We start from the raw sequence: 144179 nt of genomic DNA on the forward strand, positions 1-144179 counted from the left end.
GGGAGTTGGGCATATGAGTGTCAAAGACAGGAACACTTCTGTAAGTTGCTTTCAGTTAAGTCAGCAGCTTCAGGGCACGTGGTTCAGACTCTGGGTCTGTGTTGGAGCAGACTGGCGTGTCTGGCTCAAACCAGGCAGGGCACTGAAGTCCCAAGCGGCTAGGGCAGGAAAGCAGGAGCAGAAGTAGTCTTGGCTCATCAATTGGCAGTTCCCAAGGGGGTTTCTGTGATCCAACCTGTCACAGAATGTTCTTCAGTTCCTGTCCCTAACCTTTGTGCAACATTGCTGGGCCCTGTTAATAGCTGCTGCATTTCAGAGATGCGTGTAGTGATTCCTGCGAAGTGGTTGTAAAGTGCCTTGGGATGAAAATGTGAGATGAATTGAAAACATTTTTCCAGATAGATTCTCAAGTCAGTGACAGACATGATGCAACATTAAATGTAGCTACCTAGCACAAGTTGTTTAGAAGCCTCTTCTGTCTTTACATTTCATTGCCCTGGTCACTAGAGTTAGCCTGAAGGAAAGAACTTTCTGGAACCTCTCAGGCACTGAAAAATATCTTCCAAGCTCAGAAGCATCAGGGATTTCCCAGAGGACCTTTGAGTTTTTCACCTGTATTCAGGACACATTAGGAATTCAGCCTAGGGACGCAAGGGGAAAAATGAACTTTCCAGATATTTGTTTTGCCTTGTTGTCTTTAATGCAGTGTACATTAGTTGTTCACTTTACGTTTTCCTTAAAATGTGTGTGTGTGTGTGTGGTTTTGTTTTTTTGTTTTTTTTTCAATACTGGTCAGTGTGAGGGATGGAAGTTGTTAAATGGACCCAAGCAAATTGCTGTTGAGGTTGTGATTTTTTTAAAGAACATCCCAGCCATGGCATTTTTTTCCTGGAGATTCTGCAGGCACAGGTTTCCTTGACTCAGCTAAGTTTCCGAGGATGTGTGGCCATGCATATATGTGTAACTTCCCAAGCCATTAGCCTTCGGGGTCAGTGCTGTCTCTCACTACCCGTGTGTAGAGTGCCTAGCACAGTGAGGTCCTGATCTTGGTTGGGTCCTCTAGGCACTATTGTAATACAAATAACAAATAAACAACATCATACAGAATTGCCTTCTAACACCTCAAAAAATACATACCAGGAGGCCTGAGATTGCATCCATTATTAGAGATGTTGTCTCAATACAGGACCTTGTCTAGAGATAGTATAACCAGAAAAGAGCAATCTGATTTATATCCACAACACAAGGCCTTGACTCCCTCCAGGCTGAGAGGAACATACCTTCCTGGGGCTACATAAAATGGAGAGCTATTATAAAGGAAGGGGATATCGCCTCAATGGATAACCTTGGGCTCTGGGAGCAAATAATTGCATATCTACCAGTGAGAGATTTTATTTGGACCAATTTTTCAAATACAGACATCAGTATGATTCTCACTTCTCTGGAACATTCTCTGCTAAGTTCTGAAGCTTTCAGCCTTAAGACACTATCCAGGACATGTGTGTACAATGGATCGCTGAGGAAGGACGAATTCCTAACACCAAGCACAATTGGTGAGGCGCTCTGCCCAGGGCCTCACATCAGAGCTTTGGAAATAGGCCATTCTAGTACTCAGGTTCTTTTGTAGTAGCAAGGAGATACATCACAGTTCTATACCCTATACAGGCTGTACGCGTCTCCTTCAGGCCCTCATGCACCACTGCATTACTGTCAGTGTAACTGTTCAAAAGAAGGCTTTGCTGATGCATAACCTTTGTGCAGGGGTGAGTTTTGTTCTTTAGGAATAGGAATGAGTATAAAAACTAAGATATTGGCAAGGCAATTACTCTACTACAGACTTCTGCAGCAAGAAAAGTAAGACTCAGGCTGGGATTTTCAAAAGAGGCTAGTGAGTTTTGCATGCCCAACTTGAGAGACCTTGAATGGGCCTGGTTTGCAGAAAATACTTCTGCAAATTGGGTCTCTTTCAGATGTTCCAAAATCAAGGTTCCCCAGATCACTAATCTCTCCTGCAAATCTTGGCCTTAGCCATTTTCCCCCTCGTATCACTTTATGGAGAAGTTTTAATAAAATATGTAATAATGGAGGATTTCACATATGACCAGAGAAACACCTGAAAAATGGATGTGGAGTAAGGGTGTGTGAAATTTGTCAATAGCATACACTTTAGGATCAGAGGGGACCACCATGAGCATCTAGTCTGACCTCCTGTACATTGCAGTCCACCCACTCCTGTAATAGACCCCTAACCTCTGGCTGAGTTACTGAAGTCCTCAAATCATGATTTAAGGATTTCAAGTTACAGAGAATTCACCATTTACACTTGCAAGTGAGCCATGCTCCATGCTGCAGAGGAAGATGAAAACCCCCAGGGTCTCTACCAATTTGACCTGGGAGAAAATTCCTTCCTCACACCAAATACAGTGATCACTTAGACCCTGAGCATGTGGACAAGACCCATCAGTCAGATATCTAGGAAATTATTCTCTGTAGTAACTCAGAGCCCTCCCCATCTACTGTCCCATCTCTGGCTTTTGGAGGTACTAGCTGCTATCAGTCCCAGATCCGCTACATGCCAGTGTAGGGAGTCTCATCCTACCATCCCCTCCATAAACATATCAGACTCCGTCTTGAAGTCAGTTAGATTTTTTACCCCCACTGATTTCCTTGGTAAGCTGTTCCAGAATGTCACTCCTCTGGTGTTTGGAAAGCTTCATCCAATTTGAAGCCTAAACTTGTTGATGGCCAATTTATATCCATTTGTTCTTGTGTCCACATTGGCGCTTAACTTAAATAACTTGTCTCCCTCTCTGGTATTTATCCCTCTGATGTATTTATAGAGAGCAATCATATCTCCCCTCCGCCTTTTCGTTAAGCTAAACAAGCCAAGCTCTTTGGGTCTCCTCTTATAAGGTAGGTTTTCCTTTGATCATCCTAGTAGTCCTTCACTGCACCTGTTCCAGGTTGTATTAAAGACGGGCGACCAAAACTGCCACAGTATTCCAAATGATGTTCAACCAATGCCTTGTATAACAGTGCTAATGTAACACTGACAGACCCAGTCATCCTCAGGCAGGATTGAACCTAGAACCTCTTGAGCTTAGTGCATGCAGGGCCGGCTCCAGGCACCAGCCGAGCAAGCTCGTGCTTGGGGCGGCAGATTTCAAAGGGCGGCATTCCATCTAATCCTTTTTATTTTTTTTGGTTTTGGTTTGCGCTTCACCGCTTTGGCCACCCCTGCAGGTTTTTTCTTTTTGGTTTACTGCTCCCACCGCCCTGTAGGGGGTGGAGGAGGGGAGCGCCCTGCATCAAGTCCGGCAGGGCAGCCCGCGTCCTTCCCTGCCTGCCGAACGGAGCGGCGCGGAGCCCTCCCAGCAGGGCCGGCTTTAGGAAGGGCGGGGCCCAATTCGAACATTTTTGGCGGGCCCCCGGCAGGGATGACTAACAAAAAAAAAATGTAAAAAAAAGCCTTTCATTTCTTCCATGTATTATTTACTTTCCATAACTATATAAATAATAAAATTATATATTATGTACATTGCATCATATATGCTGTTGATCGGTTATTAATGAGCTCCGTTTCACGTGTGTGGGTCCCCGCCACTCCCTGAGGGTGTGCTAGGGTGACCAGATGTCCTGATTTTATAGGGACAGTCCCGATTTTTGGGTCTTTTTCTTATAGGATCCTATTTATCCCCCACCCCCTGTCCTGATTTTTCACACTTGCTGTCTGGTCACCCTAGTGGTGTGCACATATGTGGGTGCCAGCTGCTCCCTGCCCCCCTCATTGAAGCAGGTGTGCAGGGTTACTGCCCTGGGAACTGCAGGGCACCAGTGGACATGGGGCTGGCTGGAGGCAGGGCAGGGGCTCACTGGAGGTAGGGTCTGGCTGCAGGCAGGGCAAGAGGTGCGGGGCTGGCTGGAGACAGGAGTGTGTGGGGCTGGCTGGCTTTGGGCAGGGCCGCAGGGGTGTGTGGCAGGGGTTGCCTGGAGACAGGGCAGGGGGTGCGGCAGAGGCTGGCTGCGGGCAGGGGGTGCAGGGCTGGCTGCAGGCAGGGCAGGGGGGCGGGGCTGGTGCGGGCAGAACGGGGGGGCGAGGCTCGAGGTAGGGCAGGGGTGCAGCAGGGGCTGGCTGCGGACAGGGGGTGCAGGGCTGGCTGGAGACGGGGCTGGCTGCGGGCAGGGGGTGCGGGGCTGCTGCGGGGATGGGGTGCAGTAGAGGCAGCTGGAGCCCCGGCCCTTTAAATAGCCCCCGAGTCCCCCGCTATCCCAGGGCTCTGGGGGCTATTTAAAGGGCCCAGGGCTCCCCTGCTTCTACCGCCCCGGCCCTTTAAATAGCCACGGGAGCCCTGGGGAAGCAGCGGGGCTCCAGCGGCTATTTAAAGGGCCGGGGCGGTAGAGGCAGCGGGAGTCCTGGACTTTTTAAATAGCCCCCAGAGCCCCGCAGCCCTACCCCAGGGCTCCAGCAGTGGGGGTCTGGTAGCAATTTAAAGGGCCTGGGGCTCCGGCCCCTGCTGGGAGCCCTAGGTCCTTTAAATTGCCCCCTGGGGAAGCCGGGCCACCCTGGTACAGCGCACTGGCTCTTGCCGGTACACCGTACCGGGGCTTGGGCCCGGGGCCCGATTCAGGGGAATTGGTTGAATTGGCCTAAAGCCGGCCCTGGTGGGGGTATGGCCACAGAGCCGCAGGGAGGGGAACTCTGAGGTGTGGGGGCTGGGTGGGTACTGGGAGTTCCTCCTGAAGGGACAGGGGTTGGCCAAGGTCACTCAGCCCCGGGGTGTGGGAGGGGGACAGGCTGAGGGCACTCAGAGCCACAGAAGTGTGTGTGTGTGGGGGGGGGGGGCTGAGGGGAGGGACGGGACTGGCCAGGGGCACTCAGAGCTCGGGGGAGGGGCTGTCCGGGGGGGGGCATTCACAGCCCCAGGAGGTGGGTGGGGGAGGGGCACACAGGATTTCAGGAATTCCCTGGCAGTGAAGAGCTGCTGGCGGCAGGGAGGAGCCAGCCGTGACAATCCCCACTTGGGATCCCTGGCTGGGCTAGTGGCTATGGGGGCCCGTGGCCAAGCTGCAGCAGAAGGTGACCTGAAGGAAATGCCTCGGCCTCGGCCTCTGGCTAGGAAGGGCCTGGGCCAGACAGTGACCCACCGCGCAGTGTCCCAGCTCCTTGCCCCACAGTGCCCAGAGAACATGGATGACGAGCTCTCGATCCTGCTGACAGCACCCCCCAGCACAGACAAACTCCAGCACATCTTGGAGGTGAGCAGAATGGGGAGGGGCAGCAGGGGTTTTACCTTAGCCCCGGGGACTCCTAGAAAGATGAGACTGGAAAATCCATGTTTCTATTGGATACTTCTGACTATGCATTTGTGATATAAACTCACTGGGTGACCTTGGGGTAACTCACTTCCCCCTTACGGCATCAGTCTTCTCCACTATCAAATCTACACTGGGGAAGAAGGACAGAAGCCCCGACAATCACCTTCACCTCTGGGTGTCTGGTCCTGGGAGCCGAAACCAACTGGACTATCTGCCCCATCTCCTAAACTGCCCTGTCTTTCCCTCCTAGGGCCTTGTCCTTAGTGCTCAGCCTGGCCCCTTCCCAGCTTGTCCCTGACCTTTAAAGGACTCTCCAAGCCCCTCCCATGCCTGCTTCCCTTGGGGTCTCTCTCCTGGCTGAGCACAGGCTGCCCTTCTATCTCTCAGCAGGCCTGGGTCCTAGTCACAGGCTGCGTCTTGTCACGTGACCCCCACACTTATTCCCTTCACCCTAGGGAGCTGCATCACCAGGGCCAGAGCTCCAACCCCTTTCCTGGCCATCTCAACCAGGGACAGGTTGAAACTGGAAACCTGTGGGTAACACTAACTGGTTGCTCGCAAAGGTGCTGAAGACACAATGAAAGAGGAAATCCTTTGGCCTGGATTGAAATTATTCTGACTGAAAGTGAATGAGAGAAAATAGGTCCAGAGTTCTCTTCCTAGCAGCAGAAAATGTAGCGATTGATAGAGGTTCAGGTCAGAAAGGACCATTATGTGCATCTAGTCGCCCCTCCTGTATAACTCAGGGCTAGAATGTGACCAAGTGGTTCCTTCAGCCAACCATAGCATGGGACTGAGCCAGAGCATGTCTTTTGGAACGACGTCCACATGCAGGAGAGCCAGTTGGCTACCAGAAAATCTCTCTTCTGCAGTGACGTGGGGTTAAGGGACACGGGGGAAAAGACATGGAGGCTATGACTAAACTTAGAGCAGCAAGGCCAGGAAAACCAGGGTTAGGTCCCAGGCCTGGCTATCAGATCTGCTGTTTTCTATTCCTGGCTTTGGGACCATGAGCGAGTCTCTGCACCGCTGGGTGCCTCGGTTTCCCCAGCTATCAAATGGAGCTAATCAAGGTTTTGTTTGTTCTCCCCATTTTACAGGGTGGGAAACCGAGACGCAGTTGGGACCTGTCTACACTACAGGTCTGTTGTGCGTTTGTAATCTGCTGACCCCCACATGTTGTTCAGAGCCTATGGACAACACAGCTCCTAAAGGTACGTTTGTTCTGTGCTTATCCCCTATGTACCAGCAGGGCTGGACAGCATTTCTCACTGTGATGTGGGGAGCAGGTCCTGGGTACTAAGGGTCTGAAGAAGCTCTCAAGGACTAATTTTTAAAAATAATTGTTATCAATGAATTGGGAGAAAACATACAATCACTGCGGATAAGATTCGGAGGGTGACAAAATACAGGCAGAGTGGTAATTCCTGATGGGAAGAGGGCAGTGATACAGAGCGATCTGGCTCATTCAGCCAGCTGGACCCATTCAAAGAAAACAAGTTTGAGCAGAGCCCAATGCAAGGTCCTATGCGTGGCAACAAGGCACACCGGCCACAACTCTAGAATGGGGACGTGTATCCAGGAAAGCAGTGACTCTGAAATGGATTTAGGGGCCAGAGTGGAAAAGCCTCTCAACATGAGCTCCCAGTGTGATGCTGTGGTGAACAGGGCTAAAGCCATCATTAGACGTAGGAGCAGAGCCGTGAGTAGGATAGGGAGGTGACACAGCAGCAGTGAGACTGCTATTGGAATACTGCCTCCAGTGTTGGTGTCCTCCTTTGAAAAAGATGGTCCTAGAAATTGGAGCTGGGCAGCAAAGAGCCACCAAATGTTCTGAGGGCTGGAGAAAAATGCCTTCTAGTGAGCTATTGAAAGAGCTCAACCTGTTTAGCTTATCAAAAGAAGATTGAAAGGTGACTTCACTGAAGTGTTGAAGTGCCTTAATGGAGAGAAAATATTGGGTATTAAAGGGCTCTTTAATCGAGCAGAGAAAGGCAGAACAAGACCCAATGGCTGGAAGGTGAAAAGAGACAAATTCCTATGACAAATAAGGCACAAATATTCAACAGCGAGGATGATTGAACACAGGAAGAAGCTACCAAGGAAAGTGGTGGATTCTCCATCTCTTGATGTCATTTAATAAAGACTAGATGCCTTTCCGGAATGTGTTTACCCCAACAGTAGCTATTGTGGTAGACAGGAGGCCTGTGATATGCAGGGGGTCAGATTAGATGCTCTAACTGTCTCTTCTGCCCATAAAGTCTACTCATTTCTGAGAAACCGAGTGTAGCATTGGGAGCAGCTTGCGATGTTTTACTGTCTAGCCGGCTTGCTTCCTAGAATGAACACTCATTGAGCGGGGTGATCCACAGGGAGTAGCTCAAACCTCCAAAGTGTCTGCCCTGTGGCAGGACATTAGCACTGCAGGGGAGGGGTGGGTGTGGCAGTGACATCACAAAGGCCTTTTGCAGGACCTCCGCCTATTGGCCAAAGGTGTAGGGCAGGTGGTGACCTCACAGAGGGATGCTGACATCAGCCAGGCAGGACAGGGGCGCAGGGCCAGGGAAACCTCAGAGACCCCTGTGGCTTTGCTTCAGCAAGTCTCCTTCTCGAGGTCTCTCTTTGAGGTCTGAGAGAGTATTAGGGGTCACGTACGTGAGCACCAGGAGGAACCTCTTTTGAGTTTTCTCCTTTCTTTTTCCTGATTTCACTAGAAAACTGACATCCCTGTTTAGAAGGTAAGAGCCTCTGAGAGATTTGGAACCTGTTCAGTCTGATGCATCTGGCGCCATCTGAATTTTAGGCATGGAAAACACTAGCTTAAGGTGGCCAAATTTTATTCCCCACCTGGGATTTTGTCCCTTAGAATCTCTGGGGACATTAAGGTTTGTCCTTTTTCTTTTACCTTTTCCTCCATCCCTCCCTCCTTTCTCTTCATCTCTTACTTCTTTTGTCTGTTCCCCTCCCACCACCAGGAGGGGTGTGTGTGTGTGTCATGGGCGGTGCTCTACAACTCCCATTGTGGGAGGTCCACCGAAAAATGTGGGGCTGAAATAGTGCTCAGACAGTGATCCCCAGCGGTGACCTGGGCCATCCTTTGGGCTCTCTGGTGAGAACCCTCATCCTCCCGCCCCTCGGTCTCTACCCTGATTGGCTGAGCAGGGCGTTATTGACAGGGAGGAGACTCAGGTCCCTGTTGTTTTCTTTTAAGACCAAGTAAATAGTCATAACCAGTCATATGTTCGACAAATTTTGCTGCTTCTCTGCAGTTCATTATTTTCTCTACCATTCCAGTTCTCCTAAAATACTTGCTGAATAATTACTATGAACCCTTGCTGGTCTGGAACTCACTTGAGAGCACTTTATTCAGGTCATTCAATGTCTGAAATTCAAGATCCGATGGTTAGTTTGAAAATCAGGGCTCTTGGGTCCTATTCCCAACTCTGCCACGGACTGGCTGTGTGACCTAAGACAAGTCAATTCTCCTTTCTCAGCCTTAGCTTCTCCCTCTTTCAAGTAGGGATAACAATCCGCTCCTACCTACCTCCCGACAGGTGGAGGATGGGGATCTATTGGAGAGTGTCACTAGGAGCAGTGCATAAGATGAGGTGTCCTATCATGTTTACTCAGATCAGATTAGGACATAATAGAATGGCTGAAATAGTCTATTTTATTTGTATTTTATTATGTTGCAATTGTTAAGAGCAGCAACTACTTAGCTCAGACTGAAACATCTTATCTAATTTTTGAGATCTAAGTGTCTCCTCTTTGTGTGCGACGAGACAAACACGTACTCCTGTTCTTTTTGTGACATAGAAGATGCTTTTGTTTTGCAACAAAATATTTTTGCAAAGAATTTTCATGCCACTTGATATGATTTCAAGAAAGAAACTGGTTTAGTTTGAATGGGATTTTCGGACAGAAACGGTTTCAATGAAATTTCCCCACCATCTCGATTCCTGGGCTCTATCCCTGTCTTTGGGGGATTCGCTGTCTGTTAGAACAGGAGTCTGATTTGGATAGGGATAGAGACCTCTTTAATGTTTTTAATGAAGTAAATACTAATGGGAATTGTGTGATCATGGGAGACTTTAACTTCCCAGATATAGACTGGAGGACAAGTGCTAGTAATATAATAGGGCTCAGATTTTCCTAGATGTGATAGCTGATGGATTCCTTCACCAAGTAGTTGAAGAACCAACAAGAGGGGATGCCATTTTAGATTTGGTGTGGGTAGTGAGGATCTCTTAGAAGAAATGGTTGTAGGGGACAGCCTTGGTTTGAGCGATCATGAGCTAATTCAGTTTAAACTAAATGGAAGGGTAAACAAAAATAGATCTGTGACTAGGGTTTTTGATTTCAAAAGGGCTAACTTTAAAAAATTAAGGAAATTAGATAGGGAAGTGGATTGGACTGAAGGACTTGTGGATCTAAAGGCGGAGAAGGCCTGGAATTACTTCAAGTCAAAGTTGCAGAAACTATCAGAAGCCTGCATCCCAAGAAAGGGGAAAAATTCATAGGCAGGAGTTGTAGACCAAGTTGGATGAGCAAGCATTTCAGAGAGATGATTAAGAAAAAGCAGAAAGCCTACAAGGAGTGGAAGATGGGAGTGATCAGCAAGGAAAGCTACCTTACTGAGGTCAGAACATGTAGGGATAAAGTGAGAAAGGCCGAAAGCCATGTAGAGTTGGACCTTGCAAAGGGAATTCAAACCAATAGTAAAAGGTTTTATAGCCATATGAATCAGAAGAAAATAAAGAAAGAAGAAGTGGGACCACTAAACACTGAGGATGGAGTGGAGGTTAAGGATAATCTAGGCATGGCCCAATGTCTAAACAAATACTTTGCCTCAGTCTTTCAGAGGCTAATGAGGAGCTTAGAGATAATGGTAGGATGACAAATGGGAATGAGGATATGGAGGTAGATATTACCACATCTGAGTTAGAAGACAAACTCGAACAGCTTAATGGGACTAAATCGGGGGGCCCAGATAATCTTCATCCAAGAATATTAAAAGAACTGGCACATGAAATTGCAAACCCATTAGCAAGAATTTTTAATGAATCTGTAAACTCAGGGGTTGTACCGTATGACTGGAGAATTGCTAACATAGTTCCTAGCTTTAAGAAAAGGAAAAAACGTGATCCGGGTAACTACAGGCCTGTTAGTTTGACATCTGTAGTATGCAAGGTCTCAGAAAATGTTTTGAAGGAGAAAGTAGTTAAGGACATTGAAGTCAATGGTAATTGGGACAAAATACAACATGGCTTTACAAAAGGTAGATCGTGCCAAACCAACCTGATCTCCTTCTTTGAGAAGGTAACAGATTTTTTAGACAAAGGAAACGCAGTGGATCTAATTTACCTCGATTTCAGTAAGGCATTTGATACGGTTCCACATGGGGAATTATTAGCTAAATTGGAAAAGATGAGGATCAATATGAAAATTGAAAGGTGGATAAGGAACTGGTTAAAGGGGAGACTACAACGGGTCGTACTGAAAGGTGAACTGTCAGGCTGGAGGGAGCTTACTAGTGGAGTTCTTATATTATGGGAACAAGTAAATAACTTTTCCTTATTCACTTTCTCCACATCACTCATGATTTCATATACCTCTATCATATCCCCCCATAGTCTCCTCTTTTCCAAGCTGAAAAGTCCTAGCCTCTTTAATCTCTCCTCATATGGGACCCCTTCCAAACCTCTAATCATTTTAATTGCCCTTCTCTGAACCTTTTCTAATGCCAGTATATCTTTTTTGAGATGAGGAGACCACATCTGTACACAGTATTCAAGATGTGGGTGTACCATGGATTTATATAAGGGCAATAAGATAGTCTCCGTCTCATTCTCTATCCCCTTTTTAATGATTCCTAACATCCTGTTTGCTTTTTTGACTGCCGCTGCACACTGCGTGGAAGTCTTCAGAGAACTATCCACGATGACTCCAAGATCTTTTTCCTGATTCGTTGTAGCTAAATTAGCCCCCATCATATTGTATGTATAGTTGGGGTTATTTTTCCCAATGTGCATTACTTTACGTTGTCCACATTAAATTTCATTTGCCATTTTGTTTCCCAATCACTTAGTTTTGTGAGATCTTTTTGAAGTTCTTCACAGTCTGCTTTGGTCTTAATTATCTTGAGCACTTTAGTATCATCTGCAAACTTTGCCACCTCACTTTTTACCCCTTTCTCCAGATCATTTATGAATAAGTTGAATAGCATTGGCCTAGGACTGACCCTTGGGGAACACCACTAGTTAACCCTCTCCATTCTGAAAATTTACCATTTATTCCTACCCTTTGTTCCCTGTCTTTTAACCAGTTCTCAATCCATGAAAGGATCTTCCCTCTTATCCCATGACAACTTAATTTACATAAGACCCTTTGGTGAGGGACCTTGTCAAATGCTTTCTGGAAATCTAAGTACACTATGTCCACTGGATCCCCCTTGTCCACATGTTTGTTGACCCCTTCAAAGAACTCTAATAGATTAGTAAGACACGATTTCCCTTTACCTAAACTATGTTGATTTTTGCCCAACAATTTATGTTCTTCTATGTGTCTGACAATTTTATTCTTTACAATTGTTTCAACTAATTTGCCCGGTACTGACATTAGACTTACTGGTCCGTAATTGCCGGGATCACCAATAGTGCCCTTTTTAAATATTGGCGTTACATTAGCTATCTTCCAGTCATGGATACAGAAGCTGATTTAAAGGACAAGTTACAAACCATAATTAGTAGTTCCGCAATTTCACATCTGAGTTCTTTCAGAACTCTTGGGTGAATGCCATCTGGTCCCAGTGACTTATCAGTTAATTCCAAAACCCCCTCTAGTAACACCGCAATCTGTGACAATTCATGAGATTTGTCACCTACAAATACTGGCTGAGGTTTGGGAATGGCTGGAAGGTGAAAAGAGACAAATTCCTATGACAAATAAGGCACAAATATTCAACAGCGAGGATGATTGACCACAGGAAGAAGCTACCAAGGAAAGTGGTGGATTCTCCGTCTCTTGATGTCATTTAATAAAGACTAGATGCCTTTCTGGAATGTGTTTACCCCAACAGTAGCTATTGTGGTAGACAGGAGGCCTGTGATATGCAGGGGGTCAGATTAGATGCTCTAACTGTCTCTTCTGCCCATAAAGTCTACTCATTTCTGAGAAACCGAGTGTAGTATTGGGAGCAGCTTGTGATGTTTTACTGTCTAGCCGGCTTGCTTCCTAGAATGAACACTCATTGAGCGGGGTGATCCACAGGGAGTAGCTCAAACCTCCAAAGTGTCTGGCCTGCGGCAGAACATTAGCACTGCAGGGGAGGGGTGGGTGTGGCAGTGACATCACAAAGGCCTTTTGCAGGACTCAGCCTATTGGTCAAAGGTGCTGGGGAGGTGGTGACCTCACAGAGAGATGCTGACATCAGCCAGGCAGGACAGGGGCGCAGGGCCAGGGAAACCTTAGAGTCCCCTGTAGCTTTGCTTCAGCAAGTCTCCTTCTCGAGGTCTCTCTCTTTGAGGACTGAGAGAGTATTTAGGTTCACGTATATGAGCGCCAGGAGGAACCTCTTTTGAGTTTTCTCTTTTGTTTTTCCTGATTTTACTAGAAAACAGACATCCCTGTTTAGAAGGTAAGAGCCTTTGAGAGGTTTGGAACCTGTTCAGTCTTATGCATCTGGCGCCAGCTGAATTCTAGGCATGGAAAACACTAGCTTAAGGTGGTCGAATTTTATTCCCCACCTGGGATTTTGTCCCTTAGAATCACTGGGGACATTAGGGTTTGTCCTTTTTGTTTTACCTTTTCCTCCATCCATCCCTCCCTCCTTTCTCTTCCTCTCTTACATCTTCTGTCCTTTCCTCTGTTCCCCTCCCACCACCAGGAGGACTCTGTGTGTGTGTCGTGGGGGGTGATCTGCAATGGGAACAGGGACAATTCTCCAACTTTGGGCAGTCGAGAGCCTGGGTGAGATAAGGGGCGTTAAAGCCCGTTGTGAAGGAGAAAGGGGAGTTTCACGGTGTTGAGCACCAAGGAATTCTAAACTTTGCTAAAACATCTAGTCTGCAGAAACCAGAAATGGTCGGGGCCACATTGTAACCATTGTCTTTTTTAAAGCCATTGAGGGATGTGAGTCCCACCGTTTTAGGTATCTGGGGTGCTGGGAGGAGAGAAGAGGTGCCTGTCTCCATTTTATGGCCTCAACAAACTAAGTGCTGTGCCCCAGTTCTCGTCAGAGATCCCTGAAAAAGAACGTCTTCCCATCCATTAACATACCTGGAAAGATACCGGAACTTCTTATTAAACAATCAGTTTGTCAGCACCTACAGGACAATTTGGTTCTTAGGACTAGTGAGCATGGACTTGTCAAGAACAAATCATTCCAAACCAATCCTAGCTCCTTCTTTGGCAGGGTTACGGGCCTAGTGGAGGTGGGTAAACAGTAGATGTGATCCATCTTGGTGTTAATAAGGACATTCTCACAAACAAACTAGGGAGATGTGGTCTAGATGCAATTAGTATAATATGTGTGCACAGATGGTTGCAAGCCCGTACTCCAACAGCCCAGAACCAAACAGCAGGAAGCAGATCATGCAATGAACTCCTGCCAGTGCGTGTAGATTGCATTACATGCACCCCTGTGCGGGGAGGAGGAGCTGCTCTGGCTGGGGCAGGGATGGGGAGGGACCAAGCAGGCTGGTTAGTGAGAGGCTGCCTTGACCCCAGACTCACACCCGCTCCCCGCTCGGTTCCAGGGTGGCCAGGCTCCTGAGGATGTTCAGGAAGAAGGCTCTGCAGGTGGCCCCAGAGCCTGAGGGAAGCAGCTGCCATCTTCCCCAGGAGCAGAGCGGCCCCTCCGTCCCCGCTGGCAGGGAAGGAGCTCCCGGACGCGCCAGGAGGTGGAAGTGCCCAGCCTTCTGGCGGAGAAAACCCGCTCCCAGCGCAGGCGCCGAGGTGGGAGAGGCCAGGTCGAAATGGAGCTGGGCCAGGCTGCGGCTGGGCAGGCAGGACCCAGCGCAGGAGGGGAGCCGGGCAGGGTGACTCTGGGGCATGTTGTGTGGGCAGCAGCAGCCCCAGGAGCCCAGTCCTGATTCCCAGCAGGAGGCATTGCCCTGCCCGGTCAGTGAGGACTTCCAGCCTCCCCAGGGCAGGAGGTGGAGGATCCCTGTCCCACCACCAGCAGCTCGGCCCGCTCCCCATGGGACAGCAGCAGTGCCTGGGACTCGGGCAGCAGCGAGGCCGATGGACGCCGCTGCTTTGTTCTAGGTGAGGAGTCAGGCTGGGCTCAGAGATAGGTGAGGGCGGGGCTGTGAACACCCTGGGCCCAGGCCCTCGATCAGTGCTATGGGGGCGGGTCCCCAGCCCAGGGGTCTGGCTTGAGCCACATGAACCCCACTGACACTAGATGCTGCCACTTTGGTCCTTGGTGCTCCAGTTGGGGGGAGGCACCTCCCAGGGAGTCCAGAACAGCGTGGGGGGGTCTCGTTGCTATGGGCTCCTGAAGGAGTTGGGGGCTGAAGGCATCACTGAGAGGGGGGAGTGTGGGGCCCGATCTGCCCTGGGTCCCGGAGGTGGGAAGGGTGTGACACATTGCCCCACCGTGCCCCTGTCCTTCCCCCAAGTGGCAGCAGGCCACTCTCCCTGGTGCAGGGACTGCCAGGGACTCAGGGGACGAGGAAGAGGAATGGGTGGACGTGGCCACAGAGGAGGCAACTCTCAATAACAGCCGAGAGCAGCTCCAAGGCGGAGAAAAGGTACAAACGTACCCCAGCTGTGCTGGAACCGAGACTGTCCTGCCCCTTCCCAGCACCTGACCCCCTGCAGAGGGTCTTGTCCCTGATGATCCACCAGCCCTAATGGGGACCTTTCTCCTCCATGATCTGGGACCCCAGAGGTGGGGGTGTCTGTCACACACCAGCCGGGTCTCCTCCCCCCACAGGCACTGTCCCAGTTCCTGACCCTGCTTGTGGTGGAGTGGTGGGTGATTTGGACAATGGGCGGGTCCCCACTATCCCCCATTCAGGCCTGAGTCCTGCAGCTGCTATGTGGGGGCAGGGAGGTCCCTGGCTAACTGGCTCTCTCTCCCCTAACCCCACTCCTGGTGGGTGCAGGAGGAGGCCCAGCAGCTCGTGTTCCTGCACGCCATCCACCCCGCGTCTCGCTGCACAGCAGAGAGGGCAGGACACATTGGAGCCGCACTGCTGCAAGGCGGCTGTGGCGGAGAGGATTGTGGTGAGCGAGACATGGTGCCCAGCTGCTGGAGGGAGGACAGAGATATGGGAGGGGCAGGGGTCTCCCCAGGCCAATGGATGGGGGATTGTTGGTGCTGGAGGGGCAGCAGAGGGCAGGGATTGCTGGGGCTGAAGACTGGGGAGAAGAGATGGGAGAAATTCGGAGAGTAGTCACTATTGGGCAGGAATCGGAGGAGCGGGGGGCAGGTGGGGGGATCCTGCTGGCTGTGTGGGGCCCTGGCTGTGTAATCTCCTCACTGGGAAGTGTCAGTGAGGCCCGAATCTCACACGCTCCTTTGTCTCCTTTGGGTCTCACAGGAGCTCATTGAGGAGCTGCCTGATAACTCTCCACCCGGCGCCATCCTCGCTAACTCCCTGATTGCTGTGGGCAACCTCAGGTACCGAGACCCTCCGGCCCGGTTCCCCTAACCCCAGTGCTGCTCAGGCCCAGGGCTGGGAGTCACTGCCCCTCCCACTCCCAGGTCACCGCCCAAGGGTAGTTCCTCTGGCAGAGGTGCGGGGAAGGGTCACTCTCTCCTGGCTGGGCTGTTCTTTTCACTCCAGTAACATTGCAACGGCTTTGGGGAGAGGCTCACACCCAGGATCAGATACAGGAGGGGCAGCAGGGTCCAGGGAACAGGTGCTATTCCTGCCCTGCCACTGTCTGTCTGAGAAACCTTGGCCTTGTCATTCCCTGGCTCGGTGCCTCAGTTTCCATTCTCGCCAGCCTGTGCCTATTTCCCTGCAGTTTCACCTGCATGTTGGTGCCAGTCCCATCCCCGCACTGCACAGTCTAATGCCGGCTCCTCTCTCTTGCCAGCACCATGACACCTGCCCTGGAGCCAGAGCTGGAGACCCACCTCCTCCGAGCTGCCCTGCACGCCGTCTTCACCCTGGGCATGGAGAAGGACACCACCCAAGTGCAGGTAGATCAGTTAAAGTCATGGATTGAAGAGCCAGCTGTCATCCTGCCATGAATCCTTGATAATTGCCTGCAGTGGGATGTGAATGAGAGAGGCCAGGATATGTGTTTGGGGGTCTCACCAGTGCTTCCCAGAGACCCCATTTCCCATCCTGTGGCAGGTGTAGCCCCAGTTTCCCTAACTCTGACCCATGGCTCTCCCTTGCTTTCAGGATCTGCCTAGGGTCTTGCCAGACCTCCTGGACGCCATGCTGGGGAACCTGCTGGCAGAGTCCCCCGACACCGACAGGCTCCAGTACATCTTGGAGGTGAGCCCGATGAGAGGGGTGGGGGCAATTTTACCTTCACTCTTAGATCCATTTTCCAGTCTGTCCTCCTAGCTGAGCCCCCAGTGGGCATCCTTGGTCAGGGCAGTCAGTGCAATGCAGTGTCAGGCCCTTCCTCCTTAAAGGACAGAGGAAGGAGCTGGGACTTCAAGCCAGAGCTCTGCCTGGTTGTGTTGAGCACTAACCACAGGGCCCCTGGCTGGCTTGGGGAGTGAGAGTCTGAACCCCTCCTGGGAGATCCAGAAGAGGGTCCTCAGAGAAGAGTCACAGGCTCCTTCCTAGAGAAACAGGAGGGCCCCAGAGAATCAGCCCGTCTCTCCGACAGGCCCTGAGATTTCTGAGGGGATTGTTCAGGAATCAGGAGTGCAGGGAGGATGAGACCAGCCCCGACACTGAACATTGTTCCAGTCTAGAGAGACAATGACAAGTTGTGACCTGCAGGATTCAAGAATTGTCCTGCGGGCAACAATCCCCTTCCAAAGCTCTGCAATCAATGAATCAGATATTCCACCCTGCGCACAATGTCTCAGCCCCCTGGGGATGGGTGTGTGTCTGTGTCTCATTTCCACAATACGTGCACCTGCCCATTGATCCTGATCTGCCTCCTTTCCCCACAGCACATTAACTACTGGATCGTGTCCAGGGTGCCGCGAGAGAGAACCAGGGCCGTTACGAGCAGCACGGCCCTGCTCAGATTCACCATCACCCTCCCTGAGTTTGACATAAGTGACCTCTGACCCCAGCTTCCTGACTCCAGGCGTAGGTGATCTGGCTCCGACGGGCTGTAGGATCTGCTGCTGCAGGGGCTGTGGGTTAGGAGTGTTCCTCTTGGGGAGGCAGAGTCAGAGCAGAGAGTGAGCCTGGCTTGAGTCAAGTTCTTCTTGTCCTAGTTAAGTGGTGACTCTGGGCTTTTAAGGGGACTGTGCTCCAGGTTCATGCCTCCCTGTCATCCTGGAGCAGCTGGGGAAGCAAGTCCTCATGGAGGGCCCTGCCCACAGCCCTGTGCTCCAGGCTTCCTTGGGGGCAGAGGAAATTAAGGGTCTGGCTCTAGCATCTCCTGCAGAGGGGCTGAGGGGAAGGAGAGTCCTGGCCCAGGGGGGACTGGGAGCTGACAGGAAAATGCTGATGGAGTCCCCTCTCCCTCTCCCGTCCATTAGAACTCAGCGGAATTCCCCAGGATGGGTCACCACATGGCACAGCTAGCTCTGTCCGTCAGTGACCCAGCCAAGGACATCAGCCGGCAGGCCAGGGAGGGGGTTTACCGGCTCTACCAGCTGCTGCTGCACCAGAGGGGTAAGGAACCCAGCTGGGAAATGGCACCTGCTAGAAGAGTGAGACTGGGACCCCAGCCAATTTCTCTCAGACTGACCCCGGCTGGAGGATGAGTCTCTCTATCTCTTTCTGTGTTCCACACCACGCCCTGCAATTCTGTTGGGCCGGGCACGCAGCGAGGACTCTGCCCACTGTGCAGCCACCAATGGGATTGGAAGGACACAAGCCCTGCAACCAGAAGGACAAATGTGTGTGTGTGTCTCTCTCTCCCTGTCACCTACTCCCTCCTGGGGGAAACCCAGCAGCTGATGGGGGACAAGGTGAGCAGCTGCATTAGACTCAGGAGATTGGGGCGGGGCCCAGGCCTCATTCCCATCCTGTGGCCATTCGCTGGCCTGGCACAAGGAGCCTGGTGGGAAATGAAAGAGAGAGCAGGTGCTCCTGGGAAGGGAGATGAATTCACCTCCATGAGCAGGAGCGAGCCAGCTTGTCCCTGGAGCAGCTCCAGCCCAGCTCTTTAGCCAGGCTAATTAATGACAAGCTTTGCCTCATCCCAGACTTATGTTCTTAGGACAGGGTGCTATCGCTCTTGGGAAGGGCAGGAGAGTCCCCCAAGTGCCCTCTGCAAGACTCTCCTGTCCCACAGGGCCGCACCCAATTCCTAGTGGTCTGGTGTCTGTGTCACCCGAGCCACCACCCAGAGTTGCTCCCATCACTGGCAGCCTGGGAGGCCAAGGACTGACGGGTGATGGCGTCTGACCAGGCAGGGCTGAGGCACATGGGAAGGTGACGCTTGTCCTGCTGCTGGCAAGGCTGGACCCGTTCTGGAGAGAACAGGAGGATTCAGTCAGCAGTAGGGTTACCATGTCTAATAAATAAAAAAAGAGGACCCTCCACGGGCCCTGGCCCCACCCATTTCCCCTCCCCTAGCCCCGCCCAACTCCACCCCTTCCCCCGCCATAACCCCGCCCCCTCCTCCCCACTCCCAACTATGGGGAAAGGGCTGCCCCAGTGCTACCGGCTTCACGGTTGGCCGGGCAGCCCCCAGACCCTGCGCCCCCGGCCGGCGCTTCCCCCGAGCCGCCGGAGCAGAGCAGCTGGAACCGGGAAGTGAAGTGCCTGGCCCGTGGCTCGGGGTCCAGAGGCAGCGGGGGCTGCCCAAAGCCGGTAGCGCTGGCTCGGGCAGCTCGGCTCTTAAAGTCTGAGAGGGGAGGAGCGGAGCAGCTCAGCTGGAGCCCGGGAAGGGAAGTGCCTGGCCGGCAGCTCGGGGTCCGGAGGCAGGGGAGGGCTGCCTGAAGCCAGTAGCGCTGGCTCGGGCAGCTCGGCTCTTAAAGTCTGAGAGGGGAGGAGCGGAGCAGAGCAGCCGCGGGAGGGGAAGTGCCCGGCCGGCATTTTCCCGGACATGTTTGGCTTTTCGGCAATTCCCCCCGGACGGGGGTTTGATTGCCGAAAAGCAGGACATGTCCGGGAAAAACCGGATGTATGGTAACCCTAGTCAGCAGGGGCTGCCGATCCATCCCATTCACCAGGGCTGCCATCCTGCGGCTTCAGCATTAGTGGCTGGGGTGACTTGGGGAAAGGTCTCAACCTCCCCACATCCCACTTCACTGCTGCCAGAATCCCTCCTGCCCCCCCCCCGCTACAGTCCCCTCCCTACCCAACCTGGGTGGGGGTGGAGGAGAGGGGTCTGAGAACTTGAGCTGTGGATTGGAGGTGGAACAGCTGTCAGGGGCACTGAGGGGGATGTGGCAGGAGCTCCCCGTACAAGGAGGGGGGTTGGCACTGGAGGTCACTAGGAAGGACAACAAGATTTCATCCTGGGGGTCAGGAGGGGAAATCCATCCCTCAGAGGTGGGCAGGGGCTGGGTGGAAATGCTGCTGGTTCCAGGGGCCGTTAATCCCCCCTGATTCCTCGGATGCGTCTGAGTCTCAGACAGGTTCTCGTTCCCTTGCAGCAGGAGGACGTCACGGCCAATGTGATGCGCCAGCTCCGTATCATGCGGCACTTGCGCCAGGTGCCTGAGGCGCTGCAGGGCCTGTGCCTCTGAGGCCACCAGCAACTCCCGCTCTCTGCTGCAGGTACTGCTCTGGCTCTCTGTAAATGGAGAGCTAGTGGAAGGGGAAATGGAGCCCCCTGGCACTCACAGAAACCCTCTCCCTTCTCTGTGGAGCAGGGTCCTTTCCTCTGCCCCCAAATTCCTTCATCTGGGACAGGAGCTCTTTCCCTCACACCCATTCTCCTCCCCCCTTTCCTTGATCTACCCCCATCCCATTCCCCCGGCACCCAGGCAGAGCTCTGCCTGCCCCATATGGTGCAGAAAGGCCTGTGATATGCAGGGGGTCAGATTAGATGCTCTAACTGTCTCTTCTGCCCATAAAGTCTACTCATTTCTGAGAAACCGAGTGTAGCATTGGGAGCAGCCTCTGATGTTTTACTGTCTAGCCGGCTTGCTTCCTAGAATGAACACTCATTGAGCGGGGTGATCCACAGGGAGTAGCTCAAACCTCCAAAGTGTCTGGCCTGTGCTGTGACAGGACATTAGCACTGCAGGGGAGGGGTGGGTGTGACAGTGACATCACAAAGGCCTTTTGCAGGACCTCAGCCTATTGGTCAAAGGTGCTGGGGAGGTGGTGACCTCACAGAGGGATGCTGACATCAGCCAGGCAGGACAGGGGCTCAGGGCCAGGGAAACCTCAGAGACCCCTGTAGCTTTGCTTCAGCAAGTCTCCTTCTCGAGGTCTCTCTTTGAGGACTGAGAGAGTATTAGGGTTCACGTACGTGAGCGCCAGGAGGAACCTCTTTTGAGTTTTCTCCTTTCTTTTTCCTGATTTTACTAGAAAACAGACATCCCTGTTTAGAAGGTAAGAGCCTCCGAGAGGTTTGGAACCTGTTCAGTCTGATCCATCTGTTCCACAAGTCCTTCAGTCCAATCCACTTCCCTAACTAATTTCCTTAATTTTTTAAAGTTAGCCCTTTTGAAATCAAAAACCCTAGTCACAGATCTATTTTTGTTTACCCTTCCATTTAGTTTAAACTGACTTAGCTCATGATCGCTCAAACCAAGGCTGTCCCCTACAACCATTTCTTCTAAGAGATCCTCACTACTCACCAAAACCAAATCTAAAATGGCATCCTCTCTTGTTGGTTCAGCAACTACTTGGTGAAGGAATCCATCAGCTATCACATCTAGGAAAATCTGAGCCCTATTATATTAATAGCACTTGTCCTCCAGTCTATATCTGTTAAAGTCTCCCATGATCACACAATTCCCATTAGTATTTACTTCATTAAAAACATTGAAGAGGTCTCTATCCCTATCCAAATCAGACTCCTGTTCTAACAGACAGCAACCCCCCCCCCCCCCCCGAAAGGCAGAGATAGAGCCCAGAAATCGAGATGGTGGGGAAATTTCATTGAAACCGTTTCTGACCGAAAATCCTATTCAAACTAAACCAGTTTGTTTCTTGAAATCATAACAAGTGGCAATGAAAATTCTTTGTCACAATGTGTTAAATTGTCTCGTCGCACTCAAAGAGGAGACACTTAGATCTCAAAAATTAGATAAGATGCTTCAGTCTGAGCTAAGTAGTTGCTGCTCTTAACAATTGCAAAATAATAAAATACAAATAAAATAGACTATTTCAGCCATTCTATTATGTCCTAATCTGATCTGAGTAAACATGATAGGACACCTCATCCTTATTTCCAGGCCCTTTCACTAACCACTGCTGCACACTCCCTCCCACAGCTGGCAATTACAACCAGGCCCTCATGTCCAGTCCCCCTGCTTTGAGAGGGAGTGTGCTCCACTGGAGTGATTGGAGCAGGGAACTGGGAGTCAGGACTCCTGGGTTCCATTGCTGGTTTCCTATTGACCTGTGGGACTTCGGGTAAGTTGCTGCCCCCTCTAGGCTCTGTCCCCAGCAGTCAAATGGGGATTTCATACTTTCCCACTATTGGAAAGTGCTGGGAGAATCCCCCAGCAAAAGCTGCTCTGACAGTGCTAAGCAGCATCTGTTTGCTTGTGAGAATGTCCTATGGGACTGTGTCAAAAGCCTTATTAACACCAAGATAGATCACATCTACTGTTTACCCACCTCCACTAGGCCCCTAACCCTGCCAAAGAAGGAGCTAGGATTGGTCTGGAATGATTTGTTCTTGACAAGTCCATGCTCACTAGTCCTAAGAACCAAATTGTCCTGCAGGTGCTGACAAACTGATAGTTTAATAAGCAGAGGCTGCTCCCAATGCTACACTCGGTTTCTCAGAAATGAGTAGACTTTATGGTCAGCAGAGACCGTTAGAGCATCTAATCTGACCCCCTGCATATCACAGGCCTCCTGTCTACCACAATAGCTACTTTGGGGGCAAACACATTCCGGAAAGGCATCTAGTCTTTATTAAATGACATCAAGAGATGGAGAATCCACCACTTTCCATGGTAGCTTCTTCCTGTGGTCAATCATCCTCGCTGTTGAATATTTGTGCCTTATTTGTCATAGGAATTTGTCTCTTTTCACCTTCCAGCCATTGGGTCTTGTTCTGCCTTTCTCTGCTCGATTAAAGAGCCCTTTAATACCCAATATTTTCTCTCCATTAAGGCACTTCAACACTTCAGTGAAATCACCTTTCAATCTTCTTTTGATAAGCTAAACAGGTTGAGCTCTTTCAATAGCTCACTAGAAGGCATTTTTCTCCAGTCCTCAGAACATTTGGTGGCTCTTTGCTGCCCCAGCTCCAATTTCTAGGACCATCTTTTTCAAAGGAGGACACCAACACTGGAGGCAGTATTCCAATAGCAGTCTCACTGCTGCTGTGTCACCTCCCTATCCTACTCACGGCTCTGCTCCTTCGTCTAATGATGGCTTTAGCCCTGTTCACCACAGCATCACACTGGGAGCTCATGTTGAGTAGCTTCTCCACTCTGGCCCCTAAATCCATTTCAGAGTCACTGCTTTCCTGGATACACATCCCCATTCTGGAGGTGTGGCCGGCGTGCCTTGTGGCTACGTATAGGACCTTGCATTGGGCTCTGCTCAAACTTGTTTTCTTTGAATGGGTCCAGCTGGCTGAATGAGCCAGATCGCTCTGTATCACTGCCCTCTCCCTATCAGGAATTACCACTCTGCCTGTATTTTGTCACCCCCCGAATCTTATCCGCAGTGATTGTATGTTTTCTGCCAATTCATTGATAACAATTATTTTTAAAAATTAGTCCTTGAGAGCTTCTTCAGACCCTTAGTACCCAGGACCTGCTCCCCACAGCACAGTGAAAAAGGCTGTCCAGCCCTGCTGGTACATACCGGATAAGCACAGAACAAACACACTTTAGGAGCTGTGTTGTCCATAGGCTCTGAACAACATGTGGGGGTCAGCAGCTTACAAATGCACGACAGACCTGTAGTGTAGACAGGTCCCAACTGTGTCTCGGTTTCCCACCCTGCTCTAAGTTTAGTCACAGCCTCCATGTCTTTTCCGCTATGTCCCTTAACCCCACGTCACTGCAGAAGAGAGATTTTCTGGTAGACAGCTGGCTCTCCTGCATGTGGATGTCGTTCCAAAAGATGTGCTCTGGCTCAGTCCCATGCTATGGTTGGCTGAAGGAACCACTTGGTCACATTCTAGGCCCTGAGTTATACAGGAGGGGCGACTAGATGCACATAATGGTCCGTTCTGACCTGAACCTCTATCAATCGCTACATTTTCTGCTGCTAGGAAGAGAACTTTGAACCTATTTTCTCTCATTCACTTTCAGTTGGAATAATTTCAATCCAGACCAAAGGATTTCCTCTTCCATTGTGTCTTCAGCACCTTTGCGAGCAACCAGTTAGTGTTACCCACAGGTTTCCAGTTTCAACCTGTCCCAGGGTGAGATGGCCAGGAAAGGGGTTGGAGCTCAACTGCACCTGGCCCAGGTGATGCAGCTCCCTAGGGTGAAGGGAATAAGTGTGGGGGTCACGTGACAAGACGCAGCCTGTGACTAGGACCCAGGCCTGCTGAGAGATAGAAGGGCAGCCTGTGCTCAGCCAGGAGAGAGACCCCAAGGGAAGCAGGCATGGGAGGGGCTTGGAGAGTCCTTTAAAGGTCAGGGACAAGCTGGGAAGGGGCCAGGCTGAGCACTAAGGACAAGGCCCTAGGAGGGAAAGACAGGGCAGTTTAGGAGATGGGGCAGATAGTCCAGTTGGTTTCGGCTCCCAGGACCAGACACCCAGAGGTGAAGGTGATTGTCGGGGCTTCTGTCCTTCTTCCCCAGTGTAGATTTGATAGTGGAGAAGACTGATGCCATAAGGGGGAAGTGAGTTACCCCAAGGTCACCCTGTGAGTTTATATCACGAATGCATACTCGGAAGGATCCAATAGAAACATGGATTTTCCAGTCTCTTCTTTCTAGGAGTCCCCAGGGCTAAGGTAAAACCCCTGCGGCCCCTCCCCATTCTGCTCACCTCCAAGATGTGCTGGAGTTTGTCTGTGCTGGGGGGTGCTGTCAGCAGGATCGAGAGCTCGTCATCCATGTTCTCTGGGCAGGCCTTGCTCAGAGCCTGCCAGCGGAGGGAGACCAGGGGTCAGGATTATGGAACCTGTTGTGACACCTGCCAGGATGACAGCAGGCCCTGTAGTCCTTGCCCAAAGCAGCTCTCTGCAGAGGGCCTGGTGCACAGCAGTGTAGGGAACAGCCAAGCTGCTAGGGATGGGAGCTGGGCTTCCTGGCAGAGTCCAGCACCCAAAGCCCAGCATCTGCAAGGAAGGGATTCCCCACAGAGGGGCAACATCATCTCCCACACACAGGGAGTCTCCCCCTGACACTTGATTCATCCTATGGCCTGTTCCCATCTCTGCCCACCACACTCCCAACTCAGCAGCTCCAGCTACCGAAGGGAGCACGAACCAGAGGCCTTCCTGCTCCTGGGACAGAGGAGTAGGTTGATGATCTACCTGGATGTGAGCGTTGGCCTTCCCCATGCCCAGGGTCTAGACTCCATTCAGGGCTGCGCACAGGAACTGCGATTCCTATTCTGGATCTAGTGGCAGCTTCAGTTTGCTGGCAGGAGACTGTACATGAGACCTTGCAGTTGCGGGGGTGACACAGGCACTAACATGTGCATGGGAGTTTGAGCAACAGGGCAGAGGCCTGTGTGGGGCAAGGAGGGCAGGGATTTGGGAAGCAAGAGCAGAGGATCAAACCCTTTCTTAATGTGGGTCGGGATGATCCCCATTTCAAAGATAGAGAAAGTGAGGCATCAGGTGGGAGAGTGACCTGGCCAGGATCACATTACCGCTCAGTGGCAGGACTGCAAACAACCCGTTCCCTGATCTCCTCACTGGACGCTGCTGCCCCTCCTGTATGACCCCTCCAGCCATCCTCGCCCACAGGCCATCCCCACCACTCTCCAATACCAGGCTGTTTCCACAATGGAAGCAGGCTTGTAACAGAGTTCACTCACCGATAGGTGCCCCTTCCTTCAAGGCCTGGGGTCACAGATTTCTTGGGCTAGCACACCCGCCAGCAGGTTTTTGTCTGGGAACTCAGCCCTTCGGCCAGGCGACCATCTTTTAGTCCACTCCTTCCTGGGTCGCGCTCATCCCAAACGAAAAGTCAAAAAATGTCTTTAACTGAAACAAGATCCTCTGTCCCTTGGGGGCTTTTCCTCAGCCTGACTTTGGCTCGGCCTGCCCTTGCTGGCCTTGGTAGCCCTTCCTATGGCCCTGTACATCCCCTTCCTTAGAGACCGTGGGAGAACCAGTCCTACCCTGGATTCTAGGTTCTGCCCCAAGGCCCTGTACCGAACAGCTAGGCCTGCTCCTGTACCTTTGTTGCGGTTTCCCCTGGTTTCCCCTCAGCTGGAGCTCACTCTGTAATCCATTTGGCCTAGCTCCAGGCTTTATAGCCCACAGGCCAAGCCCCCCGTTATATACCCTCCTCCTTAGAACCTGGCCCACGCGGGGGCAAGTTCTATTCTTCTCCAAGCTTCATCCCTCGTCATCTCATCGCTGTCACCGGCTGCGCGCTTGTACAGCCTGTGCGCAGTGTCTGCAGCTCCACTGCCAGCTCGCTCGGGGCAAACCTTCTCTTCTGCAGTATCCCGACGCTCTTCCTGCAGCCACTCAGTCTCATGAACAGCTGCTTGCAGAGCCTGTTCTGAAGCCTTTAGCGTCTTCTGTTGCCTTTTTGCTACTGCCGCTGCATATGCCAAAACCTTTTCGGTCAGGGTCTGAGAACCCACCATGGACTGCTCCACCCTTGTGTTTGTCCCTCCTCCAGTCTGCTTCATCTCTGGGCCAATCATTTTGTCCTTCATCTCCCTGCAGCACCCGACAGGGGGTGTTGGTGGAGGGTCTGCAAGGTCCATGGCCACCCCAGCCACCTCCACCTTGCCTGCCTCATGGGGGTTTGTGTCAGAGGACACCTTCTCCTTTCTTTCTAACTTCTTAGGGCCCTGGCCCTTCGTTCAGCCACTCAGCAATTTCCTAAGCAGGCCGTGTCTTTTGATATGGCCTGCTTCTCTGCCCCCAAAACAAAGAACTCTTGCTCCCATCTTGGCATTAGGCCACGCTTGTACACTTTCTCATGCCCTTCTCCCTGGGCTAACCTTCTCAGCACAGCCCAGGCATGCTCTCCTTCTCTGCTCTTTTTGTCCATGGGCATAGCAGACCCTGGGCTGATTTCCCTTTGCAGGATCTCTCACAGGTATTGCTGCTGCTGCGTCTGTAGCTCCACCTGCACTTCCTTCTGCTTCTGTTGGTTTTCTAGGAGCTGCTGGAGAAACCCCTAGATCTGCTTTGGCTGCTTAGCCAGTCTCTGGAACTGAAGTGGGAAATCCAGCGACCAGCTTGGTCCCTTGATACACCTGCTTGGGGGAGGGATAGCTCAGTGGTTTGAGCATTGGCCTGCTAAACCCGGGGTTGTGAGCTCAATACTTGAGGGGGCCACGGAAAAAAACTGTCTGGGGATTGGTCCTGCTTTCAGCAGGGGGTTGGACTAGATGACCTCCGGAGGTCCCTTCCAACCCTGATATTCTATGATTCCTTCAGCAACCAAGACTTCCCTCACGGATCACAGGGGGAACTATGCCAATCATAAACGAATCTACTCATCGTTAGGTGCCCCCCGGCAGCCAGGCATGGCATCACAGCCCTCTCGCTGGGCTAGTGTCCCCCATCCATGGTCGCTCCAGCACCACAGCAGTTTCTCTGCCTGGTAACTCTGGCCAGGTCACCACCTTTAGTCCACCCTTCTGGGGCCCAGCTTGCCTCACACTAAAAGTCCAAAGAGGTCTTTCCACAGACAGAAGTCCTTCTGCCATCGCTGGGGCACTTGCTCAGCCTGTAGCCCCCTTGCTGGGCTTGGGAACCCTCTCCAGGTGCGTGTACGCCGCCTCCTCTGGGGCTGGTAGGGGAACCCAGTCCCACCCTGACATTGATAGCAGCTCAGGGCCCTGGACCCAACAGCTAGGTCTGCACCTTTCTCTTTGCTGCACTTTTCCAACCTCTCTTCTCAAGTTCCCCTCCAGGCTTTCCTTGCTGCTCTGAACTTCCTGCCTCGTTCTCAATCCTGTTGCTACCCCAGCTGGGCTGTATCACCACTGAAGACTGGCTCTTTGGGGGGGGGGGGCGGATATGGTGCCTCTCAGTTCGGGCTCATTCTGTAATCAGCTTTCTGTGAGTGCCAGGGGATGGGGGTAGATCAAGGAAAGGGGGGAGGAGAATGGGTGTGAGGGAAAGAGCTCCTGTCCCAGATGAAGGAATTTGGGGGCAGAGGAAAGGACCCTGCTCCACAGAGAGGGGAGAGGGTTTCTGTGAGTGCCAGGGGGCTCCATTTCCCCTTCCACTAGCTCTCCATTTACAGAGAGCCAGAGCAGTACCTGCAGCAGAGAGCGGGAGTTGCTGGTGGCCTCAGAGGCACAGGCCCTGCAGCGCCTCAGGCACCTGGCGCAAGTGCCGCATGATACGGAGCTGGCGCATCACATTGGCCGTGACGTCCTCCTGCTGCAAGGGAACGAGAACCTGTCTGAGACTCAGACGCATCCGAGGAATCAGGGGGGATTAACGGCCTCTGGAACCAGCAGCATTTCCACCCAGCCCCTGCCCACCTCTGAGGGATGGATTCCCCCTCCTGACCCCCAGGATGGAGTCTTGTTGTCCTTCCTAGTGACCTCCAGTGGCAACCCCCCTCCTTGTACAGGGAGCTCCTGCAACCTCCCCCTCAGTGCCTCTGACAGCTGTTCCACCTCCAATCCACAGCTCAAGTTCTCAGACCCCTCTCCTCCACCCCCACCCAGGTTGGGTAGGGAGGGGACTGTAGCGGGGGGGCAGGAGGGATTCTGGCAGCAGTGAAGTGGGATGTGGGGAGGTTGAGACCTTTCCCCAAGTCACCCCAGCCACTAATGCTGAAGCCGCAGGATGGCAGCCCTGGTGAATGGGACGGATCGGCAGCCCCTGCTGACTGAATCCTCCTGTTCTCTCCAGCAGGGCCGGCTTTAGGAAGGGCGGGGCCCAATTCGAACATTTTTGACAGGCCCCCGGCAGGGATGACTAACAAAAAAAAAATAATGTAAAAAAAAGCCTTTCATTTCTTCCATGTATTATTTACTTTCCATAACTATATAAATAATAAAATTATATATTATGTACATTGCATCATATATGCTGTTGATCGGTTATTAATGAGCTCCGTTTCACGTGTGTGGGTCCCCGCCACTCCCTGAGGGTGTGCTAGGGTGACCAGATGTCCTGATTTTATAGGGACAGTCCCGATTTTTGGGTCTTTTTCTTATAGGATCCTATTTATCCCCCACCCCCTGTCCTGATTTTTCACACTTGCTGTCTGGTCACCCTAGTGGTGTGCACATATGTGGGTGCCAGCTGCTCCCTGCCCCCCTCATTGAAGCAGGTGTGCAGGGTTACTGCCCTGGGAACTGCAGGGCACCGGTGGACATGGGGCTGGCTGGAGGCAGGGCAGGGGCTCACTGGAGGTAGGGTCTGGCTGCAGGCAGGGCAAGAGGTGCGGGGCTGGCTGGAGACAGGAGTGTGTGGGGCTGGCTGGCTTTGGGCAGGGCCACAGGGGTGTGTGGCAGGGGTTGCCTGGAGACAGGGCAGGGGGTGTGGCAGAGGCTGGCTGCGGGCAGGGGGTGCAGGGCTGGCTGCAGGCAGGGCAGGGGGGCGGGGCTGGTGCGGGCAGAACGGGGGGGCGGGGCTCGAGGTAGGGCAGGGGTGCAGCAGGGGCTGGCTGCGGACAGGGGGTGCAGGGCTGGCTGGAGACGGGGCTGGCTGCGGGCAGGGGGTGCGGGGCTGGTGCGGGGACGGGGTGCAGCAGAGGCAGCTGGAGCCCCGGCCCTTTAAATAGCCCCCGAGTCCCCCGCTATCCCAGGGCTCTGGGGGCTATTTAAAGGGCCCAGGGCTCCCCTGCTTCTACCGCCCCGGCCCTTTAAATAGCCACGGGAGCCCTGGGGAAGCAGCGGGGCTCCAGCGGCTATTTAAAGGGCCGGGGCGGTAGAGGCAGCGGGAGTCCTGGACTTTTTAAATAGCCCCCAGAGCCCCGCAGCCCTACCCCAGGGCTCCAGCAGTGGGGGTCTGGTAGCAATTTAAAGGGCCTGGGGCTCCGGCCCCTGCTGGGAGCCCTAGGTCCTTTAAATTGCCCCCTGGGGAAGCCGGGCCACCCTGGTACAGCGCACTGGCTCTTGCTGGTATACCGTACCGGGGCTTGGGCCCGGGGCCCGATTCAGGGGAATTGGTTGAATTGGCCTAAAGCCGGCCCTGGTGGGGGTATGGCCACAGAGCCGCAGGGAGGGGAACTCTGAGGTGTGGGGGCTGGGTGGGTACTGGGAGTTCCTCCTGAAGGGACAGGGGTTGGCCAAGGTCACTCAGCCCCGGGGTGTGGGAGGGGGACAGGCTGAGGGCACTCAGAGCCCCAGGAAGTGGGGGGGGGGGGGGGCTGAAGGGAGGGACTGGCCAGCGGCACTCAGAGCTCGGGGGAGGGGCTGTCCGGGGGGGGGGGGCACTCACAGCCCCAGGAGGTGGGTGGGGGAGGGGCACACAGGATTTCAGGAATTCCCTGGCAGTGAAGAGCTGCTGGCGGCAGGGAGGAGCCAGCCGTGACAATCCCCACTTGGGATCCCTGGCTGGGCTAGTGGCTATGGGGGCCCGTGGCCAAGCTGCAGCAGAAGGTGACCTGAAGGAAATGCCTCGGCCTCGGCCTCTGGCTAGGAAGGGCCTGGGCCAGACAGTGACCCACCGCGCAGTGTCCCAGCTCCTTGCCCCACACCCAGGGCCGGCTTTAGGAAGTGTGGGGCCCGATTCGAACAGTTTTGACAGGGCCCCCACAGGGATGACTAAAAAAAAAAAACCCACGTGGGGCTTGTACTCACCGGGCGGCGCTCCTAGACTTTGGTGGCGGTTCCTTCACTCGCTCTGGGTCTTTGGTGGCACTGAAGGACATGCCACCAAAGTGCCGCCAAAGTCCTGGAGCACCGCTGGGTGAGTAAAAATTAAAAAGGCGCCTCTAGCCAGGGAAGGGATTCTCTGCCACTTGCCCCCCACTCTGGGCGGCCCTGCCACTGGGTGCGGGGCCCTCTTAGGCGCGGGGCCCGATTCGGGGGAATTGGTGGAATTGGCCTAAAGCCGGCCCTGCCTCCCAGCAGGCGGTGCAGCGGGAGGGGCCGCCTGGCAAGCACCCCGCTTAAGGAAGCCATCCCCCCTTCTCTTCCCCCCCCCCGCTAGCCGGAGTTGGCACTCCGCTGCCCGGGGTCTGCAGGGCCGGGAGTCCCCCTGCACCCATGCTCCCACCGCCCTGCAGGTATTTTTTGTTTGTTTTTATTTTTTCTTTACTTCGCTGCTCCGGCAGGCGGGCCAGTTTGTCGTCCCCCCCGCCTGCCGCTCTGGCCGGGGGCAGGTTTGTTTCCCACCCCCCACCTTTGCTGCTCCGGCTGGTTTATTCTCCCCCCCCCTCGCCACTCCAGCCGGGGGCAGGTTTGTTTTCCTCTCTCCCCCCCCCCAACCCCCCCTCCGCTCTGGCCGACCGGCGTTTTTTGCTTTGGGCAGCAAAAAAGCCAGAGCCGGCCCTGAGTGCATGAGCTAACAGCCAGTTTGCTGTTAGCTATAGTTATAGGGCAAACTTATTTTATCTCTCTCTCTTTAAGTGGTCTCAGTGCCACTAGATGGGACAGAACACCATACCCAGAAGGTATGTGGATTACACTAACACTTCCCTGTCTCTACTGGAAATACCTTGCCTGATGCATCCTAGGACTGCATTAGCCTTTTTCACAGCCATATCACATTGTTAGCTCATAGTCATCATGTGATCAACCAATACACTGGGGTCTTTCGCCTCCTCTGTCACTTTCTACTATAAGTCCCCAGCTTTTTTTATCCCAATTACCATTTATCTCTGTGTCCTTAACTATTTTATCTTTAAAATTAGTTCCAAGACCTTGCATACATTTGAGGTCAAACTAACAGACCTGTAGTTTCCTGGATCACTTTTTTCCCCCTTTCTTAAAAACAGGAACTATATTAGGTTTCAGAGTAGCAGCTGTGTTAGTCTGTATCCACGAAAAGAACAGGAGTACTTGTGGCACCTTAGAGACTAACAAATTTATTTGAGCATAAGCTTTCGTGGGCTACATCCGAAGAAGCGGGCTGTAGCCCACTAAAGTTTATGCTCAAATAAATTTGTTAGTCTCTAAGGGGCCACAAGTACTCCTGTTCTTTTTGAGGAACTATATTAGCAATTCTCCTGTCATAGGGTATGACCTCCCCCGACCCATAAGTTTACAGATTCATTAAACAATCCTTACTCTTGGACTTGCAGTTTCATTCCAGTTCCTTTAATATTCTTGGATGGCAATTATCTGCCCCCACCCCATTTAGTCCCATTAAGCTGTTTGAGTTTGACTCCACCTTGGATGTGGATATTTCTACCTCCATATCCCCATTGTCATTAGCCACCATGCCACTATCTGTAAGCTCTTCATTAGCCTTATTAAAAACTGAGGGAAAGTATTCATTTAGGTATTGGACCATGCCTACATTATCTTTAATCGCCTCCCCATACTCAGTGCTTAGTGGTCCCACTTCTTCTTTTCTTGGTTTCTTATGGCTATAGAACCTTTTACTGTTGGTTTTAAATCCCTTTGCAAGTCTCACTTTACCCCTGCACTTTCTGACCTCCAAGAAGTAGCTTTCCTTGCTGATCAATCCCATCACTGCTTTCGTTTAGTCACCTGTTTGAGATGCTTGCTCATCCAGCTTGCTCTGCAATATTTCCCTATGGATTTTTCCCCCCCTGGTTGGGATGAAGGCATCACACAGTTTCAACATGCTGATAAACCTATAATGTGGCAAAGCAGAAAGGCAGGTCTTCTGTACATAGGGAAGGAATGGAGAATGAAGTTTCCCTTTCCATTTTTTAAAGTGCCTATCCCTCTTCCCAACCCCTTTTTTCAAGCGCATGTTTATTTATAAGAAGTTCTCTGGGTGATGGTTTGTTTACATTGCCATTGTTCCTGGGGTCATTGTTTTAAAGTAGTTGTATTAGAGTTTGGGTTTACCTCAGGCTTATAGGAAAAGATTCTGAAGGGACATGCTTTCCTTCTTTGTAACATGGCTCCATTTTATTTGTCTTTAAAACGATTGCCTAAGGCATCTATGACAACGGTTGGGTTCTCTTACCTTTCAGTATAGAGGATCAGCGTTATGCCATGAATTGGACCAAAGTCATGCAAATTCTCTGTTCATTTTGTCCGCCTTATGTTTTGATGTGAAACATGAATGGCCTTTTTCTAGTTGGTATGTGTGTGCAATAGTGTTGTGGATAGGTCCCAAATCTAATTAGAGAGACGTGACAAGCCACATATTGACTCTGAATTCCCATAGTAGTTGTTGCCATGTTGAAATCATTTTGACACCCTTGACAAGCAGAATAAAAGCCATGACTGCAAAGTTTGTGCTATACCCCAAACCATCTTGCACTTTGCTTTGATGTGTCTCACTGTTCCTCAACTCTGTGGCAGAATTAGGATGATGTGGAACAGAGAATGGCTGTGAGCTTGGTTACAGCCAGCAAGTCCTAGTGGCAACTAACTTGAGAAGAGAAATACCTTTAAACCACTGGGATTGTTGTGTGTAAACGCGACAAATGACCAGGGAGGAGTATAAAAATATTGCTCAGGCATGCAGGAGTGAAATCAGGAAGGCCAAATCACACTTGGAGTTGCAGCTAGCAAGAGATGTTAAGAGTAACAAGAAGGGTTTCTTCAGGTATGTTAGCAACAAGAAGGAAGTCAAGGAAAGTGCGGGCCCCTTACTGAATGAGGGAGGCAACCTACTGACAGAGGATGTGGAAAAAGCTAATGTACTCAATGCTTTTTTTGCCTCTGTCTTCACGAACAAGGTCAGCTCCCAGACTGCTGCACTGGGCAGAACAGTATGGGGAGAAGGTGACCAGCCCTCTGTGGAGAAAGAAGTGGACTATTTAGAAAGGCTGGACGAGCACAAGTCCATGGGGCCGGATGTGCTGCATCCGAGGGTGCTAAAGGAGTTGGCGGATGTGATTGCGGAGCCATTGGCCATTAGCTTTGAAAACTCATGGCGAGCGGAGGAGGTCCCGGATGACTGGAAAAAGGCTAATGTAGTGTCCCTCTTTAAAAAAGGGAAGAAGGAGGATCTGGGGAACTACAGGCCAGCCAGCCTCACCTCAGTTCCTGGAAAAATCATGGAGCAGATCCTTGAGGAATCAATTCTGAAGCACTTAGCGGAGAGGAAAGTGATCAGGAACAATCAGCATGGATTCACTAAGGGCAAGTCATGTCTGACTAACCTAATTGCCTTCTATGACAAAATAACTGGCTATGTGGATGAGGGGAAAGCAGTGGACGTCTTATTCCTTGACTTTAGCAAAGCTTTTGATACAGTCTCCCACAGTATTCTTGCCAGCAAGTTAAAGAAGTATGGGCTGGATGAATGGACTATAAGGTGGATAGAAATCTGGCTAGATCGGACTCAACGGGTAGTGATCAATGGCTCCATGTCTAGTTGGCAGCTGGTATCAAACGGAGTGCTCTAAAGGTCAGTCTTGGTGCCGGTTTTGTTCAATATCTTCATTAATGATCTGGAGGATGATGTGGACTGCACCCTCAGCAAGTTTGAGATGACACTAAACTGGGAGGAGTGGTAGATATGCTGGAGGGTAGGGATAGGATACAGATGGACCTAGACAAATTAGAGGATTGGGCCAAAAGAAATCTGATGAGGTTCAACAAGGACAAGTGCAGAATCCTGCACTTAGGACGGAAGAATCCCATGCACTGCTACAGACTAGGGACCAAATGGCTAGGCAGCAGTTCTGCAGAAAAGGACCTAGGGTTACAGTGGACAAGAAGCTGGATATGAGCCAATAGTGTGCCCTTGTTACCAAGAAGATCTAACGGCATTTGGGGTTGTATAAGTAGGGGCACTGCCAGCAGATCGGGGGATGTGATAATTCCCCTCTATTCGACATTGTTCAGGCCTCATCTGGAGTACTTGTCCAGTTTTGGGCCCCACACTACAGGAATGATGTGAAAAAATTGGAAAGAGTCCAGCAGAGGGCAACAAAAATGATTAGGGGGCTGGAGCACATGACTTATGAGGAGAGGCAGAGGGAACTGGGATTGTTTAGTCTGCAGAAGAGAAGAATGAGGGGGGATTTGATAGCTGCTTTCAACTACCTGAAAGGGGGTTCCAAAGAGAATGGATCTAGACTGTTCTCAGTGGTACCAGATGACAGAACAAGGAGTAATGGTCTCAAGTTGCAGTGGGGGAGGTTTAGGTTGGATATTAGGAAAAACTTTTTCACTAGGAGGGTGGTGAAACACTGGAATGGGTTACCTGGGGAGGTGGTGGAATCTCCTTCCTTAAAGGTTTTTAAGGTCAGGCTTGACAAAGCCCTGGCTGGGATGATTTAGTTGGGGATTGGTCCTGCTTTGAGCAGGGGGTTGGAATAGATGACTTCCTGAGGTCCCGTCCAACCCTGATATTCTATCATTCTATGCCACTCCTGTTATAAAAAACCCTGTTTTATCCTCAAAGCACTCTGAGAAATGTTAAGATGCAGTTGATACCTCCCCTGACAGCAGAAAAAGACCCCCTATTTCAAAGACAAGGAATGCCTAGGGAGAGAGAAAAATGTTTCCATAGGTTGAGGAGGGAGGAAGGTCTTCAACCAGGAAGGAGTGAGGAGCAGACTGTTCATCTTCATCAAGCAGTGAAAGGACAGATTAAAATGTTGGGATCCAAAGACAGAGGGGCTGGAAAACCCTAATGTCATTCTTCGACCCTTTCTATTATAGTCAAATCTAGAAAGAAACCCTAGTACCATGATGGAAGATGAGGCTAAATAAAAGATGTCGCCCCATGAACCCCTCCTTCTCCCAAATACCAAGAGTTGAATTTCAACTCTGCTGAATCTGTGCCCGAATAAGGTTTTGCTTCAGATGGCAGTGTCTGAGGAAGATCAGACATTTTGTGCACCAGGAGCCTCAAATGCACTATGCCTTTCCAGAAAGGGGTGTTCTCAGCTCTGTAAATGGCAATGCCAGGATCTATATACCAGTGGAACATTAAATGAAACCAGCTGCTTTTTGGTGGCATTCCCAGCAATCCAGTTTACTTTCAGATTAAGATCTCTGAGGTGATACCATGCATTTTTTACTTTTCTCTTTGAGGAGGAGGAGAGTGAAGGAATATAAGAATGGCCACACTGGGTCAGACCAAAGGTCCATCTAGCCCAGTATCCTGTCTTCTGACAGTGGCCAGTGCCAGGTGCCCCAGAGGGAAAGAACAGAACAGGTAATCATCAACTGATCCATCCCTTGTCGCCCCTTCCCAGCTTCTGGCAAACAGAAGAGGAGCGGTGAGCCATTCTTCTGTAGCCGTTGCTTCTGTCACTGCATGAGACAGCCAGTGGCAAATGCATTGTGGGTATCAGAATATCCACAGCCAGATGGAGCCTTTCTTTTGGTGTTACAGCTGTGAGGCTGGTTATTCTATCTCCTGTCAAGGGCAATATTGCACAATAAGAGCATGGGGCACCATGGTTATCTAGTGTTGCCAAGAAGCCACAGTAAGAGCTGATGGGGGAGCAGGAGACAATAATCAGGACCGTGAAAGCGCACCACTCTGAGGAGTTATTATAGTCTTAAGAGAGCTTTTACAGAAGAGGCTGTAAAAAGATGTTTCAGTAACACATTTAATTTGTTCTCGCTTACAGCTAATAAAGAGAACAGCAGAGACTGACAGCCACAGTGCTTGGGGTGATGGGCCTGTCAGATCGCATCCATTAAGAAAGGCTGGCCCTAGGGACTACACGGCTGGTGATCTCCAAGGAAAACCCAGGGCAGGAAGTGGCACTAGTGACTCAGGAGATGGTGCCTCTTGCTTCTGGGTCTGTGCCAAATCAATCCCCTAGCTTAGAGGTTCTCAAACTGGGGGTCAGGACCCCTCAGGGGGTCGTGAGGTCATTACATGGGGGGTTACGAGCTGTCAGCCTCCACCCCAAACCCCGCTTTGCATCCAGCATTTATAATGGTGTTAAATATATTAAGAAGTGTGTTTAATTTATTGGGGGGGGGTGTCGCACTCAGAGGCTTGCAATATGAAAGGGGTCACCAGTAAAAAAGTTTGAGACCCACTGCCCTAGCTGGCTGCTAGGATGCACTGTGCTGCTGGAGATGAGATTATAAACCTAGGCCCTGATTACAGCTGGGGCTAAAAAAGTACAGCCCTTTATTTGAAAAATAGGATGCCGTTCCCTTTCTCAGTACTATTGGATGGCTGCTATTGCACCAATTCTAGCCCTGGCCACATGGTCATGAACAGCCTGTCTCTCTGAGTGGTGTCCAACCTAGTCCCCCAAACATTATTATTTCTGAAAAGTCAAGAGGCCCTAATAAATACTAGAACTACTGCCCTGGGCTCAGGCAGAGCTATGTGAGCTCTGATGCTTCTCTTCCTGGGGCCCAGCAGCAAATCAGGCCATGGAGCAGCTAGAACTTATCTCCCGCCCCACAATGCAGCAGGGGAGCTGCTGCACCAGGAAGGGAGAGCAGCCAACGAGCGCTGCTGGCTCATCCTCAGAGCTGCTCCTTTGGGGACGAGGAGCTGTGAGGCAACATTTCCTTTTAATGGTACAGGGCCTGCTGAGGGAGCACATTGTCAATTCCTAATCAAACACAGATTTTCTTCCTAATGCAGTCACCTTTGAGGGCCACAGCTTAGAGCCTCGAGGCTGCACGTGGCCATGCCTGAGCTACCCTAGAGTCTTCACCATGCGGTGTTAAGTGACTGTCATGATCAAACCCTAAGGGTCCCACAGGATAGGGTTACCATATTTTGTGCCGCCCAAAGGAGGACACTCCACGGGGCCCCGGCCCCGCCCCCAGCCCAGCCCCAACTCCGCCCCCTCCCCAAAGTCTCCGCCCCCTCCCCTGCTTCCCGCGAACATTTGAGTCACGGGAAGCCTGAAGCAGGTAAGGGGGAGTGTGGGGGGAGGAGGCACGGCCCAGGCTGTTCCCGGCCCTGGGGTGCCGGCCCCGGCCCCCGGCCCACCACCCCCGGCCCGGCCTGGCACCGCCGGCCCGGCCCCCGAGTCCCCGGCCCGGCTGGCACCCCCGATCCCCCGGCCGAGCCCCCGAGTCCCCGGCCCGGCTGGCACCCCCGATCCCCCGGCCGAGCCCCCGAGCCCCCGGCCCGGCCCCGCCGGAGCCCCCGGCCCTGCCGACCCGACCCCGCCAGAGCCCCCGGCCCGGCCGACCCAACCCGGCCCCGCCGGAGCCCCCGGCCCGGCCGACCCGACCCAGCCCCGCCGGAGCCCCCGAGCCCCCGCCTGGCCCCGGTGGAGCCCCCGATCCCCCGGCCAAGCCCCCGGCCCGGCCCCGGTGGAGCCCCCGATCCCCCGGCCGACCCGGCCCCGCCGTAGCCCCCGGCCCGGCCGACCCGACCCGGCCCCGCCGGAGCTCCCGAGCCCCCGGCCCGGCCCCGGTGGAGCCCCCGAGCCCCCGGCCAAGCCCCCGAGCCCCCGGCCCGGCCCCGGTGGAGCCCCCGATCCCCCGGCCGACCCGACCCGGCCCCGCCGGAGCCCCCGAGCGCCCGGCCCCGCCGGTCCGGCCCCGGAGCCCCCAGCCCGACCCCCGAGCCCCCGGCCCGACCCCCGAGCACTCGCACCGCCGGCCGGCATGTCCCGATTTTCCCGGACATTTCCGGCTTTTTGGGCTTTTCCCCCGGACAGGGATTTGGAGCCCAAAAAGCCGGACATGTCCGGGAAAATCCGGACGTATGGTAACCCTACCACAGGAGGTTGGGTTTTTTGGTGTGTTTTATGCAGGAGTCAGCACATTAACTCTGATGCCCAGGCCAAAATCCAACCTAATGCCAGCCTGCCTCCCTGAAATTCCCTGAGTAGTTTCTGATGGCATCACCACTGTCCTGCTGTGTCGTGTTGGCTGGAGAAGAAGATGCTCCACCCAACATGTTGTCCACACCAAGAATCTCCGGACATGCTCCATCAGGACGGACGACGCTGTACAAACGCAAAGACAGTGGTATCATGATCATTATTCTTATTTATTATTATCATCGTCGTTCAGTTTGAAAAAGGAGCCTGGAGCCACGCGTGACGCTAATTGGCACATTTTGCTTTATTTTTGAAAACAAACGGGGAGGGGGGTTAATTTTCCTTCGTTTGTTTGTTTTTTTGTTCTCTTTAGTTCATTCCATCACATTGAAAAAGGAAGAAAAAGAAAAATGTTTTGTTTTTTTTTCATTTTTAACTCACTTGGTAAGTCTGGACTCCTCAGATGAACGGAACATTGCACACACACTTGGAACAGAGAGGGACGGGAGGGGGGAGAGAGAGAGAGCGCTCGCGGCGGGCAGACAAACACACGCACGCTCCAGATCAAAGAACTCTGATACAGTGCAAGAATTTTCCCAAAATGATTGGATCATCATCATTACCAAACAACTCGCCATAACAACACCAAGAAACAAAGAAATGTTTAAGCCACACTGTTCGACTGGGATTTTTCCTGCTTTTTTTTTTTTTTTGCTTTTTTTTTTCTTTAAATGTTTGCCACACAGAGAGAAAAAGGGTTTAAGTGGGATGGGGGAGGGACGGACAGGCCCACAGGGGCGAGCAGGAGGTGGGAATCAAGATTGGGGGTGGGCACGGGAAGAAGGATACAGGAAAGGGGGAGGGAGGGAGGGGTAGTGGGGAGTCATTTCTTAATGTTCAGGCATTTTCTTGGTCCGCCTTGTTCTCGTCTTCTTTCACCTCTTCCTGCTGGGCACTTTCAGTAGGTTTGGTTTCTTCTACAGCATCTAGTGGGGAAAGAGAAAGGTGAGGGTTAGTTGCCTGAGCTACAGTCAGGGGCGGCTCTAGCTTTTTTGACGCCCCAAGCATGGCAGGCAGGCTGCCTTTGGCGGCATGCCTGTGGGAGGTCCCCAGTCCCGCGGATTCAACGGCGTGCCTGTGGGAGGTCCGCCGGTCCTACGGCTTCGGCGTACCCACTGCCGAATTGCCGCCGAATCCGTGGGACCGGCGGACCTCCCGCAGGCATGCCGCCGAAGGCTGCCTGACTACCACCCTCACAGGAACCGGCAGGGCGCCCCCCGTGGCTTGCCGCCCCAGGCACACGCTTGGAGCGCTGGTGCCTGGAGCTGCTGCTGGCTACAGTGTACTTTTCACAAGCTTGTTGCAGAGGGCCTGAATGACTCCAGGTCCTAGTTCCCAAATGGGCCAAAATCTGAGAGTTCTTATCTGGCACGTGTGTGGGTGACTGTGTGAAATGAATTTATATTGTCCAGATCCTAGTGGACAGGTGTATGCATCACACAAACCAACACCATGATAAGCACTAATTAACCTTCTGATTTAGGGAGCCAGAACAGAAAGGCTAAAGGAGTGAATCAACCATACAAATACAATTGTAGAGAGGCAACACACTTGTTTGATCACCTAGTTTATCCTAAATCCCTGCCCGACCCCTAGAGCCAGTTGCAGGTTGTTTTCTTCTATACATTAGCTAATGTTTATTCCCCAGTCTACTCTTAAGTAGGCCATGAAGAGTGAACTCTCCACTCACTCCTAAGTGTTTGGAAGGTTACATTATTTATACAGCAAAATCCTATAGATTTTGATAGGGATGAGACCAAGGTTCTCTATACACATGACAGAGTTCTGCGGAAATTATTCTAGAATCCTATAGAATTGAATAGCAAATAGGAACCTATATCTATAGTTTTTTTTTTTTAAGTACAGAAATCTATAGCAGGGAGTTAATTTTCTATTAAATGCTATAAGAAGTTATAGAAGGGTTCTCATTCTCTAATCCCTTCTCCAGGACTTCTCTATAAGGATACATCTGCCTGAGCTGTGCCAGTTCTGTGACTGGAAGCTGTCATACTCCATGGCTATCAGACAACTTTCACCCACCCTCAGTTAACATGAAATGTTAAAGTAAAATACTTTAAACAGTGACATTCTAGACATGTATTAGACAAGAGATCAGGAAAGGGGGGGGCATTAGGGGAGAGACAAAGTAGATGGAAGTAGAATGATTTAAGTTGGAATGGACCTGCTTTTGGGTCATCCAGCCCATTCTCCTGTAGTAAGGGGACCTGAGTGAACTGTTGCTGAAGCATCCCTGACACCCACGCAACTTGTCTGAGCCTAGGGGATCGCTGGGGCTATAAAGCCAACTTTGCACTTTTGTGGTTTGTGACGCAAAGCTGCCGTAATGCACTGGAGGATCTGGTCTGCTTTGCACAACAGTAACTGACTACACAAGACACAACAGAGTGGAGAATCAGGACCATAAATAGTGAGCACACGGATAGAAGATTCCAGGACTCACTTGTCATAATGGTTGACTTCAGGACTGTCCCTCTGTGTGTATAGGGTTGGTTACGTTTCTTTAAAACCATTCATATTAGTGTAGTGCTGGTGAAAGGTAGTGAATTGACACCACTGCAAGCTAAAGTGCTTGGTTCAGCAGTGCAAGAAGCGCAGAAAGGGCAGTGGCAGAGCAAACCCTCTCCTCTCCCTCCCCTGCCCCCACTGATGTGCCTCAGCACTGAAATGCAGTGACCATCCTGTAAAGGGGAGTTTGGTCACATGTAGCCCATTCACTTCTTGCACTGGACTAGGACTCCTTGCCAAACATCAGTGAGGATGCCTCTTGACACGTGGATAGTCATAGGATTGGACTGAGACCAACTCAATTTTGCTAAGCTATTCAGTGTCATCAGATGGCAGACATGCATTTACTACCAACCTTGGCAAACAGCCAAGACCCCTTAACCTTGCTCTTTTAAATACCTTCCCTAACCCTGCATCCCTAAGGATAGCCTTTAAAATGTGTGCAAACCCCCTGCCTCGTGTGCCAATTAAGTGCTTTTATTGCACTTACGCTGCTCGGCCCTCCAACCCAGGTGTCACAATGAGTTCCTACTGTAATAGTTCCCCCCCACAAAATCTATTGGGCAGCACCTTGGCCCAGTAACTCCGCCCTTGTACCTGGGGCTGCAGACTTCCAGCCAGCAGAAGCATATACATGTTTGCTTTCTCCTGCTCTTAAGCAACAAAATCCAACAGCTTTGCAAGGCCTCCCTTGCATTAATTAGTACAACTACAACCATCAACAGGGAGTGAAATAGGCTGTTGATTTAAATGGGACGCACGCAGGGTTGGGGAGCCCAAACAGGTCAAGTGATCTTAATGGTTTTACTAAACTTTCTTGCAGCTACAACAATTTTACATTGGTTGGGTCTCTCCCCCGCCCCACTCATCTCTAGTGCCAGCTAGCAGAGGGTTTTATGATGGAGAAATGGCAGCACAGAGAAAAAGATGTGATTTGCCCATGGTCACACAGTGGGAAAGGGAAATAGAACCCAGGAGTTCTAACACCTAGGGGAGAGTTTTAGCCACAAGATTGTCTTTATCTGCTAGCGGCGCAGAGGCTGCAAGGGCTCATCTGAGCCTTCTGTAACAAAGCTGTCTACAGATTTTCTTACAGGCATACGCAGGATGGGTGGGTGAAGCATGCGTGCGTGCACACACACATACACACACTCAAAAAGCTAGAGGTGGGTGAACCAGTTCAAACAACATAAGAACTACCCTGGAATTTTGTTCTGTATTGGAATTATGTACAGTAAAAATGTATATAGTGCTGTGCCACCATTAACTTAATCAACTCCCCAGAGAGGTGGGTAAACATTAACTCAGTTTTACAGAGACGGGGGACCTGAGGCACAGAATGGTTCACATGACTAGTCCAGGCTACACAGTATCAGAGCCTGTTTAGAATTTGTGTCAATCCCCATGCTCAGTCCGCTAGGTCATAACACCTCTCTATGTACCTTAGCAATTAAGGACCTGGTCCTGAAGCCTGTGGGGGTCACTTAAAACACCTATGGACTTAATTGACAGTTTTGAGTGGTCAAGAAATCCAATACCAGGCTCTAAATGTGGGGTACTGGCAGGCGCAGAGCAGTGCATGGAAGCTCACACTAATGCCACCTTGTGCTGTTCTTACTCAGTGGATAAACAGAAGGCTTCAGAGCACAATGTTCTGCCACATTCCGGCCCCTTTGCATTGCTCTAGTGCAGGGATGGGCAAACTTTTTGGCACAAGGGCCACATCTGTGAATATAAATTGGATGGCGGGCCAAGAATGCTCACAAAATTGGGGTTGGGGTGCAGGAGGGGGTGAGGGCTCTGGTTGGGGGTGTGAGCTCTGGGGTGGTGCTGGGGATGAGTTTGGGGCGTAGGAGGCTGCTCTGGGCTGGGACCAAGGGGTTCAGACAGCGAGAGCAGGATCAGGGCTGGGGCAGGAGGTTGGGGCACGGAGAGAGGCTCAGGGGTGCAGGCTACAGGTGGTGCTTACCTCAAGTGGCTCCCGGAAGCAGCGTCATGTCCCTTCTCTGGCTCCTATATGGAGGCACGGCCAGGCGGATCTGCACGCTGCACTGTCCGCAGGCACCGCCCCTGCAGCTCCCATTGGAGCACCAGAAGGGGCCATTGGATAGGGTTACCATATTTCAGCGAGCAAAAAAGAGGACGGGAGGAGCCCCGCCCTAGCCCCGCCCCTGCCCCTCCCACTTCCCGCCCCCCCCGACCTCCCAACCCTCCCCCCGTTCCTTGTCCCCTGACTACCCCCTCCTGGGACCCCTGCCCCTAACTGCCCCCCAGGACTATCTAAGCCTCCCTGCCTCTTGTCCCCTGACTGCCCCAACCTTTATCCACACCCCCACCCCCAGACAGACCCCTGGGACTCCCACGCCCCATCCAACCACTCCCCACCCACTGACAGCCCCCCCCCAGAACTCCCAACCCATCTAAACCCCTCTGCTCCCTGTCCCCTGACTGCTCCGATCCCTCTCCGCACTCCTGCCCCCTGACAGCCCCCCCCAGAACTCCCAACCCATCTAAACCCCTCTGCTCCCTGTCCCCTGACTGCTCCGATCCCTCTCCCCACTCCTGCCCCCTGACAGCTCCCCCCCAGAACTCCCAGCCCCCTACCCCCCCCGCTCCTTGTCCCCTGACTGCTCCGATCCCTCTCCCCACTCCTGCCCCCTGACAGCTCCCCCCAGAACTCCCAACCCATCTAAACCCCTCTGCTCCCTGTCCCCTGACTGCTCCGATCCCTCTCTCCACTCCTGCCCCCTGACAGCTCCCCCCCAGAACTCCCAGCCCCCTACCCCCCCCCCGCTCCTTGTCCCCTAACTGCCCCCTCCTAAGACCCCCCCCAACTGCCCCCCAGGACCCTACCCCCTACCTGTACCCTGACTGCCCAAAACTTTCTCCACTGCCCCCAAAAAGCCCCCCCTGTTTCTTGACCTCCACCTCCAGAACCTTCCTGCCCCCTGACCTCCTTACCCTGCTGCTCAGAACAGAGTTGGGCTCTGTGCAGCCGAGCCGGACACGTGGCTGAGCTCCCGAGCACAACAAAACCCGGTCTGGCCCTGCACAACAAAACCCGGTCTGGCCCTGCACAGTGTTGCCGGACTGGGCTGCAAGGCAGCTGCTGGCTCAGAATGCAGGGCGGATCCGGCTCCTCTACAGCTGCTCCCGAGTCCAGCCCGGGACTTCCCTGCAGCCCTCCCAGCCACTCTCTGCTAATCCCGGACATTGTGAGAGCTTTGCAAATTCCCCCCGGACGCTATTTTTAGCACACAAAAGGAGGACATGTCCGGGGAAATCCGGACGTATGGTAACCCTACCATTGGAGCACGTAGGAGCCAGAGGGAGGCCACACCTCGTCTTCCAGGAGCCACGTGGAGCGGCCCACCCGACCCTGCACCCCAGCTAGAGCGCCAGAGCTGGGCAAGCCCCAGACCCTGCTCCCCAGCAGGAGCTCAAGGGCTAGCTTAAAACGGCTGGCAGGCCAGATCCAGCCCGTGGGCCGTAGTTTTCCCACCCCTGCTCTAGTGGGACAAAGGGGCTGAAAAGCAGCAGATCTCACCCCAGGTCATACTCCTGGCATAGGGGAATCCTCAGGTGGCATGGAACTCGTGTGGTGGCTCAACACTATCCCCCTTCACTTTGCTGAGTATCAGGGTCATAGGCCGAGCCATGGGGACTTTATTGACAGCCTGGCCTCATGACTGCTCTAACTTATACTGGGACTGACTTGCCCCCTGGTTCGGTCTGGAATCAGGGAGCCACAATATTGACATAAAGCCACCTTTGTCACCCACTCGGGCCCTGCACCAAGCACAGCTCTGCTGGACAAGGGAATCAAGGCTTCAGTCACCAGGGCAGTCCCAGGCACCTTTCACCAGCACTGAATTCACATGAATAAATGAGAAACCTGATCCATGAAGAGAGTTAGCAAGCAAGATTCAGTTATCTGCCTCGCTCTTGCTTGGATCTGAACAGGGAGCATCTGGGAGGGAAAGTGTTCTGAGCACATGTGCACCGGCTGTTGCTGGGATGTGTTTTTGTTTAACAGCTGTGGCAGTGTCTCACTGAATTTGAGGACAGTGAAAAATCAGAACTACTGGTCAACAATGAGGTTTGATCACAGGTGACAGCACAAGGATATACAATTGTGTGCAAAACAGGTTCAAAGCACTGAAATGCTACATCACGGAACCCTAGACAGAAGAGCTGGAAAAGACCTGGGGTCAGATCGTCAGCTGGTGTAATTTGATGTAGCGCCATTGATTTCAGTACCAATTTACACCAGCTGAGGATCTGACTCCTAAAAGTATGTAAAACAGCCTCTCTCTCTCCCCCTTCTCTCACTAGTGCATGCTTGTTTCTGGGTATGTGTTCTGACCAGGGATTTCTCCAGTCTAACTTTAAATGTCCCAAGCAAAGGGGCTTCCGCCCCTTTCCATAGGAGACTACTAAGCAGTTATCTATTAGCTGTCACTTGTCAGAAGGCTTTTCTTGATATTGGGCCTAATTCTCCACTCCCTTGCACCTTGGATCGTCATTTACATTGGTGCGGTGTGGGTGTGTAATTTGCCTGTCAGCAACACAGGTGGTGGCATTTGACACGCACATTGTACTCTTGTTGTATAGGGATAAATAGTGATATGAGATGCAAGGCCCATTGAGCCAAAATGTTCCTTCCCTTTTTCAAAATTGAAATGCACCAGCTGCAGCTCCTTTTGAGTGGCCAACTTGCCACCCCTGCAGAAGCTGCCACACCTGCTCCTGCCAGGTATGCTAAGATTCAGTGCACTGACATTGTGAGACCTTCTCCCATGACCCCGCCTCTCCATTTTTGTGGATGGAGTAGGAACAAGGAAGAGGCATTGGTTTATTTGGAAACAGGCCGGTGGGTCTGAGATACATGGAGCTGGAGCAGGAGAAGTTCAGATAGCTAGAGATGTGGCAGGAGAGGCCATCAGCTGGAGCAGGGGAAGCTGGTTATGTACAGACAGCAAATGGAGTCCCAGCACGTGAGAGGAGAGGCCCTGGGGTATGTCAGAACATGGAATAGATGCGCCAGGAGATTGAGAAGAAACAGGAAGGGCAGTGACATGAAGCTGAAGGGGCTTGGGATATGCAAAAAAATAAAGCAAGGGAGGCCAAAGGACAAAGAAGGAGTGGCTTTTTGAATTCTTCCCATATGTGTGGTGATTCTGGGTTAGGGACAAATGTCAGACTCAAGAGTCAGCTGAGATGCAACCACTCTCATTTTAATCCTGGATTTTGGAAGAGAAAACCTGGTTCTGAAACCCATTGGGCCACCTCAGAGCCCTTGTATGATGCTTTAAATTGACACGGTGCATTTGCACCAGTATTAAACTATGGAGTTGTTTGGTAGATTAAAGCTGAAGTATATTTCTGTGCCCTCCTGGAGTGGACTTTGGGCCTGATTCTGAGGGGGCTGAAAACCTACATCCCTATTAACTTCAGCTGGCAGTGGTAAGTGCTTATCACCTCCAGGTACTGTGCCAGGGAGTGTAAAGCATGGAACTGAATTACAGAGCCCTGCTGAAATGAACTTGGAAAAATCTCCTGCCTTTTAGTGCTCCATTTATTTCCTGGAAAGGGCGAGAACTGTGTCTGAGAACCCCACTGGCAAGTGAGCGCCTTGAACATATGCAGCTACGGTTGCTATAAAGCTTAGCTAGGCAGGCAGGCAGCAGTTTCATTGGATGGTGGCACTTCCAGCTGCTTTCGCCTACGCCACGTTCTAATGGCTGAGCTTGCAGGCCCCGCTCCAAGTCCCTCCACTGCCCTACATTAGTGAAATTAGGTTGAGTGGATTTCTGGGTAAATGTTGCCTCTTGGGACCTGCCCAGCTCCATTTGATTTGCCAAGATTAAATAAATTCGAGCAGACCTCAGCACGTGACCATAGGAGTAGTAACCTCTCCACTGATCATATTTTTGTGGCTAGTGGCTTTGGTTTTGTTTTCTTTTTCCTTTATGTTCTCTTACAGATCTTTAAAGTGTCACAGTCAACACCAAGAGAAAAGAAATTACCCAAACACTTTGAGTTCAATACAGCCGACTCAGGGATTTTGCCTTTGTCGCTTTTCCATGGTTTTCAGAATTACTGCTCATGCTTCTCACTCAGAAATTATTGTCTCGTTCCTTATATTACAGTATTCCGCATCCAACCAGCCTGGCAGTCTTGACTTCTGCTCTGGCCCCAGCCTCAGGGAGCCACAATGGTGGTCTACCTTCCTCCCCTCCTCCCCCACCCCCCGGAGTCCTTCACTGCTCTCAAGTGTTGTGCAGGGTCTACTGCACTGCTAGCGGCAGCCATGTTCCACCCCACAGGCAGCTCCATTTAAATGATATTTTTTTAGAACTTTGGAATCTCTGGTTTAGAGATGGGTCCCAATCAAAACCCAGGATCTCAGCCACTCCAAGCTGTGATGATGTTTGGATCCAGAGCTGAACTTCTCAGTTTGGATCCATCTACCCAAATCTATCTATCTATCTACCTATCGATCCAGCCACTCAAAAGCTAATTCCAGACAGAGCATGATAAGTCTGAGACTGTTGAAATGGAATCCATTTCAGGCTCAGAGCCACTGCAGATACCATTCTCCCTTCCCCATCTCTGTGTAAATGCATCCTTGCCCCAGTCCTCCTCCACTGAAATGCCTCATACATCACGTAGCAGGTTAAGAGCTCCATGAAAACCACTATCCCTTTGAAGGCCCAGTCTGCTTCACTGTGTGACCTTTGCAGGCCTGTTGAATACTGGAGAGAGGGGAAACAGAGTCTATCGTGGGTCTCTCCTCCATGGGGAGTGTATCCTGCTATTCTTCACAATTGTCTGATGAGTCACTCACTACAGTCAGATCAGTAGCTGGCCCACAGCACACCTAGAGCGCCTTCTCAGTTGAAAGGGAACAATAAAACAGCTTTTGGGGGGAAGTGTCTGTCCATTGTATAGAAGACTCCTTTCCTATAAACAGATGAACGGAAGTATAATTCTTGATGATGTGTAAATCTGCCTGCTTACTCACACTATTCCTTTCTTGTAACTTCACACTTATAAATGAGGGAAAAGGTGTGTGGGGCTAGTTGCTCTCCACAAGGCCGTCTGCAGTGCCATCTTGGCTCAGGCTCCCGTTGGGAGTATTGTGAGCTCACCTCCACCCAGGGATCCTGTTGACATCATAGAGCCAGTGAGCTCAGAGCGTCCTTAGTGATCACACAAGGGGGTCTCAATCCCCTGGCACATGCAGCAGCAGGTGGCAGTGGTGCCCAGATAGCCCAGAAGACATCATGGAGAAGTGGATGGGGAAGTAGAAAATTGCAGCTCCCTGAATTAACTCTTAGAAGATTTCTCAGGCAAGGGGGTCATGGAGCATGCTGGGGGAGGGGTCCCAGGGAAGGGTTGTGTGTGTGTGGGGGGGGGAAGGTCAGGTCCTCAGGGAAGCAATCAGTCACATATCACTAATATTCATTCCACTTTGGGTCTTCCAATCCTGATACTCCTCTCCGTGTTGAGTTCAGCCCCATATCAGCCAAGACACAGAACTGGGCAGGGAGAAGAAAGGGGCAATGCTGTTGGTCCTAGCAGACCAAATTGTCTGCTGCCTCACATTTTCTGACCAAGCTAAATCCTCTGAGGACAGTCAGATCTGTCTCTGTTGCCGCAGCTGCCTTCTTGTTTCATCAAGCTGAGGCGAAGATGGCTTTGGGATTCTCCCCACACACCCCGCAGCCTGTGGAAAGGAAACTCCATTCCACCATTGGGCATTCACGTGTGCAGTAAATGGAAAGGAAAAGGGTGGAAGTGTGTGGGGGGTAGGGTTGAGGGGAGCTAGAATTGCAGCTCAATTGCAAGGCATCTCTCACAGTGTCTAGACACCAGCTGCCTGGTTGCCATGGAAACCCTCCAACTTTGGCTGATGGGCATCTCTCCAGAGAGATAAGGGGTGGGGGAAGGAGAGATGCTCTTTGTGAATGTGCGGCGTTAACTCTGATACACCACATTTACAAACGCTCTGCTTCCTTGGGAAAAGGAAGAACTGACTCTCTGTCATCCCCTCCACTGCCACCCCTCCCACAGGCACATATATGGTGATACACCTAACGGCTGAGGGGCATTGGCTAAGCTATTGCTGGCAGGTTGCTTTTTCACTCCTATCTACTGCTCTATGGTGTCAGTATGTTCGCTCGCCCTCAGCAAACCAACGCGTTCTGCACCGAAACAGGTACCATAACTGAGCCATTCAAACCCACCAGAGAGGGGGATACAGAGCCTGTTATTGCTTTATAGGCAGCAGGGCCTCCCTTGTCAATGGGGCGTCTCCTCTCACACCATTTCCCATAGCACCTTCCTCAGTTGGTGCAGCAGCAAAATCAGCAATGAGGCTTGTTTCAGGGATGCTTTATATTGTAGTTGGAAGGGGAGGCCTGGTAGCTCACTGTCTTGGAAAGCAGTAAGGGAGCATCTTTCAAGTAAGAAGATGCATTGAGGAACCAGAAACCTCGTGCAGCTGCAGAGTGGGCCACTGGCATCTGGCTGTAACACTGCTGCTTTCGGTGCATTTTCACTGAGGAAGCATTTGTCTCACAGAGCACGACCAAGGTAGCATGGGCTCAAGGTTCAAGTACAGTTTGCACCCCACATAGAACAGGCATAATGATATTGAACCACCTCACTGAGGGAATCAGACTGGAGGTTCATGGATAGGGTTACCATACGTCCGGTTTTTCCCGGACATGTCCGGCTTTTCGGCAATCAAACCCCTGTCCGGGGGGAATTGCCAAAAAGCCGAACATGTCCGGGAAAATGCCGGCCGGGCACTTCCCCTCCCGTGGCTGCTCTGCTCCTCCCCTGACTCTTCGGCTCTGTTTAAGAGCCGAGCTGCCCGAGCGCTATGGGCTTCAGGCAGCCCCCTTGCCTCCAGACCCCAGCCGCCGGCCGGGCACTTCCCCTCCCGGGCTCCGGCGGCGCAGGGTCCGGAGGCATGGGGGGGCTGACCGAAGCCGGTAGCGCTCGGGCAGCTCGGCTCTTAAACAGAGCCGAAGAGTCAGGGGAGGAGCAGAGCCTCCGGCCGCGGCGGCTCTACTCCTCCCCGACTCTTTGGCTCTGTTTAAGAGCCGAGCGCTACGGGCTTTGGGCAGCCCCCATGCCTCCAGACCCTGCGCCGCCGGAGCCCGGGAGGGGAAGTGCCTGGCCCGGGGCGCAGGATCCGGAGGCATAGGGGCTGCCCGAAGCCCAAGCGCTACCGGTTTCACGGTTTGCCAGGCAGCCTCCAGACCCTGCAACCCCGACTGGGCGCCAGCTGCGCTGGGGAAGTGCCGGCCGGGGGCGCAGGGTCTGGGGGCTGCCCGGCAAACCGTGAAGCCGGCAGCGCTCGGGCAGCCCTTTTCGCATGGCTGGGAATGGGAGGGAGGAGGGGGCGGAGTTAGGGCGGAGATGGGGCGGGGTTGGGGCAGGGAAGGGGCGGAGTTGGGGGTGGGGTGGGGAAATGGGCGGGGCCAGGGCCCGTGGAGGGTCCTCTTTTTTTATTTGTTAAACATGGTAACCCTATTCATGGAGCTTCATTCAGTAGATCTGAAAGTACTTTAAATATACATCAGCTGGCAAGGGCTACAGATGCCAAGGGATGGTTATTAGCTCAATTTACTGTGTTGTCACAGAACAGGTTCCCTCGCCTGCGGCACACACAGCCACATAGCCGTGCTCTGCGGGTATGTGTATATAAAGTACTTTGCTCTTTGGGGGGGGAGGGGGGAGTGACTAGTGCTTGTGCAAGAGGGCAGCCTGGCAGCCCTGGTTCAGGCTAAAGGATCCTATCCATAGAAAAAGTGCAGCATGGCGAGCAGCCAGAGAGCTTCCCGCATGCTGTTCCATAGCCAGATGCGGTGTCCCCAGTTCCCATATGCTTCATTCTGGGCGCTGGGACAATGCAGTTCTCAAAAGGAACACAGCTGTTGGGGTAGCTCATAGATTGGAATTCAATCTTTGACGCACCTGGGCCTTGATCAATTAATTGCTTTGAAAATTAGGATCAAGGCCTTAAAGTGGCTTTGGAAAATGACTGGGTGCCAGGGGAGGGGCCTGAGCACAGGCCTGGTGTGCTCACTGAGGCCTGAGCCATGGAGAAGAAGGCAGGCAGCTGCATTCTGAACCAGCTGGTGCTGGCACACCATCTTCACATTCAGTTTCAGGTACAATGAGGTCAGAAATACAGCCTGGAGGGGACAAAGGCGTGGATCAGTGTATCCAGGTCCTTGTACAAAAAGGGACGACATTTCCTAGTTAGCTGTAAGAGGAACAGGGCTTTCTGAGATACTCATGCTACCTGATTGTGACGTTGTGCAGTCTATATGGTTTTATAAAAACTTGATAATAAGTCAATATAATGTAACTGAGATAGTTTTAGAGAAAATACGGTAATAAGTGAATGTAACGTAACTGGGATATGCTTCATGCAAAAGGTCTCTTGTAAGGTATCATTACAAAGCTTATAATCTACTGAGTGTGATCATCTGATTTGTATAAATGTACCACTCTTGTATCTAAAACTAGAAATATAAAATGTAACTCTGAGGGCCTATTGTAATTGTGTAAAGTGTGGACCATTAATGATGGTTTGGAATCTTGATGACTCCCATTGTCTGCAGATGGCTGTATTTACCTGTGAGTCTTCCTGTATATGTGTGTGCTGGCAAGTGAGTAATGAAGTCTTGCAGTGACATGTGATCATGTCACCTGAACTGGAATCCATCTTTAACCTGGTGCTTTTCCAGTGAGGGGGGGTGGAAACCCAGAGAGACAAAGAGTTCCCGCCTTATGCAAAAGATATATAAAGGGGGGAAGAGAACAGAGAGGGGGAGGAGCCATCATGAAGAATCCCCTAGCTACCACCTGAGCTGCAACAAGAGCTGTACCAGGGGAAAGAATTGTGCCCAGGCCTGGAAGAAGTCCAGTCTGAGAAAAAACTTACTGAAGCATCTCTGAGGGTGAGATTATCTGTATTCAGTTTGATTAGACATAGATTTGCGCATTTTATTTTATTTTGCTTGGCGACTTACTTTGTTCTGTCTGTTACTACTTTGAACCACTTAAATCCTACTGTCTATATTTAATAAAATCACTTTCTATTTAGTAATTTACTCAGAGTATGTATTAATACCTGGGGGAGCAAACAGCTGTGCATATCTCTCTATCAGTGTTATAGAGAGCGAACAATTTATGAGTTTGCCCTGCATAAGCTTTATGCAGGGTAAAACGGATTTATCTGGGTTTAGACCCATTGGGAGTTGGGCATCTGAGTGCTAAAGACAAGCACACTACTGTGAGCTGTCTTCAGGTAAACCTGCAGCTTTGGGACGAGTGATTCAGGCCCTGGATCTGTGTTGGAGCCGATGAGAGTGTCTGGCTCAGCAAGACGGGGTGCTGGAGTCCTGAGCTGGCAGGAAAAACAGAAGCAGGGGTAGTCTTTTGCACATCGGGTGGCAGCTCCCAAGGGGGTTTCTGTGATCCAACCCGTCACACTGATCATCCAAACTTAGTGAGGAGTTAAACAAGACCTAGAGGCTTCACACCACTTTAACGAATGGGGGCTGTGTGCCTTCAGCGAAAAGTAGAGACAAGGTATTGACAAGCTCGTCAAAGTGTTTTTCCTTCCAGCCAGCATCTCTTCAGTCTTGCCTGGGTTCAGCATGAACCAGTTGGTCTTTATCCAATAGCTCATTTCCTGTAGACATTCTAGTAGCATCAGTAGAGAATAAGACATACAGCTTAATGGCATTGGCATGCAGTTCACAGCCAAGCCCATGACATCTCACATCTCTCCCAGTGGACTCACATAGATATTGTAGAGGAGAAGTAGCTATTCATCTTTATTCTGAGTTCTGTTGGAGTGATTCTAATGCTGGGCCATCTACCCCTGTTATGTCATATAGGTGTTTGTAGCAGTACCTAGAGTAATAGATTCTAAGTCCAGAAGAGACCATTCTGATCACCTAGTCTGATCTCCTGTCTAAACACAGGCAATAAAACTTCCCCAGAATAATTCCTAGAGCAGATCTTTTAGAAAAAACATCCAATCTTTAAATTATTTAAAAATTGTCAGTGATGGAGAATCCACCACCACCCTTGGTTAATTGTTCTAATTACTCTCACTGTTAAAATAATAAGCCTTATTTCCAGTCTGAATTTGTCTAGCTTCAACTTCCAGTCACTTTGTTTGCTAGATTCAAGAGCCCGTTATTAAATATGTGTTCCCCATTTAGATGCTTATTAAATGTAATCAAGTCACCCATTAACCCTCTCTTTGTTAAGCTAAATAGATGGAGCTCTTTTTTTTTTAATCCTTTAAACATTCTTGTGGCTCTTCTCTGAACCCTCTCCAATTTATCAATATCCTTCTTGAATTGTGGGCACCAGAACTGGACATAGTATTCCACCAGAGATCATACCAATGCCAGATATTGAGGTAAAATAACCTCTCTATTCTTTGTTGTATGCTGTATCAAAACTGCAGAGAGATCCATCAGTATGAGCAAGGAGATTTTACCTATGTCCATGGCCATAAGGTCATTGTTGGGGGGATGGCTTGTGGCCAGTGGCAGTAGACAACAGGTGATTGTATTGCTGTACTAACTCATTGGCACCTTGGCCTTGTAGTTGGGTGTCTTGTTCTCCTAGGGTGAGATGAAAACCAAGGGAGTTCATGAGTCTTTTGGGAGGGGTGGGGGGGAAGGTGGATGAGCTTTGGTTGCCCACTGTCCTGGCAGGAAGGAGGGAAGGCTCTGATCTTTGCTTGCAGGAGGCAGTGATGAGACCAAGAGAGTGGCACGTTGGTGACCTCTCCAATATCCAGTCCTAGGCTGAAGATAATGTCCAGCCTATGTGCGGATCCAGAGACTGCCTAGCAGAATCCCACATAAGCCATGAGATCAAATACAGTTGTATCAGTGGCCTTGTCTATGTGGAGAATGAGATCACCGAGAACAAGGAATCTGGGGGATTCCAGTACTCTGCTGGTCAGCAGCTCTGCAAGTTCCTCCAGTAAGTTGACAGGGTTTCCAACTGGAGGCCTGTACCCTACTAGGAGCCCTAGGTTCCTCTTGTCCTTTGCCTCACAGACCATATAGGTGCACTCAAATGGTTCTGTTTCCAGACTGGAATGTCTTCTGCATCCTAGGCTGGAGGGCAACAGGACTGTTGCTGTACTTCTTCTTTGCTGTTCTTGGTGCATTCTGGGGTCTGTCTTAGCTTTTGACATACGGCGAGTCCTGTGGGCTTCCTTCCAGTGCCTCGTTTTTGAGTTTATCCTAGTGCATGGTGTTCTCAGGGGATGTTGTGACAGTTTGAGTCATTTCCTGCAATATCTTAGAAAAACCTTATTAAACTAAGTTTAAGTATCTTTGGAATCCATTGTATTGAATGCAAAGTTTATGTATTATTCTGGGATTGGATGTAACTTCTTTGAGGGGGAGACATGGTCAATGCAAAACTTGGGAATGAATTGAGCTTCAAATGACTATTTTAAACAAGAAGGAACTTTGGGGATAAACAAAAGTTAAGTGTGTTTCCTAGGAAATACCTGGGGGAAGGTGACTGTAAATCTCCACCTCTGGACACAACCATTTGTGGCTATGCCCTGAGGAAAGAACCATTGTCTGCTGATTACCAGTTCCTGGAATCTGAAGATCAAAGGCCCAAGTTGTATAAAGGACATACTGACGTATTCATGTGTGTTCTTGCTCTGAGCAAAAGCTGTTATGAAATTGTAATCACAGAAGAACCCCTGTGTGGGTGTGAAGGACTGATCACTTACCAGAGTTCTTGTTGGAGTTGGGGTGATCTCCGGTAAGCTTGCTAGAACATGTGTAAATTCTTTTATTGTTTTAATATGTTTTCTCTGTAATGCTTTCACTTTAAGAATAAATGTGCTTGCTTAGAAAGAATTGTGTGGTAACTTAAAATGGTGGGCAATTGTTCATAGCCTCAGACGAGAAAGCACAGCAGAGACAAAGGCCAGTTTATGCTGTCTGGCTTGCTGGGAACATCACAGCATAGACAGGGAACTGTGCAGCCTGGAAAAAACCCTGATCAGAAGAGAGAGAGAGATTCAGGTTTCCACCAAAGAGAGGTGATGGCTGAGGAGGCAGGAGCCTAGCTTGGGTGCCCTTGCTGGACCATGAGGGGGAATCGTGCCCTAAACTGTGACAGATGTTTCCTCAATGCAGTGATAGTGGGGTTTGGGGTGTGTGGTGTAATGGGGTTTGAGATCCTTTGAAGGTGCTGGTGTTCCTGTTCTCCAGATCCTGAGGGCCTGGCCATGTTGTGCTGTATCCAGAACATTTGCATGATGATCCTTAAACAGGTTTATCAGATGAAGACTGATCTTGAATTAGAGGATTTTGGCATGAGTGGTAGAGGGAATTTTCCCTCCTGCAGCATTCTGAAAATCTCAAAGCATTTTACAAACATTAATTCTCACAGCCACCTCTGTGATGTTGAAAAGTATCATTATCCCCATTTTACAGATGGGGAAATTGAGGAAAGGAAAGAAGAAATTACTTGACAAGATTGCCCGTAGTGTTAGTGGCAAAGCTGGCATAGAACCCACAAGATCTGATCTAACTCCCAATCTCCTGCTATATCCACTATCTAGGGGGAAAAAAGCAGCCAACAACTTTTGGCTGCTCTCTGAGCTGGATTTAAAGTGGCAAAGACTCCCATTAATCACTTTCCTGACCCAGCCAGTCCCCTGAGGATGTTATTCCACAGTACCACAGGCAACTGTAATACTGGCATTTCCTAATTTTCAGCTGCTTAACTTTGCAACCTTAATTTTAATATAGTTTTTTGGTTCGTTTTATATAACATACACATACATAACACACACACACACTTAAAATGAACTCTGACCTTTGTGGCGCCTGCATTATGACCTGCCCAGATAGTACCCATTTCTCTGGTCTATTCCAAACCACAACCCTGGTGAGCAAGTGCCATTAGCCCCATTTAACAGACGGAGAATGGAGGTACAACACTGAGTAACTTGACCAAGGTTACATAGGAAGTTTATGACAGAACCAGAAATTAAACCTATGCCTCCTCAGTCCACTACCTTACCCATTAGACCCTCCAGCCTGACCTCACTGTTGTACTACCCATGGCCTTTGCAGCAAGAACTGCTGCAGAGCCAAAAGTCCAGAGAGGGATTTAGAGCCTGAGAAATTCCACAAAAGCCCTGTCGTAGGCCAAAACCTGAGGCTGGGCAAGCTTGCTAATGGCCCACTTTTTCAGAACTAGCACCAGGACAGGGGGGTATGGCAAGTCATGACCTGATTGGCTCCCAAGCCAGGGGACCTGAAGGAAAGGCAATTCACAACCTATTTTCTGATCTCTTTCTCTTCCCTAAGAGCCTACAAACCGTAAAACCTGCTCATCCTACTCCTTCTGAGAAATACTTTGATGTGTGAACAGCTTGAATACGCAGGTTTTCTTCCAACTGTGGAATGTGACATTTGATGGTAGTAGGAAGCTCCTATTGGCACACAGATTGGAAAAGATGTCCCCATCCCATCTAGCAGCAGTGCCCCTCTGTGCAACATATCTGTGCCCTATTTCTGGGGATCTTGCAATCTCTAGAAGATGCTCTGGGAGATGTGTGTGGGAACTTGTGTCAAGGCAGATCAGTGGTTGAAGTGTCCAATTTTCTTCAGCCTGTCATCCAGCAAGAAGATGCAGTAAAGAAATTAGAGAAGGCTTGATATTATAAGGAACTGAAAGGCCCAGAGAGAAGAGACCACAGCTTGCTTACCATGGAAATTACTCAAGCGCGTAAGGAGATAGACTTGCTTGTACAGCTAATCTTAGCCAACAAACTCATGAGGCTGAGGGTACAGCAGTTTTAGGGGCACTGTTTTGGCAAGGCCAAGCAGGTGTGGGGGAGGTGTGATGAAAGCTATGTAGACAGGTGGGATCCTCAGGTGCATGTTTACCTGCTGCAGCTCCCACGGGAGGGTTTGTAGTTGCGTGCTAGTTGTGCGAAGGTGAAGAGGCAGGCTGTGGGTGAGAGAAAGGCTGGCTGAGCAGAGCCAAGACTGACTTCAAAAAGAGGTGGTAGCACCAGTGGGAGCGCAGTAACCCACTGATAGCTGAGCCAAGGTAAAAGCATTAAGAACAGGAAGGGAGTGCACAAAATTGTAGGGTCCATGTGCTCTCACTGGGTTGACCCAGCTCTGTATATAACTTCCTCCTTGTCATAATGGACAAGCCTTGTCGCCACAACATGGGACGCAGGCCTTGCGTGTGCTCCTCTCCCCAATTGGACATGGGGAAAATGGTGCTCCCTGTTTGCAGCAAAAAACTTTGGAAATTCTTCCAGTGCCTTCTGAACTGATGACAGCCCCTATCCCTGTGCCCCCGACCACCACCACTCCACCCTCATCTCTTATTGACAAAAGAACAAATTGCTTCAGCCTTACTATACAACCCCACGCCCACCTACCCTCCCCCAGTCCAACGGATGCATACCATTCATGATCCGCCTCACTGCCCAGTGTCCATTAATATACACTCTACTACAAGACTGATAAATTGGGGATTCACGAACCCTGCAAACCTTCCACTAAGCCAGATTGCCATGGAAACCAGGGGTAGCCTCCAACCTAGATATGCTGTAGGAATTAGATCTGCTCTTAACATGAGTGGAGCATGGCTCCATCCCACAATACTTTGGGTAACCCAGTTAACTCTATCGCGACCACTTTACTACAGTTTGTGTCTCAGAAAAGTGAGTTGACACCATCCCCAGTTTGTACCCTCTGGGACTGATTCTCAGCTGCCTATCTTTTACGCCTCCGCCACGAATTATTGGGCCCAGGACAAGGGTAACTGAAGGACATTCTGTGCTCTGTGTTATGCAGGAAGTCAGATCAGCTGATCTAATGGTCTCTTCTGAGTCTCACACGCTATGAATCTATGAGTGCATGTTACACCTGCTCAGCAATCGCTTTACACTGGTGTAAATGACTGCAGCTAGGGCCTGGAAACTGGGACTCCAGGGTACAGAACAGAGTAGGAATGACAAAGCAGGAGGGAGGCCTGTCTGAAAAGTCGTACACATGCGGACTAACCAATGTTTGCACTGGCATTCTTTTCCATTAAGATGGCTGCCAGTGGCATAAAGAATTCCAATTTTAATTAGAATCTGGGCATTTTTAAAACTACCTCTCACAGTTTGTGCCCTGCAGGAGGGACTTTCCACCCTCTGAACTTTCTGAATGCTGCACCCAGCAAATAAGGGGCAGTTGCCTTTCAATAGCTGCCTTGTTTTAATTGGCTGACAAGCTTTTTACAATAAGACTTCCATTGCTCAGTTAATGAATTCAGGCTCAATGAGAGACCATCCCTGACTAGGCGGCTATGAAGACATCTCTAGATGACCGGAGTGCAGTGGCAAGCCCAGCTCTTTAATTACCCAATCAGCCTACACATTGGAAAATACAAGGCTTCTCCACTGTTGCTCAGTGCAGTGCAGATCTCTGGACAGCAGAGGGCACTGGTGTAATTCTCTTACTAGCTGTGGCGTGAGTCTGCATAACAACTCAACTGAGCTCCGATAACGCTGGGAGGCATGATCTCTAGGTAGGGCGTGGGATCCAATGCCCCAAGCAACCCAAATGGAGAGTCCCACAAGCAGGCATAGCCCAATGGGGGCGCTCTTTGCTGCTAAAGTTGATGAACAGATTCTAAAATTAACTTTATCAGTGAGCAGAACTGGGCGCCGGAATGCACGCGGGGTCTGATTCTCCTCTCACGCTGGGGTAAATCAGGAGTAACTGCACGGAAGTCAGTGGAGCTGCAATGTTGTGACACTCGTGTGAGAGGGAAATCAAGACAAGGAGTGTGTGTTCCCACAGCCAAGACTGGAACAAGAAGCCCTGTAATAAACTCCTCCTCCTATAAGGGCCAGATGGAAACTACCTGTGAAACTACCTGTATTTCTTAGTACAGGAAATAATTTCTGGATTATGCTACCTAGAATCCTTAAGCGTTAAGTGGCTGATCAAAGCTTGGAGAGTGACCGAGAAGGCCCAGAAGATTGTTAGTAGTGAAGATTAAGGTCTCCCTGTTTCTCTTATGGAAAAATATCCCACATGTGCACATAGTATGACAATAGCCCTCGACTGGTTGACCTTGAAACTGCCTCTTTCCCTAGTCAAGGAAAAGGCAATTAAAGAAATCCAGTCATTCTTTGCAGCAGTGACTCTATCAGGGCCAGCCCTAGATTGCATTAGCAAGCTAGGAAAAGGTGTGATTGACTGTCTTAACCTAATCGGGCGGTCCCTGCTCATTTCTTCCCTTCAGCCTATGCCACTCAGCCACTTATGGCGTCATTTCCTCCTCCCAAATACTGTCTTTGTCTCCACTGGTCAGAGTGTGGTGGGTGACTTTAGGTTCCAGACTTCTTGACTCTGGCTACAGCAGTGATTTACAGGAAATGACCTAAAGGCTTCTGATAGGCGTTTGGAACCCACAGTCGCATGGAAACATGAGTAAGTAATTCAGGATTGGTGACTGACCACAGCATAAATCCCTTAAGCAGTTGCCTACTGATCTTCCCGTACGTCTCACTCTTTCAAGGTTCCTGTATGCTTCCTTGGATTGTCAGGCACATAGGGACCAGAAATGTAGAGATCCCATGGAATATCCATCTGTCTTATCAGTGCTGCTTCCTGACACCAGGACCTAACTACAGCACCATCCTCTTGACTAGTGAAGGAAACTAGTATTTTTGTCCCATGAGCAATGAGTAATATAGTGCACTAGCAGTTCCTCCCATGACTGCTTTGTCCCAGCTAGGACTTAGTAGACCCTGTGTGGTGACACTAGTCAGCACAGGTTGTGTTAGTCGTTCAAGGAGCTACAGTGCCAGACAGAACCACAGGGTCTATCTGTGGCCAGCAGCTTTGGTAACAAGTCTCCTTTCAATTCATTACAACTTAGCCCTTAGTACAACTTAGGGACACTGCAGGCAAGACTATACAACAGGTCCATGTCGTGTAAGTCCCTGAATATATAGACAGGTGCATTTTATACAGGCTGCATGCCTCCATCACATGCCAACCAGGCTGGGTGAATGTCACACTCAGAATTTCCATGTGGTACCCATTAAACTGTCAGTCCTCAGCTAGGCTGGCCACTTTGCCCATTTCTACAAGCACAAGTGTGAAAGGGATATTTGGTAGAGAAACGGCTGGTAGGGTTGTCTTCTCCATTATTCAGGATTGGCTGGCACTTTCCCTTTAGTCCCTATGGTAAAAATCAGTGATTCCATCCATCTTTCTCACAGTCGTTTGGCTGCAGACCTGAAGAAGGTTTCTAGCTCGAGACACAAAGAAACGTTTTCTTTCACACTGTTTATCTGTTGAGTGCCGTGACCAATGGGGACCTGAAGCCCCTTGAGACTGAAGTCTGCTGTTTATCCAAAGAACAGCTGCTGTACTGGCAGCAGTGTAGGATTGCCAAATTTCTACTCGCATAACACTGACAACCCTTGCCCCGCCCCTGCCACGCCCTTCCTCCGGGGCCCTGCCCCCCACTCATTCCGTCCCCTCCTCCCCATTGCTCACTCTCCCCATCCTCACTCACTCATTTTCACTGGGCTGGCTCAGGGAGTTGGAGTGCGGGATGGGGTGAGGGCTCTGGTTGGGGGGTGTGGGCTCTGGTGTGGGGCCAGAGCTGAGGGATTTGGGGTGCAGGAGGGGGCTCCAGGCTGGGGCTGAGGGGTTTGGAGTGCACAGGGAGCTCTGGGCTGAGGCAGAAGGTTGGAGTGCAGGAGGTGAGGGCTCCGGCTGGGAGTGCGGGGGGTGAGGGGTTTGGGGTGTAGGAGGATGCTCCAGGTTGAGACCAAGGGGTTCGGAGGGTGGGAGAGGGATCAGCACTGGGGCAGAGGGTGGGGTACGGGAGGGGATCAGTGGTACAGGCTACGGGTGGCGCTTACCTCAAGCAGCTCCTGGAAGTAGCAGCATGTCCCCCATCCAACTCCTATGTGGAGGCGTGGCCAGGCAGCTCTGCGCACTGCCCCTTTTACAGGCGCTGTCTCCACAGCTCCCAATGGCTGAGATTCCCAGCCAATGGGAGCTGCAGAGCCAGCGCTTGGGGAGAGGGCAGCGTGCGGAGCCCCCTGGCTGCCCCTACGCATAGGAGCCGGAGGAGGGACATGCCACTGCTTCTGGGAGCCGCCCAGAGCCACAGCAGGCAGGGAACCTGCCTTAGCCCCACTGCGCTGCCGACCGGACTTGTAATAGTTCCGGTCAAAAACTGGATACCTGGCAACCCTACAGCAATGATATGTGTTTCCTCTTGCTGCCCTGGCGTTAGGCCTCACCCCTGCCTAGAAGAGCATCCTCTATGGGCAAGAGTGGGGTTCAATCTGCATGGCCCATGCACTCTGGCTGCCCTGCTGAGACTGCCCACAAATGGTGACAGTGGTGGTGAGTTTTCTGACGTGGACCCCAGTCCACTGAGAACTAGACAGAGACACCCCCCCACTCATTTCACATAACCACTGATATATTAAGTTTGAGAGCTTTGGAGCCCCCCTTCTCATCTGCCATTCTTAGTTGAACTCTGATCACTCTCTAGCCCTCACCATCCACTGGTCCATTGGCCAGACTGTGAAGAGAAGGTGGAGCTGATAGCTGCAGCTACCACAAAGGATCATCAATGAAAATGAATTTAAATGCATGTATTAAAGGGGGGAGGGATAGCTCAGTGGTTTGAGCATTGGCCTGCTAAACCCAGGGTTGTGAGTTCAATCCTTGAAGGGGCCACTTAGGGACCTGGGGCAAAATCAGTATTTGGTCCTGCTAGTGAAGGCAGGGGGTTGGACTCCATGACCTTTTAAGGTCCCTTCCAGTTCTAGGAGATAGGATATCTCCATTAATTTAACTGCTTAAGCAATTTAAGGGTCCGTCGTTCACCCAAAATTCTGATTGTACTCCAGGTCCTGCAAATGCAATGCATGCAGAACTTCTATTACAATTGACGGGCATTCCACCTAGGGAGGCCACAGGTCTCAGTGGGCAGAGCACTGGACTGAGCATCAGGAGAGCTGGATTGTAGTCATGGCTCTGTCACTGAATTACTGTTTGGCAGCGAACAAGTCATTTCACCTCTCTGTGCCTCAGGGTCTCCAGTTCTGAAGTGGGGATAAGTGCTTTGAGAGCTACAGCTGCAAAGTGCTATGTACATGGTAACCATTGTTATTTTGATATTACCATTTGAGCTTGCAGTGCGCAAATGATGTAAGATGGACCCTAATATCCCACAGCATCAATGGAATATACATGCAGACAAAGGGCCAGCCCCCTCAATTGGTTTAAATCAGAGTAGCTCCACTGAAGCCAGCTGAGAACCTGGCCCATAGAATTTACAAATAAATATCTTTTAAAATAGTTGAACATCAGTTGCCTCCTCACTTACCTACCTTGAACTGAATTCAGAGTTCAGTTTTCTAACTCTGCTACAATCTGGCTCCTAAAACAGTGTCAGGAACTCACGGAACTCCATGGCCCACCACAGGTGTTAATAAGAGCATCCTGTGCTGCAATACGAGTCTAAATTCAGGGCTTGGCAGGTTAAAGAGCTTCTCGTTGACCAGAAAGACCATATATTATGGTATTTCACTAAATATCAGAACTTGGATGGAGCTCTCCAAAGAACAAGTGCCGTAGCTGATTCAGTTAGAGACACTGTTCTCTGTGAGTTGGTACTTAACCAATGTGCCCCCATCATGTTAAGGCACACCGTGTCTGCTGTACAATCAGTAGTCTCTAAAGGTTCTATGGCACTTTTCTCAGCAAGGGGGGTCAACACTGGCAAAGTTCCAATTTGGTTGCTTCCTTAAATTCCTCTGCAGTTTAAACTGGATCTTGTATTCTTTACTTCTTTTCCCAAAAGGTTGTGTAGTGAGGCTAGTTACTACTGAACAACTACTATGTACCACCCCAGATATGGCTTTATTTCAATGGGGGAGTGTTTGTAAATAGTTTTGAGAGTGTTGTGTGAAAGAAGTGTGATATATTATTAATAATTAATAGTAAGTAATGTGTTGTCATCATGAATAATCATGACTATTGGGATCAGGGCCACAGTGAGTGGCCAAACATGACCCATGACTGCAATGCTTATAAAAAAAATGTTACCATAATGGTTCAAAAGGCTTTAGCAATAAATGTTACTACAGTGTTGTGGGCCATAAGATGTTGTAGTGGGGTTTATAAAGGTTGAGAAAATGAGACCCGATTTCAGATGAAGGAAAGTCATTTCTATTACAAAGCTCATGGAATCCATGTTGACCATCTCCCCATGTTGCACTGCAGGCCCTGGCATCTCTGTGGAGCAGTGGTAGATTTCAGTTGAAACAGAGGGACCCAAATGTAGCCAAATGGGAGAGCACCCACTGGAAAAGGATGGGAATGGGGAGTATCCTTGAAACCATTCAACCTAGCAGTTTCCATGGTGACACCTAAATTGTTGCTCTGTGCAGCTGCTGCTCCAATTCATGTTGGGATTTAAGCACATGTACCCAAAAAACCCACACAGATGTTTCAAAACACAGAAAAACTTCAGTACACACAATCTCCTCCCCAAAACACATCTCTCAAAACACCCCCCTCCCCCCAACAAAACACATCCCAACATACACACACACACATACAGTGTTTTATCATAGGGTCAGTTGTGGTTTACTCCCCCTTTGACCTTCATTCTTCTACATCTGATAGCCCACATGGGCAACACCAAGCCAAATAGAACATGCATCAGAAAACAGCCAGGTGTCTGAAGGGCTTTGAAAGGACTAAAATAAGCCTTTTGTCTCCTCCAACAGAAAGGGAAGACAGAAAGCCAGTGTCTTCCAAAGTGGGCTAACTCATAGCATGTCACACATTAGAATTCACGCAGTCAACATTTAGATAGGGGAAGAAACATACAAATCCTTCACTAGAGGGTGTAGGAGAATCAAGCCCCTAGACTCCCTTAGACTCACATGAACTTACCAAAGGGGAACTGAATGTGGCAGGATGGCAAAGTATAACATGGGCCTTAGTCTCCATTGGCTTGCCTCTAATGTCATTACTTACACTAGTGCAAAGGAGGAATGCCACGCCTCTGATATAGTGGGATTGTGCACCCATGTTGCACAGCTGTAAATGACTAAACAAGGCAGGAGTCCAGAATCAGATCCTAAGACCTTGTACCGAGATATACAGCTCTTCTGTCAAGTCATCCTACAGAAACGAGGATGGTTGAGGTAATATCTTTTATTGGACCATCTTCTGTTGATGAAAGAGAACAACTTACAAGTTACACAGAGCTCTTCTTCGGGGCTTCAACAGATGTTGGTATAATAAAAGATATTACCTCAACTATCTTGTTTCTCTAGTATCTTGGGATCAACATGGCTACAACAACACTGCAAACAAATCATACTTGGCTCAGGTGCTAACACCATAGGTGAAATCCTGGCCCTAATAAAGTCAATAGGGGTTTTGCCACTGACTTCAATGGTGGTCGCGATTTCACCCCATGCATTCAAATCCAGCCATTACTATTGGGCCATGCTAGCTGGTGGGTCCACTTAACTCCAACTAGAATATAAGTGAGTTAGGACAAAGAAGGTCCCAAACCCTAGGGGCAGCTATCATGGGGAAGCCGCATGGGATGAAGTTTATGTCATGTTATTGATTTTGAGTTACCAGTAAAGCCTAGCTCCAGGAAGGGGATGAATTTAGATGCTCAGTTATGTCTGTGCTGTAATGGACTCAGCCCATTTGCACTTACACTGAACCCCTCACCTTCCCTCTTTACACATTGCATCAAGTCCACGTGCCAACGTGCCAGAAGAGAGAAGTGCATCAAGAAGAGCAGGGGGTTTTAAGGTGTAATCATCCCCTATTTTAACTTATATCTTCTTACACCTTCTTCTAGCTCCTCCAGGGGATCTACTCTAGGTTCCCACAGCTCAGCTTCCCTAGAGTCAGCAATGTTGAGAACTCTAGTATCGACAGGACCTGGCTGCTCACACCTCTTTCAGCACTGTGTCTATGAGGCCTTCTGTAGCTATACGGTGTTGCACGAGATAGCACATATTTTTCAAATGCAAAAGGGAGAAATGGGCTGAGGTAAACAGGATGAAGTTTAACAAAGACAAATGCAAAGTGCTCCACCTAGGAAGGAAAAATCAGTTTCACACATACAGAATGGGAAGAGACTGTCTAGGAAGGAGTACGGCAGAAAGGGATCTAGGGGTTATAGTGGACCACAAGCTAAATATGAGTCAACAGTGTGATGCTGTTGCAAAAAAAGCAAACATGATTCTGGGATGTATTAACAGGTGTGTTGTGAGCAAGACACGAGAAGTCATTCTTCCGCTCTACTCTGCTCTGGTTAGGCCTCAGCTGGAGTATTGTGTCCAGTTCTGGGCACCGCATTTTAAAAAAGATGTGGAGAAATTGGAGCGGGTCCAGAGAAGAGCAACAAGAATGATTAAAGGTCTTGAGAACATGACCTATGAAGGAAGGCTGAAAGAATTGGGTTTGTTTAGTTTGGAAAAGAGAAGACTGAGAGGGGACATGATAGCAGTTTTCAGGTATTTAAAAGGGTGTCATAAGGAGGAGGGAGAAAACTTGTTCACCTTAGCCTCTAAGGATAGAACCAGAAGCAATGGGTTTAAACTGCATCAAGGGAGGTCTAGGTTGGACATTAGGAAAAAGTTCCTAACTGTCAGGGTGGTTAAACACTGGAATAAATTGCCTAGGGAGGTTGTGGAATCTCCATCTCTGGAGATATTTAAGAGTAGGTTAGATAAATGTCTATCAGGGATGGTCTAGACAGTATTTGGTCCTGCCATGCGAGCAGGGGACTGGACTCGATGACCTCTCGAGGTCCCTTCCAGTCCTAGAATCTATGAATCTATGAATCTCTTCAGCAAGTATTATAGCTCCACCAGGGTCAGGGTCACATCAAGTCATCCTCACTAACATCTCCTCGCCTCCATCTCTTGCTCTTCATGCCTGTTGCTCTCTTTCATGATGAAAAGGAGTCATTTACTATTGGCTGAAAAGATGGATGGAAGCTGTGTGGTACCATGACCAGTATTTAAGTGTGATCACTAATGACTATTTAAGCCTATTTACATGAAAGCTTTGAGTCATATTGTTGCCAGGGTTAAAAAAACAGCCTTTTCCTTTAGCTCTTTATCCTGATCCAGCCTTCCATAGCTCTCTGTCTTTTCATGCAGCCCCACAGGTGACAGCTGTACAATATGGGCTACTATATGCTAAGGACTCAGCTGAGATCCTCAAACCCATCCAAGTGTCCCATGGAGTGAATGAAGTTTCTAAGGACACAGGAAGAAAAGGCTAAAGTCAAGACTCCTTGTATTGTGCAGTGCATTAGATCTATATTATGTGGCAAGGCCCCTCAGAATTATACAGCAAGACCCATGGAATTAGGTAGAAAGTCCCAGCACAGTGGAGAGACCACCTTCACCAGCAGCCTGTTGCCACAAACCAGCTAAGCCTCCAGAGAACAGCCTACCACAGCCTACAACCACCCTCCACCATCCAACTTATTCTCACAAGTTAACTTGAAGTTCCTCTTCTTCCTTGAGAGATGTGCAGCAGCCGCCCAAGGAAGGTTTCTTCTCAGAGTTGACCCTGGCGCAACAGGGAGTCCACAGAAGGGGGTTGTGGCTGAAGAGTTGATAAAATTGAACTGGGTGGGTGGAGCTTGTTGGAAGAGGTGCCTGCCCTGAAGAAGTTCTAAAATCCAGAGAAGGAGAGCGAGACCCTGTTCTTGTGGAGTTTTGTAATTCCATAGGGCAGAAATGTCCCTAGCTGTAGAGGTCCTAAGAAGTACACAGTTGGAGCCAGCCTGCTTTTGCTTCACTCTGGCAAAGCTCCTAAGGAATGCAGGAACTACTTTGCTGAGCATCTTGGGAGCTCCAGAGCCAAAAAAGTGCTTGTCCTGCAGAGCTCTGATTCTTCACAAGAGCAGGCGCTGTGCCCTAGCAGGACTCAGCATTGCAACCAACTGCTCCGAAAGCATCCTGCTCCTGTCTACATTTTTTGGCCTCTTTAGCCACTGGCCCACTCTACAGCCAATCATGTGGCTCAATACAAGATTTATGCAGCATTTTTACAAAAGGGAGAATGATAAAGTCAGGAAAGGGACCTGGAGATCACTATAGAGAGTTCAATAAAGACCTCAGCACAATGTGCAGCTGCAGTCGAAAAAGCAAAGATGTTAGGATGCACATGGAATAGGATGGAGAGCAATATAGAAGATATGAAAATGCCATTACAAAATCTGTGATGCAGCCTCCCCTGGAACATTGTGTGCAGTACTGGTCACCCCATCTCAAAAAGGCTGGACTGGAGAGTGCTTAGAGAAGAATTACCAGAATGATCAAGAGCCTGAAAAAGCTCATATATGAAAATACTGGGAATGTTTCTCATAGAAAGGAGATGAATAAGAGGGGACATGATAAAAATGAATGGCCTAGAGAAGATAGATTGGGACCTTCTGTTATCCCTGTCTTATAATACAAGAACAAGGAGACATTCGATGTAATTAAAAAGCAACAGAGGGTCCTGTGGCACCTTTGAGACTAACAGAAGTACTGGGAGCATAAGCTTTCGTGGGTAAGAACCTCACTTCTTCAGATGCAAGTAATGGAAATGCCTCTGGAGATTTCCATTACTTGCATCTGAAGAAGTGAGGTTCTTACCCACGAAAGCTTATGCTCCCAGTACTTCTGTTAGTCTCAAAGGTGCCACAGGACCCTCTGTTGCTTTTTACAGATTCAGACTAACACGGCTACCCCTCTGATACTTGATGTAATTAAAGTGTGGCATATTTCACACAATATGTGATTAAACTGTGCAACTCACTGCCACAGGAAGGTGTTGAGGCCAAGAATTTAGCAAGATTCAGAAAGGAATTTATAGTTATATGGCTATCAAGAATATCCTGAGTTATCGTAATAGCAGAAATATTCAAAGGGATATTAAATCTCCTGCTTCACCGTTTAAGGCAATGTCTAGCTATCAGAGATCAGGATGAGCCCTAATATAGGGAGCAGATTAACCCACATCTGCCTGCTGTGGCATTCTTACACCTTCCTTTGAAGCATCTGGTACTAGCCACTGTTAAAGACTGGATACTGGACATGATGGATTTTGGCTGTAATGCAGGCTGGCAATTCCTATGTTCCTATGCAGCCATTTGCATGGCCGCATAATTTCAGAGCGCATAGGTCCACTTTAGCCGAGTCCATGGAGCTGCTGCATGGATTGGAAGTGATCAAGGAATGTTCATCTAATCTGATCACACTGACTGGGTGGAATTTGCCTAAGCCTATCATTTTATGGAGGAATTAGTGCTGTCACCTTAAAGGAATTGCAGCACAAAGTGCAGAGCTGTCTAACCCTGACGGCTCTCTCAGATTTGCTCCTTTGACTAATAAATCCCAACTGATACTTGATATGCTTAGTGTTCAGCTGCAACATTCAGCCTAGCAGCTCTTGGTATACAGAGAATCCATGGCTGCAGTGCCCTGCATGGCCATGACTGTACGGCACGCAGCAGCGATCACTCTATCTGTCTAGCATTGATTTTATATTGCCAACCATCACCTTAGTATATGAGTGCCTTCCATTTAAAATCAATAGCAATAGTGAAGTGTGTAGTGGACTTTGTGGAGTCTCTGGCATTTTTCCGTTTTTGGGGTCAATACTCTGCATGGACTAGAGGGTTTTGTTTTGGTTTTGGTTGGTAGGAATAAAAGGGGGTTGCTTGTATTGCGAGCATCACTGTCGAAAGGCTTTCTCAACGATAGCTACGCTCTTGCTTCACCTGATCTCATTGGGAAGATTGTTCAATAGCCAGATCCCATATAGTTATTACTAAACACAGTTATTACCAAGAATATAAGCAGGGCTTGAACTCAGGTCCTTCTGCTCCAAACATACAACTCCAGCACACATTGTTTAAGGAGAACCTCATTCAGTGATAGTTTTAGTGTACACACTGGAGCAGGTAGAACGCTCCATCCTGTAAAGGAGAAGCGGGGGGCCACATAGGGATCATGTACTCTGGAAAATTGCGGTATGCTGCATATTAGCTCCTAATACACCAAGCTTCTGTCCACAAATCTGCTACAAACCTTCGGAAGCTGTGGTGTCGGATGTCCCCTTGCTCTGCATCTTGTGTAGTCATTTGCACCAGTGCAAAATGTGTCCATAAGCATTTTACACCCACTTTGCGCTGATGCAAATGACTACAGAGCCCAGGTCAAGCTGGGGAAGCTAATGATCCAACCAGCAAACCAAATCCAGTGATGAATCCTGGTCACATGCCACCTGAGGCACATTGCGCATATGCTAGGAAGAAGACTACAGTGCAACAGAAAATCAGGCTCAGGCTTTATAGTGCTGGGGCATGCTATGAGCAATGCTAATGTTTGTTCTTAGCTTGTAACTATAGAGCATTACAGTAGACAAGAAGTGCTGGCAAACTAGCTTGCAGGTTACAATTACACCACTGTTCCCCTGGGGAAATGTGCTTGCATCACTTTCCTATGCTGCTTTGTGTAGATGCAGAGATAAGTAATTGAAATAAGTATGCTAAAGGTGCTCTGTATCGTGCCAGTGATGCATAGACCAATGCTAACATCTCAGTTACACACTCTAATCCTCCAGTGTAGATCAGTGTAGCAAGTACATTACAGTAGACAGTGCTGCCCATAGGCAAATCTCTATATAGGCAATGCTCCCTAGGTTGTCCCTGGGTCAATCATAGAATCATAGAATCATAGAATATCAGGGTTGGAAGGGACCTCAAGAGGTCATCTAGTCCAACCCCCTGCTCAAAGCAGGACCAATTCCCAGCTAAATCATCCCAGCCAGGGCTTTGTCAAGCCGGGCCTTAAAAACCTCCAAGGAAGGAGACTCCACCACCTCCCTAGGTAACGCATTCCAGTGTATTCTGATACAACTCAAAACAAAGCTTTTACATCTTGAAAAGTGTCCCTGGAGACTTGCATTCTCTAAGGAAGTGAGCGGAAGTGGTGACTGCCAGTGTGTATGGCTCCTGGGATGTAGAGCCCTCTGGGAACTGCAAACCTGCTAGACTTGTAAAGTTGTAACGGGGAGACTGCTCCATTTTAAGGCTATTTCACTAAGCAGGAGAGCATTCTTCATTTCTGTACAAAGGAAAATCAATTTGCTTCCTTAGGTACATTTACTAGTTGAGATTTCTGTGCTTCATTGTATTCTTACCTGGTGTTCTAAGAGTGCTTTTGATGTGAGGGTGAGCCAAATTCAGAGTTGAGTTTTAGACAATCTAGGAAAGACAAAAGGGAGTCTAAACTGGTGTGACTCGCACCTTCTCCTGCACCCCACCATGTGCATGTTACACCAGCTATCATAGACTCCCTCAGACCAACCAGACTGGAGTCTGATCTCTCTTTGCACCTGTCTAAATTTGGAGTAAATCCACTGACTTCAATGGAGACACTCCAGATTTAAACCAATGCAACTGAGAGTAGCATATGGCTCGCTTAATTAGTCCATGGCCACACTACAAACTTTGGTTGACACACGTTATGTTGGTATGCAGATGCCAACGTTTTTATATCACCCAGGCATAAGCATACTTGGCTGCTTGTGCAGTGATGTGTGTACGCACCAGAAGGGCGTGTGTTGATGTAAAATACGGTAGACAATCGGTAGGTATCCCAGCATGCCATGCGCTGCCATCCAGCACAATACATTTTGGGCCATTTTGACAATGTTTTGTGGGATAGTAATAACTCGCCCAGAGATCTCTGGGAGATAGAGGTCAAATTCCCAGCATGCAATTTTCTCCATCCCATAATGCCATCCATATCCCTTAGTTTTTAAGCTTTTTTAAACCAATCCCACAATCCCATGCAGCACTTTTCAGTCTCTGCCATCTCTGAGAGAATCATGGTGCCCACAGAGTTCTGCACTATTCTCCTGAATGTTGCAATTACACACGGCATGAGTCTCCTGTATTTGCAGATCCTCAGGAAGTAATGCAACAATCGGGGACATGAGGATTTCTTCAAGGACCGTTTGCGGCGGGACATAGCGAAAACCCATTCAAGTTTGGTGGTGGTGTTCACAGAGCAGCTGCAGCTGGTGGAGAACTGCTTCTGGGCTTGAGAAATGAGCATTCACTGGTGGGATAGCATCATAATGCAGGTTTGGGATGACAAGCATTGGCTGCCGAACTTTCAGATGCGAAAAGCCACGTTCCTGGATCTGTGTACTGAGCGTGGCCTACCCTTCAGCTCAGGGGCACCAGAATGAGAGCTGCATTGGCAGTGGAGAACCAAGTGTCGATCGCACTCTGGAAGCTTGCAACGCCGGATTGTTACTGGTCAGTGGCAAATAATTTTGGTGTTGAAAAATCCACAGTGGGTGCCATTGTCATGCAAATGTGCAGGACCCATTAATCGTCTCCTGCTATGCAGGACTGTGACTCTCAACAATGTATGGGAAATAGCGGATGGATTTGCAGCAGTAGAGTTCTCCAACTGCGGTGGGGCAATAGATGCATCTCTCTATTTTGGCACCAGAGCACCATGCCACAGAGTACGTCAACAGAAAGGGCTACTTCTATGGTTATGCGAGCATTGGCGGATCACTGGGGACACTTCACCAACATCAGTGTTGCCTGGTCAGGGAAGGTGCATGATGCTCGCATGTTTAGGAACACAGGACTGTTCAGAAAGCTGCAATTAGGGACATTCTTTTCCAACTGGCAGATTACCTTTGGTGATACTGAAATGCCAATAGTGATTTTGGGGAGCCAGCCTACCCCCTTGCTCCCCAGCTCATGAAGCTGTACACTGGCCACCTCCACAGCACCAGAGAAAGATCTGTGAATCAAAGGGGGAAAAGCTGCCACCAGCGTGGAGGGCAAAGGTGGAGAGACTGCCTGCTGACTTTGAACAGCCAGACCCAAGGGCTATTCCAAGAGCCAGACTTGGAGCTATGTGGTTGTGGGAGGCTTTGAAAGAGCACTTTAACTATCAGTCACAGTAGTATGCTCTGCCAGAGTGTTCTCTGGGCCTGGAGCTTTGCGTGCTGCTAAGAATTGTGTAGTGTTTGCTGTATATTAATAAATGTGACAGGTGTTTTCCTTAAGCCATGAATTCTGTGGTGCTTGGGGTGCAGTTACAAGTGCCGTTTGCCTTTGAGTGCCGCTATGCATTCTGCAATATGTGTTGTGAGTTAATAAAGATAATTTGGTTGTCCCAAAATTGAACTTTATTGAGTAGAAAAAAAAACAGTGCAGAAAATCCGTGGGCAAAGAAACCATAGGCAATGGTATACAAATTTTCAACATAACTTAATGGGGTGAAAAATTAGAAATATAAAGGAAATAAATGTTTATGTCCATGTGAGTAAATAAATGTAGTCCATTGTGGCTACGCATACATGAGTCGTGGTGCTCACAGGTCATTGTGTGTGAAGCTGTGGGTTTCTTTGCTGTATCCTGGAGTGGAGTGTGGTAGGGATAACGATATGGCCCATGATGCCTTGTGGTATGTTGGCAGTTAGGGAGCAGCGATAGTGGAGTGCTCCAAGGACTGCAAAAGTGGAGAGTCCAGGATTTTTGGACCTGTAGGTCAGTCAGGGTCTGCAGCATTTGGGTTTACTGCCTGAGAAGACTCATTATGTCCTGGTGCATTTCCCGCTCTTACACCTGCTGAGACTCCTGGACTTTTCCTTTTCTCTCTGTCTTTCTCCATACTGTCAGTCATATTGGCCTTCCAGGCCCTTCGTTCATGGGCTGATGCAGCACGGCCTGCAGGAACTTGCTGAATGTGTTCTCCTTAGTCCTCTTCTTTTTCCTGCTCATCAGGGCCAGGCATTCAGCGGGTGTGGCGGGGCATCCCTCCAGGCTGCCATGCCAGAAGCTGCTGATAAAAACAGACAGATGTACCATTGGATTTACAGCCACATGGGAAAGGGAAAGATAAATTTCAAAACACCCTTCCCTGATTCCCACAAACACTTTTAATGAGAAATGCTTATTGACACTTAAGCTTTGGAGCGCCTCTGCACAGCACTGCTCTCCAGCCCCAGCCAGGGTGAATATGGCCCACCAGGGACGATGGGAGTGGGCAAGGATTATCTGTTGCATGAAGCTATAACATTTCAGACCCTATTCCAGTCCCTATTTCAGGGTATGAGTATAGGACAATGGCACTGGATATTGGCACCATTTCCCACAGCCAGTGGTGATTTTAGCTGGTATCTCACTCCTGATGGTCATAAAGGCACAGAGAGCACAGCTGCTGCTAGCATCCTTAAGCCACCCAGGTCTGTATGCTGCTATCTGTGGACTGCAGTGGTGCCAACTGAACTCATTGCAGAGTGGCGTGGGAAAGTGTCCTACCATGGAGGAAGAAATAAGGCTGCCATCCCTAGAAACCTTCAGGAGAGGATTGCAAAGGACCTCCATGCAAGTTTCATGGAGACCTCTCAGGAGGATATATGGGACATGCCTGTATACCTAAACAAAGAGCTCTGCATGAACACATTCACCCCGCCACCTAGTCCAATAGGGGTATGAAAAGCAGATGCCAACTCTACCTCTGTTTATTGTACCACTATCTCTTCTCATATGAGTAAAACAATGAAAAGTCGATACCTGTGTCTTAGTAACTTGGGGATGGGCCAGGCGCCATCTTTAAATGTCAACAGTTTAAGGAAAAATGCATGCACACACTTACCTGAATTCCCTTCCCCTTCATCAGGCTCACCCGCACTTGCTTGGCGGGACTGGCTACACTGTGGCAGAATTTCAAACGGGTCTGGTTCACAGCATGGCTGGAGTTCCCAGCCACATCTCCCTCCTCCTCACACTTCACAGCAAGGGTCACTGTCTTGGGCTTCTCTGAGGTTCTGCGGTGTTCTGCTGGGTGCCCGTGGAGTCTCTGCCAAGTACGGCATGCAGTTCATTGTAGAAGCAGCAGGTCTGCAGTTCAGCACCAGATCTACTGCATTCCCTGGCCTTGTGGTATCCCTGGCAAAATTCCTTCTGCTGATCCCTGTTGTACCCCTTTCCCTGTATCCCCCTGCATTCTGCTCATAGGTGTCCATATTTCTATGGGTGGTCAATAGCTGTGCTTCACAGCCTCTTCTCCCAACAGGCCCAGGAGATCCAGTACTTCCAGTGTAGTCCAGGCAGGAGCACATCCAGTATCTTTCGGTGTGCGTGGAGCCGGCATGGTTGGTGGCGCGCCTGTTGCACTCAACAAAGGTGAGATGCTTGGTGTGCTTACGAGGTGGGCAATCAGGAAAAGACATTTCAAAAATATGCAGGGGCCTTAAAGGGGTGGGGTCGTGGGTGGCTTCTGGTCTCTGTGACCCTTGGACAGCAGAGTTTAAAATTGTGACCAAAGCGATCACTATCTCAGGGAATGGGGCACTGTGGAGGACTGTTAGGGTCGACACAGGTGTTTACACTTGCACTGCATTGACCTCAGTAGATTGACAATGGTTCCATGCCATTTGGGGAAGCGGTTTTACTGTGTCGTTGTAACAGGCACTTACATCACCGGGAGACAAATCTGAGTGCAGAGACATGCACATATAGGTGAATGCAAGGCAACTTATGTTGACCTAACTTTGTAGTATAGACTAGGCTTTAGACATGCACCTCCTTACCAATATGTACCGTAGATACTCCTTACACTTCCCTGCTGACTTTGTCCCACTGAGTAGAACACAGTTGAAGGGGCCAGAAGCCAGGAATGTGGCAAGAAAAGCAACAAACAGGAGAGTATGAGGAAGTGTAAATTTAAGTAGGCCACCTCCTAGTTTAACTTACATCTTCTCCCAGCTCCTCAGCTTGTAAGTGACATCAACATACACCTACACACAGGGGAAGGGTATGAGGGGGTCTAGGATTCTAACTTAGGTCAGCCTCTGAATTTGGCCCCGTGTCTCATTCATGCCTTATCCTGGGTAAAACCCCACATCTTTGCTTCATGGTCCAGCAGCCCTAATCAGAATTATTTAGAAGGTGCTTTATAATAAAAATTCAGGGAACCCTAAGGCACCAAGTAAATTAATACTGGACACCGGATTGCTTGGTTAAAGTCAGTTTCCAAAGCAGTTACCTAAAAGACAAGATTAATAGAGTGTCTAGGGCTGAACAGTCGGGGGATGATGAGTGTGTTAGTGGAGTAAATACTGTTCTGGAGGAGCCGCCCCATTTGCTGTTCACTGCAGAAATGTTTAATTTTAAGCACTACAGGTAATGCAATTTAGTTAATTGATTAACTCATTCATTCATTCATTCATTCATTCATTCTGTCTTTCCTTTTCTTTCTTTCACTCAGATGCAGAGGCAAAAGACCTCCCAAGGATGTAGGTCAAATGCCCTCATCCACTGCTAGTGGTACCACAGGAACATACCCATAGATGAGGTGATGAGTGTAGCAAAATTCTACCCAAATGAATAACACCACACAAATGTGGAATGACCTGCACTTACTCTTCATAGTAGTAGCAGCCAAGCGTGCCATGGCAATGAGCCAACCAACGACGCTGGCCAGTAGCCAATTTGATTTATTTATTGTTGGCAGCCTCACACTGCATAGTTCGGTGCTAGTCTTCGACCACAGAAATGATAAAAGATGAACTTTGAAAGCCAAGAGAATGACTTCAGGGAGAAATAGCCTGAAAGAGGAGATTTTGAGAAAAGCTGGAGAGATCGGTCCCTGGACTGGCAGAGTGCTGGAGTGACAGATGTTTAGTAGTCCTCGCTCTTTCATGGATGACCAAGCCACCACAGCACTGCTGGGAGTTGGCAGGATAATGCGTAACTAAATGATGACTGGAGGGACATGGTCACCGTCTATGAATCTAGAAAGGGAGTAAACACCAAGGAAGGAGAAGCATTGTTTAGAGGGACATGGGGGAGTGATAGGATGCAATTAGGAAAAGAAAAATGTAGGCTGTGTATCAGGGAACAGTTCCTAGCCGTGAGATCTAGGAAACACTGGATGCTCCATTGTGGTAGCCCTATTGTTGTGAAAGCCCTTCACAGCTAGATTAGGCAAAGTACTGTGGAACATATTTAGACTTGGGAGAATTAGAAAACGTCGATTTCACCTTATGCACACAAACAGATGAAAAAATATTTCCATCAATAATCATAAAATATGACAGACAGAATAAGAAAAATGTCACTTGAGAACTTAGAGTTTGATTTAAGGCTATTTGCTTTGTATATTTTGACACGTGATGTTGACAATTTGTGTTTTAATGATTGTAAAGCCTTAACTTTTTGAATCTCAGCATCTACCATCATTAAATAATTATCTGACCCCCCCCACACCCACATAATTCCCCAAAACTGTGAACATTTAAATTAATAAAAATTGAAAAAGGCTTACAAATAAACATGGATATTGACAGTCAAAATTATATATAAAAAAAATCTAATTCTGCCACGCCTAAATACATATTGCAGGGAACAATCCCACATCAGGGAAATGGATAAAAAGACATATTGGATCTTTTTTTCCACTCTAATTTCTGTGATCCTAGGACACACCAATTGTGTGAATTTGTGATTGGAAAAGCTGATCAAATAGTGGGAAAGGAGATTTTATTACCAATATTCATTAGCATTCCAAAGGGAATTTTGATTTGACCGTGGTCACAAACCTTCTGCATTTGCTTTCTGAAAAAACTCGAGAGCTTGAGTTCCGCTAGCAAGAATATCGAATGAATATGAATAAAAAGCAAATGTTTGGCTTGAATATTCAAATATTCACTGAAAGCTAATTTTTAAAAGTGTATATGCAATGGTGAAATTTACAACTCACTCTGTGTTGGCAAGCTAAGCTATTTACTTATGTTAGAGCGTGAATTGCAAATTGTATATTCAATTGTAATGTTCACAATTCCAATGATCTGCAGGCCAAGATATATTTACTGAAGAAATTTGCAAATAATTTAGAATACCGATTAGGTGCAAGAATATTGTAAACAGTTCACTGACAACCGGCGAACAAAATAGATGAAAATAATCAAATCAATATCTGCTGTAATAAATTACTTAGCTCTGGTTATTACAATGGAGCTGATGCATGTTTGTCCTCACTATTAAAGGGGATGATAACATCCAAACGAAAAGGATGTTACACCTGTGCCAGATGAGTGCAGAGTGGGTGTAAAATTCTACTCAATCAAGATTCCCTGGTTGCTCACACCAGTGATAGCATTTTACACCCACTTTGCAGAGGTGTAAATGTTGACACAAAGGGCAAAACAGTGGAGAATCAGGCCCTAAAGAATCAAAGTTGAGGGCATGAATTCAGGGGGTTGTCTCTGGGCAAGCCCAAGGTAAATGAGGGTAAAAAAAATCCCTTCAGAGTCTGCTTTCACCACAGATCTGGATTCAGACTCTTGTTACACTCAAAAGATTCCCTGCACTGGAGTCCGTCTCCTCCCTCCCGCCCCCCGCCCATTTAGCCATATCCCATATCATACAGCTTCCATAGGTATTTCCACAAGCTCAGGGGTCTATTATGAAAATCTCTCTCACCTTTCCCTGAAACACGAAGATGACTGGACTGGTCATTACCCACCTTTCTTCCTCCCTTACTAACTTCTTACCACTCTATCTTTGACACTCCAGGGAACCACAGGGAGGCAAGGGGCATTTCACAGTCCATTTAGAGAGAGCCCTGCTCCTTGACATCCACTTACCTGTCTTCTCTTCGGTTTGACTGCTCTCCGCCGTCTCCGTTTGTGCTGTTGCCTTGGCAGTAGCATCCTCTGCAGCAGTGGTGGTGACAGCAGCAGGCACATCGGCTTGTTTAGGCTCCTCTTTGTCTTGGGCTTCATCAGCCTTCAAGGACGGCGAGTTATCAGTGGAAGCTTTAGTGGCACTTTCCGTTTCGGTGGCAGTGGGAGCGGGCTTCTCCTCCGAGGAGGAGGCGGGAGTGGCTGCCTGCGGGGCTGGCTGCTCTGAGCCAGCGTCAGCAGTGCCTTCTCCCTGCTTCTCCTCTGAGGGAGCGCTGCCATCTTTGCTGCCCTCTGCAGGCAGGGCGCTGTCAGACGGAGTAGCTTCTGTGGCAGCAGAAGCGTCGCTCTCTTTGTTCTCTGCCACACCATCAGACGGGGCCTCATCCTTCTTCTCTGCAGCCTCAGCATCGGCCGCTTGGACATCTCCCTTCTTCTCCCCCTTGAGCTTTTTCCTTGTTATGTGTCCGCGGAAGCTGGCCTGGATTTTGGTGGCTGCCTTATGAGCTTTATCTTCTGGTTTGATGCCATCTTGCTCAATCTTTTGGTCAACGTCATCATTTTTTTCAACCTTTAAAGAGAAAGGGAGAGAAAAAAAGGAGTCAGATAAAGAATTTTACACATGCAGTGAAACCTCGTTTCATTGATAGCATCTCACCCACCCTTCTCTAGGCTGGGCAAGGCCTGTCAAGAGTCGAGCATGTGCTAGAGCAGCACCCTTATCTCCATGGGGCAGCAATGTGGCAAAACAACCACACTGTTGTTTATATGCGTGTGTGTGTGTTATTTTGCATATTCACTTCATACAGAAGTCAGATCCTGTCCTTCAATTTAGCAACTTCACAGCAGACCCCAGAACAAAGTTGTTTTAACCTGGTGGATTCAGGCTCATGAGGTTCTCCCCTACACAGGAAGATTCTTCAGCGGTATCCAGCTAGGGCTGCGCAAAAATGTTGAATTCTTTTCTGTGGAAAATAGCCAATGAAATAAAATTGCATTTCCCTTAACATTTCCCCCCAAAATGTCCCCACTGTTTGATGGAATGATCTGAAACAAACGTTCGTTTGGAACAGATTTGAAACCAATAAAAAGAATTTAGATTTGATTTGAAGCACCTTTTTTCTAGGGTTTACTTATTTATTTGGGTTTTTTCAGAAGGAGAAGAAAAAAAACTTTTTTTTGTTTATATACAATTTGATTCAAACTGTTTTTTTTTTCCTTATTTTGAATCATTTCACTGAAAATTCAGAAAATGTAAATCAATATGAAAGCGTTTGTAAAACTGCGGGTATTGTTCAAAAAGTCATTTTTTTGTTGAAAAACCTTTTTGATAAAAATGCACTGACTAGTCCTATATACAACACCTGCAGTGGCTCCAGAACCACCCCCCTGACCTAAGCATAGGGACATGGCCAGGGGAAAAGGAGTGTAGGGATATCCCAACACCCTAACAATATCTGGCCACAACAGTGTCCCTTGGAGTTATGCAAAGGTGATTCAAAGCCACTTTTTCAGCCAATCAGCTGGGCCGAGTACTCTTCGGCTGCAGCAGAGGACCTGAGCTAATTTGTTTGCCTCTCTTTAATTTCATGTGATTTTTTCCCCCTATTAATTTGTGATATTTACCAGATATTTGCTATCAGTTTAGAAATGTTCGTTCTCTATTTATTTTTACTGACTCTTCAAATCCACCACCCCTCCACCCTAAAAAAGCAACCCACACTACTTTCAGGGTGGCTTTGTGTAAGGCCTTGGGACTAGCAGTGTTGAGTTCGGTGTCAGTGGTGTCTTTTGCCCGAGGGGAATTCCACTGAAGGGTTATACAGATGACACACAGACATACAAATACTCCCTCTCTCACACACACTCACACAATATATGCCTCACAAATGCTGCATCTACAACCACCCTCTCTTTCCCCTAGTCTCATCTGCTTGTGCTTTCAAAGCCAGGTTCATTGAAAGGAAAATAAGTAGATAGTGATAATTCATCCAGTGTTACAAGATAATTAGTATCTCTATTAATTCCTCTTGAGCAGAGGGCCACATACACCACTTATGTCGTAATCCCCATGTTGAAGTCTTAAGAAGAAATACAATGCCATACAGGCCTCAGGCTGGTCTCATGCATCAGGGTAGATTTTACCCTTTAATGGCTCCTTTCACTCTATGATACATACTGTACGTCTATTGATAATTTACCAGCACTTGAGTAGGTAACAGTTCAACTGCATATTGACAAGGGGATACTTTTCCATCAATATTCCAATCCAGTAGTTATCAAAAGAGCTATTAAAGAGCAGAGGCAAGCTGGTAATGCAATGGCCTCTACACTATCAATACATGCCTTCAAACACCAGGGCCTGGGCTACATTTAAAGCTTAGGTCAACATAGCTACAGAGCTCAGAGGTGTGAAAATTCCACATCCGTGAGGGCCACCTGTGCCGACCTAAACCCCAGTGTAGCTGGAGCTAGGTCAACAGAAAGATACCTCAGTGCACGAGAATGAGCATGCAGCCAGATTGCACCCACACAAATGTGTGAGAGTGAGTATGGGGAGTGGCCACGCCCACATGAATATGGGACAGTGAGCACAGGCTGAGCACATACATCAGTGTCATCCACATCAATATGAAAATGAGCATGAGTGACCGCGCCCACATCAATGTGAGAGAATAAGTGTGGGGACTGCCCATACAACATCACTGTGTCACAGCATCTGTCCACACCACAAGCCCCTACAGCTGCACATTCTTCCATCAACCTAGCTACTAAATCCAGGGTTGTGAGTTCAATCCTTGAGGGGGCCACTGAGGGATTGGGGGCAAAAATCAGTACTTGGTCCTGCTAGTGAAGGTAGGGGGCTGGACTCAATGACCTTTCAGGGTCCCTTCCAGTTCTATGAGATATAGATAGGAGGGGGCTAGGTCAACCTAACTACATTGCACCACACATGAAATTTTTCACAGCCCTGAGTGATGCAGCTAGGCTGACCTAAGTTTTAGATCGCCTGGAACTGACATGACTTAGATAATATCTTTCATTGGACCAGCTTCTAATGGTGAGAGAAACAAAAGCTTTCAAGTCACACACAGCTTTTCTCTCTCACCAACAGCAGTTGGTGTAATAAAAAGATACCTCGCCCACCTTGTCTCTCTAAGTTTTAGGTGTAAACTAGGCCAGAGTGAGTGTGGGAAGTAACCACACCTGCAACAACACGTGCACGTGAGCATGGGGATGGACCACGCCTACATCAATGTCTGCGAGTGAGCATGGGAACTGACCACGCCCACATGGAGGTGTGCAGGTGAGCATGGAGACAGTCCATGCCCGCACCAATGTATGCGAGTGAGCATGGGGACTGACCACACCCACACCAATATGAGCAGATGCGGTTGTGGATATTCACAGCCCATTTTTGCAGATCACAGATCGGATGTGGATACAACTTTTGTATCCCCACAAGGCTCTAACCATGTCCACATCAATGTGAAAATGAGGCTGGGACTGACCATGCCCACTCTGAATTGTGAACATGAATGTGGGAAATGACCACACCCACATCAACGTGTGATAGTGAGCATTGGGTGACCAGACCTATGCCAGTGTGTGAGAGCGAACATGGGGAGTAACCATGCTGACACCATGGTGACTGTGAATGGGGACTGATCGCACCCACATCAGTGAGAGTGCGCCTGGTGAGTGACCATGCCACATCAATATGACGGTGAAGGTTGGGAGCAACCGTACCCACATCTGTGTGTGCGAGTGAGCATAGGGAGCGACCACATCCACAGCTAAGTCAATGAGCGAGCATGCAGACTGACTACACCCACATATACCTCAGAGTGAGTGAGGGGACTGACCCCAACCCCCATCCATGTGTAAGAATAGTGTGGGGACTCACCACACCCACATCAGTTTGTGAGCGGGAGGAAAAATGTTCATATCAATGTGTGAGAGTAAGCATTTGGCGTAACCACTCGCACGCTAACGTGAGCACGGTCTGACCACACCCAGAGCAACGAGTGAGCCTGGGGAGTAACCCACGCCCACAGCATGTGAGTGAGCAGGGGGACTTGCCATGCCCACATCAATGTGAGAGTCAATGAGGGGATGGACTGTGCTCACATCAATGTGTGAGGGTGACCACTCCCACATCAGTGAGAGCGAGTGAGCATGGGGACTGACCACGCCCACATCCATATGTGAGAGAGAGCTAGGGGTCGGAAGATGCTCCCATGATCATGTGAGAGTTTGCATAGGGTGTGACCACACCTATATCACTCAGAGTGAGCATGAGGGTTGACCATGTACAATCAATATGAGAATGACCGTGGGGTGTGACTATGCCCCAAAAATCTATTGACTGGGAACAGTTATGCTCATTGAGTAGGGAAGGGGGTGAATTTACATTTACTAATGTTTCCAGAGTGCATTAAGTGCCTCAGATGCAAGGTGCTACAGCACTGCAAACTTTCAGTGAGCGGTAAGGCCGGCCTGCCAGGTAACATGGTGTCAACAGGACCATGGAGTCTATGAGCCTGTTAACATGTTATGCCAGTTGCTGTGAGCATCAAAAGAGTGCCTGCATTTGCAAAGCTGCCTGTGTTAGTAGATACCTAGGGTCATACCTTTCAGCCCTACTTAAGTCTCCCATCAGGCACAAAGGGGTTTTAAAACTTCCTCAGTCTGGGAAAAACCTCAGCTGGTGTCGAGCCATCTTATCCCCACACAGGCGCACTAGGGGCAGGAAAGCACAAAGGCACCACACAGTGTTCCAGCTGACGGAGAGGTCTCTGTATGTGACCGCTCCAGGCTGTGTCAAGACTAGGAACCATGTCAACTCCCTGGTAGCCCCAGTATCAGTGGAATGGAAGAGTGGCTTAAGGCAAGCTGCATTGAACATAACCACAACACAGTTAAGGATCTAGCCCCCACACTCATCAGAGAAGGTGATAGAATCATCAACCCTCGGATAAAAGGGACACACAAAGAGGAAAGGGTTAATTAATGTGCTCCCCACTTCTGTCCTCTGACCACCACGGGCTCTGCATGGAGTACTGAATCCCTTTCCCACCATTCCACTAGGCACCCCCAGATAATCATCATCATCGCACACACAGAAGGTAGTGTATGCCATGTGTTGGATATTTGCCCAGCTCTATCAACCAGTTATTTACAATACGTGACCCCCACTAATGCAATTACATTAACTGTCTCGCTTGTCAGCAGTCCTAGCCAAGGTCATGGAGACTGACCTCTCCTCTCGCCCCCCAGAGGAGAGTCCCTCCAGGTCAGTGATTGAGCCTTATTTGCAGGGCTTGCCTCGCTGCTGATCATGCTGTATCTGCCCTGTGACTACAAAGAGAACTCTAGTTCAGAGCCTGGCCTGCCTCGCCAGCACTTAAAGCGAACTGCTGTCATGATGACATCACACTCTTAGCCCTGCTGTGATGACATCATTTCCCCATTGCCTTGATTTGCTCACAGATATGAAAGGTCCACGGCTGCAAATTGTGTTACACAGACATGCTTTTTGGTATCATTTCATATGTGAAATGAAAGGAGGTCTTTGGCAGAGAGTGGGAAGAGGTAAAGCACGGGAGGGATTTCAGGTCAGTGTGTGGGGAGGGGAATCCAATAATAATAATAATAATTAGACCACTTCCAGCTCAGGAGTACAGTGATTCAAACACGGCTCTTGTGATTTGTAATATCGCTAGAGCCACTCAATAATGTGTGTTGCATTTCTATAGCATCTACCCCAGAAGCCACTGAGGAATAACATGTTACATTTCCATACCATCTTTCCTCCTGGAGCATGCCAAAGTACTTCACAAACCATGTATGTGCGGCACTGTTGGAATGCAGCCACTTCTGGGGTGGAACACAGCTGCTAAACGGTGCATGTGTCACGCTGCATATACCACTGGGGCAGGGAGGCATTTTGGCCAAGGAAAACCTCTGCTGTCAGGAAAAGAGGCATTGGATCTTCATCATTGAGTTTTACACACACTGCAAACAATACCTTACTTATGAAGGTTGGGTCAGAAATAACCCATACACAGTGAACGGCCCGGAATGCAATTTATCTTCCCTGGAAGAATGAAGAGGTGAGTCAGTCCTTCCAGGACATGAGCATGGTTCCGAGGAATCCCAGTGGAAAAGGGAAATCTATCTATCTATCTGTCTGGCTACATTCATGATATTCGAGTGCTATTTTCATGGCTTCTTATTTACTGTTATTATTAATAATAATTATTATTTGTACAGTGACAGTGCCTAGACGTTCCAGTCAGGAATCAGGGTCCAACAGTCCTAGGTGCTGCACACATGCTTATGTATAGAATGAATTCTGTATAGACAATATGGAAACTAATCAAATGCGCAAGTTATGCACTGACATCATCATTCTGTACAGAATAGGTGTTCTCTGTATTGTACATGGTGGGTCGAACCCTAGACATTACCGTGATGGAAAAGTCAGAAATACTGACCGATCCATTGATAGTCATTGAAGACAATGGGACTTTGGCGTGAATAAGATGTGCAGGATTTTGAAAGCTCTCCGTGAAGCACACAGCTAAGTAGCTTTGTCTCTATCTACACAGCACAGAGTCTGTCTTCTTGTACCGAGACATGATCTTGTTCCGCATCTCTGTCTGCCTCTGTCTGACACACCCCTTTTCAGGCAGGCAGCTCCTGTCAGCGTTTCCCTCTCAGAGGTAGCTGGGGAGCAGGAGGCAAGAAGATAAATTATCCCAACATACGAGGAGTGTCGATCAGCTGGAAAGAGCCAGCAGCGTGAAGAATTCCAGGCATGCAAAATACATTGGCCCTTGACCCCAGTAAGGTTTCCCCTCTCGCTCACAGAGCTGACTTGGCCACTACCACCATTGCCTCCTCCTCCCAGAAACTTGCAGAGGGGGCAAATTATTGCTAGGGATGGAGAAGGTGCCACCAGACTGTCCAGCCCCATTTAAATGTCCCATACCCTGTCACCGGAGGAGGCATGTGACAGTGAGCACATTGCTCCATTTTTAAGAGCATTGACTGATTTGCCTCTGCTCCATTTTGTGACACTCCAGAATCTCCTCTGCTGCACACTGGGAGGGGCTGCCTCTCTACCTCTCCCACCAGAGTCCCCTCTACCCCACCCTAGCTTGCACGGGACTGTTTTCCTACCTGTCACCCCCAGAGACAACTCTGGTACACACCCAGAGGCATTACTCTCCCTTTCCTTTCCTTTTTGTCCTTGGACTGTATGCATTAAAGCTAGGATTCCTAGCTCCCTGGTCCCTGGATTCAGGGTGTATTACCCAGAAGTTCTGGTTTTATTAAGCTTTCAAGTATTACCAGAAGAGAAAACAACACACATTAAATGGAGTCTGTACCCATGGAAAGGCTGGCAAAGGCTGGCATCCCTTCTGCAAGTTGGGAGAGGGTGTCCCTCATTTTAGCCTCCCCTCCTCCATACCCTCTTTCTCTTGACAAAGGCACAGAGCCCTAATGTGAACGGGGAATCTTCTTCATTCTGTACTTGTCTCTCCTCTGCCCTGTGATATTCTGGGGACTTCTCTCATTGATCTGGATGGATGCCACTCAGACTCAGAAAGCTAGTCCAGGGACAGCTGTTTGCCTGTGGTATTTGGAGGACTCCTGAGGGCAGCTCCCCTGGAGTTTTCCATGTGCCCTACTCCTGACTAGAGCACACAGTAAGGTAGGCCTTGGTGCCATTAGGGACACTCCCTCAAGGTGAGTGATTTTTCTTTGTCTTTCTTGTTTGTAGTCAAGTCAGCCATTGCTCCTTCATTTCCTCCCCATTCTTGTCCAGCCACTGGGAAAAGCCCATAACTCTCACATACCTACTCACTCTGGTTTCCTTCCCAACTCTCCATCTTCCTTTCCTCTTGGGAGCCAAACGCATTCCTCCTGACCTCTGACTTGAAGGACAAAGGGACTCAATGAGTTGCAGGCCAATGGGGGGAGGCATTAGTGGTGCCCCAAAAGGTAGATGAGCTGGCGCCTGAGTGTAAGGGCAGAAAGGAAGGAGCTGTGTTATGGGAAAAGCAAGAGAGTTTGTCTGAGACCCGGCAGCTGAGGAGAGAAGCACATGAGAAAAGACTGCACCAGCTGTCTCTGCAGAAGGAGCGAAGCGTGAATGCATGAGAGATAGAAAAGACTTTCGCACCTTCTGAAGTGAGGAAGCAATTTAGCACTGAGAACAGCTTTGCTTAACCCAGTTAAATGGTGTGAAGACACCAGGATAGAGGATTGCCCCTCCCTGCTCAACCTGTCTGCAGTGTGAGGAAACAAGAACATGATTCCTTTTTCCAGAGTGAGTATTGCTATTATGGTCAAAACATAATTTAGAGAGGGAAAAGACCTGTTAGTTCATCTAGCTCACCTCCCCCTGGGCCAGTGACGGAGAGTTCTCTATTGTATATTTAACAGGATAGTGTCCCATCTAGCTTCAAATGCCCCAAGCAATAAGGCTTCCATCCCTTCTCCTGGAAGATATTCTACAGCCTAATGGATCTCATGGTTAGAACGTTCTTCCTCTCTTTTCTGGTGCCCAGAATGGAGTGCGTTAGTGATAGATAAATAGATAGTAGGGTTGCCAACTGTCTAATCACACAAACCCAAATACCCTTGCCCCGCCTGCTTCTCCAAGGCCCCACCCCCACTCACTCCATCCCCCCTTCCTTCATCTCTCACTCTCCCCCACCCTCATTCACTTTCACCGGGCTGGGGCAGGTGGTTGGGATGTGGGAGAGGGTGCAGACTCTGGGCTGAGGGGGGTGGGGCTAGGGTGACCAGATGTCCCAATTTTATAGGGACAGTCCTGATATTTGGGGCTTTTTCTTATAAAGGCACCTATTGCCCCTCACTCCCGTCCCGATTTTTCACACTTGCTATCTAGTCAATCTAGGTGGGGCCAAGGGGTTCGGAGTGTGGGAGGGTGCTCCAAGCTGAGCCTGAGGTAGGAGGTTGGGGTGCAGTAGAGGGTGTGGGGTGCGGGCTCTGGGAGGGAGTTTGGGTGCAGGAGGGGGCTCAGGGCTGAGGCAGGGGGTTGGGGTGTGGGAGGGAGTGCAGGGTGCAGGTTCCGGCCGGGCAGTGCTTACCCTTGGGTGGCTCCCAGAAGCGACCAGCATGTCCAGCTCCTAAGCTCAGGGGCGGCTAAGTGGCCCTGTGTGCTGCCCCTGCCTGCAGGCACCATCCCCGCAGCTCCCATTGGCCGTGGTTCCTGGCCAATGGGAGCTGCAGAGCCAGTGCTCAGGGCAGGGGCAGCACTGAGACCCTCTGGCTGCCCCTGTGCTTAGAAGCCGAACATGCCGGCTACTTCTGAAAGCTGCACGGAGCCAGGGCAGGTAGGCAGCCTGCCTTAGCCCCGCTGCGCCGCTGACCAGACTTTGGCCTATTAAAATCTCCCGGATTGCCTTTAATAGTCACCGGGAGATTGAGGCCGATTCTGGGAGACTCCCGGCCAATCCTGAAAGGTGGGCAACCCTGATTAGATAGATAGATAGATAGATAGATAGATAGATAGATAGATAGATAGATAGATGTGTTCACACTCCTTTAATATTTGTAGATTATCATGTTCTCTCCTCTGTCCATTACTGACTGCAGCTTGACATATTTAGCTTCTTAATCACTCACAAATCAGTCCCTCCAACCCCCTCATCCATTTTCTTTCTCTCCTCTGAACTCCTTTCAGTTTGTTAGTATTTCTGTTAATATGGTGGTCAAATGTTATATCCTCCCACGTCAAGACCCCTAGCGTCTCGCTGGATAAGTGAAGAAAGGGACCTAAATATGCCAAAATGAACTGATTATCAGGGCTTGATGAAAATTTTCCTTTGAAACAGTTTGACAGAAAATTGGGTTACCAGATAAACAAAAATTTTCATAGAAAGTGTCTGTTTTCCTTGACAATTTTCAAATTTTTGCTGGAAAACCAAAAGCCTGAACTCTTTTCAGTTTTTGGCTGGAAATATTTCAATTTACAGCAGTTTTTGGCTGGATTTTATTTTTTTTAGAAGCTTTTGGCCAAAATTTTTTTGATTTTTCAACGAAAAGATTGAAATTTTCCACTGAAAATTTCAATGAAACATTTTTTTTTGTTTTCATTTTCATCAAAATCTCCTGTGTTGTTGTTTCCATTTTCCACCCGGCTTTCCATACCTTATTATAAGTACTGCCAATACCAGAGACTGTGTGCATGCTCCCTATTGGGTAAAACACAGGACAGTGGCTGTTAGAATGCCCAAGAAATCACACGTGGATTGCTCACTATTGGACACTTGCACCCTCACATAGGACAGAACAGAATGGGTTGCAACAGAGAAAGGTCTCCTGGTGCAATGGCATAAAATGCCCAAGCAGAAAGTGTGCATGACCCTGTGGGCAGACCTGAAGAAGAGCTCTGTGTACGTTTGAAAGCATGTCTCTCTCACCAACAGAAGTTGGTCCAATAAAAAATATTACCTCACCTACCTTGTCCCTTTGTGCATTTGCAATATGCAACTGAAAACAATTTGGTGGCAGAACAAGGAAGGGATTAAACACCAGAGAGGCAGTGCTCTCAGCCTGCATCTTGCTTAGGTCTTAAATTGCCTCAGATGGTCCTGCATTGAGGAAGGCCAGCTCACTGGATCCCAGGAATCCTAAAGTACTTCATGCCCTTCCCCTCACAAGCTGAGTGCTAAGTGGAATTTCAGATGAGTTCAGCTGAAGATCGGCTCTGACCAAATCCAGGATCTTAAAACCACTAGACTTTGGGGAAATTAGGAGCCAGATCCAAATGCTGTGGCTTGGGCCTATAGAGTTTCCAGTGCTTCAGAGCAGAGACTGTGTTCTCCTATGTGTTTATATAGTTCTTGGCGCATTCAGGCCCTTTGGTGCTGTCACAATATAAATGATTATTATTAATAACCCCCGAACCATAAATCCCTGCAGACTCTGGCGATTCTGGCCTGCATTTTACTTTCATACGGAAACTCAAAATTCGGTGACTTTATCTAGTTTTGGGTCTCACTATGGAGGCTCTACACAAACGTGGTGATTGGGTGATTCTCATTTCCGGCAGTTCAGAACTACTGTTCCCATGAGATCTGGGCATCCCTGCCTCCAGCTTCAGCCAAGACCAGGGGCCAAAGGACAGGTGTTAACCTATGACTAATGCTTCCTTCACATATGGTGCAGTCAGTCACTGAGGCTGAGCTTCCATGGAGGCCAAGGTGTTGTGACCTCTCCTGAACTCTTTTTAAAAAGGAAGCGATTTCTGTCCCACTTGCTTTCGCCCATTCCCCTCTCTCTGAATGTACCACTGCATTCACGGCTCTGGAGAGGAACGGCCTGCAGCCAACCATCTGGTTCCTCAATCCTCTTTTTCAACTGTCCATTAACCCTGAGCTTACTCGGATGCCCACTGCAGACAGTGAGATGCCACTGCGGTGAAACAGTTCAGCCTAATGATCAGAGGGAGCTGAGCAGCTCCCAGCATCTTCCACACTTGGCTGTGTGAGCGTGGGGCTGTATTTGCTCCATTATTATTATTATTTTTTAATTTATGTCATTGGAAATAGGGGCAATTATCTTCCCACAAAGCGTTTACAGGTTCATTAAAATCAAACAAACATCCCAAGCAATTAGGGAAAGCGAGGCGTGGATTAATTCCCAGTGGTTTGGAAAACAGCTAGAGAGCAGGCTCCGCCAATGCAGCTGGTTCTCTGCTCCTGCCGCAGCACCAGGCGCCACCGCTGCCTGGGGGAGAGTCTCCCCTCCCAGCACAGACACAGACAGGTGCCACACCCTCTCTGCCTTCTGTCTGGAGAAGCCGCCAGGAGCAAAGCTGAGACTGAAAGAGGATTAGAGTCACCCAGGCTGAAAACAGCAAGGGACAGAGCATGGACCAGGGGCAGCTGGACAGGGAAGAGAGGGAGAGAAATGAAAAGGGGGAGCTGCAGGGGAAGAAGATAAGAAATGAGATGAGAGAAGAAGGAAAGAGAAAAGGGCAGGAACAAAGGAATGAGAGACAACAATTAGAGGAGAAAAGGAGAGACAGGGATGGAGAGAGAGAAACTGGCCAAAATCAAGAGCCAGAATGGGAAACAGACAAAGAAAGAAGAGAAAGAGGTCGGTTGAGAAAGGCACATGGAGAGACACAGAGTGAGAGACAGACAGACAAAAGAGTAACTGATGCTTCTCTGACGTGTATGAGAGAGAGATGCCACAAAAAGGAGGAGAGCGAATAGCTGGACGGGTTCAGCAGAAGCAGACCTGTGTGAAAAGAAGACTATTGCTGCCGCAACTCAGGCACCACTTGCTGATCTTTCCATGGCACGCCCAGTCTCGCTGCACTGAGCCCTGAACGCCATCTGCAATGCACTGGTTGCAGGGACCCCCGGATGAGCATTTCCCCAGCAACGGCTGGGTTATTCCTGCAAGCGTGGCTGGCGGCAGTGCCCCTCCGGGGAATTAGCCTTGTCAGGAAGGATATTGATTTGGCTACTGATGTGTTAATGTGTGGCAGCTTTGGGCATTGCTGCTCCCTTCCCTTCCCCACTTCAGACAATAGCTATGGGTAGCAAACTGCACTAGCCAGTCCTGGGGCTCTCTTCTTGGAAGGCAGGGGAGAGGAAAAGAAGGCAGCCTGCTGTCCAGTGAAGCGAACTTAGAGCGTCTATAAAACCTTTTCTATTCCAAGTTATCCCAAAGGACAGCAATGATCTAGATACAAGGAATGCCGGGAAAGTGTAGGAATATGTTGCAGCCATTGCATGCTCAGTAGTAGCTCTCACACAGTCTGAGGTCATGTCTACATTACCACTTTTGTCTATATAACTTATGTCTATCAGGGGTGTGGAAAAAACACACCCCAGTGCGACATAATTTACACCAACAGAAGCGCCGGTGTGGACAATGGTGTGTTGGTGGGAGAGCTTCTCCCACCGACATAGCTACTGCCACTCGCAGAGGTGGTTTTATTCTGTCAATAGAAGAGCTCTCTCCCGCTGGCACAGAGCAGCTCTACGAGAGATCTTACAGTGGTGCGCTAGTGTAGCCACAGCCTCAGATGTTAGGCCTTGCTCTGTAAAGGGAGAGGAGGGACTACTGGCCAGAGAAGCAGGTTTATTATCCCCTTTCTGTGCTCAGAGCGTGCCAGGGGATCTTTGGAGAACATACCAGAAAGGAGCAAAGGGAAATGTCAAGGTTTGTTTGCTTGGGAGGTATCTACTGAAATTCCCCATTCAATCCTTGGCCTTTCTCCCTCCTCTCGTTGAAGACTGTTAGCACCGCTGTGGGGTGGGCTGAAGCAGGATGGGCCAAACTGACACATGGCACCCCTGCAGTGACAGTCACCACTAGGAAGGTGGCCCCGCAGAGAGAGCAGCACTGAGAGTCATGAGACCTGAGTCCTATTCCCAGCTCTGCCACTGATGCCCGGTGGGGCCTTGGTCAAGACACTTCCCCTCTTTGTGTCTCAGTTTCTCCACTTGTAAAAAGGATATAGTGACACTTTCCTTTGTAAAGCATCTTGAGATCTATAGGTGAAAAGTGCTTTGCAAGTGCAAAATATTATCATGAGTATATTATTATATTACACAACTAGGGCATCACACAGACCATACTTCTCATGTGTCAGCTGAAGTCTGGTTGAGAGCAATTTCATGGTTACACAAGTGTCTCCTGTGCATTGCTGCACTGCTGAACAAGACCACATCGTTCTGACACACCAATAATGCAGGAAGAAACACTGTGGTTGGTATCCATAACTGCCCTCCTCTCTGCTCCCAGGGACAAGGGATTATAATAATGAATTGGTGACATTTCTGCAGTACTTTTCATCCCAAAGTGCTTTACAGACATTACAGATACAAAAACTGCCTCACCCATGCCTGAAATGCAGCCACTTCTGGGGTTAACCACAGCAGCTGCTTAACAGTGCATAGCAACCTTACACCACAGTTTCAGACAGGACGTGAAGAAGACCACTGCATTCAATTAAAATTACAGAGGGAACTGAAAGAGGCAAACTGTAATTACTCAGACTGGGATTTGGCCAGGACACCAAGGTTACCATCTCTTTTCTTATGTGGGATCTTTAGTTATACCCCGTGGCCAGTGCCACAGTTTTCTTTCTCTTTTGAAAAAGCACAGTGCCCCAGCCCCTCTCTGGCACACGGGTGTCTGTACTGACTCAGAGAGAAGAGCACCATCTCCACACACTGCAGCACCTAGGTACAACCTGCACATCTCCCATCCAAAGAGAGGCGAGGTCCAAGCCTGCTTAGCTTATGGTAGCCCCTCCCCAGATCTGACCCCCTTCATTCACTAAGAGATCACCCTCATTTTCTCTCTGAAAAGTTAATGTGCATCTGCTTTGAAATCCTGCAGCAGATCCTGTTGGCCTTGCACCTATGGATTCCTGCTCCCTGAGGCACCTGGCTGGCACCCTTGATGTAGTCTCCAGCTCTCTACAGGGCCTGCCTGGCTCTTTTGCCAGCCTTGGGGTATTGCAGGTGGGAGCAAGCCTCCCAGCCTGGGTAAACAGACTTGCATTCCTGGGGCTCGAGCTAGCGTGTGGACGTTGTGGCTCGGGCTTGACGCCCTGGATCTGAGCTTGGGTGTCTAGCCCAAGTCTCCTTCCGGGTCCCAACGGCCATACAGCTATTTTTAGCTCGCTAGCTTGAGTGAAGCTAACACGAGTCTGTCTACCAGGGTTGGGAGGCTCGCTCCCAGCTGCCATGTAGACATACCCCTGTTGGTCAGGGCCGGCCTACCTGACACAGCGTCTAGCTCCTTGGGGCCTGGTTGGCCCAGTTGGCCCCAGGCTCCAGGCTGACTCCTGTGGACTAGGGGCTGGCCTTGTTGGTACAGGCTCAGGATGCTGGTGCCAAAGTGGTGTCAAGAGCTTAGGTTCTGATTCCTGGGAACTGATAGGGCAGCTGGCATCCCTAGTTCATGCTCCGGCTCCCAGTGCCCAGCATATTGCTTGACCCAGCAGATCCCGACACTCTGGCTGCAGAAGGCTTCCCCTACAGGTGTCCAGACACGGTGGCAGAAAGGGCATTCACTCAACACAGCACTTGAATGAAGTCCCTGTGAGCAGGGAGGGCAGGACACAACCCTGTCTCGTGTATCTGACTTTTCCCCAGCAGCAGCACGTCTGGGATGCCAGAGTCCCATATGCCACCATTTTTGTGAAATCACTCTTGGCCTACATGTCTGATGTTTTTAATTGCACCTGGAGGGAAAATATCCCCCCCCACACACACACACACTACCTTCCCATGCCTCAACTCTGTCCAGGAAGTGAGGGAGGGCTGTATATCCCAAATAGCCTCTCTGCTTGGTCACCAGTGTGTGGGAGAAAGATGGGAGTAAAATCTACTCTAGACATCCCGGATATTAGATTTTAAAGTGATAATGGCTCCTGGTCCCTAGCCATGGCTCAGCTACTGCAATAACTCTCTCATTGGAAAGCAAAGCCCTTTAAGAGAGCTAAGAATGGGAGACTATGCTCTTTGCTAGCTGATTTCATGATCATGTGGCAAAGACAGAAGCTCCCTGCTCCCAAGTTGTGCAGACAAACACCACAGCGATCTGTTGGGTAAGGCTCACCGGACAGGAGAACTGAAGTTGAAAAGGTTTTTGAGTGGAGCCCACGCAGCTTTTGCACCAAAAGTTGTGCAAATAAAATGGAGACTTTAATCTGAGAAGCAGCTGCGTCCATGTGCTACTGGAGAGTCAGGGCTAAATTCAACACTGGCTGGTGTAAGTGGGTGCAGCTCCATTTATTTCAATGCCCTCTTTTTCCACTGGAGAGCCTGTAGGAAGTTGCTCCCAAACAATTTGGAGAGGACACGGCAATTCTCATCCCTTTACTAATGGGGAGACACAAAGCACAAGCTAAATGAGCACCTCGCCTACACGGCCTTGGCTTCACTAGTAGCGGACAGATAGCATAGGGGCATCCATAGCCTCTGCTTTCAGCACCTTCCCATCCCCCCCAACCACACCCTTGTGGCATTCCCCTTTGTGATGTCTGGCAATGAGGCATATGACAGCAACTAGGGAAGCCAATGGGATGAAAATACGAACAGCCATCTGAGCAGGATACAAACCTGTAGAGAAAAAGTCACTCAAATACTGTGGAGGTTGGTGCAGTATGAGATGCTATCAGAATAGAATAGAATAGAATAGAATAGAATAGAATAGACATACACCACATGACAGAAATTGGCTTTTGGTTAAAATTAAGAAAGGAAACAAAACAAACACTGGTTATTAAAGATTCCACTTAATGGCAAAGGAGCGATGAGATATAACCACAGGTGTCTGCATTTACACCACTAACACTAAAGGAACTCAGACAAAAATTCAGGGCTACATGCTCTCAAGAACTTTCCTGAAAGAACCAAGATGAGACCGAGCCAGGATGATGAGAACAAAACTGATTCTCCTAACTCCTCCTGCATTCTGCTGCAGTTTAACCTGAAAAACTGAAGATCACACAACCAGTTTCTCCCTCCCAGCATTCACCAATCAGGACTGAGAATGGTTTTATAGTTATGGTAAAGAACTTGGAGTCACAAGATCTAGGCCAGTGGTTCTCAAACTATTGTACTGGTGACCCCTTTCACATAGCAAGCCTCTGAGTACGACCCCCCTTATAAATTAAAAACATTTGTTTATATATTTAACACCATTATAAATGCTGGAGGCAAAGCGGGATTTGGGGTGGAGGCTGACAGCTCGCAACTCCCCATGTAATAACCTCATGATCCTCTGAGGGGTCCTGACCCCCAGTTTGAGAACCCCTGATCTAGGCTCTAATTTCTGGCTCTGCCATGGACATCCTGAGTGACCTTGACAGAGTCACTTTGCTCCTCTCTGCCTCTGCTGTCTCATCCTACCTCATAGTGGGACTCTAAAGCTAGACTCCTTAATGCTTGTGGAGGGTTTTGAGATCCTTAATGGAAGGTGCTGTAGCAGGGCATTGCAGAGTACAAAACTCAAGATGGCCCTCTCCGGCCCCTTTTCTGCCTATCAATGCATAGGGTATGAAATCACTGAGAGGAGGTGTGTTTGTAAGATCTATGTCTTCAATAAGGACTTTGGAAGGGCCAAAATAGAGCAATGTCCCCCCACTAAAGAATCCATCACAGGTTACCCAAGAGAACCAGGGCTTGATTTTCTGTTGTCCCTTAGCTAGTTTATGCTGTTCCAGTGCTTTAAAGGGACCATGAAATGGTTGAACCTGGCTACCTGCTGCAGGGGTAATCCCTGAAGGCAGAGAACCAGTGTGACAGTGTTATGCCACGCCCCTCTCATAGCCCTTTATGTGGAGGGGTTGGCCAGAGGAAAGCGGGGGTTGGCCCCAGTACAGCAAAGCTCTGTCTATTCTTGGCTGCTGGAACAACCCTTTGTGGCCACAGGCAGTTGAATGTGAGTTCGAACAGCCTCAGGGCTGGCCCTGGAATATGGGAAATGCAAATTTGGCTTTAAGCCATCCTTGCTCCCACTCTGTTCCTGCACGGAGCACACAGCTCAGCCAAAGATGCTAATGGGACCTGCAGTGTATGCTGGGACAGGACACTTTGGTGGCTCTGCAAAGTCAGATCTAAAGGGAGGCGTTAAATAAAGCAGCTAATGAAAGGACCTGAAGTATATTAATTTAAGGCTCACAGTGGCCTGGTGCACATCAGCCCACCTCTAACCACTGCTACACTCTTCCAGAAGTCCCGCCTAAGCTCCCTGCTTAGTGCCTCTTTGCTTTCTACTTTTTCAGCTCTTTGCTCATGGGGCTTCCACCTCCAAACTGTTATTAAAACAGGGCTTGAGTTGGCTCTGAACACCTCAGGCGTAAACTCAATTCTCCTGGCTTTTGTCCAGCCTCCAATCAGCAAGCATTATAGTAGCTTCAAAGTGAGTTCTACTGCCACGTGTTCTTCCCGGACAGATTAGATAGACAGAGATCCACCTGATGCATGTATAACACACACTGAAGTATATAGGCACCATCAAAACAGTCCCTTTAGGGTGCTTTGTCCAGCATCTCTTGCTGAGTTAGCAGAAGAAACCAGGCAGAGGGGGTTCTCTGGATGGAATAGGTGAATGGTGTAGGAGGTATGATGGCTGAAACTTTTTCCATTTCTTTCTAGTATACTTTGGAGGTGGGGGCAACTTTTCATCTTGACCAAGCAGAAGGTGTGGGGTTTGGAAATAGGGTCCTTCGCTACCTGACATTCAGTACACAGCCACAAAGAGAAAGTGCCCAGAGGGGTGAACAAGAACATCACTATTTAGAAGCTGCAGTAATTCGCTTGAGAGCAACTGCTAGTGAAGGATTGACTCACACCACAGACTGTACAGTCAGTGAACAACCATTGTAGATCCTTTTGGGTTGGAATGGACTCTTTTTGGGGGTCATCCAGGACTGATTTCATTGCTCTTAAGTCCTCCCTGATAGATGGGTATCCCATTTCAGTCTTGGGGCTCTCCAGAAATGGTGATTCCACAGCTTCCTGTGGCAGCTTATTTCACTGCGGAACTAAATATACCCAGCTGCAGCTTAAGCCTGTCCATTGCTTCTTGTTCTGTCCTTGGTACCTAGTGAGAACAATTGGTCTCTGCCCTCTTGGTAACATCCCTTCATATATCTGTAGCCCTCATCTCTCACATCAGTCTTCTCTCCTCCAAACTGATCATGCCCTGCTCCCTTAACCGCTCCTCAGAGCTCTTATTTCATTTCCTGGAGTCCCATTTGTTCTACTGAGAAATGACTAAACGTCTTCCCAGTTTCCATGAATAGCTAAACACACCATACTAACAATAATAATAATTAGCCATGTAGCTAAAAATAGACCAATGTGTGGAACTGACTCTCAAAGGCAGCTGGAGAAGCTGCAACCATGAACATAGACGGTGAAGAAATTAGCTAAGCACCTGGAGAGAAAAGATTTCAGAGAATTCATAAGTGGGGCAGCCTACCATAGATGGATGACCATCCCTCCTCATTGTCACAGGACAGTCCTGAGTTTGACTGCTCTGTGTCTCGTCTGCTGTCCAGCCTCCTGAAAGGTATTCGGAACATTAAGGAGCTCTCTGAGAACATTAAACGAGGGGATGGCTCAACAAGGCTAGGTCAAATAAGATCTGGTGGAAGGAAGTAAACCATTTTTCTGAGGTTCCAATATGTCTGACTAACTGTTTGCACCAGGGTCCTCTTATCTTTAATTTTCACATGGCCCTGAGCTTTCAGGCCCAGATGGAAGGAGATTACTGTGAGATAAGCCAAGCTTGTGATGATTTACCATGTTGGTGTTATTACTGGTGTTATTACTACTACATCCTGGTAACATTACCCTGGTGACATCCAGAGATGAAGCAATGAAACAAGCAACAGCAACTGGAAAAGTCAATGGGATGGTGAAACACAAAAACAAACTGCAGGATAGAAGCTTGCAGAGGAAAAGGCACTCACATACCCCAGAGGTCGGCCGGCTTATTTATGTATTATTATTATTATTATCATTATCATCATCATCATCATTATGGTAGCACTCACAATGTGCTAGATACTTTCCAAACAGAAATGAAGAGTTCCTGCTCTAACTTCTGCTCTCAGAGGTAGCATCAGTACAAGGCTGGTTCTTACCAGCCCAATTTTCTTGACCCAAGAGAATAACAATACTTAACACGTTCCCAGACAAATAACCTGAGTTGAATAAATAATTGGTAGAGCTAATCAAATGATGCAAAAGTTGTGACTTGCAAATGAATATGTATGCCCTCATCATTATTATTTGGCCTGGACATATTATTAGTTGCATGCCAGTATTTCAATAACCATCGATTTGTCCATGGATATGCTTATCAATCCCATAAGTATCATACATTTTAACTTAAATGATTATTGGTCTGAAAATTCACACAGGAAAGTGTACCATTTGTTACTTCCTATTAGCCATTCTTTATCCACCATTCTCCTATCCACTCAATAATCAGAAATAATGCCATGTGAGTGTCACGAACCAAGCACCAGTAACAGTGAATATTACTAACAGTGAACAATTTGCAAGTAACCCATAGCCTGACATCTGTCTGCATAAACAATTTACTGAATACTTATGAATAATGAAATCAGGGTTGATCTGCAAACAGGAAAAAGGGCTAAATTCACCAAGTATCACTTGATCAGTTCCACTGCGAGCAAGGAACATGCTCACAAACTCTTTTAGAATTCTTTCAAACAAGTACCTTCCTCAGTGGTTTTGGATATTGACTAACCATAACTGGTATCTATGAAGAGTTAAAGCAAACTTGGAGAAAAAATACCTGTTGATATTTTAAGTAACAATTTGATCTCTGTAGAATTAATATGCGCTTTCACTTATTTTTTGTTTTGGTTACAGAAGCCATTGTTGATTTGAAGGCACAAGGAAATGTAACAGTCCTCTGCACTGTTATATCCTCTTCCAACTGAGATTCTCAAAGCACTTTACAAACATAAATCAGTTGCTTATAACTTTACCCAACTTTGAGTGTTCAGGCTAAAGTTTTCCATCCCAGGTGTCTCACTCAAGGCTGAATACATTTGGAAAATTTTCAGCCAAAAGCGTTGGGCTGTTTCTGAGAACGAGGTTACGGGATAAGAAGTTGTTTTGCCCACCTTAACAAAAATTCTGGTGACCTTCTTTTTGGGACGCTCTCATGCCTTTATGCTTTGGAAAAGGGACTTGAGATTTGGTGGGAGGGAGTGGCCTTTATGGCAGGGCTGTGCCTTTTGCAGCGCCTGTGAAAATCTATCCAAATGTGGTCGAATTATAAACCGCTGAAAAATCACAGTTCACACACGTTCATGCACATGCTCGTTAGAGAACTGTTAGAACTCTGAAGCTGAATTCCCCAAACATTCCTTCTGCACTGGGCATGCCCCAGCCCAGGGATACACAGGACTTGCCCTGCAACTGCAGCTTTGGGCTGTTGCAGGCAGAGGCAGATTAGGTTTTGTGGGGCCCTAGGCCAGGACAAGTGGGGGAGACCTCCCATCCCTTCTGCCTGCAGTCCCCACCCCACTCCCAGCACTCCTGCCAGGGAACAGGGTCAGGGTGCGAGGGCTTGCCCCGCTCCCCCCACCCGGTCCCCCAAATTGGCCAGGGTCCCTGGGCACGGACCCCATTGGTCCAGTGACTAGTCTGCCACTGGTTGTGGACTGGGACTGGCTGAGTGAGAAGAACTGGACTGGAATGAAGAGCCAGTGGTGGGGAAGAGACAGGACTGAGGCAGAATGGAGGGGATGGAGAAGAAGGGGTCAAGCTTGTGGATACAGGAAGAAGAATCTGTCCAATAGAACACACTCCCCACCAGAGCCTGGAATGGAATCACAGGCGCCAACGTCTCATGGCGCCGGTGGGTACTCGCGCCCCCCAGCCCCACCCTGACTCCACCCCTGTCCCGCCCCTGTCCCGCCCCCATTCCAACCCCTTCCCCAAATTCCCCGCCCCAACTCTGTCCCCTCCCTGCCCCTGTTGGACCCCTCCCCAAACTCCATCCCGGCCCACCTCCTCCCCTAAGCGTGCCGCGTTCCCCTCCTCCCTCCCAGGCTTGCCGTGTGAAACGGCTGTTTCACGGCGTCAAGCGCTGGGAGCCGGGGGAAAAAGCGGCCACGTGTTGCTCTCAGGGGAGGAAGCGGAGCGGAGGTGGAGGTGAGCTGGGGTTGGGGCAGGGAGCTGCCAGTGGGTGCAGAGTCGGCACCTATGAATGGAATCCAGATTCCTGAGTCTCCGTTGCTCTGCTGTCAGCAAATATCTGTGAAACCCACTGGCAAAGTAGGTGTATTGTTGCTGGTCCCCCTAGAGGATGACAACATACTACTGCTATCAGTTATGCTATTAGCTCAAGTGGCAGATTGGGGTTGGCTTTTAGAGCTTGTCTATATGAATTAATTCGTGGCAAGTTAGGGTGTAAATCTAGCCTGCCACTCACTAACTGTCCACGTAGACTCTGCTGACATGGACTAAGTTTCTTAGTGTGCTTTAATCTACTCTCACTTCAAAGTGAGGTGGATCAAAGCACAGTAGGGAACTGTTAGGGCATCCACAAGGAGAGTTAGTGCTTGGCAGGCTAATGAGGAGCAGATTTTCATCCCAGTTTGCCACAAACTACATGATCACAGAAACAACAAGGAGTCCGGTGGCACCTTAAAGACTAACAGATTTATTTGGGCATAAGCTTTCGTGGGTAAAAAACCTCACTTCAGTTTATGATCAACTAAATCTGTTAGTCTTTAAAGTGCCACCGGACTCCTTGTTGTTTTTGTGGATACAAACTAACACGGCTACCCCCTGATACTTGACACCATGTTCACGTAGACAGCCTTAAAGGTTCCAACACCGCTGATGACCCATGTGGGAAAGTATGATGCCACATGATGGAATTTGGGGGTTTTTTCAGTTTTTTTTTTTAATACCTAGGAAATTACACACACAAAAACTAGATTAAATGAACATTATTAGAGCTGCAAAGTGAAGCACTCAGAAGTTAGGAAATGCCAGAGTTAAGGTTGCCTGTGCGACTTTAATTTGGGCTCCTTGTGCATATGGATTATGCTCAGAGCTGTGCAGAGAATGGTAATTCCATCTTGTGCAGGATTTTGAAGTTTGGTTTTGACTCGATTAGTTACTAACCCTGAACATTTCAAAATTCTCCATGAAAGAAAATTCCAAATATATATATATATATATATATATATATATATATATATATAGTTTGGATTGACCCAAATGTTTTGTTTTGACAACATCAAAACACTACATTTTGGTTTTGTCTATATTATAATACATAATACATTTAAAAAAAATCAAAATGAAAAGTTGTTTTGAAACGAAAAATTTAAATGTTGGAATTCAGAAAATGGCAGAATAGGATGGAACTGCATTTTCTGACAAAACTATTTCATCAAAGTTTTTCCAATCAGCTCTAATTATGATGCAGTCTTTAATTACATGACCACATACTGTTTTGTTCACAAGACCCCTGCCTCATTAAATGCTCAATACAGATATGCTCTGGGAATGAATCAGGTTTGTAGGAGGCTGGTGTCTGTTGGACCCTTGCTTCACTTGTTGCAGAAGTTGAAAGATTTGTGGCTATGGGATGGGTGAAGCTACACCCGCCCAAAACGAAAGGTCTGCTCCCTCAACCAAGGGAGAGGAACCACTGAACCAAGGCCACAACCGAAATCTGGGGCAACAAAGGATAAAAACAGGAACACAAGTGAAGGTCAAAGATCGAAGGTTAAAAATCACAGAACCAGAAGGGGACACCAAGCAGAGAAACCATGACAACGCCCGCGGCTCCTCAAAGGCATGTAAGGGTCAGTGGACTCCACCCAGAGGAACTCTGATCAGAGGCATGACTTAACAAGGGACTGGTACTCAGGATGGAAGATGCTCTTGGCTGTGCCTGAAACCAGGAAGCGCTTGGAGCCAGGTACCTAGAAGAGGGTCTACAGTCTGGTGGTTCAATGGCCATGCTTCTACTCTGAGTGCAGGCTGAGGGGCAGAGACTCATGTGCAAGCCTTTGGAGACTAGGGGACTAGACCTGGGAGGGAAAGTGTCAAAGAGTGAGTCTCCCTGTCAGTAGAGACAGGTTCGAACCATAGCACAGAGCACAGGAAGAGCAGCAAGGTGAACCCTAGCAGGAGACTTAGCGCATAGTAGTTGGCATCAGGGAAAGACTGAGAGTGCACCGAGAAGGCCCTCCAGGGTATGGAGTGGACACAGAGCTGCACTGCCATGCTACTGGTGCCTCAGGGCTACTGTAGCCTCTATGGTCAGTGTCCTCCCCATTAGTGGGGGAAATCCGCCAATGGATCCATGTAATTGTGGATTGCCTAATCCCACTCTTCTTCCAGCCTATTTCTGTGTTCCCCACAAATCACCCCCTGCACTGAGGCACAGTAAACCCTCCTGTGGTGTGCACAGGAGCAGGGTTTGCCCCAAAAAGCCTCCCTCAGACTTACTTTGTAACTGGGCCCCCACATCCTAAAATGACAGGCTCCCTGTTTCTATGTTTAAATAGCACAGCAGAAAACCTTTCCCTCCAAACTTGGCAGTAGATCCTCTCTTTGGGCCACCTACACCCCAGCCTCTGGTTCTAATAAACATTTCACGCTACCAGTTAAGTTTATTAAGTTTGGAGCAGCACAGAGGTCTGTGGGCAAAACTGTTGAGCTGGAGGTGGCCAGCTGCTCAGAAGCCATGCTGCAGTCCCTGGGCCTGACCCAGCCTGTCCAACTTCAGCCCTTTATAATATTCAATCTTATGGAAAAATACTTTTCTCTCTGCTTCTCAGACTGCTGCTGGTACAAGACCTCTTCATTTTGTGATCTGATACTAGAACAGCATTCTTAAGATTCCCTGAGCACTCCATTTCCTATATAAAACAATAGTAATGGGATACTCTGTTATAATCTCAAATATGGGGAAATGTAATCCTTTCCCAGGCTGGATCACACTTATTGATTGAAAGCGCTTGTGAGTCTTTATACCCAACTTGACATCATTTTTCTGTTTGTAAGTATGTCGGTATCTACCACAATAATTTTGGAATGCTGCATCCAATACATTTCAAACTTCCAGGGAATGTTCTACGCATCAAGGAACAGATTATTGATTTGGGGAAAATTGGAAAACCAAGAGAGGGGAAATGGGAGGCAGATGGAGCCCCAGCCATCTTTTTAGCACAGCCACATCTTCAAACACCTCTGCAATGGTGTATAGACCAAACAAGTGTTTGACTGGACCCACTAATGCCTTCCAGCATAACAACATCCCATCTCAACTCTGCTTATCCTCCTAATAGTTTAACGTGTTGACACCCTGAATGATTTATCATCCAGAGAGAAAGAAGAATAATGGTGAAGGGATGGTGAAAAGGGGGTCTGCATACAGCTCCTGGAACATGGCAGAGAATAGGGGACAGGGGAATGGGACACACAGAATCCCTGGTGTCGGTGGGGGAAGTTGGGGGACCCTAGTATTGGGTGAGGGAGAAATGGGCATACAGATCTTCTAGCGTGGGGGGGAAGCGGGGGAATGGGTGGCAGTCAGAGCCCCTGGCATGGGAGGGGAAGAGGAAGTGGGAGTAAGGGGTAAGGTAGGTTCATATACAGCCCCTGCGATGGGGAAGATTGGGAAACCTGGTGGTGGGGTGGGGAAAGGAGGAAATAGGGGTATACACAGATCCCTATCATGGATCGAAGAGTGGGAGGCTCTGGAATGGGGGAAGGGAAGCCACACAGAGCCCCTGTCAAGGAGCAGGAATTTGGGAACTGGGGAGATGGGAGACAAGGCACACAGAACTCCTGGAGAGGGGAGAGTGGGGGATCCTGGAATGGTGGAACTCAGGTTGCAGGGGAGTTTGGGGAAATCTGGTGTGGGGGAAGAGGAGCCTCACAGAGTCCCTGAAAAGGAAAGGAATGGAAGGGAAATGGGAATGTGTTGCACACGGAACCACTGGTATGGGGGGAGAGAAGGAGGGGCCTGGGTATGGAAGGAGGAGGGAAGGGGGGGTACAGCCCATACCAAGGGCAGACTATGGAGGAACTGTGGAGGGCTGCAATAAATATCAGCTTACACACGCTATGAAGTGTGTGTGACCCCCTAGTTATAACAATATCTAAAATTTTCCCTAAGTAGCTCAGAGTGAACTACAGCCACTCTAAGAAAACGAGTCCAAATGGCTTCTGCTGAACTTTTCGGGAAACACGGCGGTAAGCTCAATCAGTGAGTCAGAAGCAATAGCATGTGACTTCAGCCATGTGACTAATCTCACCATTGACCAACACTGACATTTTTGAAGAGAAGTCCAGGCCACCACCAGAACCATGGCAGCAGATGCCAAACACGCAGAGAGCTGGACTTGGCAGACTGTATTCGCACTGTACAGAGACTGCAGCTGGGGCGGGTTGGATTCTGACCCAGTCTGTTGCCAGTCAAGGTGACTGTTACTGATAAAAGGAGTGTTTGCCCTGAGCGTCATTTTGGTGTGATTCCTGCCTCCTCAAAGGCAGTAGGAGGGGTCTCCAAGCCAAGACATGGGGGGATGGGGGCCGGAGCCTGCAACCTATTACTAGCCAGGGAAGCGCAAACTTGACACACAATTTCAACCCACTGTAATGGGAGCTCTGCAAAATAGGAGCGAGGATACACTTGTAAGGGATATAAACCCTCATTCATGGCACAAGACAACCACTAAGTGTGTAAACCTAGGAAGAAACTTCCCCTATGAGATTCCATCATGGTCCATTATGGGGTAGTACATGTTCTTCTGTGGGTGACACCCAGCTCTATGCCACCTTTACATCAAACCATCTCATGGCTTTCTGAATACCTGGCTGAAATCAGCATATACATGGTAAGCAGCCTGCTCTGCTGGTAGGCAGTTGGAAGTGCTTCAAAGAGCATGTCTTCTCATCCCCCACTACTGAGGGTATCTGGCTTCAGACGGTTAAGTTAGTTTGAAGCCTTTTGTGCTCCTCAGTGTTACTGGATGCCCAAATAGCTGTGGTGGTAAAGCCACCTAGCTCCACCTGTGACTGGCCAGAAGACCGTGCCCCATCTTATGAGCCACAGTACTGGTGTACATGACCTCCACAATTGATTACTGCAACTTATTTTAGCTAAGAAGGAAGCAACACATTCTGGAAATGCTCTAGTTGGTACAAAACAACATCCAGTCTCCTCAGCAACATGAGTCACTGTGAATACACCACCCTGGTGCTCTCCTCTCTGCAATGGCTTCCCCTTGAGTCCCATTGGAGGTCTCTGACCTCAGAGCCTCCCATGGAACTGACCCATGTCACTGAGAGATTGCCTGGGAACACAGCCGTTGTTGGAGGCCAACCCAGGGAGAGGCAATCATAAAACTGTCAGCCAAAAATGGGAGGCTCCTGAGTGGAGGACATAGAGCTTACACAGGACCCAGACTGTGATATGCACTCCCCTTACAGCAAGAATGGCCAGGGACCTCTCCACTCTCTCATTTCTCCAACATAGCCCTCCTTCAGTAAACTCTTCAGATAAATGCTCTCACACACAAACGCCACCCACGCACCAGCACACACAAATAGAAAAAGGCAAACAAATAAAAACAAAGAAACAGGCAGACAAATAAAAACAAACAAAAACAGCCTTTACACTAATCAAGCTATTTCTTCTATGGGCTTGGAAGACAGAAAATTGCTGTTATTGTCATTTCTATTTTAATTCTTGTAAGGCACTCAGACCCGAATGTGATGGGGGCCAGACAGAAAAACAGGGAGAGTGTCCTTAGGCAAGTCATTCCACAACTTTCTCTGTCTCCGTTTCCTCATCTGAAAGGGGGCTAATACTAGTGACCTACCCCAGAGGAGCGTTCTGAGGCTTATTTCATTATGAGACTTGGCCAATTTCAGTTGAAGTCAGTGGAAGTTTTGCCAGCAAGTTCCATGCCAGGGCTCTGTCTCAGTCTGAATAATTCTGGACAATTTCAGCCAAAACAGTTCAGACATTTTCGAGAACAAGGCTAGGGGAAAAACATGATTTTATAATGTGAACAAAATTCTGGTGACCAATTCTGGTGACCATTTCTTTGGAAAGCTCTAATGCCCCCATGCTTTTGAGGAGATACTTGCAATTTGGCAGGTAGATGGCCTTGGTGTCAAGAATGTGCCTTTTGCCTTCCCTGTGACAAACTGCCCAAATTGGGCCAACTTATGAGCCTTTGAAAAATAGCAGTTCACACAAACTCAGCCGAGACTTCCTTAACCCTAGCTAAAATCTTTGAAGATTCTGCCATCACTGAACATGTTTGAGAATCTCCCAGCTCCTAGTACTGACCAGTCTGCACATGTGCCATCCCCACAGAGCAAGTGAGCATACAGCTCCATTCCCAAACAGCTCCTAATTGTGACAAAATCGCTCATGCACTATCCCCACCAAGTGACAGGACATGCTCCAAGCCAGAGCTACCAGAATGGGGGGGACTCAGGAGGACTTTCCCTGTAATGATTGCTCCCAGATGCTCCAGGCCAGGGTAGGACAGGGCACTAGAACTGAGAGCAGGGGGCCTGACTATTCTTTTGTCTCAATGACACCCCCCATTGCTGACACCCAGGAAGCATGGAGCAGAAAGCCATCTGATTCAAAGACATAGGGGAAAAGAGCCAGACCTAGGGCCAATAGTCTGGGAGGCAAAGACTAGGACTGGAGGTTGGCAAGAGACAGAGCCTGGGACTGCGGGGACAAGGAGACTAGGTCGGGGAGCTGGGGATGGAAATGGCACAGGGAGACAGCTGGCCAGTGGGTCAGGAGGAAATTGAGATTGGAGGCGGATCTGAGGGGGGAAGACAGGGAATAGCAGGGCAAGGAGGAGACTGGGACTGGGAGCCAGTGGGGCAGGGGGAAGAAGGTGTGGAAAGGGGAGACAGATCTGACACAAAGTTGGAGGATGAGGGGAGAACTGTGACTGGCTGGGCAAAGAAACTGGGATAAGTAGTTGGGGATGGCAAGGACAGTGAGACGGAATGAGAAGCCCAGGAAGAGAGGCTAGGACTGGAAGCCATTGGGATGGGAAACATGGGTATGGACGATGACTGGCGACAAGAGGGTGGGAGACAGAGAAAGAGACAGATCAGGGAGTGGGAGAGGGAGCTAGGACTGGCTGGACAAGGGTACTGGGGACAAGGAGCCAGGAGTAGGGGGAGAACTGGATATGCTGAGAAGGAGACTGGGAGTAGGAGTATGGGGGAGACTAGGAATGGGACAGACTGAGACAGGGAATCAGACAGGGACAAGGATCAGAAGCCTGAGTAGTGGAGACTGGCAATGACTAACATGGGCAGTGGGTATAATAGTCCAGGGGAGGCTAAGCCTCCCTTAATCCAGGCCGTAGCCCTGTCCATGCTGTTCCCCGAGGCCCCACCCTCACTCTCTCTCTTCCCTGAAGTCAGCGGGGGCTCAGCTTGGGCCAGTGATCTGGCCAGCTTTGAGCTCAAGCTGGCCAGTGACTGGGGGTGGTTTGGATCAGCCCATGGCTCAGGCCAGTGCTCCGGCTGACCAGCAGCCCGGGACAGTTTGGGGCAGGCCTCCTCCGGCCATGGGAGGGCTCGGGGCTCCAGAGGGCAAGGGGGAAAGGGGTGGGGCCTCAGGAGGAAGGGGCAGGGCTGGTGAGCTAGTCTCCCCAAAGAGGAGGTTCACCCACCGCCCATGGTAGGAGAGGAGAATGGAACTGTGAGAAGGAGCTAGTGGTGGATGGGAAAGGGACAGGGCAGAAGGGGTCAAACTTGGGGAGAATGGGAAGAAGAGTTTGTGCCTACTAGAACAGGCTCCCCTCCAGAGTCTGGAATTGAACCCAAGATCCACGAGTCTCATATTCCTCTAATGTCAGCAAATAGCTATGAAACCCACTTTGAAACTGTCCCATCCCCCTCTAGTGCTAGCCCTACTACTGCTATCAGTTTCTCCATTAGCTCAAGTGGCAGACGTTTGTGTGGAGTAATTAATAAAATAAAATAAAAAAAATTGAAGTCTGCATTTTTCTAGGCAGAACTTCCTAAAAGTTAGTTTGACTTGTTTTTGCACTGCCTCTGCACTTCTGGGTTCTGACCAAACCAGAAGCCCTGAGTTACATGTTACATGCTCCTCTCACAAGGTTTTCTGGCTAGGCCTCCAGTCTAAAGCACAAGAAATCGTATAAGAAAGTGCATCCTCTTTGTGATACCCAGCCCAGTTTTAGAGAACCATATGGTTCAGGAAGATCTGAAGACTATGTCTACACTTTTTGAGGGGGGTTTTCTGATCCCAAACTCCTTGAATCTTTTTGGGCTCAACTGTTGCTAACGTACAATTCCCTTCATTTCCTCATCTGCATACTCTGGTCCAGTGGCACAAAAATGGGGAGATCCTTTTTGCCATATATCTAGTTCTAACATATAAAATGGAATTTCCTCTCTTATTTATCCAAATTCAACCTTTGATGGCTGCCTTTTGGGCACAATGCATGTTCTGCTTATTCCCTCAGGATTCTCTTTAACTTTTCACCTCTTCTTTTGTTCTGGGGGTCAATGGGGCAGGTTGTTTTTCCTAGTCACTCTTTCTTTTATGTTCTTTCAGTTAATTGGGGATCATTTTCTTCTAGTTGTTAATCTGGCTGCCCTGTGTCTATAAGGGGATGCTCTTTTATCAGACCCTATGGTTCTGGTTGAGCCAGTTGCTTCTTCATTTAGATCAGTGGTCTCAAACTGGGGCCGCCGCCTGTTCAGGGAAAGCCCCTGGCGGGCTGGGCCGGTTTGTTTACCTGCCGCGTCCGCAAGTTCAGCTGATCGCGGCTCCACTGGCCGCGGTTCTCCGCTCCAGGCCAATGGGGGCTGCAGGAAGCGGCGCGGGCCGAGGAATGTGCTGGCCGCCCGTCCCGCAGCCCCCATTGGCCTGGAGTGGCGAACCGCGGCCAGTGGAGCCGCGATCAGCCGAACCTGCGGACGCGGCAGGTAAACAAACCGGCCCAGCCCTCCAGGGGCTTTCCCTGAACAAGCGGCAGCCCTAGTTTGAGAACCACTGATTTAGATCTTGTTATAGATTTATTATGGTGCCTTGAAAGGACTTGCCTCCACCAAACATCATCCTCCGCCTTGGACATCTGTTCTCAGAGTCTCAAGCTGGTATGCAGCCTTGGGGTTCTTCTAGACTCCCCACCACCAAGCTATGGCTGTTCAAAATGTCCTCTTCCACCTTTGGCTGGCCTAGAGATTGCCCCATCCCATCAGATTCCAACTTGGCTACTGTGACCCATGCATTTGTAACCTATGGCTTGACCATTGCAGTGCAATGAAATAGGAAGGAAAATGCTGACCCTGAAAAAGCTCCAGTTGGTTCAGAATGCAGAGGGCCATCTACTGAACAAAACGAGCTGCCAAGAGCACTTCATTCCAGAGCTCCACTCTGCATTGTCGCCTTATTGAATACAAAGGCATGTTCAGTGTTACAGCACAGCTATTCAAAGTCCTGCCCCGGACTGGTCTGAGCTACCTATGTCAGCACCTCTCAGTCTGTGAATATGATCTCCCATAAGAGTCATGTTTATCGGGGACAAAGGAACAGTCATTCTCACCAGCGAAACTAACAAGTGCAGAAAAACAGAGCTTTCTCCGACACTGACCACAACTGTGGAACTCGCTTCTGCAAGAGATCAAAATAACCACTAATCAGACAACCATCAGAGCAAAATGTAAAGCTCATTTCTTTAGGCCCCTCTTTCCAGCAATAAAATAATAAAAGGAAAATGACATAAATGCATCATTCAAAAAGAATTTACTCCTTAAGAGGGAGTTGGAGGAATGGAAGAGCAAGTGAGAAGAACAGAAATCCTGGGCCTAATTCTCTGCTGTCAGCTCAGAATGGTAATGTTTCATGCCCCATTGCACTGGTGTAAATGACTCCAGGTGGTGCAGGGCAATGGACAACGAGCCCCTCCCCTCCCTCATCCACGTATTTATAGCATTGAGAATATGTAAGGGGCCTGGAGCATGCAATAAATGGATTAGATTTCATCAGACAGAGTGAGGGATAGATGCTTATTGATAAGGACCTTGTTAAGTATTTGAATAAAAGAAATTCTAAATAATTCTGGAGACAACTGATTACTAACGATAGGCCCAAACCACAAAGTACAGGGGATCTTGATCCTAGCATTTTGGTTTAAACCTATTATGGAGGGGTAAGGATAAAGCCAGCTGCAGAATTTGGTCTGGATCCAATAACCCCCCAAATTCCAGGGGTATTCAGAGCAGGAGTGGGGTTGACTCAAACCCTATTAACTCTATTAATTACCAGACTTGTGCCTCAAGAGAAAGGCAGCTCCTATAGAGAGGACGGTTCAATATTGTGAGACGTGCCGACTTTCTATAAATAGAGATGTACAGCGATTATCACTGGAATTAATTCAAGGAAATTCAGAAGTAGATGAGTAATGAAAGGGGCTGACATTTATTGGTTATAATTTGAAAGGAGATAAGCATCTCCTCACTTCCCTTTCTAGGAATCTAGCCCAATGAACCCTAGAGGGGGAGGATAGACTCAAGAGAACCCCTCTCAGGCCAACAAGAGAGTAAGAGAGCTGTCTGCAACCACCACAATGAGATGAGTAGTGGAGGTGGCCCAGGCAGATTTGGCAGGAAAATGAGCGGGGGGGGTAGGGTGACCAGATGTCCCGATTTTATAGGGACAGTCCTGATTTTTGGGTCTTTTTCTTATATAGGCTCCTATTACCCCCCACCCCCATCCTGATTTTTCACATTTGCTGTCTGGTCACCCTAGGGGGGGGGGGAGGGGTTAGTTATTGCTCTGCATCACACACCCTGGCCTGCCATAGGACTGCTTCAAAATATTTGTCCTCCCCTCCCCTCTCCCCCCCCAGCACAGGGATAATGCCAGCGGGAGCCTGCAGATATTGCCCATACCAACATCAGGGATATACTGGGGGGAAACTGCAGTTACTACCCCTCTATCATCATGGGAAACTGCTAAGACATTTTGGGGTTGGAGAGGCTATCACTCTGCCTGGCAGCAGGAATATATAGACGTGGAGGGGTAACTCGCATAGTGTGGCACTCTGTCCCCCTTGAGAGGTGACTGTTTCCAATTGCTTCTATAGGCACCCATGCAAAAAGACACCTTGAGGCCTGTAAAAGCAACTGGAAACAAGGCGGAGAAGCCATCTGAGCTGCCTCTTCTCTGGGCTGTTGATGTAAAGTGGGGGACAAGAGAAAATAGAAGTTGCCATCAGTGACCAGAGCTGTCCTTAGGATAGGAATGTCCCAGGGAATACTGGAGAAGGAAAGCAGAATAGAGGAAGACTAGGCATGTGCAAAAGAGAGGACCACATGACAGGGAAGTATGCGCACAAGTTGGGGAGGAGGACTTAGCATCTGGGAAGCACGTGCAAGAGAGCAGGGGGAGAGCAAGGAGCAGAGCAGATGGAAAGAGGAGATGAAATGACGAACAGAAGGAGACAGTGTGATTTAACTTCATTTAAAAAGGACAAACTCCTTGGTGCACTACGAGAAGCTAAAAATACATCACTACTTTCTTAATGTTGTTTTTCCATGCAAGCAATTGCTGTAGGTTGCTACATGGCTGTTGCTTGATCACAGATGGGAAGGGAGGTGGTTGGTATGACAGCAAATAGAAGGAAAATCTCCATGATGCCAATGCTCTGTTAAGGTGTGGTCCACACTAAGAACAAGTCTGATAAACCTTGAATTAAGAGGGCAATAGATGGGTTGTGTCAGGCAACCCAAGCAGGTGATAAACATTTTAGGGCTCCACAAATGATCTAAAATGGAGAATAGAACCCTTTGCCTATTAACAGCACCTTCCATTTAAGGATCTCAGAAAACTTTACAAATGTTAACTAATTTAGTCTCCGAAGCCTTCTCTGAGGTAGGAAAGCATTATCCCTGTCTCTCAGAGAGATACTGACAGGCAAATAGCCTGCCCAGGCTCAAGTCAAACAGCAGAGCTGAGAATTGAATCCAGTTCCCTTGATGGCTATTTCGGTACATTAACCACTGAGCTCTACACTTATCAGCATGAGCCCGCAGGAGTCCTGAGAGTGCACATGATCTCCCAGGATGTCCAGGAGGACTCCTGGGGTAAAACATGAAATGAATGTGGATGGGTTTCAGGATCAGAGTTTAGACGATAGCTGGTAAAGGGGGTTGGATGTTGGATTCCTTTAAATTTAATCCCACAATATGCCTCAGTTTCCAAATCCTTCTTCACAGTACTCCAATAAAACCCCATTCCATTCTGACAGAGATGACACAGCACACTCCACAGACCTTCCCTACTGTGGCTTCAGGACAATGGAACCAGTTGCCAGACTCAGCAGGTCCAGTATCCTCTATGCTGAGCTGTGGGCTACAGCTGCTTCATTAGAATATGCACACCCGGACTTCACCGCTCAGAGGTGCCCAAGTGTGTACGGTCTGACAAATATCCCCCGGGGAGGATACTTAACCTCACAGAAAAGGGAAGAACCAGGCAACGCACTCCCAGGTATTGCTGAGCACGGAGTAAACAAGCTCTACTGCAGAGGTGGCGGCGGCAGCAGCCTGGACCTATGACCAGATCCATCACCCATTCTGAAGTCCAGGTAAGGTGGAGATAAATCCCAGAGGGATGCAGGAGAAGCAAGAAGTACGTAAAGTGCAGGGAGTCACTGGGCGGAGGGGACAGTGGTAGAGTTAAAGAGGGATACAATGTGGAGGAAAGCATGGACTAAGTGACTGCTGGTCAAGTTATGCACACCCAGCCAGCACGGTGCAGGCTGAGGCTTCAGGTTACATACACTCTCTAAGTTTGGGAACAGAATAACCATTAGTTTATACACCATTTCAGCATGGGAAAGGCAAAGTCCTCAGGCTCTGAATGCAGACATGCCAAACCACAAAAAAAATGCAGAAATTGGGCTTGGTTTTGGCTTAATTGGCCTGTGAGTTGCTTGTTGGCTAGTTTTTGGCTTGTAGCTTGTTGCTTCTTTTTTTTGATTGGCTCCCAGCAATCAGGGGCGGGGGGGGGGGAAGAGTCAGGGGTGCACAGCAGGCCCACCACAGTCCCTGACAGCACGCCGGGGGAATCTAGTCACATAGAGTGTTGGGGTTCTTAGGGATTGGCTTGTTTTGGCCTTGTTTTGAAATGTGATTAGCTTGATTTTTAGCTTACTGTGAAAGTCGGGGTGCTTATTTACCAAGTGAAAGTTGGCAACTGTGTCTACATGGTCTCTTAGCCTGAAATGCACTCCGCCCTTACGTAATAAAAGAATCAGTCAGCATGGGGCTGGCAGAGCCCTCAGGTTACAAACAACCTCACAATATAGGGCCGGCAGAGCCTACAAGTTATACACACTGTTGCAATATGGGACAGTCGGAGCCTACAGGTTGCAGCTGTGGCCGGCTGGGAAACCCCTCTGCATGGGGTATCTCAGGGTGATGTAACGGCATGGCTGGGGGAAAGATAGCATGGTTGAAATGCCTCCATAGTTTGACTATTTCCAGGTCCTTGGATCCATGGACAGCTGTGCAATTAGAGCAGCCCTGAGGTTACTCTAATAAGATGGTATAAAACCACATTTAACCTGCCTCCTTGGGTTCTCTTCTGAGCACAGCTCAGCCAAAACCACCATGTTTTACACATCATGTTCCGCAGACCCTCACTCAGAAAGGACTCCAGTTGCACACGTGCGCTCAGTGTGAGACAGAGGCAGCCATGCGGGTGTAACCTACACACACTACACCCTGTCAGGGTGATGCAGATATTGCCCTCAGGTTATTCACATCTTCTCATTATAGGACAGGCACCGCCATCGGGTTCTGAGGCTGAAGGAGCTCACAAATGATTTCAACCCTTTCAGCATGAGGCAGAAAGAGCCCTCAGTTATATACACCCTCTCAGTATGAGAGAGCAGGAGTCCTCAGGCTGAACACACCCTCTCAACCTCAGACAAGGAGGTGACATGGCTCCTATGGACCTCTGTGAATATGGGGGATGACTGGATGCTCATTCCTCTGTTATGGTCTTTATGCACCTGTGAGTGGTGACAGGAAACTTAGACTGGCAGTTAGACTGGTGTCTCTCCCACTAAGCATTATGGTTGTATTTTCCCCTCTGGAAGCACTGCCTGCAATTAATTCCCCAAGGGAGCTCACATGTGCCATCCAGAGTGGTTACGTTACGTGATTTAGGAGAAATCCATTTCTCTTACAGTAGGGAGCTCACTGAAGGCAGCAGAGGATGAGGTGGGGAAGAGTGGGATGGGTATTACTGTGGAGACTTTCATTTCAGAAGAAATCCCCACAGACACTATCCAAGGAAGGAAAATAGGAGCCATAAGAACTTTAAGCAACGAACCTCACATGCAGAAATCAGTTACCAGAAGAAACAAGAGCCAGAACCTCAGCTGGGATAAATCAGCATCTCTCCTTTGAAGTCAGTGGCTCTAAACAATTGACATCAACTGGCAGCCTGGCTCAGAAGCTTTTTTAAGAAGGAAAAAGACTTCTCTTCCTGTGCTAGCATTTAAAGGCACAAACACGCCTTGCAAGTTTTGCAGCATCTGCATCATGCGGCATAATTAAGTTATTCTAAATGAGGTCTGAGACATTTTAATATCCTGAAGCAATAAAATCTCAGGTTGATGTTCGTTCCTCCCTCTCCTTCTCTCTCTCTGTGTCTTTTTCCCTCTCCCTCTTCACCTCTGTGGCTCCCAGTGTGAGAAGACACCGAGCTGGTTGGCTGTAATTGCTGGAACAGTCCCCTAACGCTTGCTTCCTCTTCAATTGCATTAAACTGCATCTTTATAGATACAGCCCTGTTTATTCATGCTGCTCATGTGGAAGAGGAAAGAAATGCAGACTCTCTCTGCCTCCTCCTCCTCCTGCCTTTCATTTCATGGGTGTGGCAGGGTTCAAACCTTTGCAGTCTCTCACAGGCACAAGTGTGATGAACAGAGGACAGTACTGGAGGGAAAGCCATAAAACACGGCTGGCGATGAATGAAAATCATTTCACCCACAAGTGGGAAACCGGCTTGTGAGTTATCATTTAATCATTCATGCAATCTAGCACTGAGCACTTGCCCCGATAATGTCCATCCATTCTAGTGTAGGTATACGGAATGCTTATCTATCTATTTATCTGTGCATGTTATGCTATCAAGAGATACAGTAGATAGCACAGTATATTTCCAAATAGTTAGTATTAAATAAACTTTAGGGCAAATATCAAAGGTTCTTCAACCCAGTCTCTCATTTTGCATCTATTTAGCTCCAGATTTTATGGGTATAAATTTGCAGGTGCAATCAGTTGGTACAGATGATAGAATTTAGACATCTAGGTCTCTCATTTGCAGGTGCAGTCAGTCAGCTACTTAGTTCTTTTCCACTATCATCTCCACCCACAAATATATATGTATATGTGCACACACTTTCTCTAGAGGTGTGTGTATATACACACCCACCCTTGTAATTATATATATATATGAATTTAAAGAGATTTCTCTGACTCCGTATTTGTAATTTCAGCACTTTGCTCTTTTTCAATCAGAAAGGCAGGATGATGCGAGCTTCCCCAGAAAAATGCCCTGAAAGAGGAAAGCTGTCTTTATTTTGGAAGGAAGCTCCTGTTTCCTTATGAAGAACCTGATCTGATTTCTTTCCATTTGCAAAAGGTTGGGGCAGGGAGAGAGGAAAGCAGGCTGAAAACCAAGGTCTTTTTTTCCCACTCCAAATTAAAGCTTCTTTTGGGTTATCATCAGCTCTGCTTTCCAAAGTTTTACATCGTCAATGTAGCAATTTTGTGTGTGTGAATATGTATGAATGCATGCATGGGCGTAGGAGTATGAATGGGTGTGTCTGGCTGTGTGTGGACGTGTGTGGTTGTATTGGGGCTGGATGTGTGTGTGTGTGACTGTATGAGGGGGATGAAGGGGTGTGTCTGGGTGGGTGACTGAATTTAGGGGTGTGTGTATATGCCTGATCTAGTAATCTGTGTGTCATAAGTTTATAAATATTTTGTAATAATAATAAAAAAGACAGACAGGAATAACATATATAGATTTAGAGACTGGGTAAAACTGGGTATTAACCATGTGTGCTAAAGCCCAGCCTATTAAAGTATGGCGAAAAATACCCCCTGTGGCTCTTCCCAGCTTATTGCCTCCAAAAAAACCCCAGAGACTGCTATTTTATTTTAAAATTTGCTGTGCCTCTCCACCCACTGCCCTGTCATTCTGCTTCTCCGTCTGCCTTCCTCCTCCTCCTCCTCTCTTTTCATCCCACATTGGCCGACTAAACGTGCTCTGCTGGCTGGTTGCAACGTGTTCCCCCTCCCACCCTTCTCCAGGTTTTAGTGACTGTATCATTAATTGCAGAGCATCTGAAACCTGCATAGGGAAAAATATATAAGGCTGGGTCTCTTTCTATCCCATTCACCTGCCCCTTTCAGTTATTCTACAGTATGACTCCTTGGCTTGGGAGCACACATATTGAGGCACAGAAATGCACCTTAACCTTCATTGTAATTATATACAGTATTCTACAGTAATTATCCAAATCTCTAAAGCTTCCAGCAGTGTGTTGGGCTATTACTGTAGAGTATTGCAGTAATAGACACTGTAAGGTATATATAATGGAGGTGTCAGTTGCCGCTCTGTAGTTATAAGACTGAGACAAGATTTACACTTAAAGCAGGAATCCCACCTCTTTGTTATTATCCCGATGGAGAAAGTTGTCATAATACCTTTGAAATGCACCAAGGGCCAAATCCTGTCCTGACTACATTGGTGCAAATCTGGAGTAGTTCCAACTGAAGTCAAAGGAGTTAAACTGAGGTAACTGAGAGCAGATTTTGGCTTTCAAGTGAACAGTTTGAAATGGAAGGGATGTGTGGGGGAATGAGCTAGCTAGCTTTTTTTATTTCATTATTTTTGGCTTGTCATGTTTTATTGTTGAAAATTAGCTGGCTCCTCACCCCTCTTGCCACCCTCATCAAGGAAAGCCATGTGGTACCAGTAGAGAGAATGAACTGGTTTCCAACAGGTTCGTACCGTTCGTCTCTCTCATCCCATCGGAGCTCAGAGCTAATAGAGGCGTGGTCCTCTGTCTCTTTACCAGCTGGTGCACAGTTGTCTAACTGGTCGTACTAAGAAAGGGATTGCAAAGAGGGCTGGGTTTTTTCCCCCTGACTTCATGGCCAATTACTTTTGCTATTAATTAATTGTTCTTGATATTATTAACACCAAAAAAAGGAAAGAAAGAAATTACCAGTTTATTTTTGTTCACACTATTTTAACGAAATGCACCTGTCTCCCTTGCCATCTCAAAGCACATGCACATAAAGCAGCTTTCATCTCTCAGAGCAAAGAGCAACAGAGAGCCGGCATCCTGATCCTGGATCACGGTTCACCGAGTATCTTTTTATTTATTTATTTTTGTGGCAAAAGCTGAAGAATTACTTCCCCCATCTTTTGAGGTAGAGCCACTTCTCATCACATTTCCCTCCTCCCCCTTCCACATCCACACCCTCAGAATCAGAGACAGAAAACCCTATGTAATGCATCTGCCCACAGTTAAAAAAAAAAGGGAGGGGGATCCTTGTTTCTCCCCAAACATGAAGATAGGCCACCCTCTCCCCACATCACCAGCACTAGAAAGACAAACAGTCATCAGGAAGGGTGTGAAAAGAGCCTTCAATTGCAAGATGCTAAAGAATTGCAAAGAAGACATCTGCTTAGAAGCAGTTAAAAATTCCTCCCCCCGCCCCTTATACACATACACACACATCCAATAGCCTGGGAATTTCTCCACAGAAAGAAGTATAAAATTGTCAGCTCTACCTGTTTTGTTCTTCTCATACAGCACAGCATGATTGTATTGTCCCCTTCCTTCCTTCTTCTTCCTTCCTTCTCCTCTCTCCTTTTTCCTCCTCTCTCTCTTATCTCTCCCCCCCCCACCCTCTCCACTCCCTCCCTCCCTCTCTCTCTCTCTCTCTCTCACACACACACACACCAGGGCAGTTAGCTGCAACTGTAAGGTCCACAGCTATTGCTCATCACACATGCACAAGCTGGCTGTCTCTCTCTCTCCCCCTCCCTCCCTCCCTCTCTCTCTCTCTCTCTCTCTCTGTATCTTTCCCAGAATTGTTCACTAGCTCTCAATGACTAGTCACCTCCCCACCCCACCCCCCACTACAATCCAGGCAGCCACCCCCTCCCAGTCCCCTGCCAGCCTCATGAATATTTAAACATCTCCAATCTGGACCCAATTACCCAACGACTTTCCCACTGTACTGAGACTAGCAGGAAAGGGAACATTATAGATTGTTGAGGGGGTGGGGTGAGGTGTGTCTGTGGGGGCTTGGGAACGGGAAGTGGGTGAGGGCTTACATTTTTCTGCCACTCTTTTTCCGCATTCTCACTGTAGTAGTTAAAGCAGAGAGCACAGGGCCCCAGCCAAGAGAGGATTTGTATGTTAAGAAAGCTAGTGGGGTTATTTCCATGGCATTTCATGCACAGGTGACATGCTGTAGGTGGGAGCTGTGGTAGGTGAGGAATAACAATAAATGTATGAATGTCTGTGGATCTTCTCCGTTCCCCCTCACATGCATAGTCACAAACAGATATGCACATACACACGGGAAGATATGCACATATACCTACACACATTCCCCAGATGGAAATGTCCTATAGAATATAATGGAACATAACTTTTCTATAGGATTCTGTGGCATTTAATAGAAAATTATATTCCTGCCCCAGAGTTATATAGGGTGGTTTTAGAAGCAACCTATAGAAAGGCTGTTGTTCTCTATTGTCTTTCTCTATTGATTTTTAAAATAATTTCTGTAGAATCCCATTGATTTTTTTTCTTTATTAATTTCTATAAAACTTGCCATAAGGGATACCGGCACAACCACACGCACACAAACACTAACATACACACACATGCGCCCAAATACACACGTATCAGATGCTATAACATTGTGCTTTCTCAGAATTTATAGCAGAGTGACTATGTCTAATAATATGGAAAAGAGAATCTAGGCAATGCATGGATTTCAGCCAAAATATGACAGTGATGAATACACTAGAAAGGAAAAGATAGATATAATCTAGCTAACAAAATTAGGATTAAGCCTCCTTTTTTTACTAAGAGCCAGATTCTGAGCTCTGTTACACCAGTGTAAATCAGCGAGTAACATCGCTGAACTCTTCTTCTGAACTACTACATTGACGGTAAATCAGCCTAAGAGCAGAATGTAGCCCCAAGTAATTATTAAGACTTTTACGTTTTAAATATATGTAATATGTGGTTACTGGAATATCCTCAGAGCAGAGTCCCTCATAGTCATATTCAGTTGCTATGACATCACTGTACTTCCCAGTAGGACTTTTTTGGAAAAAGGAAAGTAAATAGAAAGGCTTTCAAACATAATCTATCTATCTATGTCTATGTATGTAATTTAGGGGAACTTCCTTGTGTGGTACAGCAGGTACAGTGTTAGGTCTGGGTTTGTGATCTGGGAGGGGGGAATATAGCATGATAATGAAATTCACAGACAATACTGAAGTGGGAAGAGTTGCAAACACCAGCCGACACAGAGGAACAGTACGTAGAGACCAAAGGGTTAAATAACAAAATGAGATTCAGCTTGGAAAAATGCATCCAGGGGAAAAGAATCCAAAATATGTATAATTAAGAGAAGTAAGAAACCTGAGATGTGGTGCTGCAGAAAATGACCAAGGGTTGATAGAGGGTATCAAATTAGATATAGGTTTGCACTATGGCTGCACATGCCAAAGACATCACATCCTGGAGAAGAAAAGGAATAGGGTAACATTTTCAAAAGTGCCTACGTGACTTAGGAGTCAAAGTCCCACAATTGTCATAGGGCCAGATTTTTTTAAGGTATTTAGACACCTAATCTCTATTGGGGTTGGAATAACTTTAAAAATCTGAAGTCTCATTAAAATCAGCATGGCTTAGGCTCCTAAGTCCCTTAGGCACATCTGAACATTTTTACCTTTAGGGCACATAGGAACCAAAGTTATTGGGCTCTCTACAGGAGTGACTGGATAACATTTAAGTGCCTGAGAGGTACAGAAGGTCAGCCTAGATGATCTAATGGTCCCTTCTGGCCTTAAACTCTATGAATCTATTCTGATAAAATGGAGGGAGTTTACAAAGAGGAACAAAAATTGGGGGTGGGGGCTGGTAGTATGGGGTGGGTGATGAAGAAAGATTAAAAAAGCTAAATCTGTGAAGCTTGACTAAATGACAGGGAAGGGGGTGGCGGAGCATGATAAAGACATAAAGCCCAAGGAGGGAATTATTCAATGTGATGCCTAACTCACTGTTCAGTGTGTGTTACATCTCCCCCACTAAGTAGTCCACAGAGTACATGAGTCTACTACATCTAGTAGCTACCCAGAGTTACTCCTTTAAACGAAGTGGAAGAGTCTCATGCTTTTAGCCTTAGAGGGCCTTGGTTCAATCCCACCAGCGATGACACCAACTGGTTGTTGTTACATGGTACACTGGGCTATAACTAGGAGAAATGAGAGGAAACCAAGAAAAGGGAAATTGAGGCTGAATAGGAGGAAAGATGTCCTGATAGTGAGGTGTATTAGGCTGTGGAATAGTCCTCCCCCCCCCCCCCCGGAGCACTGCTTTACCGCGTTATATCTGAATTTGTATTATATCGGGTCGCGTTATATCAAGGTAGCGGTGTATTATGGACATATGTGGTAGCCTTTCCTTTCTAAGGTTGTAGTCATATTCCATGATGAAGTCATTGGACCAGATTTGCAAAGGTACGTAGATGCCTAACCTGCATGGGTGCTTTTGAAAATGCTACAAGGCATCTCTTTGCCTCTTTACCTTTGCAAATCTAGCCCAATGTACCTAGGTTCATTTTGCACTTGGGGTAAGTGAAGAGGAAAGGGTTCAAGTGACTTGCCAAAGGTCACATAGATCTTTTCTACACAAGATAGTTGCAAACGATTTAACTTTGTGACCCAAGAACCGATTAATGCCACCTGACAAAGGGGTGCAGAGGGGTTACAGGAATTTCCTGATTCTGGGATGTATATTCTGGTCCACCAAAGAATGCCATGTGAGGTCTCAAATGAAAGCCGGAGACACACTGGTCATCAATATCATTGTGAAATGTATGTATGGGTATTATGTAAGGAGCTGTGTATCTTTATCAGAAAGTTGTGCTCTTAAACATATAAAGTTAAAAGCAGGTCACCAAAAGGTGACATGCCTTAGACTGGTTCTTTCAGACCGGATGTAGGAAGCGTCTCTCTCTCTCTCCATGAGAATGTAAATTAAGCTCTGTTCGTTAACACAATGGAGGCCTGTTCACATACCAAGTCACATGTTAACAAAGTACTGTGAAATCAACAAGAAAGGGGCACACAGGACAAAATAAGCCACAGGGGGTTATCCTGTCTATGAATAAAGACAATGACCTTTGGAGGTGTTTCTAGAAGGCAAAGCACACACCCTTGCACCATGCAAGCGAGGTCTCAGACAGTTTAGGATGAAAATGCTGAAGCGAACACTGGGGAGACTAAACTTCTTTAGACAGGAGGTTGTTAACCTGTTAGTTAAGTTTAGTCTCTAGAAAGCATGCTATGATTTTGGCTTATATGTAGCCATCTGTTTCCAATATTCTTACTATTACTTGAATCTTTGATTGTAAACTTATTCTTGTTTTCCACTATAATTACATCTAAGTGCTGTGATGTTAGCAAAGAGCTGGTCCTTAGATGAATCTTACAAGCTGGTGTGTACTGTTCCTTTTGGGAACAGCTGTCTGGTAACTCTGTGAGTATTCAGCGGATCACAGGCTTGACACTGCAGGGAATGTTCCAAGGACTGGAGGTTTGTGTGTACCTATTGCCATCTACACAGAGAGCATGAGGCCTGCAGAGACCTAGAAGGCAGTGCTTGTGTTGCCAGAGGCTGATGGATTCAGGGAGCTGACCCACAGCAGGCACAGACAAGTCTGCCTCGTGCTAAGGGCAGGTAGTGGTGAGGTGCCCTCAGTACCTCTGTGGAGTGTCACAACCTTAAATCAGTTTTAAAACCAATTTAGTTAAACCAGTGCAAATCCCTGCATGAACTCCCTTATTTCAATGGGAGAGTGCCGTATTGCAGTTTAGCTTTAATTTATTCCTGATTGGTTTAAAATAAACTAAAATAATCCTGGTTTAAACTGAAAAAAAACAAAACACCAAGAGTGTCCATGTGGGGTTTTGCACCAGTTTAAAGCAGAATTGTCTAAACAGCAGCTGGAAGGTACATGCAGTGGGAGTTACTCCTCCCAGCTGCTGTGTAGACAAACCCTAAATGGCTTTAAATCACACCTTTCAATAAACCAGGGAACTTTCTCGTTTAAGCAAAGGATTTCACTGCCCATTGGGAGAGTGCTCTGACCCACCCCATGATATTAATGACTGGTTGGCTGCTTATACTCAGCAACTCAATATACACCTGTTGCCATTACACTAGTCTAGGTAATTTTTGCAGGTGTTTTACATTTATTCACTATCATTTTTCTCTTCTTCTGAGCCCTATACAGCTTGACTCTGGGTAACTAAGGCACCAGGTGCCAGGGATAGAGATACAAGAAAAGGTCCCAATAATATTTTTAAACATTCTCAAAAACATTCCAGTAACATGTGTGGCATTCCTGTGGCACTGAATACATGACAGTGCATGTGCGAGAAAGATTTTAGCACTCATGGGGGGTGGCCTACATAACTCACACGTCATTATTTATTATTATTCAGCCTCAGCATTCTCAACAATGCAAATGTTTACTCCAATTAAATTCCAGCTCAGTGTAGTGCTTAGAAACCATAATCCTTCAATAAAATTAAAATCTTGTCTGCTTGTCTATCATGAAGTTAAATGTCACAACAGAAACCAGACTGCAGATGTCACATTAGCTCTTATTATTAGTGTATCTAGTTAGTACAATTGGGTGCATGGCACTTTACAATGCATGTTTGATATAGGTTCCTGCTCCACGGACCTTGCGATCTATGGTCTTATTCCTGCAATCTTGCAAGCTGACCTCTGAGTCTGTGTGGCGCTCCACTGAAGCAGTGGATTAGAGTTTGGGTTCCAGCAAAGCTTTAATACAGGCCTGCCCTCTTTAAAGCCTGAAGCCTTTCTGTAGGCCTTCCTCCCCTTCCCTTCTCAAGGAATGGTATTGAGATTTGCTGACCAGACAGTTCATACAATGAGTACTCAATGTTTTTAACATTTAAGTGTTAAATGTATCTTAAGTTTCGTGACCATCCAGTGAATCAAGAGGAATGACTGAGGCTGGGGGAGAAAGCAGGTCGCACTGATGGGGTGTGGTGGCAGCAGCAGCAGCCTTTGAAATGCATGGAGCTGTAGGTAGGTAAGTCATGGCTGTTGAGGGCTAGCAGGAAGTTCACAAGCAGAGAAATCTTGAGTGTTTGCACAAGCCAAATCTGTAGCTCTGGAAGAATTGGGGGTTGGGGCTTTTTATAAACTCTTTCTTGCTGAGGAAAACAGCTGTCCTGCTTCTAATCTATTTTAGGTTAGAAGAGAGTGGAAGCCCCATGTCCGTCAGTCAGTCAGACAAATATGGCATGTGTTTTCCATTGACTTCATTGATAGTTGGGGTTTCTCCTTGGGAAAGGGGGAAACTCCCCCCTAGTGGAATCCTCAAACATCCTGTCATAGCCTTTAGAATACCCATTGTCCTCCAGATTTGGGCACAGTGGTGGAGGATCAAAGAAAGGGTGGGGTGAGCTACCCAGCCCAAGATCCAGGCTCAGATCTGAAGATGGCCTGTGGCTAGAGCTTGGGCTTGATATAGCTAAAATCTTGTGCAATTTCTTTCCCTTTTTTTGGCTGAATCCCAACAGGAAGCAGAAAATGGGCTCATTGTGGCTTTGGATCCAGCCCAGAAACAGAACTGTAGGGGCTCTGACGAGTCAAACTGCAACTCCCTTGAAATATGAATGGGTCTGGATTTGGCCCATAAATGTTATTGTATTCAGTCTGGAAATTAATCCTGGAAACCATAAACCTCCCCTTTCCCCTCACCACTATAACTGTGCCCTATTTACAGGGGCATGATAGCACATGGTCCTGGAGATAATACACTGATCCTACAGTGTTCTTTCAGGAACCTGCTGCTATTCAATGAAAGTCACTATAGTGGTCTGGAAAAACCCTGCAGGACAGATGGAATTTTACGGGTCTGGGACAGTGTATATGCAGAAATATCCAGTTTGTGTATCTAAAGTTACAGAAAAAGGGCTTGCTTAGACCCAGATCTACAGTTTATCTGTATTGAGTTTCTTGCTGATCAGTATTAGCCCTTTGGATAGTGCAACGTTTAATACCTGGGAGACTGGCTAGTTTCCAAAGTGTTTGTGAAGGCACTGGGGAGCAGGGATGGTTTCTGGGTGTCTGGACTTGGAGCAAGTTCTATTCTATTCAGGTTCTTATACAGCCCACATCACTATAGCATTTGGGTACCTTCCAGAACTGCATTAAGTGACAGGACTAGCATCTGTCACATGTGCATGACAGCGGGACACTTGTGAGAAGCCAGTCCTGCTATATTAAGAACCTTTCTATCACCCCCAACCTGTGTTCCCAACAGGTCCAGCCTCCCCCATCCTCTTGGCATGACCTTCAGCCCACAGGTGCTCGTGCACTCAGTCTAGGAGTTGAGGTAAATCATAGCATGAGCTGAGGTCAGGGAGGGAGAAAGACAATGTGAAAAAGGCAGTGGGATACAGCAGGTAAGTGAGGCCCAATAGCAGAGAGGACATGAAGTTTTCTACCTAATCAGGTGATGGCAGGAGGAATCTGGTGCTCAGCAGAAGGGATTTGGGTGGTGGAATGATCTTACATAGCTTGAGAGAGAGAGAGGAGGAGAGAATTTATTTAGCTTATACAGCAGAGAGGATAAGTACACTTAGTCTTTACATTTTTCTGTTTTCTCCAGTGTGTTCAGTCTCGGTGTGGAAGGGGTGGATATTTATTTTAAAAAGCATATACTGTCAACCAAAATACACAGAATGAGCCTGTCCTGCCACCCTAATTTATGCAACTCCAACCACTGATAGTCATGAAAGTGAAGCACTGGTGAAAAAAGTGCTGTGTCTTTGTATTATATTATATTATTCGTGAAAAATGATGAATTTGACAATCTGCTTAACTGGTGTTGAGTGATCATTTAATGAAAGATCCCATTGTTATGAATATGTGCAAGATGGCAGAACTATAGCTGCTGTAGGAACATAATTCTGAGTTTTCCTCATTTTGGAGTTATTCCAATCACAAGGTCAGGGTTGTAGTTACATGGGTTTTGCATAGAATTTCCTTGGGTTTTGTTTGATGTTTTTATGTGAAAAATCCTTTAATTTTTTTTTTTAAAAAGACAAGACACATCTGTGTCTAATCATCTCAGGGTTACGTACATCACAAAGCTAAGGAGGAACTGGCCTTTTCATTCAATAGTAGTCCCAGTTAAGGCCAAAATCTTTAGATTACATTAGCCTCCTCCCTGTCAAGAGAAAAGGCTAAAAAGAGACCAGAGAATACAATAGCAAGTGATAAGACAACACCAAGCACAAAGAAATAACAATCCTACAGAGCACCAGATTCTTAAGTATTAAGACACTCCGAACAGGTTGCATAGTTTGTAACAGCATAGGTTGAACAGAGCAGCATGGCCTTTCTTGTTCAAGCATCTGGCTACTGTCTTCTAGAGCTTGTGAAAACAGCCATTCATTCAAGGAAGCACATATATCTCTAATATGGTTATGCCATTAGCTTTAAAACTGTATATACTGCTGCACTGGTGACAAAAGAGGGTTATTGTTGTAGGGTTGATGGCAGAGCTCATCTTGGAGTATCTGCTATTTAAAGAGTGTATAATTGTGCTGTACGAAGCTGAGAAAGCACTTCTGCCCTTTTCCAGTGTCATTTCAAATAACTCTATTACATTTGAATTTGGGATCTATTCCTGACTGCCTCTATGACTCATTCTATGACCTTGGGTAACTTAATTTCTCTCCTCTTCCTCCATCTGTAAAATGGGGATAATAATATTTATCTACTTTTGAAATATTTATCTACCTTTGAAAGGGACTATAAGAAGTGTAAAATACGGCATTATTATTAATCACACTTAAGTGTGTTTTTTCCACCATTCACCCCTTTATACATCACAACTTATCCACATTGCATCTTGCTGCATGTTTAAGACAAACATACTGTACATGATGACAGTGCTTTCTAAACCATCCATAGCTTGGTCGTTTTGAAACCATATGAGGCAAAGCTCATGTTTCTCATTCAGGGCTGTGTACATTCCAAGTCTGAAGTTTTAAGGATGGGCTGTTATTAAATTATCTGAACACGAAAGAGGGAAAAAAAGCCCCCGAAAAATGCCTTAGCAGCTGAACGCCCATATATTTTGTTCACATTCAAATAATTCCAAGGTAGTTTGAACAGATTTTTTTTAAATGAAATTTTCCACAATAATTCGATTTTGGGCTCAGATCACATGTGAAAAAAAATCTCTGCCAGAAAGGGAATTTTGGGAGAAAGTTATAAGTAACTGAACAAAAAAATCTTTTTTGAATGGTAACACTCTCTCTCAACCACAATTATGGTCAAGCATCTGTATACTTTGAGACAAGCTGGACCTAAGTTCTACAGAAAAATTCTTGGATTCTCTGGCAACTTCATTTACATTAAAAAAAATCAAATTAAATATGAAAACTGAATAATACAATCAATCCAATGGCCTCTGTTATTGATTTTGATATTAAATTCAGCTGGTTTTACATTTTCCTCACATATTCAGTTTTCAGTGTGCCATAGATTTTAATCTTTATCAGATATAATTATATCATAGAAATTGTCAGGGCGTAAATCTGGAGGTTTTGGCAGCTGCAGCGTTTGACACTTAAAGTGTTATGAGAGGCAGGTGGAGTTTGTGGGCTAAGGGTATTGGCTGGATATTTCTGTTAAAATAATTGTCAGTGAAATCGTTAGTGTTAATAAGTCATTGTTATGTTTCAGAGTTAACACCCCATTGAGATGAATGAGGCAGTTCACATCTCTGTTGTTATTATTACAAGTGCCTGCAGACTCAGGAAGGCAAGACTGCAGTGGTTTACATCAAGTCACTTTTTCCAGTTTTTTTTTTTTTTTAAATGAAAGCTAGGACTTTGCAGTTACCAATATTATGCACACCATGACCATGGAACAGTTTAATACAAACGCACAAGCCCCCTGCCACCTGAGCTCATGGAGAATCTCCTTGAGCTATAGCAGTATTAAGGCTAAACACATACTTTTGGATAAGGCTGATTCCATCCAGTAGGATACAGCAGTACTTGCACCCACTAGCTAGAAGGTTCAGGGTGATCATTTCTGACTAGAATGTCAGTCATGCCCTCCACTTTGGGCAAATGCCAAGTCTAGAGCCAAGCTCCCATAGCAGCCATTCAAGAAAATCTTCATGTTTCTCTGGCAGAGTTATGGCCCTAGCACCCCAGTGTTTGAATTGAGCTGTGCATTTAGTATAGGACTGCAACTGCCACTTATTTATTTCTCCAGTGTGGTAACTTTACTGTTCTGTCCAATCTACAGGTGCCTTTTGAGTGACAAGCAAGCAGCAAACAGACACTATAAGGCAGGCAGTTGGCAGGGAAAAGAGCAGCCAAAGAAGCAATTGCACAAGGCTTATTACAAAGGGCAGCTAAGTGATGCATCGGCCCCCTCCCTTGCAAACCACAGCTTATAAATATTAGTTTGAAATTATCCTTGTGGCATAAGCTGGCATGGTGGTGATGTTGTGTGTGTGTGTGTGTAATGTTCTCTCTCTCCCAGAAGAAAGATTTCCCCCTCCCCCCCCCAACAGCATGGTGCATGGTTTCAGCTCGATTTACAATCCTTGGCCCTGGGCTATTTCTACAGTCAAACATAACCCTGCTTTGGTGTAATAGAATTAGCAAGATTTTCACTCACCAGCGTAGACCTGGCACACTGGCTCGTGCTTTTATGGCCTTGCAGGATAAAAAAAGGGAGGTAGGAAGAACAGCGGTTATGATCTGGGGTGAGGGGGCATGCTGACAGGGTGGGATGGGAATCAGAGTTGCCACCCTACTCTGGTCCTGCTATTGCAGAATTAGCATCTAGTAAGTTTGGAGGGGAATGGGGCACAAGTGGCTGCTGACATGCATTTTACTTAAAGCCAACTTTGAAAGTTGGGGAAGGGGGATGAGATAAAGATTGTATTTTAGTCCTATGACAGCTGGCTGGACTTGTGACACTGCATAAGCTGCTAAATCGCACTTTGTGGGTTAATAGCAGCAGCTTGCATCATAAGTTTCATTCTAATCTTCCAGCAGCAGGAGGCTTTGGGGCATGGACTGTCATTTATTTTGGTTGTACAGTACCAAGCACATTGGAGCTCACCCTGGAAGAGGCCTGTAGAAGCTATTGTAATAGTAATAATTAATAATAGGACTTATGCTAAGAATTATCACTAGATTTTATTTTCAGGTTGGTCCTAGCTTCTCAAATGATAAAGGGGAAGTCATTCCTGCTGGGCAAGATGAAATCACGCCTGAGTTTTCCCTGTCACTGATGGAGGAGTTTGTGAGCTGCCATTGTGTCTACTTCGGTATGTGTCCAGCAGGGAGAAGGCCAGTCAGAAAATGGGGGAGCAGGTGAAGGAAGATGTTGCTCAGAAAACTTTGACTTTTTATTAAAAATTATATTTTTTGGCCCAAACCCATGTATTCAATTTAACAAAATGATGATAGTTAGAAGATACTTTGTGAAAAAAATTTGTTCAGTCAAAAAAAGGTTTTCCATCTAAAAATAGTTTTGATGGAAAATGTTCAACAAGTCCTATCCTTAATTCCATCCCTCAATCCAGTTTTCAGACTGTAAAATACCTTGCTTCCACCACACCTTACAGCAACAACCTCCTCTAGACATTACCGTTGCTTCCAGTTAGCACAGTCCCCATATGTCTTGTACCATATGTGCGTGGTATTATTAGTGTCCATGTTAGGGCTCACACACAATTTGTGATGAGTGCCTCCTCAGAGTACTACCCAAGCATCCTCCATTCCCACTGAGGCCATTGGAAGTTGAATGAGTTCAGCATCTGCATCTTGCTGAATCAGGTCCTTAGGTGGTAAGTTCGTGGAGGCAGGGGACTTGTCTTATGAGAGCTTAGTACGATGCTGAGCAAATATCTGGGGCATGACAAATAACATTAGCCCCGTTAGTCTGTTAACACAATAGAGAAATAAGGAGGAAGAAGTCTGACTGGATTTCTGTGCCCACCTGGGATAAACTCTGGATTCACCCTCTACAAGGAATAGAATTTGAATCAGATTTCTGTACCCACCTTGGATGGTGCTGCTGCTCCTAAAGGAAGAACCTGAACTGGATTTCTTTGTCCACCTGAAACTGGCCATCAATACAGCCCTTGAGAGGAAAGGAACCTGAGGTAGGTTTCTCTGCCCATCTTCCTTACATCCCCTGGAAGTGGAAGAATGAGATGAGGATATATTTTCCCCATTGGAAATGGAATCATCTACAGCTTCTTTTCCCCCATATGGTGTACTTGGGTATTGCACTCCAGCATTCCAGATATCTTCTATACTGTATGTGCACCACAAAAATCACTCAGAATAGCCTGTTTCCTATTCCAGACACAGGAATGAGTAAGGAGGGGGCATGTTTGGAGTCTTCTACAGGCAGTACTAAACATCATGATTAGCTGTAGCAAAACCAACCGTAGCTGTTAGTGGAGACGAGCACTGGAGTCAGTGTGTGTGTGCATGCATGTGTGTGACCCTTCTCCTTTAGCTAATTCCAAGGTCTCATTGCTTAGTGTGCCCTGTAGCTCCACACAATAAAACACATTTTCCAAATATCCTGCTTGCTCTAAAGTCTAAATTAATTATTTTTGTTTCTGGAAATGGGCTTGATGCCTCCCATGCACCCCATCATTGCCTAGGGTCATACCACAGGCAGCCTGCCTCAGTTTCCCCTCTTGGACTGTTGAAATAAAACTTCACCCAGGCTTTTTTGTGATCAAAAATACCCTTCCTTGGGGATCAAGTTCATTAATGTAAAATAAACTCCAAATAAAATTCAAAATCCTCAAAACAAAGTCCATACATAACAAAGGTTTCTCTTCCTCCTCCCAGGCCTTCCTTTGGCAGTCCCTACCTGGCTGGAATCTCAGGCCTGATTCTCTGCTAGGCCCTGATCGATCGATCGATCTCTCTCTCTCACCCAAAACATTCTCACCCCCAAAGCTTTTCCCCCTTTTGCTGCAGCTGCATTCTGCTCTTTATAGGGCAAGCACCTGATGGTTCCCAGGTGTCTCCTTAGTGATCAGGTGTGGCTGGCCCCAGCCCTTCCAGCCTTTAGGGGCATGCCAAAATGTTATACTGTCCTAGGTAGCTGGAGGAGTACAGAAAAGGAAGCACAACTAACCTGCCAACATTGGCTGGCATAGGGGCTTACTCTGGGCTCAGTTTGGGTCCTCTCTTTTCTTCGTTCTGCATGTCGCTGCACTAATGTAACAGCACTGATCCCAGAACAACATTCTACAAAAATAGTTACAGTTTAAAAAAGGAAAAGAAAACTCTGGCCCCATGGATGTTATGGGATTCAGCTTTCTGCATGTAATCCTTTAATTGATCTTTCTGATGAGGAGAATTTGATGCTTAGCTTTACTGCTTCCTGGATGAGCTTTATGCAGATCTCACTGGGACTAGGTCACACTCATTTGGAAAAAAGTAGATCCTGGGAAAGCATCTTTCAAGCTTTCCCAGAGAGTTCCTCATTGACCTCAGTGTATGTGCAATGTCACAGAGGCACCTCGGGAATGAGGAGGTGGAGGGGCCCATGGTTCCTTGATGATATCGCAGTGTTCCGTACAATGTCACAGAAGAGTCTTGTGTAGGAGGATGAGAGGCCAGGGGTTCACAGATAGCATCATATGTTTTGCATCATAAAGAGAGAACTGACATTTGCAATGATGTCACATTGGATGTCACAGATGCATATTGGGTATGAGGAGGAGTGGCAGAGGGTATTCCAGTGACATTGCTGCTTACCGTATGATATCACAGAGACTTGGTTGGTGTGAGGAAAAGGGCTGAAGCTCCCTCTTTATAGCACTATTGACACCAGAATGCCACAAATATCCCACTTGCAGGTTCTTGTGAGTCCCTTTGTGGTACTGAGGCTTGTGTATCGACTGAAGATACGTGGTGACCTCTTGATCAGCTCAAAGGTCCCATGTTCAGATACTTGGAGGCCTCTTCAGAGCAGTTGGAACTCTTGGACTGGCTTAGAGTCCTGTGTCCCGCCCCCCCCCCAAAATGTGGATCTCCTTTGAGGCACATAGGCCCCATAGATCTCCCTGCAGCCCCCATTCTCAGATACTTGGGGAGCCCTTTGGCGCACATAGAGCCCAATGATCAGCTTGCACCCAGACACTCAGTGACCGCTTCATGGCACAGGAGCCCTTACTCTGCCACTGCTTCTAGTCAGAGCTATGTCAAAGGGGAGTTTGGGTCTTTAGTGTATATGCAAATAACTAGAGAATGCAGGTCCGCACAGCCATGCAGAGGGGGTATTAAAGATCCTATAAAATATTTCAATGTAATCCATCCAGCTTGTGGGACAAGAAAGGGAAAAGAGCTTTCTATATTGAGATGTTTTGGGAGGCCTAGTCTTAAATTCATCATCCCTTGCCTAAGAAGAAACTGTTCCATTTTGGAAATCCCTATGGACACTTTGCATGCTGTTTGAAGGGACTGGGCCTCAGGCTGGGAGAACAGAGTTTAAAAGACTCTTTGAAAAAGGAGACAAACCCGTCTTATCGAAATAATGACAATACTGTACTGTGACACTGGCAGGCCAGGTACCAGCTCATGCCAAGGCCCCTAGGCCTCACTGAACATGGACAAATGCAAAGCTGGAAACCGGTCAGTCTCATCTGTGTGTTAGAATTGTTAAATAGGTATTAGATTTCTAATAGTGTGTTTAGTATTTAGACTTCATGAAATACTTGTGAGTTGCTGCATGCCTTTATCTCACTTGTATTATCTGTATCCCATGCTATAAGGTATTTTTTAGGTGTCTGCTCTGAAACTGTAAGACACCCCCCCCACACACACATACAGTCAGGAGAGAAGCATTACCAAGTCTGAAATAAGTGGTGGAGGAGTGGTGTCCCCTCCTGCCCAACCAAAGAAGGCCCATAGACACCAGACAAGCCATTGTGGAACATCAGAGGACCAAAGACTTTGTTGATTGCTCCTTCCACACCCATGAAAAGGAGATATGCTGATGGACTGATCCCATCAGCTTGAACTCTGGGGAAAGGCAATAAAAATCCCTGATGAGAAGGAACGGGGTCTTTATGGTGCTTGGCCTGGGTTAGGCCTCGAGAACACATAGAAGTTGCCATAATATGCAATCTCTATCACCCTTTGGAACCTAAGACTAACTCATTTGTGTGTGTATGTTTACCTGCTTTCACCTTGTAAATAACCCTCATTTCTTTTTCCTAGTTAATACATCTTTAGTTAATTTATTATAGGATTGGTCTTTGATATAGGATCTAAGGTGCAATTGACCTGGGGTAAGTGACTGGTCCTTTGGTACAGGGAGTAACCAGAATATTATTGTGATTTATGGTGTAAAGGACCATCTATCACAAAGGCAAGCTTACCTGAGAGGCAAGAGATGGGAGTATCCAAGGGGACTGTTTGTGACTCCACATTAAGGCTGGTAGTTATAACGCTTGAGGAGTTCACACTTGATACTTGGTTGGTGAAATCTAAGTATAGAACTCACAACCAGTTTGGGGTTTGGGCCCTGGTTCTTCACAGTCTGCCCTGAGGTTAGTACTTGCATTCATGAGTCACTCCAGACAGCTTGATAAATACCTTGTCCTTCTGTAGTACTCAACAGCCAAACATTTTATAGATCAACAAATTTAGCCTCATCCCCCCATCCCCCTAGTGAAGCATAAGCATCGTCTGCATTTTATGGATAAGGAAACCAAGGCACGAAAAGGAGAAATGACTTGTCAAGAACCCAGGAGTCCCGATTCCCAGTCCTGTGCACTGCCCATATTATATGGAGATATACCTATCTCATAGAGCTGGAAGGGATTTTGAAAGGTCATTGAGTTGAGTCGAGTCAAGTCCAGTCCCCTGCCTTCACAGCAGGACCAAGTACTGTCCCTGACAGATTTTTGCCCCAAATCCCTAAATGGGTCCCTCAAGGATTGAGCTCCCAACACTGGGTTTAGCAGGCTACTGCTCAAACCACTGAGCTATCCCTACCCTGTAGCTAAATCTTCCTCTTTGAAGATGAGCCACTGGGGAAACAGCTAGATCTGGAACACTAATGCAGCACACCTAATTAGGTCGGGGGACGAGGCAATGTGCAGGCTCCAGTCTTCACTTAGATGTCACTGAGTAAAGACCTCAGGATTTGGCCCTAAAAGCCTTTCATAGCCCTTGCCAGCTCTGTCATTTTGGGCTGATGTAGTTAACAAGGCTTCTGGATTTTACGACTCAGTGTCATGGTGTATGTGTGATGAAAACCAGCCAAATTAACACCTATCTAGCTAAAAATAAAAGTGTGACCTCTGAGGTTGGGCCCATAGTGCATGGTGAGAGTGGTGAGGTGGGATTGGCAGAGCCATGCGTCCATCGCGGCTGTCACCATGGCACACCCACGCCAACATCTCCACGGAGACACAGCACATTGCTAGCTCTTGCATCACCAACTTGTTGCCAGGGAAACAGGAGGATGCAAAAAAAATCTCAATGACATTCAATTTTGTGACAGTCAAGAAACCCCTGAAAGGGATTTAAAAGGCTCTTGGATATGAAGCGGAAATTGGGCTTCTAATTACAGAGTCTCAACCAACTCCTTTTTATTCCCTGGTTATTTTGTCTGCTCACGTCACTGTCTTCCTGCCTTTCTCTGTCTTCCAAGGCACAAACACCAGACATCAGTGAAAAGAGAATGAGAAAGAGCTTTCCTGGTGTGAGGGAAGACAGGATCGGGAGATTAGGGGAGGTGGTTACTCAGTACAAGCAGAAGTGGAAGTCGAGCTCCCATAGCATAATAAAGGACATGGGCATAATTTTCAGAAAGAAGGACATGTGGAAACAACACAAAGTGCGGGTGAATGCTGTTGTAAGAAGCGTGTATGTGCGCGCATTTCTGCATCCAGGTGTGTGTGAGAGAGAGAGAGAGAGAGAAAGAAAGCACAATGTTTTGATATTTGCATGTGGGCTGGTGAATATTTGGGTATGTACCCAAGGGTGTATCAGTGCAATGTACATATGTGAGAATAACCAGACGTGCATGAATGAGGGAATGCACTATTGGCAACCCCAAGTGGTCAAAAAATGAGTTGGGCCCGTAAGAAATCACAAGGTTGGCTTTAAAATCATGGGATTTTCAAATAATAATACTAATAATTGCAGGGTTCCTTTTATTTGGCTTCTGATTTTTGAGCCATTAGGGGTCATATTTTCAGGCTTTTCTCCTCAGCCACACGACCTAGAAACTTAGGGCTTGACTACACCGGAAAAAGCCCAGAATAGCTACTAAGAGTGCCTTTGTGCAGTTTAGCTTAATCCACTTTGGAAATAGATTAACCTAAACCACAAAAAAGCACTCCTGTTATAGAAAAAGGATGTCCACATGGGGAATGGTATGGAATAGTTTGCATATTAAATTCACACCCTAACTATTTTGCACTAACTTCCACATGAATTCCCCATGTTTTTTAAATGAAAGCTGAGATTCTCATGTAATAACCTGACTCCAGGAGCTGCACCATTAAAAAAAAATCAAATATTGTGAGACTCAAAATAAAATCATGAGAGATTGAAACACTGCATGTGTGTGAATGGGAGTGTGTGTGTATAGCCAGGTGTATTAGTGCCAACAGGTGTGTGTTTGTGAATGGGTGCTTGCTGTGAGTACTTGCTGGCAATTTCAGTTCAATTCAATGAGATTTTATTGGCACTACACACTATACAAGTGTTGCCAAAGTGGATCTGTCAGAGATGTTTACCATCTACCTAGCACAGGGCTACATGCATGCTTCTTTTGGGGTGAGCATTTGAGTGTGTGGACAAATGTACATCTACCAGAGAATGTGCATTTGTTTAAATCCACCAGCTGCAAACAATAGATGCAATTACTGCCTAAATCAATCTCTCTCTATCACACACACCCCCTCCAAAACTGGGACTAGCAACTAATCCTTCATCTCCAAAAATTACAGCCCTGTACCGCTTGAGCTAAAGAAGATCACCATTAGATTGCATTGGTACTAAATCTGTCATACACTCTGGGGACTAGCCTCTAGAAGGCAACATTGCTCACTCACTCACACCTGCCTACCAGCAGGTGTATCTGGGGAATCAGCTTGCTACTGTCCACTCCCCATCTGGCAGTCACTCCGCCTGTTACCTAGGTCACTCACTCTGCGGCCCTTCTCTTGCTGTCCTGGAGCTGCTGCGCCTCCTCTTCATGGCATAGCCCTCCGGCCAAGTCACCATCATCCTCCCCTTCCAGGGTATTATCAAAGTTTCCTTCCTCAAAGTCTCAGGCAGTCTCCATCTCCACTGTGCTGACTGTAACACTCCTGCAATGGCTGGTAGGGGAACCCAGGCCTGCCTTCTATACCAGATTCCAATTCAGGGACCCTCAAATCAGCAGTTCAGCTCTATCCCTCTCAGGTCTCAGCTCCTTCCCTAGACTGCTTCCAGTCCTGCCCTTCTCAGGCTCCTATTCTTCCCCTATATCGGGGAGTGTGACTGCAGTCTCCTCTCACTGCAGCCTCTGCACTATCCTCAGCTTCTAGGCTTTATAGAAGTCCCATCTGTTCCTGCCCAGGTGAGCTTAATTCTCAACCAGTGTCCTTGCCCCTTAGCTCCCCAGCAGGTGCAGCCTAAGGCTAATTGGCCTCCCTTGTCACTTTAACCCCATCCGTGCTGGTGTGGGGTTAAAGTGACATCACAGAAGCCTTTCATACCTGATCACACAAGTGGTACTGGGGAAAAACAAGGCCGAGGTTGCTTGTGTGTAATATGCCATTGGCTGGCTGGTTGATGACCAGAAGTGGTAAAGGCCTTTGTTTCATCTGAAAGACAACACCTCCAGCAACACTGTGGAGGGCCATTAAGGTCAGTCCTGACAGGGAGGGAAGAATTCTGTCTTCTCACTCACAAAGATCACCTGGGTTTTCCTTGAAGATCTTCCTAACCTAGAGTTCACCAGATCTAACCCTGCTTAATCTTATGGACTCCATCAGTCTGGCAGCCAGTGGTGGTGGTACGGCTGTAGGCCAGAGAGTCAGACATATAGGCCAATAGTAATTACCACTAAATTGCAACGGGGTCCTATAGAATGACCCCGGGGCATCCACATTAATGCCAAAAGAGTTCATCCAGGCTGAATCTTGGCTCAATTCATGATTTCATGTAATTGATAGTAAAAAGCTGCTGGCGTTGAGGTTTGGACTCCATCCCGGATGGAGAAGAACCATTGGTATCCAAATAAGAATGTCACTGTGTCCCTCCTCCTCTGTCCCATGGGTATTCCCTGAATGAACAACAGGACCTGATGACTTCCCTTTTCCCTACCCATGTCTGTTGGAGGCAGTTGTGGAGAAGGGTTTCAAGCGTGCTTTTCCAACATCTTTCCTAGAATACTATGCAGCACCATCAGTATTGGCAGGGTGACAACCTGTCCCAGGGTTGCCATGTCCCAGAGGAAGCCATTACAGGTGTTGACCCTTGACCTGATCTTGGAGGTTCTATAGTTGTGGGTAAAATATAATCTATCTGCTAAGCATGCTTTTAGAAATCATAATGGAAGTTACCGAAGCTGTAATAGCAATTAGAAGAACCAAAATATATGTATTAAAAATTTGCTTGGCTATAGATCTTAAGCATTAAGTGTTAAGGGCTTAGAGTGAAGCCCAGTAGAAATTGGCAGTTGGCCTGAATATTATGTGCTTGACCAAAGCTTATGAATGATATGTGCTTAACCTAAGGTTATAAAATTAAGCAATATGTATCTTGTGATAGTTCAGCAATACATCTTGTGATAGGGACAGGTAAACAATAAACAAACAGATAGTAGCATCTTAGGAGCTTTTTGCAATAAGAGCTAACTGCATTGACATATCAAAACTATTGGGAAAGAGAATGATGCGACTGGTTGGGTTAACTGTTGGAAATGTAATTATGGGCAACTGGAATACCACATATAGACAATCATACCATAAAATTTGGTCTTCCAGAATACCAAATATGAACGGGGGCTGAGACTTAAACAGATGTGATCCCAGCTGTCTGTGGTGGAATGGAAAAAGGTTACAAAAGATTGTCAAACCCATCCTGAATCAGGACAGTGGGGGACAACATGGGACAACTGTTTCTAAATGGTCTCTATAAGGTTGTAAGTATGCACAATGTCACATTGTAAGTATGGACAATTCAGGAAACCACTTTAATGTACTTATCTCGTTCTTATACTTATGTATATTGATTTTTCTATTATTTCAATTATATGTGTGTGTATTAAGTAAAACTCAAAGTTTCTGTGTGTGCTTCACCAATGTCATCTTTTTAATTAACTCTAAGTAGCTGCCTGAACAAGGAACCTGTTATTTGTGACCCTAAATTAATCCCAGGCTACATGGGAATGGCATCAGAGCAGTGACCATTAAAACTGTGCAGGTGTCGTTGTGGAGAATGCCAGGCTAGATGCAGACACTGTACTTATGTAAGAATAAGCAATTCCTGACCTGCCGGTTCTGCATTGCTTGATGCGGGATTGCAAGTCATAGTACATACCCCAGAATAATGAAGCTCGGAGGCAGGTATCTTCTCTCACACATACACAGCAGGATGAAAACATTGTGAACAAATAACCTGACCAATGCAGCCAAAACCAGATTAAGGCCATCTGAGACTGTACACACCGCCCTACATAGAGCCCTCCATAGACCCACTCACATACTGTGACCCAGCCTCTGCTTGGGGTGGTAATAATAGAGACCACCAACACAAAAACCCTCTGTTGGACTGGTGTGGGGGCTACCACAACTCCTTTTGGGGCAGGCTAGGACTTCCCTCCTCCTAGGAATACAGCTCCCTATCTTCAGGAGGGCTGGGTTCCATCCAAGAAGACTCAGTATTCACCCACCCAAGCAGAAATATTGGTGGGGCCACTGCAGACACCACTCCAGAAGAGGCATGATGTCATCTGATGCCTGAATTTGGGAGTAAAACACTGGTGGGAGATGGGAGAACAGGAGCTGCTGTAATGATGCAGGGGAGGTCTGAGTCAGTGAGTGAGCATATATTTCTCTCTCTAATGTATACAGTGTAATCCTATAGCTCTCTCTGTAAAATATGCCCACAACCCTACCACTCACTCTCTCTCGCTCCCTCATGTGCAAAAGCTTAACCCTCTCCCTCATACCACACACACACACACCCACCCACACACCATTAAGGTGACCATATTTGCAAAATAAAAAAGCAGGATGTTTTTATGCCAACAATTTTAGGGTACTAAAAAATGCATACAAAAGCAAAAAGTACATCCTTTTCGAAAACATATGCTTGGTGCCACTGCTGACAGCTTCTGACTCAACAGTGACATGCGTATTTCTCAGAGTAGAGGATGTTTTCCAGTAATGTAAGTGCTCTGAATGAGTTTATCATGAATCTCTAACAGGTATCATGGACATTCACTTTGGGCAACAGCTTTGATTGTTTTCAGAGTAGCAACCGTGTTAGTCTGTATCCGCAAAAAGAACAGGAGTACTTGTGGCACCTTAGAGACTAACAAATTTATTTGAGCATAAGCTTTTGTGGGCTACAGCCCACTTCTTCGGATGCATATAGAATGGAACATATATTGAGGAGATATATATACACACATACAGAGAGCATGAACAGTTGGGAGTGGTCTTACCAACTCTGAGAGGCCCATTAAGTAAGAGGAAAAAAAACTTTTGAAGTGATAATCAAGATAGCCCAGTACAGACAGTTTGATAAGGAGTGTGAGAATACTTACATGGGGAGATAGATTCAATGTTTGTAATGGCTCAGCCATTCCCAGTCTCTATTCAAGCCTAAGTTGATTGTATCTTGTTTGCATATCAATTGAAGCTCAGCAGTTTCTCCTTGGAATCTGTTTTTGAAGCTTTTCTGTTGTAAAATTGCCACCCTCAGGTCTGTTACTGAGTGACCAGACAGGTTAAAGTGTTCTCCTACTGGTTTTTGAATGTTATGATTCCTGATGTCAGGATTTGATGGTGTCTACACCCATTTGACTTTTCTCTTCACTCCAACCACTGTTCATCACACTGGACGGGTAAATGCAGAGCACATTCCACTAGGTGTTGCAGAGCATCTTGAACAAACATTTTTTTCAAGTATTTTTTTCAAATATTCCAATTTTTTTAAGTTTCATCAATAAAAACAATGGACATTTCAAGTGTTGGGGTTCCTTGCTGGGACTCTCAAACACACACAATGTAATCTCCCTCCTTTTAGCACACACATGATGTAATCTTTCTCTCTCTAATACATACAAATGCACACACACGCACAATGTAATCTCTCTAACACACACTGTACTCTCCGTAACACAGATGCACAGAAACACAATGTTCTCTCTCTCTAACACTCACACATAGTAATCGCTCTAATACAATGTAATGACTCTCTCTCAAACACACACAGGCGTGCACCCACAAACAGTAATTTTAAAACACACTCACATACGTGTACAGTCTCACTCATTCACATAACTATGGTATCTACAGTAGTAGCAAGAAAAAGACAGGAGGAAAGTGAGGTCTTCTACTTGGCAGGAAAGGAGAGCTAATAATGGGCAACATTAAAAAGATTCAGGTGTTTAATGCTTATTCTGCACCAGTTTTCAGTAAAAAAAAAAAAAGAGTAAATTGTGACAAGATACTTATCCCAATTAACACTAACAGCAAGTGGGATGGAACACAAGCCAAAACAGGGAAGAACAGGTTAAAGAATATTTAGATAAGTTAAATGTATTCAAGTCAACAGAATCTGATGAAAGTCACTCTAGGTACTTAAGGAACTAGCTGAAGCAATGTCAGAACTGTTAGTGATTATCTCTGAGAACTCATGAAGGATGAGTGAGGTCCAAGAGAACTGGAGAAGGGCAAACATAGTACCTATAATGAAAAAGAGGAACAAAGAGGACCTGTGGAATTATACACCTGTCAGCCTAACTTCAATACCTAGAAAGAGACTAGAACAAATGATTAAATAATCAATTTGTAAGCAACTAGAGATAACAGGGTGATAAGTAACAGCCAACACGGAATTGTCAAGAACAAATTATGCCAAACTAACCTAATTTTCTTCTTTGACAGGGTTATTGGCCTAATGGATGAGGGAAGCTGTAGATGTGATATATCTTGATTTTAGTAAATGAATTTAGGGAAATGTAGTCTAGATTTAAGGCCTGGTCTACACTACGACTTCAATTCGGATTTAGCAGCATTAATTCGAATTAACCCTGCACCTGTCCACACGACGCCATTTAATTCGAAATAAAGGGCTCTTTAAATCTATTTCTGTACTCCACCCCGACGAGCGGAGTAGCGCCAAAATCGATTTTAGCATTTCGAATTAGGGTTAGTGTGGCCGCAATTCGATGGTATTGGCCTCCGGGAGCTATCCCACAGTGCACCATTGTGACCGCTCTGGACAGCAATCTGAACTCGGATGCACTGGCCAGGTAGACAGGAAAAGCCCCGCGAACATTTGAATTTCATTTCCTGTTTGCCCAGCGTGGAGAGCACAGGTGACCACAGATAGCTCATCAGCACAGGTAACCATGCAGGCCGATAATCGAAAAAGAGCACCAGCATGGACCGTACGGGAGGTACTGGATCTGATCGCTATATGGGGAGAGGATTCAGTGCTAGCAGAACTTCGTTCTAAAAGACGAAATGCCAAAACTTTTGAAAAAATCTCCAAGGGCATGATGGAGAGAGGCCACAATAGGGACTCAGATCAGTGCCGCGTGAAAGTCAAGGAGCTCAGACAAGCCTATCAAAAAAAAGGAGGCAAACGGTCGCTCCGTGTCAGAGCCGCGGACATGCCGCTTCTACGCCGAGCTGCATGCAATTCTAGGGGGGGCCGCCACCACTACCCCACCTGTGACCGTGGATTCCGGGTCAGGGATAGTCTCATCAGCTACACTTGAGGATTCTGCAGATGGGGAAGAGGAGGAGGAGGAGGAGGACGAGCTTGCAGAGAGCACCCAGCACTCCATTCTCCCCAACAGCCAGGATCTTTTTCTCAGCCTGACTGAAGTACCCTCCCAAGCCAGTATCCAAGACCATGACCCCATGGAAGGGACCTCAGGTGAGTTTACCTTTTAAAATATAAAACTTGTTTTAAAAACAAGCGTTTTTTAATGATTACTTTGCCCTGAGGACTTGGGATGCATTCGCGGCCAGTACAGCTACTGGAAAAGTCTGTTAACGTGTCTGGGGATGGAGCGGAAATCCTCCAGGGACATCTCCATGAAGCTCTCCTGGAGGTACTCCAAAAGCCTTGTCACAAGGTTTCTGGGCAGTGCAGCCTTATTCCGTCCTCCATGGTAGGACACTTGACCACGCCATGCTTGCAGCAAGTAATCTGCTATCATTGCCTGACAAAGCCTGGCAGCGTATGGTCCCGGTGTTTGCTGGCATTCAAGCAACATCCGTTCTTTATCTTGCTGTGTAATCCTCAGGAGATTGATATCGCTCATGGTAACCTGGTTGAAATACGGGAACTTAATTAAGGGGACAGAGGTGGCCGTTCCTACTGGGCTGTTTGCCTGTGGCTGAAAAGAAATCCTTCCCTGCAGTTAGCCAAGCGTAGGGGGCGGAATTGGCCCTGAGCTTTTCGCGTTTGGCTAGCAGGGATCTTCCCTGTTACCAGCCACGCGGTGGGGGGAGGGGTACAGCGATCATCCCAGAGAATTCATGGCGGGAGGGAGGGGCGGGGGGGTTAGTTTGGTTCCTGCAGGGATCTTCCCTGATACCAGCCACACGGTGGAGGGAGGGATAAAGCGATCATCCAGAGAATTGGATGGGGGGGGTGGTTAGTTTGTTTTCTGCTGCTGCTGAATGTTAACAGGAAAACCGCAGCACTCAACGGGCTTTGCTTGGTATGTGGGAAAGGAGGGCGCAGAAGCTGAAAGACAATGGCTTACCATGGCCGCATGCAAGCCGAATTCTGTTGCCCGGACCTGTGATCTCTAGCAGCAAAGCCACAGGCACTCAATATTAAGAGGCAAAATGCGACCTTGCACAGAAATCACATGTGCTATGTAATGTGAATAGTGTTGGTCACCGTGAAAGAGTATAAGCATTGTTCTGCAAAATGTATCTTTTTAAAAAATTCTCTTTTTTCCCCTCCCTACAGCAGCTGCAAATTCTTCAAGCCTCCCTCCTCCGTCCCGAAGGCTATCACAGATAAGGCGTCGGAAAAAGAAGACGCGAGATGAGATGTTTGCAGAAATCATGGAATCCACCCGCAGTGACAAAGCTCATCTGAATGAGTGGAAGGACACAGTTTCAAAGTATAGGAAAGAAGCCAGTGAACGTGAGGACAGGAGGGACCAACGTGAGGACATGAGGGACCAACGTGAGGACATGAGGGACGCTCGAGATGAGAGGTGGCGGCAGGAAGATCAGAGGAGGCAGGATGCAACGCTGGGGCTGCAGCGTGAGCAAACAGACATGCTCCGGCGTCTGGTGGAGCTTCAGGAACGGCAGCAGGAAAACAGAGTGCCGCTACAGCCCCTGTATAACCCACTTCCCCATGTTCCATATCCTCCTCACGCAGACGTGTAAGAACGCGGAGGGGGGAGGCTCCGTACACCTTCCCATTCCACCCCAGTGGACAGCCCAAGCAAAAGGCTGTCATTTTTTTAAACCTTTTTTTAGTGGCCTTTTCCTTCCCACCAATCCTCCCACCAAACCCCACCCGGGTTCCCTCCCTCTTTTTATAATCTATTAATAAAGAATAAATGATTTTTAAATGATAGTGACTTTATTTGGTTTGAAAGCAAGCTGGGGAAAGGGGGAGGGTGGGTTCCTTACAGAGAATGAGTCAATAAAGGGGGCGGGTTTTCATGAAGGAGAAACAAACAGATATTTCACACTGTAGCCTGGCCAGTCATGAAACTGGTTTTCAAAGCTTCTCTGATGCACAGCGCTTCCTGGTGTGCTCTTCTAATCGCCCTGGTGTCTGGCTGCGCGTAATCAGCAGCCAGGCGATTTGCCTCAGCCTCCCACCCCGCCATAAAGGTCTCGCCCTTACTTTCACAGAGATTGTGGAGCACACAGCAAGCAGAAATAACAATGGGGAGATTGGTTTGGCTGAGGTCTGAGCGAGTCAGTAACGATCGCCAGCGACCTTTTAAATGGCCAAATGCACATTCTACCACCATTCTGCACTTGCTCAGCCTGTAGTTGAACAGCTCCTGACTCCTGTCCAGGCTGCCTGTGTATGGCTTCATGAGCCATGGCATTAAGGGGTAGGCTGGGTCCCCAAGAATAACTATTGGCATTTCAACATCCCCAACGGTTATTTTCTGGTCCGGAAAGTAAGTCCCTTGCTGCAGCCCTTTAAACAGAGTAGTGTTCCTGAAGACGCGAGCGTCATGAACCCTTCCCGGCCAGCCCACATTGATGTTGGTGAAACGTCCCTTGTGATCCACAAGTGCTTGCAGCACCATTGAAAAGTACCCCTTGCGGTTTATGTACTGGGTACCCTGGTGCTCCAGTGCCAAGATGGGATATGGGTTCCATCTATCGCCCCACCACAGTTAGGGAATCCTATTGCAGCAAAGCCATCCACTATGACCTGCACATTTCCCAGAGTCACTACCTTTCGTAGCAGCACCTGAGTGATTGCTTTGGCTACTTGCATCACAGCAGCCCCCACAGTAGATTTGCCCACTCCAAATTGATTCCCGACTGACCGGTAGCTGTCTGGCGTTGCAAGCTTCCACAGGGCTATCGCCACGCGCTTCTCAACTGTGAGGGCTGCTCTCATCTTGGTATTCTGGCGTTTCAGGGCAGAGGACAGCAAGTCACAAAGTTCCATGAAAGTGCCCTTATGCATGCGAAAGTTCCGCAGCCACTGGGAATCATCCCACACCTGCAACACTATGCGGTCCCACCAGTCTGTGCTTGTTTCCCTTGCCCAGAATCGGTGTTCCATGGATAGAACCTGCCCCATTAACAACATGATCTCCAAAGCACCGGGGCCCACGGTTTGACAGAATTCTGTGTCCGTGTCCATGTCCTCATCACACTTGTCGCTGCGCTGCCGCCGCCACTGCCTCCTCGCCTCGTTTTTCTGGTCCTGGCTCAGCATAAACTCCACGAGAACGTGCGAGGTGTTTACAATGTTCATGACTGCTGTCTTGAGCTGAGCGGGCTCCATGCTTGCCGTGGTATGGAGTCTGCAGTGCTTACCCAGGAAAAAAAGGCGCGAAATGGTTGTCTGCCGTC

General features: G+C 48.0%; 1 protein-coding gene across 3 annotated transcripts; it reads right to left on the reverse strand.

Annotated features, from left to right (window-relative positions):
- Positions 1 to 39119: 39119 nt before the first annotated feature.
- On the reverse strand, positions 39120 to 117620 carry GAP43 (growth associated protein 43). 3 transcript variants are annotated; one of them, XR_010593847.1, is made up of 4 exons: positions 117331 to 117618; positions 77845 to 78451; positions 73851 to 76239; positions 72361 to 73031 (listed from the first exon to the last, which is right to left on the reverse strand). XR_010593847.1 is itself a non-coding variant. In XM_005304786.5 (3 exons), the coding sequence occupies exons 1-3, from the start codon at positions 117358 to 117360 to the stop codon at positions 39332 to 39334; spliced, it is 726 nt and encodes a 241-aa protein (XP_005304843.1). In that variant the 5' UTR covers positions 117361 to 117620; the 3' UTR covers positions 39120 to 39331. The 3 variants fall into 3 exon arrangements, 1 of the variants encoding a protein (XP_005304843.1); XR_010593849.1 differs by having other exon boundaries at positions 72361 to 73034; XM_005304786.5 differs by lacking the exons at positions 72361 to 73031; positions 73851 to 76239 and adding an exon at positions 39120 to 39420 and having other exon boundaries at positions 117331 to 117620.
- Positions 117621 to 144179: the final 26559 nt, after the last annotated feature.

This window comes from Chrysemys picta, chromosome 1 (genome assembly GCF_011386835.1).
Source record: "Chrysemys picta bellii isolate R12L10 chromosome 1, ASM1138683v2, whole genome shotgun sequence".
NCBI classification, from domain to species: Eukaryota; Metazoa; Chordata; order Testudines; family Emydidae; genus Chrysemys; species Chrysemys picta.

Coding starts and splice junctions, on each gene's coding strand:
- GAP43 (XM_005304786.5), bottom strand. CDS start 117,360: ATGCTGTGCTGTATGAGAAGAACAAAACAG. Junction 78,452..117,330: donor GTATGAGAAGAACAAAACAG/GTAGAGCTGACA, acceptor TTCTCTTTAAAG/GTTGAAAAAAATGATGACGT. Junction 39,421..77,844: donor TCAAACCGAAGAGAAGACAG/GTAAGTGGATGT, acceptor TTTCCCCACTAG/ATGCTGTAGAAGAAACCAAA.